Genomic DNA, 144,179 nt, shown 5'->3' on the forward strand with positions numbered 1-144,179 from the left:
TACAGGCGTGAATTTGCATTTCCTTCAGCCTGAGGCTTATTCATTTCTCTTTGGTGTGAAAGGGCCTTTACATTTACAACCCCATCATTAATATGTACGCCCCCAATATTTGCATATGCCAGCCCATGATCAATGCATTAGACAAGGGCAGCCAGTATTAACGTCTGGATCTGTGCACAGATGAATCATCAGACTAGGTAAGCAAGCAAGAACAATAGCGAAAAATGGCAGATGGAGCAACAATAACTGACATGATCCATGATATCATGATATTTTTAGTGATATTTGTAAATTGTCTTTCTAAATGTTTCGTTAGCATGTTGCTAATTTACTGTTAAATGTGATTAAAGTTACCATCGTTTATTACTGTATTCACGGAGACAAGACTGTCGTTATTTTCATTTTTTAAACACTTGCAGTCTGTATAATTCATAAACACAACTTCATTCTTTATAAATCTCTCCAACAGTGTGTAATGTTAGCTTTAGCCACGGAGCACTATCAAACTCATTCAGAATCAAATGTAAACATCCAAATAAATACCATACTTACGCGATTAGACATGCTGCATGACGAACACTTTGTAAAGATCCATTTTGATCGTCATATTAGCTGTGTGAACTTTGTTTATGCTGTTTAAGGCAGTCGCAAGCTCGGGGGGCGGGGAGCACAAGAATTTAAAGGGGCTGCAGCCTGCATCGGCGCATATTTAATGATGCCCCAAAATAGGCAGTTAAAAAAATTAATAAAAGCTTTTGAGCTGAAACTTCACAGACACATTCAGGGGACACCTTAGACCTATATTACATCTTTTAAAAAGACGTTCTATGGCACCTTTAAAAGTAACATTCCCCAACACTGTCAGGTATATCCTATGTTATTTGGACAAGATGTCCTCACAAAGATGGCAATATCTGAAATCCTAGTCATTGTGGGGATATTGCTTAGTCCCAATGAGGAAAACAGCTTATAAATCATACTAAGTGATGTTTTATTTTGTTTTTTAAATGTAAAAATGCAAAACATTTTCTGTGATGGTAGGTTTAGGGTTAGGGGATAGAATATACAGTTTGTACAGTATATAAATCATTATGTCTATAGAATGTACCCATAAAACATGGAAACCCAGTGTGTGTGTGTGTGTGTGTGTGTGTGTGTGTGTGTGTGTGTGTGTGTTTCTGATCCCTTTCAGCCCCTGTGGTGCTCCTGCAAGCCTCTGATGATGTAATGCAGTGCAATTATAAGAGGAATATTTAGAACAGAATTAAAGACACTGTGATGTTGTGATAGAGAATCAAACACCACGATCAAAACAGGAATGAAAAACCGGGTATGGCATCTAAGATGTTAATTAAAGGTGTAAAATAAGAACAGAGCATGCATTAAAAGGTACAAATGCAAAATAGTACCAATTTACTCCCCTGTCCCCTCTTAAAACATCTGAGCCCAGAGTATAACAATAACAGTGTTCATCATCACTCTCTAATTGGATAATAGAAACATGGGACTGTAAACATAGTAAAATATGGTGAAGGATTGTCTTTCCATCACAGATGTATGAAGGAAGAAGATTTGCCAGTTGTTTTTTTAGTTGTTAAAGGTAAAGCTTTTCCACCAACAACAATTGCAAAAAAAAGAAAAAAAAAAAAAAAACCTTTAAAAAAAAAGGCTTTAAAGCCTTGCCTTTATTTAAAATGGGTAACATTTGTGTGTCAGTATATGTTTGAATGGCAGTGGACAGTGGGAAGCAGAGAGGCTGGGTCAACTAACCCTGACCCTAACCCTAAAATCACAGGGAAATGACAGGCTGATAAGAACCTTAATTAAGCGTCGACCTTAACCTTAACCTTTACAATCTAATTGATGCAAATGTTGTTCCTAGACCAACAAAGGATACTGATCCAATTTTAGGAAAATCAAAAACATGGCAAAATTAAATATCAGTGCCATCTTAGGAATAAGTCACTATGTTAGTCTGGAATGTTCTTCCAAATCCATATGTTGTTGTTTAGTTCCATGCTAATGTAATGCACAGTGGAAACACATCCACAGGATTGAACTAATATGGCATCGTCCGTGTCTGATGACGGATTCAAAAAGACTGGTGAGATCATCTTCACCAGGACCAAGAACACATGCAGAACCAAATGAGCACATCACACTAACACAGCTGACCAGCCATAAATCAGCTTTCTGTTTCTCATTCACTTCCTCCTATGTCACTCTCTCTGTACTGTTGTGTTGTTTGTGAGATTGTCATGTAAGCTTGTTCATTTCTAGTTCTGGATCTGATTCTCATGGATGAATTGTTCTCTGAGCTCATCTTTCTCTCTTATCAAGCGTATATATGGTATGCAATTTAGGTCGGACGGTGCCGTTTAGAAATGACCACGTCTGCTTACCGGTGCATCCTTGAGCTCATTTGTCCTCTTTCTAAGATCATCACTATTTTATACTTTATCCAATGGAATAAATAATAGCTAATACATTTTAGACACAATATGGTCAATATCGACAGTTTTTGCTCTATTCCACCAACAAAAATAGTTGTAAACAGAGTCACAGCAAACCCGTTGTGCATCTCCAATCAACACAGTGTTTTTTAATGAATTGGGTAAGTCAATGATTCAATGACTGATTCATAAAGACAGTGGCTGTTTCTCAATTCCAAGAACACAGAGAACGGACTTGCGTTCTTGTGGAGTCCGGTCTAGCCAGGCAACCTTGAAAGAATGAACTCGGAAGGACGCGAGAACACAGAACACATCCTTGTGAGAATTGAGATGCGCTGCGATCTTGTTGCTCAACTGACCGTCCCAGCATATAATAAGTAGCGGCTAATGCACGATAAATGCAACATAACATCACAAACAAATGTAATAACCAATTAAAATACTTCCATCATGTTATTATTGATATTGTTTTCATAAAATTTTATATCTGTTGCTTTGTTAATGTTAAGATTATTTTGATATACGCCAATAAAAACACTGCAGGCTTTCTTCAGGTTATCATTTTTTTTTTAAATTAAGCAAAACACACGAACAAATGTTTACTTTCACGAGCCGTCACGTATTTGCGAGCATGTAGCGGGAATCTCATAAGTGAGAATGAAAACTTTAAAGGGTTATTATAAAGCGATAAGAATACTTTTTGTGCGCCACAAAACAAAAAAACAAACAAAAAAAACCAAAACAATTTTCAACAATATCTATTTGGGCCGATTTTAAAGCTTCTGAGCTTTATGAATCTTTTGTTTCGAATCAGTGATTCGGATCTTCGGATCTGAAATCATGTGACTTTGGCACTCCGATTCACTGATTTGATTTGTAAAGCTCTGAAGCAGTGTTTTGAACTCGGCCCATATAGATATTGTTGAAAAGTTGTTATTTAGTTGTTGTTTTTTTGCCACACAAAAAGTATTCTCGTCGCTTTATAATATTAAGATAGAACCACTGAAGTCACATGAACTGTTTCAAATATGTTTTTACCTTTATGGATCTTGAGAGGTGCAGTAACATTGCTGGCAATGGAGGCCTCACTGAGCCATCGGTTTTCATCAACAATATCTCAATTTGTGTTCCGAAGATGAACGAAGGTCTTACGGGTGTAGAACAACATGAGGGTGAGTAATAAATGACATTATTTTAATTTTTGGGTGAACTAACATCGACCGCCCGCAGCGTCTTCTGGGATTTTTAACTGTTCGATTCTCTCAAGTCTGCATTCAATGCATCCTCGATATCAAGAACACATCTGGGTACTTTCATGCATCCTCTGTTCTTGCGTTCTTAAGCATTGGAATTGAAATTCGATGGTTGATTATGACGTAGAGCAAAAACACAAGGACGCAATACCACTTAAAAACGCATATTGAGAAACAGCTAGTCACTTGCTTCATTCCTGAATGAATCAGCCGTTTGAATTGGTTAAAGATGATTAAGACAGTGACTTGCTTCCACCTAGTGGTGGTTTTAGTTTAATATTTAAAGTATAATTTCATTTCAAGTTGAAGCTGGCCATAGGGTCTTCACTGAGGATCTGGCCCTCTAGTCGACAAGGTCTTCACATGGGGCTCATCTAGTTGTCATGGTCTCTGCTGACATTCAGGACAGTTGTGAATGTCTCTGGGTGCACGTCCATCATCTGGTCTGGATACGGACCGGATCCGACTGACTACAGTAACCTCTAATAGTAGCGTAGATTCCATTCCCCTTACGATATAACAAGTAAATCAGATGTTATGGGAAGTTTTCCTGTTTCCGAATGACCTAATTTATGCAGCCTTACAATCCTTTAAGGGATTTGAAATGATTGAAGTTTGTTATGTGTATGCCAGGATAAAAAGATGGATCTTTAATCTAGATTGAAACTGACAGAGTGTGTCTGCCTCCTGTACAATGCTAGGAAGACTGTTCCAGAGTTTGGCACTAAATAAGAAAAGCATCTACCGCCCACAGTTTTGTTATTCTAGGTATATCAACCGGCCAGAATTTTGAGATCACAGTGGACGTGAAGGACTATAATGCGATAAGAGCTCGCTCAAATACTGAGGAGCTAAACCATTCAGGGCTTTATGAGTAATTAGCAAGATTTTTTAGCTATCAGTTATGCATTGCGTTAGTTTTGTGAATTGGTATATAACACTCCCAGTTTATGTAAATGAAAAAAAAAGAGAGAAAAGATTCCACAAGATTTAAGAACTGAACGTTTTTTTTCAGTGATCCTGCTTTTTTTTTTTAATAAATGAATTTGATGTTTCCACTCAATCACATTTTAAGCTTGTTATAAAGAGAAAAGTGTATCTTCTTCATAATAACAGCCATGACTTTTTAGACTTTTCCAACACTTTTAAAATGAGGCTTCCTCATAAATACAGGTTTTAAGACTGGGAATCCTGGCTCCTCAAAGCAAACAAACATTAGTTGATGGGTGAATTGAAATAATATATAGATTTTTTTGTTGTTTTAGATCATTTTAAAGCTCTTTTTGTCTTATTTAAAATAATTTAAGTCACCTTAAAGGCTTAGTTCACCCAAAAATGAAAATTCTGTCATTTATTACTTACCCTCATGCCGTTCCACACCCGTAAGACCTTCGTTAATCTTCGGAACACAAATTAAGATATTTTAGTTGAAATCCGATGGCTCCGTGAGTCCTCCATAGGGAGCAATGACATTTCCTCTCTCAAGATCCATAAAGGTACTAAAAACATATTTAAATCGGTTCATGTGAGTACAGTGGTTCAATATTAATATTATAAAGTGACAAGAATATTTTCGGAGCGCCAAAGTCACGTGATTTCAGCCGTGGGCAGTTTGACACGCGATCTGAATCATGATTCGACACACTGATTCATTTGTGCTCTGATGCTTCCTGAAGCAGTGTTTTGAAATCGGCCATCCCTAAATAAGTCGTTATTTATTTTTTTATTTTTTTGGCGCACCAAAAATATTCTCATTGCTTTATAATATTAATATTGAACCACTGTACTCACATGAACTGATTTAGATGTGTTTTTAGTACATTTATGGATCTTGAGAGAGGAAATGTCATCGCTCCCTATGTATGCAGGCCTCACGGAGCCATCGGATTTCATCAAAAATATCTTAATTTGTGTTCCAAAGATTAACAAAGGTCTTACGGGTGTGGAACGGCATGAGGGTAAGTAATAAATGACGGGTGAACTAAACCTTTAACCACTGAGCTCTAGGGGGTTTTGAGTGCATCAAATGAGAAAGATTTCTGAACAGGAATCATGAAAGTTGTTCCTTGTGGTTAAATTGTACTTATTTAACAATACTTAAGTAAACTGAGGTTTAAATGGAGATTAAATAGATGTTTTTTGCAATCACTTTAATCATTCAGAATGCTTTGAAAAGTAACAGCACACCTCATGTCTGTATCACAAACGGTGTGGTTTTATAGGTCCAATAGGTGTTAATGGTTTGTGCCGATCACTAGCCCCGCTCTTGAGCGATAGCAGCAGTTGTTCTTGCCTCGGCAGCTCCATATTCTGAAAATTCATCTAAACTTTCAAAAGATGAAAACATGGTTTAAGTCTTACAGAACGTCTTGAGACATTAATAACACGAAGTGATGTATGTGTTTTCTGCTAAAGTCTTCACAGAGCTGTGCGTTAAAAGTCGGTGAAAAGCTCACAAGTCATATTAGTTCCTGAACGCGCTCCAGTGGCCTCGTCTGACTCCATCTGGAAACAATAGCGCATATGAAGAACAAGAAAAAAGCTCTGAGTCAGCGTTAGCGAAGCCGGATCACGAGCGATCTACATATCTGCTTCCTACGGCCAAGAGAGAAAGACAACACAGCCTCTAACGTGATGGCAATATGACACGCGTTACGTTTAATAAGAACTGCCATTTATAATAAATCCTCTGTCCACTCTTCAGAATAACATTCATCGTGGATGAGCAATTACATTCATCTACTGCTGTTGTACAACAAATGCAAATACTGTAAATGATGGAAGTCATTTGTGCGATGCAAAAACCCATATGCGAGATGCCGGAGCCTTTCATGTGCATTTCTCTTCATCAGACCAAAGACAGATTTAGAGTTCTTGGCAGTCGTGTGGCTGCTAAAAACGAAGAGAGCTGACTTTGTTAAACGTGACACTTCTTACAGTTCATTAAACTCATGCCCGTTAGTTTCATTTGCATTTTGTTTTCCGTGAAAATAATAAAACCCAAATACGGAACAGTACTGTGAAAGCACGATACAAAAAAAAAAAAAATACCAACTGTGCAACTATACCCAAAGTTAAACAGGAAAATAAAAGCTGTATAACAGAATATTACAGCAGAATATCATTCTGGTATATTGCAGTATTGTTAATAAATAAGAAAATTAATATCAATCATACAAAAGCGCTAATTCGTTGTCATGTTAATTTAAAACCTCTATAATGTGTCAGCTGCTCGGCTGCCATTAATATCAACATATAGCACCAAAAATGAATGTAGCTCTACTACATGACGCCATATTCTCCCTGCTGCAAATATGAGTCGCATTAAGCCCGTTTATGTGTTTCATATGAGATTATGAAAAAACATAACACATGTCCATGTATTTTGACACACACGGATTCAGTCTAGTCTATATCCGGACGCAAAGCATTCTCATATTTTTTGTTCCTGACCATTTGAAGCTCTGTGAAACACAATGAAAGGAGTCCTCACACCCTCACTGACACGTATCACCTCCAGGGGGCTTCGTTGATGATGTCATTTCCTGCAGACGCACACGCAGTCTCGCTGGCATCAGCAGGCCGTGTCATTCTCCACTGAAGTCCCAGACAAACAAGCCACTTTGAGTCCTTAATAATGTCTTTGTTCGGTCTATGTTCAACACAGCACTAGAGCGGGCATCGCTCTGCTCCTGCGAGGGCTCGGAAGGTCACGGTCAAACATCTAGAGCAGAAGTTCTCACGGGTTTGTGTGTGAGCAGGACTTGCAGCATTGCTTCCCATAGAACTTGTGGTTGCAAACGCCGTGCTGCGGCACCAGATAGCACCAGTTGAAATGATCTTTACAGATCGCATCTGCACAGGAAAACAATGATGTTATAATGTAACAGGATACATGTCTTATGGAACCTAATAATGCATCAAATACTTTAAAATGTAGACAGAATAGACAGAACCATGTGTACAAACCATGTACACATGGTTTGTGTACAATTTCATTTTCTGTTTGAAAAGGAATAACGTGAAAGGAAAAGATGTTCCGACCGATCTGATGAAAACCAAATTGTAAACCATGCATGGAATAAGGAGATATCGAGTCAAATCATGTTTTCCTTTGTTAAAGAGTTATTTCATCCAAAAACTGTCATCATTTACTCACCCACATGTTGCTCCAAACCCATAAGACTTTCATTCATCTTCAAAACACAAATGAAGATATTTTTAATGAAATCTGAGAGATTTCTGTCCCTCCATTGACAGTCTATGCAACTACCACTTCATAAAGAAGTTCATAAAGAGATCGTAAAACGAATCCATATGAATTGAGCGGTTTAGTCCAAATTTTCTGAAGAGACTCGATCGCTTTATATGATGAACAGATTGACTTTAGGCTTTTATTCACATATAAACATTGATCAGCGAACATAAACAGAAGTTCAATGGAACCTGCTTGATGCAAAGAACAAACTCTGCAAAAGCTCAAACGTGCTGCGTTGGTTATCGCACATCAAGCAAACATGCTTTAGCTTCTGTTTACCGCAACTGATAAGAGTTGATGAATGTTTATATCAATAAAAGTCTAAATTCAATCTGTTCATCATATAAAGTGATCAAGTCTCTTCAGAAAAGTTTGACTACACCACTCAATTCATATGGATTAGTTTTACGATCTCTTTATGAACTTTTTGAAGCGTCAAAGTGGTAGTTATTGCCATTAAATCTCTCAGATTTCATTAAAAATATCTTGAGATGAAAAGTAATGAAAGTCTTATGGATTTGGAACGCCACAAGGGTGAGTAAATGATGACAGAACTTTCATTTTTGGGTGAACTAACCCTTCAAAATACCAAGATGTCTTTTTCTTTGTCGTTATTTCTTTCCAAATAGAAAATGAAATGAAACTAACACAAACCCAGCATAAAGGGTTTTATATTCATTAATTAATATAATTAATTTGTCAACAAATAAGACCTAACAAATACGTATGTGCAAAAGCGTCATTTTATTGATATACTATTTATTAATATTGTAAATTAGCTTTTATTTGTATAATTATATATATATTAGGGCTGTCAAGCAATACATTTTTTTAATCTAATTAATTGCACAATGTGGCGATTAATTAATCTAATTAATCGCAATTTAATCGCATGTCAAATTTGGCTGAGAAATTACATCTCATCTGTCTCATCAAAGAGACATTACAAAAAGTAGCTTTAGAAAGAAATATTTTATTTGATTCAGCATGATGAGTAAATGACGGAATTTTCATTTTTGGGCAAACTATCCCTTAATTTTATTATTATTATTAATATGGAAATATGATTTTTTTTTTATGAAGTGATACCTTAAAAAAGAATCTAAAACTGCCAGTAGGTGGCGGTAAATGTCTTAATGAGTGAGTCATTGAGTCATTCATTCATTCGATTCGTTCATACAGGTGATTCATTCAGGAATGAAGTAAATGGCGCTCTTTATCGATGGGCCATTGAATCATTGATTCACCCGACTGATTCACTCAAAACACGGATTCCTTCAGAAACTAAACGAAACCGCTGTGTGATGCTCAGAGAAGCACAACAGTTCTGCTCTGGCTTTATATGGAATATTTTCATTGGCAACATTGAGCAAAAGCAGACAATATTATGTCTAAATATAACACAATATTAACTTCTGATTTATTGAACTGTTGTCAATCAATATCACATTTGCACTCGTGCTATTTGGGACAAAAACAGCACTCGTGTGATATTGCGCTCATTACTGGTGTGATATTGCTTAACTATATCATATGATATAAATATGAGACAAACTCATACAGGGGCATTTTTGACCAGATATCATTCTAACTGCATTATTTAGGCTATATCACGTGCTTCACATTTGTCATCACTCAACTGTATGAAATGTCAGATGACCTACATAGGTCAGGGGCGGGCGGGTGCGTTAATTGCGTTAATAATTTTAACGCGTTATTTTTCACTGTAACTAATTAATCAAATTAACACGTTAAATCGACAGCCCTATTTTTTTTAAACTTCTTTTTCCTCAAAAGAATATGTGTTACATAAATATTTTCAATGAAGCACATTAGTACACGGTGAAGTAATATCACAGCTCATGACAGACCTGTCTTCTCTTGCTGGGGGCAGAACGCAGTGTTACAGGCCTGAGACATCACTGGCTTCATCTGCAGGACACACCCAGAAGAGGGACGCCCATGAACGAGACACTGCACTGAGCGCACCTGAACCCCTCCGCCACACGACACCGTACACTGCAGATAAAAGACACAACACATCATGCAAAGATCAAAATCAAGCTTCCTACACTTTCTGAGCTCATGATGGGTGGTGTTAGACGGGTGTAGGATGAGGGAAGACCTGCCTGAGACCACGGTGAGGAGTACCAGTCTGGTCTGCTGTGAGGAGAGAGGACGGGACAGTCTGGCAGGACACAGGTTCTCTGGAGCTCCATGGAGGGTTTGGGCACATGCTGACACTTTTTGGGTGACAGTTCTCTATATTTTCCCGCTACATCCTTCTCTGTGCACTTTACAACACGCAGCTGAAGCCCCTTTCCACATGACACTGAACACTGAAGAGAGAAAGAGAGAATATCACAGCCCTCATTCAAACCAAACACACATCTGTGCATTATGAAAGAGACTGAGGCAGTAACCTGTCCCTTTCTTTGTGGAAAAGATGAATGTGCACTTGTTACATCTTAAAAGTATATATATATATATATATATATATATATATATATATATATATATATATAAAAAAAAAAACTTTGTTTCAGTTAATATAATATTAATGAAATAAAAGGCCACTTAAGTGCACTTAACAACATGCAGTTACTATAGGGTTAGGGTTTGGTTTAGGGTTAGTTGCATGTAATTATGCATAATTTACTGTTATTACTATAGTAAGTACATGTAACGTGTAACTAAAATAAAGTGTTACCCTTCAATGTTACAAATGTGTAACTAATTACAAATATATTTAAATACATGGCATTCACGTTTCAATAGAACTGACATTAAAGTATATTCAGTTTACCATAAATGCTTGTCAGGACATTAGTAGCAGTACACTTTAACCATATTTCAAAGACAATAGAAGTAATTAGGAAATTACATATAAAGATGAACTTAAAGGATTAGTTCACTTTCAAAAAAAATGTTTCCTGATAATTTACTCACCCCCATGTCATCCAATATGTTCATGTCTTTCTTTCTTCAGTTGAAAAGAAATATAATGGACTTTAATAGCCTCCAAATGGTTGAAGGTCAAAATGACAGTTTCAGTGCAGCTTCAAAAGGCTTTAAACGATACCAGACAAGGAATAAGGGTCTTATCTAGCGAAACGATCGGTCATTTTCGAAAAAAAATGTAAATGTACACTACCGCTCAAAAGTTTGGGATCGGTAAGATTTGTAATGTTTTTAAAAGAAGTTTTGTCTGCTCACCAAGGCTTAATTTATTTAATTAAAAATACAGTAAAAACAGTAATATTATGAAAAATTATTACAATTTAAAATAACTTCTATTTAAATATATTTTACAAAGTAATTTATTTCTGTGTTGGCAAAGCTGAATTTTCAGCATCATTACTCCAGTCTTCAGTGTCACATGATCCTTCAGAAATCATTCTAATATGATGATTAGAAATATTTGTTATTATTATCAATGTTGAAAAAAATTTTTTATTCAACTTTTATTCAACTTTTTTACTCTATTCAACTTATAGTTCAAAAGAACAGCATTTATCTGAAATACAAAGCTTCTGTAGCATTATACACTACCGTTCAAAAGTTTGGGGTCAGTAAGAATTTTTATTTTTATTTTTTTGAAAAGAAATTAAAGAAATGAATACTTTTATTCAGCAAGGATGCATTAAATCAATCAAAAGTGGCAGTAAAGACATTTATAATGTTACAAAAGATTAGATTTCAGTTCTTTTGAACTTTCTATTCATCAAAGAATCCTGAAAAAAAAAATATTGTACACAAATATTTTGTATAATTGTACACATTAAATGTTTCTTGAGCAGCAGATCAGCATATTAGAATGATTTCTGAAGGATCATGTGACACTGAAGACTGGGGTAATGATACTGAAAATTCAGCTTTGATCACAGGAATAAATTACTTTGTGAAATATATTCAAATAGAAAACAGTCATTTTAAATTGTAATAATATTTCACAATATTACTGTTTTTACTGTATTTTTAATTAAGTAAATGCACCCTTGGTGAGCAGACGAAACTTCTTTTAAAAACATTAAAAATCTTACCGATCCCAAACTTTTGAGCGGTAGTGTATATGCTTTATATAAACAAATGATCGCCTTCCAAGTGCTTCCACCAAAACCGTACTTTTGTATTCTTCAAAAAGCTTACGCTGTATGTCCTACGCCTTCTTTATTCAACTTATGGAAAGAACGCAGCGCTAGTTCTGTTTTTTCTGTAAGTAGAATAGGGAAGGCGTAGGACATACAGCGTAAGCTTTTTGAAGAGTACGGAAGTGCGGTTTTGGCGGAAGCACGTGCAAGGCGATCATTTGTTTATATAAAGCATATGCATTTGTATTTTCTTTGAAAATGATCGATCGTTTCGCTAGATAAGACCCTTATTCCTCGTCTGGTATCGTTTAAAGCTCTTTGAAGCTGCACTGAAACTGTAATTTTGACCTTCAACCATTTGGAGGCCATTGAAGTCCACTATATGGAGAAAAATACAGGAATGTTTTCATCAAAAACCTTAATTTCTTTTCGACTGAAGAAAGAAAGACATGATTATCTTGGATGACATGGGAGTGAGTAAATTATCAGGAATTTTTTTTTTGAAAGTGAACTAATCCTTTAAGTCCTACTTCAGTGGGTCAAAAGAGCACTCCAAAATTGTGTTTAATACAAATTTAAACAATGATACATGTTAATTAAATTAAAATGGCTTTAATTTAAAAGGCTTTATCACTACTCCACATCGCTCCACTCTATCACAATGCAGTGCAAGTATTCTGCTGAGGGTTTTACCGGTTGCCAGGTGGAGACGAACCACTGGGCCTTGCGCTGCTTGTGGCAGCGTTTGATCATGCAGGTTTCTTGGCTGCTGGGTTTGGGCTGAGCGGCACAGGAAGCGTCCGGCAGCACGCGGATGTAAGAACTGGAGTCACTGCTTACACATGCCACCGCTCTCTTCATCACTCCCTTCCCACATTTACGAGAACACTGGGAAAAAGATCAAGCCATAATATAAGACAATGTTCCTCTGTGAAGTTAAAGGTGCACTTATTCATTGTTTAATTATATTCTTCTGTCCAGGATGCAGCATTACACAAAGTAAAAATGTTCAGTTACGGATGCAATTGATAAAATGCACTATTCACAGTGTTGACCCTTAACCCACTTTTCTGTTTTTTATTAGGCTACTGATAGGAATCTTTCATCTAAAACTCTGAAAATGTGTAAATTTCCTCATGTGTAAAACTTTTAAATGAGGGAAATGAACATAAACATGATTTTGCTTGAGTCGCATCAGCTGTGGAGGTGAAGACGACAACTCCCATGATTCCGCGCTCATTCACAGCACCATCAAGCTACGCCATTGTTGTTGTTTTTGCCTCTAGCTGCGAAACGTACATACTGCGCCTTTAAATAGGAAGGTATTTGCCTATGTAGACATGTGATGCATTGTTGATTGTCACGGATCTGTGTGATTGATCACTGACTGAGACCAGGGTCCAGTGCTCCAGACCGGTGGGCAGGTGTGCGTGTTGCAGGTCTGCCTGCGAGATGGCGGCGGTTGTGCACACTGGTCGTCAGACACTGTGTCCACCTGATCTGGGCTTGTTTTCCGAAGGCAGCGCACCAGTCTGATTTGCTCTCCAGATCCACAGCTGCGGCTGCACACGCCCCAGTCCTCCACACTCCAGCTGTGGTACACAACAGCACACAGATATTTTTATAAGTTCTTTACATCCTGAAAGAGTTATTTGTCGATACAAAGAATCACTAATATTTATCACATGTGCTGAGTTCAACCCAAGCTTTCCCAGAGCATTCCTTTTCCAATGAGGCTAAGGCAATGAAGTACTAGTGTACTACATGCTGCTGCTGTTGCACATGTAACATACATGAATTAACCCCCGTAGCAGATCTGTACAGGTGGATCTGGGGAAGGTGGAGGGATTCCTGAAAGCGTGCTGCAACAGCAAACACTACCGGTATTTGTTGCAACAACAACCAATGATGCAACAACAACCAATCAGCTGTGCTATGTAGATAATGACATGATCGCTGCCAAATGAGTTAGACCTATCGGTCTGTGCCATCTAGAGTTTCATGCCAGAACTACGTAATCATTTGAAACCATATTCTGGGAAATTTTTGCTATGTAATACATTTTACAGCCCTGGCTCATTGGAAAAACGTAGCTGTGTCAACATTTTTGCGTTGTGCATGATTTGCGACAGTTTCAAAGTGAAATGTCCAGTGAGTGGTGCTAAAAGTGTGTTTCGTTTTTTCCAGAACAGATGAACCTGAATATGGCAACGTTTTATTATGTTGGAGTTCTGAATTGATTCGTACCCTAGCTCTTTGCATCATGAGTACAATTCTGTAAAAGCTGAGCTACCGAGCAAGCTTGTTACGTCAGTAAAACTGAACATCTGAAGCTGGGTAAGTGATGCAAACTACAAAATATATTCGTTTACAAATCATGTATTATGGTAAAAAGTGTTTTGAGGTCAAAACATTATTGTGCAAGGAGCCACGTCTTTATTAATCCATAATTTGACCCTGTAATCATAATTGTGTGTGAAAATGATTAAAAGTGCTTGCTGTTTTACTGCCTCTAGTGTTCATTTCTGTTAGAAACTGCAATGATATGTACGTATTGGTACGTATTTTGCATTTTGCAAAAATGTTGACACAGGTACGTTTTTTCCAATGAGCCTGTGTTGCATTTTTATGTCCTCAAATATTCGAATTTTTTTTAAAGATACAGTAAATCATATTAGTCACTTAATATGATTGAAATAAAAGTTTTCTTTATTTTTCTGATAATTCTGTGATGTTTTATTCCATCCTATTTGATATATTTACTTATTATATATATATATATATATATTATAGAAAGCATAAAACATCACAAATGTATCATTAGAAATTACATTTAATTTAAATTTATTATTAAAAATTACAAGTATACAGATATTCAAGTTCAAAAAGGTACTGCTGCATCATCAAAATTCTTTCTGTACTTAATTTTCATTCTGAATAAAAACATCTAAACTTTTATTAGGCCATTCACATGAGTCAAGAACAGTGTTACTTTAGTATTATTTATGCTATCATAATATTTTTTAATATTTTCAGCTAGCTTTTACTTTTATATTTTCATTATAATTTATTTTAAGTTTTAGTAATTTTGTTATGTGCTTTTGTCATTTTTATTAGCCTTTTCTCTTAAATGCAATTAATTTAATTTAATTCAATTGCTATTTCAAATATTAATTATTAAGTATAGTTTAGGTTTAGTTTACAATAACAGAACTGGTCAAGAAGATAATGTTAAAAACTGGTTTATTAGTCACATTGAAAATTAAACGTTGACTTTTGCATTGTGTGATACAGTATTCTGTACATAGAGAAATAGGGGCCTATCATACACTTGGCACCAGGTTGTTACAACCACCGGTTCCTGCACTACACTTCCCAGCATTCCCTCTGCCCTGCACCTGCACGTCATCTCCATCACACGCACCTGAAGACGATCATCATCATCAGCACTCATTAGGACTTGTATATTACCACTCACCCTGCACTCTTGTGTTTGTCGGTAAACGTTGTATGTTAGTGTGTGTTACTCTCCTGTGTTCCCTGTATGCTATTTTGGATTATCTAGTAAAGTTGGACTTTGATCTTATTCTCCTCGTCGTGCGTGTTCCTACACACTAGAAACGTAACAGGATTACCGACCGCCCTAAATGGATGAATGGGCTAAATTCATCGCCTTGGCTCAGGAGAGCCATGACTTTTTTTGTTTTTTCTTCACGTTTTTTCCTTTTTGCCATCAACAGTCAGCTGGAGGATGAGGAATTGAAGAAGTTATACCGGATCGGGGTGAGCTACAATGGACCTTGTGTGCTGCCTGATACCACCGGCTTGAACTGGAGGGAAGCCATGCTTAAATGCGTGGAATTCAAGCGGCCCCGATCCGGAACCCCTCCGTACCCAGTTCCCAACCAGAGACCCACCGCCGATGGAAACGACGACCCCGCCGTGACGTCAGAGCCCACGCCAGGAGGAGCGACCGAGCCTGACATCACCCCGGAGCCTGAGGTATTTCCAACTGAGAAGTTTGAGTCAGGGGTCCCTGTCAGTGACGAGGGAGTAGGTGTTGAGGACGTCGAGCTGGAGAAAAGACCCGCCCACTCGCCCGTCACTGAGAGTGAGTCCACCGACAACAATACTACTTCTCTGCTGTTTGAAAGCTCTCTACTGGACTTATCTATTCCTACCAGCCTCTCTCTGCCACATCCTCTACTGGAATCTCCATCTCTGCCTTCTTCCCTGACCCCAACCAAGTCTGCTGTTCTTCCCGAGCTGTCTCCCATCAGTCCCGCTACACCACCATCACCTCCTCTCAGTGACGTGGTGACACCGGGACCACTGTGAGCCATCTCCTCCGAGGCATGAAGTTCCCGTGGCTCCGCCTCCAACATCTGTTCCCGTCTCTCCTCCTCAACCCATCGACCTGACTCCGTCACCTACGCTCCTCCCTCCCTCGTCGTCTGCTGGGACCTTCGAGCCATCGGCTTCGCGGAGCTGCCTCGGACCGTCAAGTACACCTGGGTCGGACGTCACACCGCCTACGCAACAGACTTACGGGCCGTCCGTTACTCTCCGGCCCTCCACCCCTACTGCTCCAGCTACCACTCACCCTGCACTCTTGTGTTTGTCGGTAAACGTTGTATGTTAGAGTGTGTTACTCTCCTGTGTTCCCTGTATGCTATTTTGGATTATCTAGTAAAGTTGGACTTTGATCTTCTCCTCGTCGTGCATGTTCCTACACACTAGAAACGTAACACAGGTGCAATGCAAGTTTTTTGCTAGTCTGCGTGCTGGTCTGAAAATGAGGAGTGTTCAGGCTCATTGTTGGCGCGGTACTATTCCGCTGAAATAGACTGCACCGTTGACCAACTGAAACCTGGTCAATGGCACGATATTTGTTTTGTTATTTAAAGAGCGCATTAGTAATATACGCCAATATGAGGGTGCACAACGTGCGTACATTCTGCTTATTATACACACAGGGATGTGCAGCAGCACACAAACATGCCATATATTAAAAATAAAAGGATTACAAATGTAAAAGATTATTATTGTGTGCATAAAGAAAAAAATGCTTTGGCGGAATTCGGCTTTTCCCGTAGATGGTCTGCTTGCACGCTTTAACCTTGCACACGAGCAGATCAGTTTCCTCACTAGAGAAGCGCGTTCAGTTCCGCTTGCAAATTCTGCCATGTAAATAGCGAAATCCGCCATGGCATGAGCACAACTGGCTTTTAAAGGGAATGGGAGATGAGACACCCAAAACACATGTTACACCCAAAACACACCCATTACTCATTAAGGGACTACCCAAATGCACTTGCGCCATGCGCTTTAGACCATGCGCTTAGATTGTTAAAATAGGGCCCATAGTGATAGTTGAATATTGTGGTACTATGCTATTCTGAACATACACATTGAATGTGGCTCAGTGTTCTTTCCCACAAGCGTCAGCTCTGGGGTGCGTTTCCCGAAAGCATCGTTAGTGAACTATGGTCGTAAGTCCCATTGAACTCTATTGGTAACGACGGAACTTACGACCATAGTTCGCTTTGGGAAACGCACCCCTGGTTAGGAGAGTTATAACACTGAGACACCTTGATTATCAAGAGTGGATGGTTTGTTGACTTTCAGCAAAACCAACCAGTCAAAACATCAGCTCATAAGGGTCATCAGTTGTCCCTGAAGTCCCCAAACAACCTCAAATCCCCCATCCTAAACGTTATTTCTCATAGCAAAGCACATCATCTGTCTGGAATGCTGCAACTGATGAATGTAATTGCTGCAGTGACCTGCTTTCATCTCAGAAGAGCACTGGAAATGTTCAATGCAGTACGACATCCTCAGTTTGTGCTCTTTAAAATAAATATGATATTTATATGGTGGAATCAGGCATTTGACCTACTTGAAAAGGTAAATTTGGCAATGCCTTGGCCAGACAGTTGTAGTAATTAAAGGAACTTAATATATCATAGGGAATATGTGGTCTTGTGCCTCTGTTGCCATAAACCTACTTTGAATTTATTAATTATGAGCTGGATTAAACATTCACACAGCTATGATTTCACCAGGGCTCAGCTTTCACCATCTGTGATTTGAGCCGTAATGGATACGATACAGTTGGCACTCTTTGGGGGAAGTCGTCTGGCAAATGAGACTTTAGTAATTTTTCCATTAAATTAGACCGAACAGGGACATTATATAATATTATTGCAATATATATCTATCAGTTTAATGCTAGTGCTGCTATACAAATGTGCTATAAAAATGAACAATGCTATTTCAATACAACACAGAAGAACAGATGCTCTGTGTGGAGGAAGATGACATTAACCTTCTACCTCAAACCGCAGTGATGTCAGGCTCTAAATGTGAACCTCCACCTATTTCCATGATGTAATGGCTTCTCCATGACATTTCTGGCACTGAGGACTGACATAAGATCAAATAATGCAGCACCCTAAAATACTCGATAAGTGTGTCTGCGTATGCTGTCTACGTTAAGATGATGACATGCAACTGACTACTTATGTAATAGTGGTGTAAACATCTGAAGTCAGTGAGACAAACATTTATATCACAATACTCTCAAAATTTTGGTTGATGATGATAATGTGACCATAATGATTTTTGGACACTTAAAGGGTTAGTTCACCCAAAAAGGAAATTTTTGTCATTAATTACTTACCCTCATGTTGTCCCAAACCAGAAAGGTCCAGAAAGGTATTAAAGACATCGTTAAAATTGTCGACGCAACTGCAGTGGTTCAACCTTAATGTTATGAAGCGATGAGAATACTTTTTTGTGTGCAAAAACAAAAGAAAAATAAGGACTTTATTCAACAATTTGAACTGTTGTCATACGCTTGACGCAGTGAACGCAGTGCAGAGCTTCCGTGTTTACGTCTGAGCGCCGGCTCAGTATTAGCCGATGCTGTTCACATGAGCACCACGATACATGCTTGTGATGCTGACGCAGGAGCCAGCCAATAATGACTCAGCACCTCAAAAGTTGCAATGATGTTGCTGCATATGTGTGCTTCAGAAACCCTCGGATTTCATCAAAAATATCTTAATTTGTGTTCCGAAGATGAACGAAGGCCTTAAAAGTGCTGTAGAACTTGTTTTCAAAAGATGTAATATAAGTCTAAGGTGTCCCCTGAATGTGTCTGTGAAGTTTCAGCTCAAAATACCCCATAGATTTTTTTTTAATTCATTTTTTAACTGCCTATTTTGGGGCATCATTAAATATGCGCCGATTCAGGCTGCGGCCCCTTTAAATGCTCGTGCTCCCCGCCCCCGAGCTCGCGACTGCCTTAAACAGCATAAACAAAGTTCACACAGCTAATATAACCCTCAAAATGGATCTTTACAAAGTGTTCATCATGCAACATGTCTAATCATGTAAGTATGGTATTTATTTGGATGTTTACATTTGATTCTGAACGAGTTTGATAGTGCTCCATGGCTAAAGCTAACATTACACACTGTTGGAGAGATTTGTAAAGAATGAAGTTGTGTTTATGCATTATACAGACTGCAAGTGTTTAAAAAATGAAAATAACGACAGTCTTGTCTCCGTGAATACAGTAAGAAACGATGGTAACTTTAACCACATTTAACAGTACATTAGCAACATGCTAACGAAACATTTAGAAAGACAATTTACAAATATCACTAAAAATATCATGATATCATGGATCATGTCAGTTATTATTGCTCCATCTGCCATTTTCGCTGTTGTCCTTGCTTGCTTACCTAGTCTGATGATTCTGCTGTGCTGTGATTCTGCTTTAAATCAGGGAATGTCATTCATTAGATACAACATTTTTATACAAACCTTATAGAAAGAAGTTCATTAAACTTAGGTAAAGTTCATGTAAATTTTCCAAGTATACTTTATGTATTATGTATACTAAAATCAATGTACTAGTAGCAGTGGCGTAACTTTGTTTTAAAAAGTGGGTGGGACAGGAACGTGTGTATGTGTGTGTGTGGGGGGGGTGTATTGTAATTGTATTACAATAATAATAATATGATATTAAAATTAATATGATAGTTTATTGCTTACATCTGCTATAATACAATATGTTGTTAGTCTCAAGAGTATGTACATTAGTTAATAAATACGTGGATCCACTTTTGATAGTAGATTAATGGATTAGTGGCAGCATTTTCGTTTAGCATGCAAGAGGTTCTGGGTTCAAATCCATACATGTATGATTTTTTTTTTCTCATTAAAACCAAAGATGTTCATCAGTGATTGTATATCAAGAGCAGGGACACGTTTATGTGTATTTTGTTTTGTGATTTCAACGTAACGAATAGAGAGTCTCTGCAACAGTTAAGTGATAGATTGAAGCGCTCATCCGTGTGAATCCGCAGTGTGCATGAGCACCAAGAGAACACTGTTGCGCCTCTGATAACAGCGGCAACGTGATTTCAAAAACAACACATCCCAGCGCCAGATCGCCTATTATTAACACACATTGATGGTGTTTCTTTTGTATTAGATATCCGTGCCACGAGATTTTTCAAAAAGTGGTGAGGACAATATTGAACCTTTCAAAAAGTGGGGGGACATGTCCCACCCGTCCCACCAGCAAATTACGCCTATGACTAGTAGTATACTTGTATGTGTACTATTTATATAGTTAATGAGACTAGATTTGCCCAATTTTTAGTTTATAAAGTTATAAAGTTTAGTAAGTTTTCTACTGTTACACTTTTATAAACTAGTTTACATCAAGTTTTTCTTTAGTATTTCAACTATGCTACAAGAGAACTTACAAGTTGTCACAACCCCTTTTTTGGAACTGTTTAGCTTGTAGTCAGTTTGTAGTTTTTTTTTTCTTCTGTTGATTAGCTTCATTGATTGTTTCCCAGGTATATCTTGTTGTGCTTGTTTGCCCTTTATCCCTGTCTATATTTAAGTCCGTGGCTGTGTCTGAAATCACCCCCAATAGCCTTTTAAATAGGGCACCATTTGTAGTGGTGTCCAAAACCATAGTGGACGTTATCGAGTGCACTCGTTCAATTCCATAATGCACCGCAATAACGAGTGTACAACCAATGTACACTCAACGGCTAGAGAATACCCATAAAGCACTGTGACGGCTGTGCCGAATGAATTCTCACGTGTGACCAGAAGATTGCGCCTGCATGTGAATCCATACATCCGTTTTCCAAAACGCTGGTCCAATGTGGGTAGTGTAATATCATACAGGTATAAATTCCTTTTTAAGTGATTATTAAATTGTTTAATTAAGCTTTATACATGTCCGAATTCATGCACACCTTTTCATTCACTCCTTCAAGTGGATTACATTAGTGGACTAATGGAGGGAATAGTGAATGAGGGTATAGGGGGTGATTTCGGACACAGCTCATGCGTGTATTTTCCTTGTTCAGGGTCTAATATTGTCCTCTTTAGGCAGTTTATTGGTGTGTGTTTCAGTTCTGTTCCTGGTTTATGGTTTTCCCTGTTTTGAGCATTTTACCTGTTCCTCGTTCTTTTGTTTATTTACTTTAATAAATATTCTTTATGGCATTTTAAACCTACTCTCCCCCATTTCTGCATCCTCTTGAAGTATACTGGTGGTTTACTAGTTACATACTTCTTGCCTGCATTTTAGTTAATGAATGTACTGTTTGAAATACACTCTCAGTAAACTACTAGTTTATTTGTTTTTATACTGCAAGTATAAGTCATAGTTTACAATTTATATATTATTTTTGACTTTCTGTATAATTGTTAGTATAAGCCAAGCATACTTAAGTAGAACTTTGTTAAGTATGTCTGTGATACATACACAAGTAGACTCAAAGTACTCTCTTATTTTTAGTTTTTAAACAATCTACTAATAGCACACTTGAGTAAATGTCTTTTTTTTTTTTTTTGTAAAAATACTACAACCAAAACATTTGACAAAGAAGTTAGTTGGGTTTGTAATCCTAAACCAACAGACTGATAGTGATAGTCTTGATAGTCAGTAAAGATAGTTAGTATCACGATATACAGTACACATTTTTATGGAAAAGTGCTTCTAGAACTACTGAAAAATAATGTAAAGGTGCTCATGTTTTTGAGTTAATGTCAAAAGTAAAGGTAGGCCTGTTACATATTTGAATAATTTCAGCTGCATACTTTGTATCACCTGAATTATGTGAGCAAAAAACTAAAATAGACACCATAAATAAAATACATAGAAATCTCCAGCACTCTCATCTACATCTCTGACTAAATCAACAACCTCAGTTGTGGCCCCAGGTTGTGTTTAATGTGTGACCTTCATGTCAACAGTGCGATTGTGTGCTGAGTCTGGAAGGTTTTTAACCTTGGCCTCTCGTAAACCCAAAGAGTTCATGCCAAACAAACAGGACATCAGATAAATGTGAGGCAATAAATGGTGTTTATAGAGGCCAGTTAATGAGGTAGAAAAACACTGACACACAGAGAAGACCCCCAGTAAAAATTTAATTTTAACAGTACTGCTCACTCTTGCCTGAAACACCTGTTAGAGAAGTGACATCATGATGCCATCATCAGGATACTGGAATAGACACAAGCAAATGTTTGGCACCGCTGTGTTCTTGGACAGCCACAAGTGTCTCCAAACCCAGAACCTACTCTATGAGAGTATGTGAACGCAAATGTTTTTAGCTACTCAACCTTCACACACACACACACACACACACACACACACAGCAAGAACTGTGCTTAATTGTTTTGTATGTGCATTTGTAGTGTACTTCTTACAAGTATATTTTTTTGTACTTAGAGATAATATAATTTTCATGAAATAAAAAGGTCACTTAGATGTACTTAGAGTACGATTTTATGATTGTTTCATAACACACTTAAAAAAGTGCACTTTGTAATGTCAAATTAAAAGTTTTACTTTAAGGTCTATTTTAAATCATTATGTTTTAATAATCTTTTGTTGTGCTTTAAAGAAGTAAACTTATTTTGATGTGTTGACTAGCATACTAAAGCACATGTAAAGTACTTGATTATAATTTTAACTTTAGTATGTTATTCAGTATTACATTAAGGCCCGGTTTCACAAACAGCGCTTAGACTAAGCCAGGATTAGACCTTAGTTAAATTAGGACATTTAAGTAGCTTTTATAAACGTGCCTTGGAAAAAAAAAAACAATAGCCAGTGCAAGTTGCTTTCAGTGAAGACAGCTCAAACATGCATTTTAGTCTGGAACTAGGTTTAAGGGATTAGTCCACTTTTAAATAAACTTTTCCTGATAATTTACTCACCCTCATGTCATCCAAGATGTTCATGTCTTTCTTTCTTCAGTCGAAAAGAAATTAAGGTTTTTGATGAAAACATTCCACGATTTTTCTCCATATAGTGGATTTCAATGGATATTAACAGGTTGAAGGTCCAAATTGCAGTTTCAGTGTAGCTTCAAAGGGCTTTAAACGATACCAGACGAGGAATAAGGGTCTTATCTAGCAAAAAAATCGGTCATTTATGCTTTATAAACACAAAATATCGCCTTGAACGTACTTCCCGTTTCCGCATTCTTCAAAACGCTTATGCTGAATGTCCTACGCCTTCCCTATTCTACTTACGGAAAAAAACAAAACTGGCGCCGCGTTCATTCCGCATGTAGAATAGGGAAGGCGTTTTCCGAAAATTGACCGATTGTTTTGCTAGATAAGACCCTTATTCCTCGTCTGGTATCGTTTAAAGCCCTTTGAAGCTGCACTGACACTGCAGTTTGGACCTTCAACCTGTTGGTAGCCATTGAAATCCACCATATGGAGAAAATTCCTGGAATGTTTTCCTCAAAAACCTTAATTTCTTTTCGACTGATGAAAGAAAGACATGAACATCTTGGATGACATGGGGGTGAGTAAATTATCAGGAAAAGTTTATTTAAAAGTGGACTAATCCTTTAAGCCTTTTCTGTGAAACCGTGCATTAAAGTATATTTTAAATACATATATAAGTTTCAGCAGAAAATATGCTCACATACAACAGCAGTCACAATACACTGAAATAGTAACCTAAAAACGGTAACATCTAAATTTACTAGTTTTATTCGAGTAAAATTTATTTAACATCACTGAATCAACATAAATACATTAATTTATACCAACAAAATTTATTTTTATTAGTTAAATCAGGTAGAAATGGCTCTTTAAGGTGACAATTACAGGTTGCAATTCAAATGTATTAGACATTACTGGTTTTGGATGTCTTCACTTCATGTTCTCTCAGTCAGGGCAAGAAGCCCAGGAAGACTCAATGCTTGGACGGATCGATTTACAGGAGCAAGTCAGCACTTTCTGGGAAGACTGACATAAGAGGACACAAGAGCTCTGACTAGAAGAACACCTCTGTGCAGGGCAACCGGTTTTATCAGACGTATCCAGAGATAGACCAGTCGACTCAATTAGCTTAAGCACATGGGCGTCTATCTTACAAACACCCAACACTGCTTTCTACGGAAGCACTAAGACGCCATGCATTATTTTTTTTTTTCTTTATTTTTTCTTGTGATCTTGACATAACAAAAGTTGTTTTCTTGTGATCTCGACATAATAGCTATTTTCTTATGACCACGAGTATCGACATAAACACCTGACCCCGTTATCAGATAGCAGAATTAGTTAAATTGCACCTTAGCCTATTAGGAGCACTATACTTTTGCTATAGATTAATAACATAAAAAAGTCAAATACACAAATATCATAAAGTTACTTCTGTTTCAAGAATAAATAAAGCATGAAATGATGTCATCAAATAATGACGACAATCACATCAAACCATGTTGAAAAATGACATAACATGTAAATAAAATATTAATAAGTTGTATATACATTATTATCATCCTATTATTTCATTATAACCGGTGACCTTTAAGAAAGGAGACCCCGGAACTCTGACAACAGAATGAAAATATACAGTTTTACAAAACAAAATGAAAATAATTCATAATTATTCATATTATTATTATTCATTATTTTATTTGTTTTTAAATACACAAGAAAACAAACACTTGTTATGTCGAGATCACAAGAAAATTAATTCTATATCACAAGGAAAAAAAAAGATAAAAAAATGCATGGCCCCTTAGGGCTTCTATAGCTCTCTGATGAACCACAACTGAAGAAATGTGAAAGATGCTTGATTATGCACTGCCAGGATGCTATAGGGCAGGGGTACTCAAGTTCAGAGGCCATAAAATGCAAAGGGCCATAAATTACTTAACTTGCTCTAACATGTGTATTCTGTTATGTTCTGTTTTGGTTTCGTTTTCACTGTTTGCTCTGCTTCCATTTGCCTGTGTTCATATAGTTCCCATGGTTGCTCATTAACTCTCTAGTTTGTTGCTATGGTTAATCAATGATTATTAGATTCTTTTCACCTGTGTTCATCTAGTTCCCTTAGTTCCTTGAATTTATATCCCTGTATTTCAGTTCATTGTTGTCAGCTCTCGTTAAAGTTAATGTGTAAGTCTGGTTTGTGTTATCTCCTATGTATTCCTGCGTTCTGAGCGATTTTTGATTATCTAATAAAGATTATTTGCGTATATGACCAGCATTAACGTGACAAAAGAACTGACCTTACAGAAATGGACTTATTGGCCATCCAGCTGCTCTTTTCAGAACAAAATCAGCGTGCGCTAAAGGACCACATGAGAGACTTTTTACATCTGCCATGCCTCATGAACTTTACACTAGCCTTAGCGAGGGATCCAAGGCACGCCTGCCTGGTGTAGGTCCTCGAAAGACATTTGCCGTGTTTGTGGAGTGGGTGCTGGTGAACTGCAGGTCTGCGTTCACCACCTGCATCAAGGAAGTCGTCACCAGCCCGCTCCAGACCCAGAGCCCAGCCAGCCACTGCTCACACACTACACGGAGCGGACACCAGAGCCCACCGCAGACAGTGAGTCCGAGCCTGCCTCGATGCACCAGCCAGTAAAGAGGACTGAGCCAACCATCGCCCCGGAGCCTGAGCCACACAGTGAGTCCGACCAGGTGCGTGAGCCAGCAACACCGCACGTCCCAGTGGATGTGCTCGTTAAGTTCTTGATCATGGAGGAAAGCCCCACCCACATTCCTGCCATTGAGGGTGAGCAGTTCTCCCGTCACGCTGGTACCACCCAGCTCGAAGTTTCCTGTGTTCCCCTGGTTCCGCCTAGCTCGAAGTCTCCTGTGTCTCCACTGGTTCTGCCCAGCTTGATGTCTCCTGCATCTCCACTGGTTCCGCCCAGCTCAAAGTCTTCTGTGTCTCCACTGGTTCCGCCCAGCTTGAAGTCTCCTGTGTCTCCAGAGGTCCCACCCAGCCTCCCTCTCCTGCCTCCCCTTCCAAAGCCAGCTAGTCCATCGGCCCAATCTCTGCTGGTTCCTGTCAGTTACCCAGCTCCTCCCTGGTTTCCTCAACTATGCTGCGTGGATGCGCATTGGGTCTTCTGGTCACCAGCTCTCCTAGTCAAGAGGATCCCCTGGCTCCGCCTCCAGCCTCGAAGCCCACCACTCCACCTCGGCTTGTCGAACTGTCGGCTCCACCTTGGCTCCTTCCTCCCTCAGCTCCACCTGGGACTATCGTCCTTGCGGCTTCACCGGGCTCCCTCATCCCTCCGGCTATACTATTTAAGTATATACTAATTGAGTTTGTCTTGCTATATTCGTAATGCAAAACAAGTCATTCATACTCATACAGAGTATGAAAAAAAAATCTCAAAATGCATAAAGCACACAGTAAGCACGGGGTGAAAATGATCTTGGTTCTGTCAATTGCAAACATAGAACAGAAAAGTGACAGGGAGAGTGTTTTTCATGATGCCTGGGTCACTTAAACACTGCAGAGTTTGGTAAACCTGCACCCACAGTACTTAACAGAACACCCGACCCATTATCTGACAGTAAAACTAATTTATTTCTGTACTCGACCCAAATGACAAGGCTGCGACCTGAATGGCACCAGCATTAAAATGTGGATATCTCTCTTGAAACTCTGCAGTCTATGCGTGGCCATTGCTCTTAACAGCGCAAAAAAATAAAATAAAATAAAAAAACTTTGATTCGAATTGTGAGTAGATTATATACAGAAAGTGAGCAAAGAGCGACCCTATAAAAAAATCTTACTTATAAAAGACGCTTACTTCAATTTCATCAATTCAGCGGCTGGCTATAATGCTCAACCGCATTTAAATGACACAAACAAAAGTCATGCTGTCTAATATTTGCGCTACTTTTGAGTGCAAAATAAAATAAAAATACATTCATATTTAGGATGAAGCAGGCTACAAAATGAATGCAGACAGGCCGCCTGTTGATTACCACTGCTATAGGGTATTATAGGCAGTTGTCAGTTGCTAAGGTTTTCAGAGTGTTTTTTAGAGCATTGCAATAAAGATTCTAGGGTGGTTACCAACTGGAGCTTGCACTTTTCATCCTTCTTTGTCAATGATTTCATATATAGTAAAAAAGAAGTTGATGTAATTGCAATGACAGGTGTGTTTTTGGGACTGAACCGGGATCAGACCAGAGTCTGTCTAAGAGCGAGGTCTGTCTCTAAAGCCATCAACACTTGCTGATATGTTGTTCGATACTTTTGCTGACAGTGGAGCAGTGCGTCCATCATCACCAGCGAGTTACGGAAAACACGGGCAGGACAGATCCGTTCTCCAGCTGTCTGTGATGAGCGCATATAGATATGTAATGTGTGTGTGTGTGTAACCAGGTCGGTAGTCTAAACACATTGAAGATGATCCCAACTCAAGAGATCTTGACCTTCACAACTGCATATAACAATTAAATTTAGGATACCATTTTGAAACTGTAACTTGCAAATCAGTGACTCATTTAAATGATTTTATTTTACAATTTTATAATAATTGTGTCTATATAATGTTTACTGCATGAAAATGACAATCACACATGGTTTTAAATTTTATTTTCTAGGACTGTCGATTAATTAAAAAAACAATATGTACACGTTTCTGTAATTAAACACAATTGATTGCAATTATAACATTAAAATTTGTAAACAAATATATTTTCACACTGAATCACACAATTTATGTATAAACAATATAAAGACAGAATTTTAAATATTTGATATTTTTAATAATTGTTTAATGGCATCTTATGAAGACCAGTGTCACTGATATCAGTACAGATACTTAAGTCTCTATGAAATTGATACTTTTAATATCTTGGGATAAAATTAATAATTACAGATATCCATTATTACAGTATAATTGAAAGCCAGGCCTAAACTGCAAATGATCAGGGGCCGTATTCACAAAACATCTTAAGGCTAAAAGTAGCTCCTAAATTGTCGATTTAGGAGAAACTCTTAAAAATAATGGGTGTGTCAGTCCTAATTTAGGACTCCTAAATTTTTTGCTCTAAGAGTATTTCACAAAGTATTTTAGCGCTAAAACTAGCTCTTAAACCTGTGAAACGTTAAGAGTAGTCAAGAGGACTCCTAAGTCACTAAGACCAAATCACAAACAATCCTAATCCACCTAAAGACACTGTACACCATTGAGGCAATAGCGACAAAGCTGGGTGCTGCACCTTTTCTTCATAAATGCAATACATATTTGATTTATGGAATACAATAAAATGCCAAAAATAAATCTTCTATAAATAAATAAATATATTAATGTACTATTACCTGTGGCAGTTGTTTTCACGGGTTCACACTTACAAATGATCGAATAGAGTATATATATATATATATATTGGTGGAGGGATGCAGAAAACTGTCGAGGTAAGGCGAGTCGGCTCTCGTCTGTGTATATATTCCTCCACTTGAGCCGATTAGATAGACCGTTTGAACGCGCTCCTCCAAAACTTTGTTTATAAAGCATCATTTGTCACTTGAATTCTGCAATCGCTTGAGACGCAGACATGTAAGAGGTGGACAATTAATTGAACATATACTAGTTCATTTTGTGACACTTAGCCTACATTTTAAAATCTTTATTTCAATATGGCAACATTTTTATAAAAAAAAAAAACTTTCTTTGAATATGGCAACATTTGTATTTTAAAACCTTTATTTGAATATGGAAACATGATATCTCGTTCTACAATATCCCTATGATTAAATCGCTGACAGAGACTTCTCCCCCATCAGTCAATCACTGTGGGCATAGTTAGTAAGCGTGTTGACATCATCCATAGCAACGAGGTCAACCCCGTCCTTACTCTTAGCTTAAGACTTTTCTCTATTCCTTAGTAAAAGTTTGTCTCAGCAGCTTTGTGAATAGGTTTTAAGAGAAAACTCTTAGCTAAGAACTTTTACTGCTATTTAGGAGAACTCTTAGTGGTAAGATAAAATGTTTTGTGAATACGGCCCCAGATTTAAATACATGCATGGTTTCAATTTATTTATTTAAAGCTTTTTAAGTCACAAACATTATTTTGATGAGTTCTGTTGACATAATAATGTTGATCATTACATCAACTTAATATTGTGTGTAATATAAACTGTCATTTTTGTGGTAAGTGATATTTTAATTATTATTATTATGATCATTATTATTATATTATTATTATTGATCATTATTATAAATTGTAATAACTTAATGAAATTGTCTTGATAACTATGAAAATTGGGCAGTGGATTTCTAGTTCCCAGCATGCCTTTCATAGGACCAGATAAGCAAAATAAAATTTATTTGAAATTAAGTGTTATGTGCATTTTGTAAACGGAAATACACGTATAATGCCGTTATGACATTTAAAAGAGTTTCTGTTATATTGAAGTTTCTGTGGTTACCAATTGTTCTGAAAACTAGTAATTGTGGTTAGGATGTGTGTGGCTACATGAAGGAATATACTATATTGACCATCTTAGCAATAACTGTGCTAATGCCAGTGACAAGTAATATCTTACTTTTTCAGTGCATTTACATACTAAATAAGATACATATAGCATATGCAATGATAGCTGTTCATTTGAATTGAAATGGATAAGATTCATTGGTTTCAGGGCCACAACTGGATTTTGTTGAAATTAGATTAGGAACAACTTAATTTTTCTGACTAATCAACTTAAATGGTCATGAAACCCTAAACTAAAGAAACTTCTGAGATTTTAACAGAGATATGAGTGTTTAACATCACGGAAGCAAATGTTATCATCCATAAGTTTGTTTTTGTGGCAACATCATAGGACATGACATTTGTACACATCTTGTACTATATTAGGCTAGTACATTGATGACTCATTGGTGTCTCATATATTCATGAGACTGCATGTCATTATCCTATTAGAAGATGACTCACTTAATCATGACAGTATGCACAAATTGTGAATAGGTTAAAGGGTTAGTTCACCCAAAAATGAAAATTCTGTTATTTATTACTCTTCCTCATGCCGTTCCACACCCGTAAGACCATTGTTACTCTTTGGAATGCAAATTAAGATATTTTTGTTGAAATCCGATGGCTCTGTGAGGCCTTCATAGCCAGCAATGACATTTCCTCTCTTAAGATCCATAAAGGTACTAAAAATATTTAAATCAGTTCATGTGACTACAGTGGTTCAATATTAATACTATAAAGTGACGAAAATATTTTTGGTGCGCCATTTGGGACAGGGCCCAAATGACCGTTTCATTGTAGTGGGTGTAACTTGAGGTAGGGGGCATAATTAGTAGGAACGTGGTTTGTAGTACGGCAGGATGCAGTCGGACACACTTGGTTTATGTCGCAAATGATAAGCTTGCAGTTTGTTGGTTGAACATAATTTCAATATTAGTCATGAATTGAACAGATTGACGCAAACTGTTGTTAATTTTTTGTTGAGTCAAAAGATTTGTTTTTAAAGTGTAAATTTGTTTTGATTTGTTTTAAAGTGAAAATACCAGGGGTATTTTCATGTTCAAAAGGTTCATAACATGGTTTCAAAAATTGCAAACCTCATAAAAACATGAACAGAAACAATAATAGTTTGATTCTTAACATTTTCTGAGGGTTCGCTGGCTATTTGTTGAATAACACCTATTCATATAATGTGCTCAAGACGCGCAGGCTTACATGTCTGTCGTGCTGTGAGCGGGCAGTGAAGCGTCCTGCATTAGTCTGTTTCCTCTGAGCTTTAATGTGTCACTCTTCCACTTGCTTAAAGCTGGTCCAGTCTGGTTTTCCCAGTCCCAGAAGACCAAAACCCTCATAGTAATCCTGCAGAAAGCGCTCTCATCCTTCAAAACCCCTTGTTTTTCAGCAGTAGGTTAAGCGAGAACGTCACCTTCAGCATGAGAGTCTTTCTCCATCGTCTCCTGAAGACCTATGAGCTCACTGCATATTCAATATCCTCCATCATAAATCAGCGCATTAGCCATATTACTGTACATGTCGAGACAGAGATGGATATTTCTAATTTGCATTGTGTCAGCTCAAATTATCCTGTCAGAACAAGTTGTTGCACAATCATGTGGAATAAATAATAACTGTTCTGACATCTGAATCTCAAACATCACGAAAAACCATAGAAGCAACAACAACAAACAACAACAAACCTATAAAATGCAACACAGTCTCTCATGTGTCTCTGGTGATCAGCATCACAGTCTGATTTCTTGGATCTGCCTGTCATGAATTGTCATATCCAATGACCTTCTCATGTTAGTCTATGATTGTCCAGATTGGGGTCAGGGTTATGAGGTCACCTTTGTCACTGTCCCAGGAATGGATGAATGGTGATGCCAGCATCTGAGTAATGTATGGTACACCCTGGACAGGAACCCAGACATGCCAGTTAGCCAATGTGACCCTTCACCCTGTTGCTCAAACGTCCTAACACACCCAGACCGAGCTGCCAGACACCCATCAGTGGGCCAATTCATCTGAACAATGTTTACTGCGCAACGGCCTTCTTTGTCAGGCATCGAATCGGCTTTGAGTTCATGCAAACATGATGGATGAAGCATGTTCTCGCATGGCACTGGGGAAATGACCTGTTTAACTCAAGTCTAGTGCTGGAGAGGCTCGTAGACTCATGGGACGCAGGTTCTGGTCCAGGCGAAAGTGTTAAAGCACAGCTTTAATGTTTAAAGGGACAATTCACCTAAAAATGAAAATTATCCCATAATTTACTCACCCTCAAGTCATCCAAGGTGTATATGACTATATTCTTTCAGACAAACACAATCGGAGATATATTTAAAAATATCCTTGCTCCTCCACGCTTTATAATGGTTGTGAATGGGGGGCCACATTTTGAAGTAAAAAATAATGCATCCATCCATAAAAAAAAAAAAAAGTAATCCATACGGCTCCAGGGGGTTAATAAAGGCCTTATGAAGCGAAGCGATGCATTTTTGTAAGAAAAATATCTATATTTATAACTTCCGGCGGAATGAAACGATGTATGACGCAGGATGTAGGAGTAGTGTAAGCTTAGACGCCTCTCGCTGTTCAAACAAATGGGCTGGGCAACAAACTCTTACGTCGAAATCCTCTGACATTTCTCTTTAAAAATTATCGTTTTAGACTTCTAATTCATGACCGGTGTTTCGAGTAAATCATGGGATAATTTTCATTTTTGCATGAACTAACCCTTTAAAGCAGAGGTCACTAACAGGCGGACCGCGGTCCGGGTCCGGACCCAGAAGCCGTCCCGTACGGACCCGAACCAAAACAGAAGGTTATGATTTAAAACTGATTTTAATCTGACATATTTACTACAGTTATAACAAATGTTTGGTAACGTAAATATACTTACATTTGAAAGCATATTGCCCGCTAACGTCCGACATTTTTTTTTTTAATTTTTGAACAAGAGCACAGAGCTGCACGCATTGGATTGTGGGTGATTTTAGAGCACGTAGGCTACACATATGCATCCTTTCCTGTATATGGGATATTTTTCGAACGAAGGACTCAGTCCTTGTTTGAAATTCCAAGGATCCTCGACATTGGAAAAACTAAAACTACAAAAACAGTCAATAACTTCAATGTTACACACTGCATTGTCACCAAATTCAGTTCACACATCACTGCTGGTTTATACTACAACTTTGAATAATTTTTTTATAATGAAAAATATTCAATAACTTAACTAAGAAATTATGAACTTCATTATGAAAAATACATGTAATAACTTCATTGTAACACACTGTACTGTCACCAAATTCAGATCACACATCACTGATGTCTTGATAGTAGATACTACAACACTTATTTTGGAAAAATGTCAATAGTGCAGTGTATTACGGTGAAGTTATTCATTATTTTTCATAATAAAAAATACAAAAAAATAAATGCAAAAATACATTTTTCCAAAATAAGTGTTATAGTATAACCAGCAGTGGAGTGTGAAATAATTGAAAAGAGGTGTTATTTGTGTAATTTGGCTCACAAGTTATTGATACGGGAAATTCAAATCTCTGAATATGTGGCCAACTTTACTCATAGTCAGAACATGTTTAAGTTTGAACATGTACAATTTTTTGTTTATTTATTTTCTCTTATTTTGAAATGTAGCTCTATTTTATTTAGCTAATGAGAGAACATATCTACAGTTACATATATGTTCAGTTCTATTTTATGTGACAATAAATATTGTACTGAATTCATTTGATTTGACAGTCAGGAATCAATTACATGCAGATATACAACTACTAGGCTACTTATAATGTATATCATTTATATCACACTAACTAGTTAGACATTATGATCTTCCGGACCTTTGCTTCAAGAAATTTTCTCTAACTGGACCTCTTTAAATTTTAGTTGAATACCCCTGCTTTAAAGTATTAGTTCACTTTCAAATGAAAACTAGCCCAAGCTTTACTCGCCCTCAAGCCATCCTAGGTGTATATGACTAAATTCTTTCTGATGAACATAATCTGAAAAATATTAATAAATATCCTGACGCAGCCAAGCTTTATAATGGCAGTCAACAGGGTTCACGAGTATTAGCTGAAGAAAGTGTCTCCATCCACATCCACCCATCATAAATATGTGCTCCACACGGCTCCAGGGGGTTAATAAAGGCCTCCTTTATTACTGCAAAATCTGGAACCTTTTACCAATAGAAATCAGACAAGCTCCTTTAAAGGCATCTCAAGACAACTTTTCATGTTAACTTTTGATCAAGTATCTGTCTATTCAGTACTTTTGTCTTCCATAATAATTCTGTCTTTGAATTATCATCAAATTGAAAGCAAATATTGATACAAGTAATGTAATGAAGATTGAAAATTAAGCTTTGCATCACAGAAAGCATTTCAAATACATTTTTACTGTATTTTTGATCAAGTAAATTCAGCCTTGCTGAGCAGAAGAGAATGTAAAAATCTTACTGACTTACTTTTGGTAGTGTATCTACATTAATTATACTGTATATTTTTCCTTAGTATAATCTAATGCGAATTTATATATCCTTGTTTTAATATATTAAATGCTGAATCAATATAATGTATTATTATTATTACTTTAAATTTACAGATGCACAGGTCAAAACATGGAATAAACAGGAGAAGCAACCCAGTGTTTTCTCATCAGTATAAGCAGCTGTAGATGCTTAGCTGGATTATAGTACGTGATCTGCCTCTTACACTGAAGATACGGGAGAATGGGAGAGAAACTGAGCGAGAATAAGAGACGGGGGAGTAAGAACTGGATCTCACTGCCAAAGAAAACAGCTAGACTTGGGGAAAAATCAGCTCAGGATCATGCAGGTTTTACGGGAGTATCAGACACTTTAATACTTTAAGAGCAGCACTCAGTTGTTAACTGTCTCTCAGAAAACTCAAGTGGAAGTGAAGCTAAACTGTAAAGATGCCTCTGCTGTAATCAGGTCTGTGAACTGGAGGCAGTTTTGGCAGACATGTGTGAGAGTCATTCTGTATCTACCTTTCCAAGCTTTCGGACATTATTGGGAATTACTTGTGAGACACAGTGGATCGCTCTGCCCTGGAGTACAGGTGGATCGGCTCGACATGCGAGACAAAAACTTGCTCTGCATGACACTGCCATAGAGACGCTAATAAAATATCTGATGAGGGACACAAGGAATCATAAGCAGTGAAGTTTAAATTCACACACACTCTGCTCTGAGATCTGCTGCAATGACATGAGACCAGACAACATCTGTGTCTTGTGTCAAATACATGCAACCAATCATAACCTTGTGGAAATCATTATTTGTGGTGTGAAAGTCAGAGCAAACTTCCTTATGCTACCATTAAGTTATCAAAACGTTATTTCTGAATGTTCAGAGACTTTTAAATGTAGAAACGTTTTTTCTTGGTTATGTGAATGTTAAGGGAACATTCCATTTTATCATTCTTTAAACATTATGTTCTTTGAACATTCACAGGCTACGCCTACAAACTGCTCCTCATCCACACTGAAAACGCTTAAATCACCTTACTGCGTATGTGTAAAACATACTTAAAGCTCACGAGTTGTAGACCCAGGTGAAAAAAGTACATTTCTATAATGTACTTAAAGTGCTCTTTTTTCGCACACTAATTTTGTACTTAATATACTAAAAATTCTTCTTTAATACTACTTAAGATAATCTTAAGAACATCCAAGTGTACTCAACTGTGCTATTTTGAGACAGCATGAAATATGAACTAAAATGTGCTTTTAATATACTATCTCTGTATTAAAAAAATATATTTCGTTACCACTTGTAGTACACTATGGGTTCAAATGTACTATAAGTAGCATCTAAATGCATTTTTTAAATACAGAGATAGTATATTAAAAGCACATTTAAGTTCATATTTCATGCTGTCTCAAAATAGCACAGTTGAGTACACTTAGATGTTCTTAAGTAGTACTAAAGAAGCATTTGTAGTATATTAAGTACAAAATTAGTCCATGAAAATAGAGCACTTTAAGTACATTATAGAAGTGTACTTTTTTTCACCTTGGGAGAGAGCAGACAATAAAATTCTCACACTATTCTTCTGCCGCGATCATTTTATTCGTATAATATTGCAACACTCAGTATTGCACTCAAAATTGGGTTGAAAACGCAACTGTCATTATATTTTGCCACACAGGACAGCAAATGAGAGTAAATTCTCTGTCATCTTTGCAAGAGTGTAATACAAAGATGCTACAAAGGAGAATTTATCTTCAGCAATACTTTTAATGTAAATAGCAGGCACAACAATGCCGGGTATAACTATAGATATCTATTGGTACAATATGCGTCACATGACTGAACATGCGTCATTGAAAAAATGTGAAAATGGTGTTTTCAAATGTATCCATTTTGGAGAGCTTTTTTAAACAAAAGCTCTGTTTTTCTTGAGAAAAACACCGTCTCAGTGTGAACAGTAGGCCAAAATGGAGAGAAAAGATGCATTTTCAAACAAAAACGTATTAGTGTAGACAAGGCCTTAAAGGTGCCCTAGATTCAAAAATTGAATTTACCTCGGCATAGTTAAATAACAAGAGTTCAGTACATGGAAAAGACATACAGTGAGTCTCAAACTCCATTGTTTCCTCCTTCTTATATAAATCTAATTTGTTTAAAAGACCTCCGAAAAACAGGCGAATCTCAACATAACACCGACCGTTACGTAACAGTCGGGATCATTAATATGTACGCCCCCAATATTTGCATATGCCAGCCCATGTTCCCAACATTATGAAAGGCATTAGACAAGGGCAGAACGTCTGAATGTGCACAGCTGAATCAACAGACTAGGTAAGCAAAAAATGGCAGATGGAGCAATAATAACTGACATGATTCATGATAACATGATATTTTTAGTGATATTTGTAAATTGTCTTTCTAAATGTTTCGTTAGCATGTTGCTAATGTACTGTTAAATGTGGTTAAAGTTACCATCGTTTCTTACTGTATTCACGGAGACAAGAGCCTTCGCTATTTTCATTTTTAAAACACTTGCAGTGTGTATAATGCACAAACACAACTTCATTCTTTATAAATCTCTCCAACAGTGTAGCATTAGCCGTTAGCCATGGAGCATAGCCTCAAACTCATTCAGAATCAAAGTAAACATCAAAATAAACACTGTACTTACGCGATTAGACATGCTGCATGACAAACACTTTGTAAAGATCCATTTTGAGGGTTATATTAGCTGTTTGAACTTTTTTTATGTTGTTTAAAGCAAGCGCAAGCTCTTGGGGCGTGGAGCACGAGATTTAAAGGGCCACACACCCTGAATCAGCTCATTTCTAATTATGCCCCAAAATAGGCAGTATTCATCATTTGTACATACAGTGTACAACTTAAACTAAAATTGAAATCAAAAACCAATTTAAAATATGAATAGTTCTGTCATGAAACTCTAAATGGCGCAGGCTGAGGGGTTCTAACAAAAGCTGATGATATGTACAGTGTTAACTATGTGGCACAAGCTAATTGGTTCATTTTGCCTCTGCAGCCAATGAGGTTGCTGCTCACAACATTTAAATAGCTAGTTAGTAGGGGTGTAATGATACCCTCATGTCAGGATTCGATACATATCACGATACTGAACTCACGATACAATATTATTGCGATTCTCCAAGACATATGGTAAAAGGTTGAAAAAAACCTTTGATTAAAATGCTAAATTAGGTATTAGATTGAGGGTGGAAATTAATAGGCTTGGACTAGGTGCTGGTAACCGAATGCACAGGGCAATGGTGCAAATGGGGCAAACAGAGTTCATCTAAAACCCTCCCCCTTCCCCAGCTCCACCTGTATAGATCTGCTATGGGTAATTGATTTACCTATGCTATTTGTGCAGCAGCAGTATGTCTTACATACTCGCAGCAGCATATTGGCATATGTATTAGCAGTAGCAAGTTCCTGTACTCTGCAGCAGCAGCAGCAGCAGCAATAATCTACAACAACAGCAATAATCAACAGCAGCAGCAATTCAGCAGCAGCAACAGGATCATAGCATATCTATTCTGTCAAGACCAAATACATTAACATTGTCATATCCATTGCCATGATAAAACCTTCAGAGAGTTGTCATGATAGAAATAATACTAAAATAACACTGGTTCCTTTCTCTAGAAACATCTCCAAATCAAAGCCCTCAGTGTGTAAACAGACGAGAGGAGATCAGTGGTGACGTTACCTTGCGGGGCAGGGCTGCGTGTTACAGGACACCACACCGGTGGATGGCCGAGTTCGAGAGTTACAGTAAGACGTGTTCACCTGAACTCTTAGATCTTTGTAGCAGGATGATTTAGTGACCATCTGACCTGAGGAACCAACACAAACAACATAAGTCAATTTATCACGTAAATGTAGTTTTTACCAGGTGAAAATCTGTGCTAACACAAGATTTATACATGAATATAACATGAATTTATAACATGAATCCACAGCTGATATGAACAAACTGCTCATAAAACCTTGTCCTGTGACATCATGAACTCAAGGAAAGTTTAATGTATATAGAGTTACGCTTGAGAAAAGACTGAGCAAAAGTGTTCAATAATGCTATTACAGTAGGTTTCACACAGATCATTTGGACTGATTATGAATGCATTTACACCTGTAATTAATGAAAAAGAGCAATAGGTTTTGCAGGACTCCTTAAAAAGAAGTACACTGTAGCATACTGTAACGGTTATGTTCTGTTTTATTGTCATTGGTTTTTGGTTTTCCCTGTTTTGTTTTTTTTTTGCCTGTGATGTGTCCCTAGTTAGTTCCTAGTTCTGTTCATTTTCTCTCCCTGTGTATTTAAACCCTGAGTTCTGTCTGTTCATTGTCCCATGGCGTCTTTAGCAATGTGATGATCTCCTGAGTGTTCCTGTTTGGATGTGTTGAAAAATGCTTTTGTTTTATTCCTCATCTTCATGAGAGCATTACAACCACCAACTGTGACACATATTACAGAAATTATATATTTTTACTTAAAGGGACTATCATGCTAACACACTGAAGTACTACGGTGGCCCAGTAGTGCACAACACAACGAAATTAAAAAAGCAAACATAAGTTCACAACACAACAGAATCGAGCCACAACACAACGGAATAAAGCCACAACACAACGAAATCGAGCCACAACACAACGGAATAAAGCCACAACACAACGAAATCGAGCCACAACACAACGGAATAAAGCCACAACACAACGGAATCAAGCCACAACACAACGGAAATGCTCCCGACCACTAGGGGGCTCTCAGAGCTCGGTAAAGTTAGTTTTCCTTGCCACTGTTCTATAGAGTCGGCAGTAATATCAATACCACGATTAGTTTAAACAGTATGTAACCACTGCATATCGACATGAAATATTAATTCAATATCACCTACGTGCAAAATAGCTTCATATTTAGGCCTATACTTGTGAATGATTTGACGCGCTACCACGGCGCATGATGAAGGGAACGTCTGCCAATCCCACTAAGTGGTTAAAACGTATAATTTGTATTCATTAAAATTACTTTTAACATTTAAAAACAGACATATTCAAATTCCAAAGCTTGTCAGTATTACCAACAGGAACTAACAACCTTTGGAATTTGAACATGTCTGTTTTTAAATGTTAAAAGTAATTTTAATGAATACAAATTATACGTTTTAACCACTTGGTGGAACTGGCAGACGTTCCCTTCATCATGATTCGTGGTATCGCGTCAAATCATTCACAAGTATAAATATGAAGCTATTGTGAACGTAGTTGATTTTTAATTAATATACCATGTCGATATACAATGCTTACATACTTAAAACTAATCATGGTATTGATATCTTTGTAAAACTGTCGACTTTATAGAACAGTGGCAAGGAATAGTAATATTACCTAGCTCTGAGAGCCCCCAAGTGGTCGGGAGCATTTCCGTTGTGTTGTGGCTTGATTCCGTTGTGTTGTGGTTTAATTCCGTTGTGTTGTGGCTTATTCCGTTGTGTTGTGGTTTAATTTTGTGTTTTGTGGCTTGATTCCGTTGTGTTGTGGCTTGATTCCGTTGTGTTGTGGCTTATTCCGTTGTGTTGTGGTTTAATTCCGTTGTGTTGTGGCTTATTCCGTTGTGTTGTGGCTTTATTTCGTTGTGTTGTGGCTTGATTCCGTTGTGTTGTGACTTGATTCCGTTGTGTTGTGGCTTATTCCGTTGTGTTGTGGTTTAATTCCGTTGTGTTGTGGCTTGATTTCGTTGTGTTGTGGCTTGATTCCGTTGTGTTGTGGCTTGATTCCGTTGTGTTGTGGCTTATTCCGTTGTGTTGTGGTTTAATTCCGTTGTGTTGTGGCTTGATTCCGTTGTGTTGTGGCTTGATTCCGTTGTGTTGTGGCTTATTCCGTTGTGTTGTGGTTTAATTCCGTTGTGTTGTGGCTTGTTTCCGTTGTGTTGTGGCTTTATTTCGTTGTGTTGTGGCTTGTTTCCGTTGTGTTGTGAACTTATGTTTGCTTTTTTAATTTCGTTGTGTTGTGCACTACTGGGCCACCGTAAAGTACACTTTTAAAAACTTTTAAAAGTGTGCTTTTAAAACTTTTAAAAATTGCTCTTTATAATAATATCAGATTAAGAGTTTTACTTTAAAGTACATTTTAAAACATTGTTTTAATAATAATCATTTGCCAGTGGGTCAGAATATGCACTCTTAAAGGATCAGTTCACTTTCAAATGAAAATTAGCCCAAGCTTTACTCGCCCTCAAGCCATCCTAGGTGTATATGACTTTCTTCTTTCTGATGAACATAATTGAAGAAATATTAATAAATATCCTGATGCATCCGAGCTTTATAACGGCAGTTAAGAGGGTTCACGAGTATGAGCTGAAGAAAAAACTTCCATCCACAACCATCCATCATAAACATACTCCACACTAGGGCTGGACGATTATGGCCTAAAATCAAAACCTCGATTAATTGAACATTTTACCTCGATTATTTTATTTATTTATTTTTTTTGTTTTTGCCCTCATAGTTCACTGACAAGGTTTGTACTGTAAATAGCCTATGATTGACTATTAAGGTGGGATATTTTTTTTTCCTGTTGAAAGAGTGATCTGACATCATAGCTCACTATCAGCAGTTAGGCTATTTTATCTATGGTTTGTAACATTTCTTACAGGTTTCTGCTCGTTGTTAGTCATACCGTCTCTCTATTAATTGTGAAGCTGTGGGTTGTAAATAGTTCCTTCAAAAGTAGAAAAAATAGATACTATAACTTTCTTTTTTTAAAGTTTCTAAGCTATTTTAGTGATAAATCACAGGACAGCGCTGACAACAAGTTTCTGCGTTCCTCTGTGTGCGCGCGATCTTCACGTTTTGCCCAGCTGTTTGTGTGAGTGTTCGTGCCACATGCAGCTGCGCGAGCGCGCCATAGATATATGTTTAAATCTATGCGAGCGCGGTAGCTCGATATAATAATACACATCCGATCGTCTACGCTCGAATGTCCAAACCATAAAACAAATACAACTGACAAAGTTTAGTGAAGACGCAAGGCGCAAGGCGCAAGGCGCAAGGCGCAAGGCTCACTGCTCGCGCGCCATCACTATGTGTTGAACCGGCGTTCACCTCCGTGTTTTGCTTTTATGCCACTGACTGGACGGGGCGGAGTCACGCGGCTACACGCAAATTTACGCAGTTATGTTTTTAAGGGGGAAGTATTAACAGGATTAAAAAACCGAAATAACCGGCATGGGAAAATTACGTCGGTTAGAGGTTCTGAATTTCGGTTTCGATTACTTTTCGATTAATCGTCCAGCCCTACTCCACACGGCTCCGGGGTGTTATTAAAGGCCTTCTGAAGCGAAGCGGTGCGTTTGTGTATAAAAATATCCATATTTAAACAAGTTATGAAGCCAAATATCAAGCTTCCGCCAGACCGCCTTCCGTATTCAGCGTAAGCAGAAAGTGTAAACCTCTCGAATTTCACAAAGCTAACGCTACGTCCTATGCTTTCCCCAGTGGCGGCTACTGGTCTGTCAGAGAGGGGAAGCTCATTTTCGGCCTACATCATAAAATTGTCTATTTATTTAAAAGTAAATTCTGCCCTACGTTCCTTTTCAAGAAAATGGTCTGTGACCCTGTCGTACCAACTAGGAGTCTTTTCAAGTGACTTGACCAGTGTCCTCTCAATGGCCAGCAGAGCTAGGCTGCTTAAACGGCCTTGGCCCATTGTGTTTCGGGTGTAGGACTTGAGTCGCTTTAAACAGGAGAAGCTCCTTTCTACACCTGCAGATGTAGCTCCAATTGTTGCCACTAATGAGAACAGTTTGTAAAGCTGAGGCATTGCACTGTCCAACTCCATGTCTTTAAGGAACACCAAGTAATCACAAAGTCAAAGTTAGACAGATCTCCAAACCCCACCTTTGACCAAACAACACATCCGTGAGATGGTTTCATCAAGAGGCATGGCCAGCAGTACATTTTATTTGTCACAGCACTTCCAGTCAGCCAGCTAACTTTGTCATACCAGGAGAGCTGAAAAGACCTGTTATTTTTCCCTATCTTTTGCACTAAATCATCAATCATGTCATGTCAAATCATGTTTAATTCTAAGTTTTTCCTCGTAAGGAACACTTTCAAATGGCTTCGCCAAAATCAGGTCGACAATATTAGCACCGTCTGCCATCGTGCGCAGTTTCACCCACGACGCTAGCCTAGCCTACTAACGTTATATGAATGAATGAATGAATGAATGAATGAAGGAATGAATGAATGAACGATCTAAAAAAAAAATATTAAACTCTGTAAAACTGAAACAAGGAATGTGGTGTATAATTGTGTGAAATGTATGATGAAAATCAAGCAATTTCGCCAAGCAAATATCAAAGAAATAGGTTGCAGCAGTTTTTATTTTGGCTGAACTTGAGAAATCCGCGATGGGACTGAGCGCGAATAGCTTCAGTGATTCCTTATAGTACAGAATCGCTGTCAGTCAAAAGGAGATGCAGTCTTTCGACAGACCCTCCAATCATCATGCAGAAGCTCGGAGTCCGGGCCAGCCCACTTCCCATTCACCCCCAGAGACGCTGAGCGTCCGTGGGTGGGACATAATCGCAGCGTTTATCCAATGACCGTCTAGTTTCGTCTAGAAGCGCTGAAAAAAACCGTTCAAAGCAGCCCCATTGAAGTCAATGGACGCTGGGCTTCAATAGGGAAATGCACTGTGACGCTGCGGGAATGTATGAGAAGGAAATCGAGTCAGCCGACCTGCTATATGTAACTGATTCTGAATGAACTCGTCTTTGAGATGAACGTTTTCTAACGCATTTTTAGTCAATAAAATGTTAATAGTCTTGCAGTCTTAAAGAAATCGCCACTGGCTTTCCCTATTCAACTTACGGAAAAAGTGTAATTGACGCTACGCCAGTGTACACTTTCTTCGTAACTTGTATACTCATATTTTCGTTTGAAAGTGAACTAATCCTCTAAGAGTGCATATTTTGACCCACTGGCAAATGATTATTATTAAAACTATGTTTTAAAATGTACTTTAAAGTAAAACTCTTAATTTGATATTATTATAAAGAACACTTTTTAAAAGTTTTAAAAGTACACTTTTAAAAGTGTACTTCAGTGTGTTAGCGTGATAGTCCCTTTAAGTACACATAAGTGGCATTTTATTTAATTATATTATTATATTAAGTACAATGTTATATCTGCAAGTACAGTTTTTAAGTACACTACAAATGCAGATTAATCAATAATTTTTCAAAAGGGATTACAGGCTGAAATTGATTCATTATAAAATGTGTCTGATTCATGAAAAAAAGTCACTCAGGACTGCTTTTGTGAAATGAATCTGATTCTGATTCATTGAAAAGGTCTGATTCAAATGAACAAATCTGTTGACAAATCTGATATTGATGCTTCTGTCATGAACTCTTATGAATGTGCCAAGTAGAGCTACGAGAGATGTCTCGATTTTCAATGAATAATGATTTAAAATAGTAGAGCAGACGCTTGCAACGCCCAGGTCATGGGTTTTATTTTCAGGGAATGCATGAACCTTTCAAATGAACTACCTTGAATGCAATGCAAGCTAAATCTGCCAAATGCATAAATGTAAATGTAATTCCTCATGCGACAATAAATATAAAGATTCAAGTCAGATTTGTTTTCTGTGCATATTCATTTTATAATCAGTAATCAGTGCATATGAATGATTGTAGGTGTATTGCAATAATCAGGGCATCATCATGATCTTGATCTAGACCAGAATAACAGTGTTTAAAGGGATAGTTCACCCAAAAATGAAAATTTGATGTTTATCTGCTTACCACCAGGGCATCCAAGATGTAGGTGACTATGTTTCTTCAGTAGAACACAAATGATGATTTTTAACTCCAACCGTTGCGGTAAACCGAACAGTATCATAATTTTTTACCTCTAAAACACCACTATGTCCAACTGCCCTCCACATCCGGTGTGTGAGGTCTGAATGCGCTCTGACAACGGAAGTGATGTCTCGCACTCATTGAAGCAAAGCGCGAAAGATCACTTCCATCATCAGAACGCGTTTTTGACCTCACTAACAGGAAGTGGAGGGCAGTTGGACATAGTGGTGTTTTAGAAGTAAAAAATTATATAAATACTGTTCGGTTTCTTGCACAAACCGATCGTTTCGTGTCTTAGGACATCAATGTGTCGTCACGAGCCGCAGGGTTTAATTAGATTTGTCTGTGCATGTTTTTTTTACCGACGAAGTTCCCACTGACATGCATTATACGACTGACAGACTGCAACGGTTGGAGTTAAAAATCATCATTTGTGTTCTACTGAAGAAACAAAGTCACCTACATCTTAGATGCCCTGGGGGTAAGCAGATAAACATCAAATTTTCATTTTTGGGTGAACTATCCTCCCCTTTAGCATAACCTGATATTGCTGAGTTCAACATGTTCCTGGGTCAACATTTTTGTTGATCCTGGAACAACATTCAAATCAACCGGGGCGTGATTTGAGGGACAAGTTTACAGATTATGTCAAGTTTAGGCTTAAAATCATGAATTGGTACTTCTACATCAGTGTTATTCATCTATCATTTCCCTCTGATTTTTGGGATAACTTATGGGTAGGGTTAGGTTTAGGGGTAGGAATAGGGTTAAGACTAAATTTTCAGACTAGAATGTTGTTCCAGGATCAACAAAATATGTTGACCCAGGAACGCATCTAACTCAGCAATATCAGGACGTGCATCCCTTTAAGTGTTTCACAGATTAGCATTTGACTGCAGTATAAGGTCTGGCCTAAACATCTGGCCATAATCATCTACTAGCAGCACGTTCTGTTCAGATGGAGACAGTACCTCCTGCACAGGTGGCTGAGCACTGCGAGCGAATGATGGCCCACGTGTAGTTGTGTTTCGGCTGGCTCCGTCTCTCTGTATGGTCTTTGGTCAGTGTGTACTCCCACTGAATGCCTGGGTTCCAGCCCTGCATGAGAACCTGTGCAAGGAGAAACATACAGGACCTAATGAACACCATAGAAAAAAAAAAAAATAATTCACACAAATATTCTTATTTAATTTCTTGAGGACAATGAGGACACTGACTCCTTTGTTTTACGACAGAACACCTCCCACATGCTGTATCGCTGAACAATGTCTCCTGCTATCAGAACATTTCACATTCAAATGTGTTAAATGCAGGTCATTTTTAACCATAATTCCATTTTGTACATGATTTGTCTGCATGATATAAGAGCCAGTTACTGTACATATAAAAGTCCACAAAATAAAGAAAAGGAAAGATCTTTTAAAATTTGAAGTTAATACACATAAGCTTAGAAATGTATTGTTTTATGTTGGTAGTTTATGTTGGTTTCACATGGTTTTGAGAAAAAAAAAAGAAAAGAAAAAAAAACACGTTTAAAGTGTTTTTCAACCCACTTTGTATTGTTACAACGTTGGCAGTACATGTAAATGAACAATGTTTACTCATTCTCCATGTTACCTGGACCGAGAGATTTATGTTTGTTTGTCAGCAAAACATGTGACAGCTCCAGGGCTTTCATGAAAGCTAAAGATTATACTTCCGCATTTTTGTATCCTCATCCACGGACAGTCAGATCGACAGAGGGTTATTAACAGAACATTTATCACAGAAAATTATATTGTACTTTGTCTAGTCTTTAAAAAGCATTAAGGTAAAAATGGAACACTATAGGTCTGACTTGAAGAGACTCTGGGCAGACTGATCTGTGTATGACATCAACGTACACCGAGAACGATTCAAAATCATACAGAGTTGTCTGCTCTCTAATCACTCTCGCGGTACTTTGATGTCGAATAGTCTCTGCCTCAGACATCACACCCACTGACGGTCGGCTGAACATCTGCTGCATATGGCACACTTCACTGGAAACACTTCAGGATTTTCAAAGTCGTCATCTGTTCTACAGGATATATGTGTCACGTTCTTTAATGGTCAGCGTGGAAACGAATGCAGTGACGCCAAACCCCCTTGTGGAAGAAGAACCGCGTCATGTTTAACTGTGACAATGAACGCTTACCAGGATCAACTAAACTTCGCGGCTCCATTGTTGCAGTAAATTTGCACAACGTTCCTGAATGAATAATTTATTAGATGCAGGCCGGTCTGTTATTGTAGGGACATCGACTTAACATTTTAACGCCCCTACACATGACGCGGAACAAAACGAACTGTGATTGGTTGCATTACATGTCAGTCAAATGTCCTCTTGGGCGGTCCTTGGCCAATAAAAGCTGCGATAGAGTCCAGACCTTCTGCCGTCAGTCTGAAGGTCTGGCTACACGAGACTATACACCGATTGGCCTGCACAGCGCAGCTTCAAGTTGAACACACAGCTTTCTTACCTGTACGTGATGGCATTTGTGACCCGTCACGGAAACCAGGGACACAAGTCGGCAGCACAACTATTGAGCAAACGGAGAAAGAAGCGTTTTTTCTTCAAAATTGGTGATTTTCGTTTTTTTTTCCAGAATCTGTTAGTTGAGATCACGAAGAAGCATCTCCGTGTTTTAGGTAGCAGTATTGGTTTATTTAAAAGCGTACATTTTGAAGGTTGAAATCAGCTTGTTTTTCTGGGATTCTATCTCACAGTAGGGGCGTGTCATTGTCTGTTTGTATTTACATACTGGAATCGGATACGCCGGCTTTTGTTTCTTTTGTTATTGCCGCCGCCCTCCAAGGGAAGCGTGGCTACTTATTTATGCAGTGCTCTGGCCGGCTCTAGCTGATATCAAAATTTAATGAAGATGGACGCCGCAAAGAATATCGCAGACGAGCTGAACCGTGGCCGTTACACCGAAAATGTTTTGAAGTACAACATACGGCTGGATTCTTTAGCTGCGGAAAAAAGAGTGGCAGGACATGCGAATTATTGGACATTTAGAGGCAAACAGACGCATAGTAGTGCAAACTTCGGAGATGGTTACATCCACAAAGAAGACCCCGACAAAGAGAAAGTGTGCCCGAACAACTTATTTCATTGGAGGCAACGAGATCTTTTCTGTTTCTTATGGGGTGAGTTTCCATAAACATCAAAGTTTGTCGTTTTGTGTTCATTCTAAGAACACGTAGGCTACACGTTATCTCATGTGTCTTTTGCTATTAGCTAGCTCAGGAGTTTCGTTTTAATTGTAATCGTTAGCATCGTATCACTTGCCAAAAACCCCCATTACTATAATGGGCTTTTAGATGGTAATGTTATCATCTGCTATTAATTTGAATAACGCTTCAACTGCTTGAATTGACTGGTGTGAATGACTTGGCTCATGTAAACCTTACTATTCTTGAATTGAATGTGACGCTAATAATTTTAGCCAGTTACTACTTAATATTCTTAACAAGGATTTACTAATGTAATAGTAAATGTATCAGATTAAATTCCTACGTAAGTAAAAGTATAAAGTATCCGTAGCCGTAAAATGTGCGTTATAAGTCAAAAGTAAAAGTATTTATTGAAGAGTTTAATGTACAGGATTTTTTTAATCCTTTGACTCAAACCAGGTCTAACCACTAACTGAGGTCTAAACCAGGACTATACGGTTATCACAGAATCCTGTTCAAAAAGTCCTAATGTCAAAAAAGATAAATTACTGACATTTACAATGCACATTGTCCTTTATTATTAATAGTATGCGGTCCGATTTTTCCCATTGCGTCTGTCGTTGCTATGCAACCATGCAGCTTTACAGGGGGTATGGCTTATCTAAATGAGATGTAAATGAGCCCTTTTGTCACTCCCAGCAGGTGAGAACAGGCGAGAACTGCAAAATTAGAGGTCATTTTCTGCCCTTTGAGCATTTTTGAGTGCCTACCTTCAAATGGCCGCAACTTCTCCAAATATTATCAGATTTCCATGTGTTACACCTCGTTGGAAAGCTTGGAGACTACACTTTCAGAATCTGTGGATAACTCAAAATGCCCCAGAACCGACTTGTGTTCCTACTTTCCGTGACTGGTCACATTTTGTTTTGGGGGGTTGGCCGAAACTGAGTTTCTTTTAGTTTTTCACCTCTGTTTGGCCTAAAAACTATATTCGTGGTCATCCAGGTTGAAAATGACTACAAACACAGAGGTTTTTCAGATTTTCTGCATTATTCTTTGAATTCTTGCACCCGGGAACTGTACAAGTCAACAACATTATGACTAAAAGTTTGCAAAGAAGTATTGCCTACTAAAACAAGGTGGTATTTCACAACTATCCTTGTCTTGTCATAAAAAGGTCAAATTCTCTGATATTTTGACTTTGATTTGGCAGCAAAACTTCTTAAGGTTTTCTTTTCAAGAATGTTATTTGCTACAGCACTTATTTGTGTCATGCAAGATTCAGCACTCATGTTTACATCAAGACTAAATATACAGTAAATCTATGCTATACATTTCAGTGTAGATGAGATTTAGCACGCTTTACACTACAACACAGACTTTGGCAAGCAGCAGTACGACACACCAGCCCAGTGCTCTCATTAGACATGGTGAGTGCCAATGAAGCAGACTTATTACAGAGCACAATAAAACTGAATAAATAGAAAAATGTGTTGTTATCTAAAGAATGTACTTGGCCAGTTATACAATTATGGAATATAAAAAAAGTTAGGCAACTACTACCTCAACCACCAGCGTCTCATTAGTGGGTCCGGTGGAGGTGAGGCTCTCTGGACGGTTGTAGGGTCTCTTGTAGTCGAACACAGCCCCAGCAATGGAGTGTTGTCCAGGCCAGTCCACTGTCCAGCGTCCATTTAGGTAATACTTCCTCTGCAGGTTCCTCAGTGCCAGATAAGAGCTGGAGGAGTTGAGCTCCGTCACACGGATACTGCGCGCTCCAGCCGGTATGGTCACCACACGGTAGTACTCTACACAAGAGACGGAATCATAAACATTATATTAGGTTATAACTTGTTGTTATATTTCGAATGACATACACAATTTCACAGGTAATTTTCTTATGAGTCACTTACGAGGTTCCATCTTGTTTAGAATTAGGGTTGTTGACTGATAAAAAAATAATAAAATTATTAACTGCACCTAACCGTATTTAAATAGAAATGTTTAAATATAAGTAAATATTTTATATTTTAAATATTTTTTAGGAAATACATAGTTGTTCGGTTTATAGGGATAAAGTAATTATAGCCATTCAACATTACAGTATAATTCAAAGGCCTAAACTGCAAATTATCAGACTGTTTTTATATGCCATTTAAAAGACATTAGCATATTTTAGAGCACGTTCTGTAACTACTTTAGGAAGGGAAAAAGCAGAAAAATAAATAATTGCATTAAGTATTTTAAAGGGGACCTATTATATCCTTTTTGAAAAGCTTTTCATGCTTGTTTCAACACACAACACACTTAACCAGGCCATGGCCCCTTTGTTACATATACTTTAGCCGGGAATTATTTAAATGAAAATTAAACACATAAATTGACGTTAGTTTTCCCAGCCCTAGTAAGAACGCTGTTCATACAGACATAGATTGAACATGCGTTCAGAGAATAAAGACACATACGGCTCATATAATGTTGTTTGGTGTATTGTCCTTTGTAGATCTTGCAGGTGGAATTGTCGCCCTTGCAGACGCCACACAAATCCGGCACGGCATTGGATCCAAGCACCCTGTCACAGCCCACCCTCTGGAAAACACAAATCATGACCTCTCAGCAAGCACAGAAGTCGAAATACAGTTACAGTTACAATATTTTAGTGTAATCAAGGGGAAAGTCATGGGAGAGGAGGAAGTGCATCCATGACAGTGTGATTAGCTGTTTACACTGTCAGTGTGATTATGACCACATAGTCCCAAAAGCATCATTAGCCAGCTTCACTGTAAAAAAATAACAACCAATGCGATTTAAATGATGAAGGTGTGACAATATTACTAGTACAGCTTCGAGACCCAACTCAGATATCAGCCGTTTCTGTCATGTCCTAATCAAATCAAACTTGAAATAATTATCTGTGACTGCACTGTTTAACGACCGCACAGTAGGTGAGAATAGACCTGCACCTCTGTGCCTGTGACCATCAGGTAAATACAAGTTTATCAGACACACGCTCAAATGTAAACATGTTGTATTAATAAAGAGGTAGGGTACAACGGGGCTAAAGCTCAAAGTATACTTCATTTCTTTTTAACGCATACATGAGCATATGTGCACAGTCGAATGCACAGCCTTGCAAAGTATACTTCTTTTGACAACACGTACAAAGGCGTTCAATGCATGCAGTTTTGAGCAATGTCTCACCACGAGTTACAACCCACGTAAATACTGCAAAAAATTTTAAATGCGGATCTGTGACAGTACGGTTACAAACATTCGTGCACACGTGCATACGTGCATACTCTTCAGATGACGAAATTGACACTTGCGTACACGTAAAATGCAAAGTATGCTTTGGGCTTAAAGGTGCACAGGGGTAAAAGGTGCATTTGACTTTATTCTCTTTTAAACCACTAGACGGCACAAAAATTCAGCAACGCAAAGTTGATTCTGGGCTAATTTGATCTAATATTTAATGTTATTTTAAAATGTTGTAGAATTATATAACAAAGAAGAATCAATAAAATGATTGATTATATCTTGAGACAAAGGTCTTCTTAATGTTTTTCAGTTTTGTTCAAGGTAAGTAAAGCAACTTATTTTCAATAACGAAAGAATATGTAAAAGTATGGTATTTGGGGTAAAAAGTGCCCCTACTGCAACAAAGTTGCAAAGTGCTGACTTTTCCATTTGTTGATATGACCCGGTTAGATTCAGATGGTAAATATCATATATTAAGTGGGGTGTCCACCTTAGAGATAATCACCATATTTAATTAAATCATCATATTTAAAAATATGATATTGATCATATCATAAAATATCCTATTTATCAGGATCATTAATATGTGCGTCCCAATATTTGCATATGTCAGCTTATGTTCAAGGCATTAGACAAGGGCAGCCAGTATTAACGTCTGGATCTGTGCACAGCTGAATCATCAGACTAGGTAAGCAAGCAAGAACAATAGTGAAAAATGGCAGATGGAGCGATAATAACTGACATGATCCATGATAACATGATATTTTTAGTGATATTTGTGAATTGTCTTTCTAAATGTTTTGTTAGCATGTTGCTAATGTACTGTTAAATGAGGTTAAAGTTACCATCGTTTATTACTGTATTCACGGAGACAAGAGAGCCATCGCTATTTTCATTTTTAAACACTTGCAGTCTGTATAATTCATAAACACAACTTCATTCTTTATTAATCTCTCCAACAGTGTGTAATGTTAGCTTTAGCCACGGAGCACTATCAAACTCATTCAGAATCAAATGTAAACATCCAAATAAATACTATACTCACATGATCCGAAGCATGCATTCAGCATGCATGACGAACATTTTGTAAAGATCCATTTGAGGGTTATATTAGCTGTGTGAACTTGGTTTATGCACTGTTTTATAGTCGAGAGCTTGGGGGGCAGGGAGATTTAAAGGGGTCGCAGCCTGAATCGGTGCATAGTTAATGATGACCCAAAATAGGCAGTTAAAAAAATGTATTAAAAAAAATCTATGGGGTATTTTGAGTTGAGACTTCACAGACACATTCAGGGGACACCTTAGACTTATATTACATCTCGTAAAAACTAGTTCTAGGGCACCTTTAAGTACAGTTTATGTATAAAATACTATAATATAAAATACCCATGCTGATAAACTTTGCCACCTCATATGTTTATAACATTTTTAAACAAAACACACCACTTTTATGATTTGTTTTCACAGAAAATCTGTTGCTCCATCAATGTTCAATAAAAACATATATATTTCTTTTTGCAATCATACACTATGGGAGAAGTGAAAAACACATTTTTCTTAAAAGTGTGCATTTAAACCCATTGTACCCTACAAAATGCTCCAATCTGCAAAGATAATATATAGAAACACAAAAGGGTGATGAGTTCAACATGTATGAAATACACAAAGATCAAGTTCTCCCTAGTATGCTCATGTGCAGTATTCTTTCTGTAATGTTTTCAGTGCAAACTACTTATGTCATCGACTCATGTATAATCTAAAACACGACATGACAAATGACTCAGATAATTCATCATTACTGCTTATTTAAACTAAATTCACTGAACTATAATTGTTCTGGTCCACCGCAATATGTCACTATTTCATACTACCACAATTTCTCTTTTAATATAACAGCAGATCTGAAATGTTGTCAGTGAAATGCAGACACTGAAGTCAAATTTAATGTAACAGAATTGTAGTTGGCTCTCTCGCTGCAAACATCCAAACACGCAATATGAAACTGATGTGTGCTCTGAAGGAGAGACACTCCAGAAACTTCTCTGAACTAAACTGAGATGAAATGCATGAGGTCACTCTGCCTCAACAGGGATTTCCACAGCAGAAGAAAACATAAAACCAAGCACAGTGAGAATTCACTACAGATGATCCCTCTTGAAAAGCTCTGGCTTTGATGATAAAACACAAGCTGTGTCAGTAGCCCATTACCAGAGAAAACCCCCAGCTAGAGCACAACTGAGAGATACTTTTATTATAGTATCCATGTATCACAACTCAGAACAAACCACTGGATAGAGAATAGAACAACCCTGAGTGAAGAATGTTTTGCATTCAACACAGCTGACACCGTGTCCACACCGGATGCAACCGTTGACGCATATCATCACTCCGCGCCGCAACAGATAGAAGCTGTCTACACTGGACACGGAAAAGCGACCGTTACAAATCCATTTGCGAGGGCTTGGAGTACGTCATAAATAGAACAAGGCATCAGTTTACAGAGGGTATGCATTGACATCACTTTCCCGCCGGAACACGCCCCTTCAGCCGGACTGAGTGGCAAAAGAACCTGTTGCATGACTGGATTTAATAGGGGAAACTGCGAAAACGCGAGTAAAACTAATTATTATCAGTTTAAACAAAAGGCTGGTCTCGATATTGTTCTTTACAACTTACCAAAGATCCAGTAATCCATGGATATTGACATGCAGCCAGGAATAGTGTTTTCAGACTATTGTCTGGTTATGTGCCTGATTTTGACGCTGGGGAAATACATAAAGCAAATCTGCCTGTGAACGCTTTATATATAGGTAGGTCTAAATCCAGGTGATCACTTATAACAATGTTATATCGTCCAGTCCTAAAACTATAGTATAGTATAGTATAGTATAGTTTTTGTCAGTGTTTATTTAAAAACATCCAATTATGCAGAATATAAGATGGTAAATATTTAACTGAGGAGTTGTCAATACAATAAATAACAATACAAGTAGGATATGATTTTACCCCAAAATTTAATGTATTGAAAATAACTGCAAATCGACGTTTCGCATGGAGTCCAGTTGTTTCTGTGAATTGCAGTGACCCATTTGCTTCTCATTTCTGTAGCTTTTGGAAAAAAAATACCTCATATTTCTTGTCAAATCTATTTGTACAGTCAATCGCAAAGCTCTTTCCTGTTTTAGATGTGTTTTGTGTGTTTTTACAGCATTCACGCTGAAAAACAATGCTGCCACTCAGTGGGCGAGACTGCAGTCACTCCGGCCGACGGTGACGTCACGTGCATACCCTCTACTCTCAGGGATTTGTTGTGTCGCGCCACATCCAGTGTAGACAACAACACTGATTTTGATGCAGAAAAAACTGTCGAGGAACATAGGTGAGTCAGCTACGTACAAACTCTATTCCAAAAAAGTTGGGACACTGTACAAATTGTGAATAAAAACAGAATGCAATGATGCAGAAGTTTCAAATTTCAATATTTTATTCAGAATACAACATAGATGACATATTCATATGGCCATTTCAGTACCCGGATCCTTCTTCTACACAGCCATGATGTTGTAATTGATGCAGTATGTGGTCTGGCATTGTCATGTTGGAAAATGCAAGGTCTTCCCTGAAAGAGACGACGTCTGGATGGGAGCATAGGTTGTTCTAGAACTTGGATATACCTTTCAGCATTGATGGTGCCTTTCCAGATGTGTAAGCTGCCCATGCCACACGCACTCATGCACCCCCATACCATCAGAGATGCAGGCTTCTGAACTGAGCGCTGACAACAGCTTGGGTTGTCCTTGTCCTCTTTAGTCCGGATGACATGGCGTCCCAGTTTTCCAAAAAGAACTTCAAATTTTGATTAGTCTGACCACAGAAAAGTTTTCCACTTTGCCACAGTCCATTTTAAATGAGCCTTGGCCCAGAGAAAACGCCTGCGCTTCTGGATCATGTTTAGATATGGCTTCTTTTTTGACCTATAGAGTTTTAGCCGGCAACGGCGAATGGCACGGTGGATTGTGTTCACCGACAATGTTTTCTGGAAGTATTCCTGAGCCCATATTGTGATATTGTGATGTGATGCAGTGCCGTCTAAGGGCCCGAAGATCACAGGCATCCAGTATGGTTTTCCGGCCTTGACCCTTACGCACAGAGATTGTTCCAGATTCTCTGAATCTTTGGATGATATTATGCACTGTAGATGATGATAACTTCAAACTCTTTGCAATTTTTCTCTGAGAAACTCCTTTCTGATATTGCTCCACTATTTTTCGCTGCAGCATTGGGGGAATTGGTGATCCTCTGCCCATCTTGACTTCTGAGAGACACTGCCACTCTGAGAGGCTCTTTTTATACCCAGTCATGTTGCCAATTGACCTAATAAGTTGCAAATTGGTCCTCCAGCTGTTCCTTATATGTACATTTAACTTTTCCGGCCTCTTATTGCTACCTGTCCCAACTTTTTTGGAATGTGTAGCTCTCATGAAATCCAAAATGAGCCAATATTTGGCATGACATTTCAAAATCTCACTTTCAACATTTGATATGTTATCTATATTCTATTGTGAATAAGTCTATGATATTTGTAAATTATCGCATTCCTTTTTTATTCACAATTTGTACAGTGTCCCAACATTTTTGGAATCGGGTTTGTATTTATAGGCCTCCTCTTATGCTGATTGAGTAGATCATTTGAACATGCTCCTCCCAAACTTTGTTAATAAAACATCATATAATGGGTTCTATTGACTTTTGTCGCATTGCATTGTGCCACTCATGTCTGGTGTAGACACGGTGTGAGAGTTACTCTACAATCACACTACTCAGTTACTTACAAGTAACTAGACTAAGGCCGAACAGTATCTCTAGTTATAATATCAACAGAGACAATTACTAAAGACCTCAGGTTATACAGTGTAACGAATTCAAAATTATGAATATTATACATTACCTCACAAATGCCATCAATGCAGACATCAGTGCCGTCCTGTGTACAGAGCGTCCCATCCCTGACTTTACTGGAGAGGGCGAAGAAGAAGTCGTAACCTTCAGCGAAGCAGTACAGCTTACACACGTCTTGATCTGGAACAACACACACACACACACTGGAATATCAGACAAAGTTCATTGAACAAAAATGTCCAAGCTTTGAGATCTCAGTAAATCTCATGTGCATTAACACCATCAGTTTCCTTTTCAGAAAATTCTGCTCTCACCAACATTTACTGTGACTGAAGTCATGCAGTGATCCAAACACTGAAGGCAACTAATGAAACGATAATCTGTGGGCAGTGAGTTCAAAGTGTTCACCCCCCATGGTTTAGTTCTGGCTCTGTGACATTGTGAAACTATAGCATATTTACATAGAATATCTATCTTAATCATTTCACCATGCTTGGTTTCAATTGCCTAACTATTCAATCACACTAGGAATTTAACTCTGAAATCACACAAAAAACATTAACCAGGTACAACTGTGTTGGTTTCAAATTCATCTGTGTTCAATTGTCTGAAAGCACACCAAACATCACTGACTCTGTGAGTCTCACAACTAATGAAGCCCAAGGAACTTTGAGATAAAGTTGGAAAACAGCTGGAAATGATTATAGAAAGACTGACATAGCTCTGAATCTTCCTAAAAGCATAATAACCCAATCCCACACCATTAACTTGCTTTAAAATCAGAGGGAAATACCTGGTCAATATGAAGCCCCATTCCCAGTCTAAACTCTAACACTAATCCTAATCCCAAATCTAAAATCTGAATTGTTGATAAGAAATGTTCTAGAACCAAGAAAAATGTTTGGTCCCACTTTATATTAAGTGGCCTTAATATAAAGTAACTACTATGTACTTACATCAAAACATAAGTACAATGTACTTATTGGGTTCATAATGTATTCCAAAACACATTTGCAGCTATTGAGGTGGGGTACGGTTAAGGTTAGGGACAAGTTTGGTGGTATAGGTAGGTTTAAGGGTAGGGGTAAGGTGTAAGGGATGGGTCAACAGTGTAATTATAAATGTAATTACAGAAATTAATTACAGATGTAATTACATGCAGGTGTTTTTAAAATATAAGTACAATGTAGAAACATGTATGTACACAATAAGTGCATTGTATCAAATGATTAATTTAAATGTAAGTACATAGTAGTTAAGGCCACTTAATATAAAGTGGGTCCAAATGTTTAACCAACAACGTTTCCTAATTGGCAAAGTCATACAGAATGGAAGAGATGGCAGCATCATGCATTGGGGTTGCTTTTGGGGAGGAACTGAAAGCTTGTTGCCATTAAGGACAACATGGATGGAGCCAAATAAAGCAAGACCCTTCATGAGAACTTGTTCAGTTGCCCAAAGATCTGTTCAGCACAACAATGACCCAAAGCACACGGATAAACTATGAAATGGCTTGAAATACATCAGATCTGTGGTAGAACCAGAACCAACTTTCTCCATCTCAAGATACTTTGTGCTGAAGAATAGAGATTCCAGTCATACCTGCAAGAAGATGCATGACTGTAATCATTTCTAAAGGACCATGTAGAAAGTAATGATTTTGGGGGGTGAAATCGTCTATCGCTCCAGAGACATTAATGTTCTTTCTAGTGCGTAAATGTGTTGAATTTATTGTGTGGTGGAAGGAAGACACATTTTCCATGTGTTACAATTTGGAGGAGTAACAGAAACAAAATGTGAAAAAGTCAAGGGGGTGAATATTATGTGAAGGCTGAACATACTTCACTTCAGTCTAACTTCATAAATAATGTTTTCATCCAGAATTTTGTCAAATGCACCGGCTCATTTCTTTCATACATCCCTCAACCGATAAAAATACAAGTTTAGACCAACCGTCCACGCGTGTGTAGGGTTTCCACTTGTAGTACCATCCGCGGAAGGGCTTGCTGTTGAACTCAGCACACTGAGCAGCTCTGAAGTCCACCGCATTTTGAGGACAGTCAGCAGTATTACACAGTTTATAAGAGCGAGACGAGCCCTCGCAAAACCTGCCGCCATACATCGGCCTGAGAGAGAAGAAAAGTTGGGGGAAAAAACTGATCATGAGACAGAACTAGGATGAGACACATTCTGATTTACGTGACGGGACCATTATAACTGACAGCAACTTCATCACTTATGGTTGCCAAGTGGCTGTTTGTTGTAGTAATGAGATGCATTGCCAATAAAGTAAGATGTCATTCTACATTGACAAGGAATCAGTTTTCTTTATGCTTAAAATTACATTTCTGTAGAGGAAAGTTTTTGTATATAAAGTGCAGCAGAGCATAAAGCAACACATCACGAACAAGATGAACAATTATCAGTGCAAACATCAAACCCACTTGCAATGCCAGCAATTTTCCATGCAGTAGTGCTTATTATATTCCTGACTGTGGGAAATGAAAAATCATGTAGAACTACAGTATAAGAGATGGATCAAATGTGTCCCACTGTCTCAATTCTGCTGAAACTCTGTTTCTGAGTATCACTGCATCTAAGGCTCAGGTGACTGGCAGAAAATGTTCTGTGGTTCCATGAGCAAAGATGACAGAATTCAAATCTGGTACTTCTGAAGAATTCTGCGCTTGCTATGAGAAGAGAAAGAGAACTCACTATTATAGAGCTCCTTCTCTGCATTGTTTTATTTTGCTTCAAATCCTGTTGTGCATGTTATTAATTCATGCGAAAAATTTTAAACTTTACAAGCCTTTATTGGAGACTCACTCCACTTTTTATATTGGCTGATGCTCGACTCGACTGCAGGTCTGAATGTACCTGGGGCTGTTGCAGTGTCTCTCTCTGTAGGTCACTCCACTTTCACAGGTTCTCGAGCAGCTGGACCACCCAGACCAGGATGACCACTGACCGTTCACTGGCTTAGGACCTTCATCACCGTGCTTTACACACTGACCACGACGGCACCACTGCAAACAACACACAGAAACACATACATCAGTCTGAACGATAATGGTCTTTAAATTTAAATGGATAGTTCACCCAAAAAGAAAGATTTTTTCATCATTCTCTCACACTTATGTTGTTCCAAACCTGTATAAACACAAAAGGTGATTTTTAAAGAATATAATTTCTGCTCTTTTCCATAAAATGAACATAAATCTTAAAATGACAAAACAAGCATGATAAAACTGTTGATACAAATGGTTCATATGACGCATTCAGTATATTCAACAGTATTGTGAGGAACAGACTGAAATTTAAGTCATTAATGACTGATAATTGACTACAAATACATTAGATCCCACTGGACTTAGGTGTCTTTTGGCTGCTTTAATCTGCATTTGGTAATAAAACAAATGTCAACCATCTTCAGATACTTGTAACGAGAAGCGCTTATCAGCAAAAGAGAATCTTTAAAGTTTAAAATTGAAGAAAGAAAGCCAAACATTTATTTTACAGTGAAATATGACAATAATATTTCGTTTGCTTTTATTTAGTAATTTTTTTTTTTAAATTTTAATTTTATAATAATTTCATTTTTTTATCGTTCATTGTTTGCTTGCCATATTGATATTGTCACAACTTTCCATGTAGTTTATATCCTAAGGAAGATGCGTGATGACAAAAGAACGATACTTTTAATAAACGCCAACCTTTAATGCAAGACATAGTACTTAGGGAACTGAGGACTTAAATACACAGAGGAAGGTAATCAACATAACAGGAAAGAGGCGAGGATTTATTAGGAACTATGGAAACAAATGAGATCTCAGGCAATGTCAATGACAATGAAACTAAAGACAGTGAAACTAAACATGATCGTGACGAAACTCTCCCTCCCCAGAAAGTGCGTCCTTGCCCTATTAAACAGTCCAGTCTGAGGAGGGAGGGTGGGCGGGCGAGGGTTCTGGACGAGAAGCAGGCAGAGGAAGACATGGCAGTGATGACCAGAGGAACCAGGGCGAAGATGAAGGTGGGAGGAGCCAGGGTAGAGACAGTAGGACCAGGAATTTGACCCAGAACCATGACGCTGATGCTGAAGGTCCATGGTGGAAACTTAGGTAGAGGGACCAGGCAGAACCAGAGAGAGATGACTGACTTAAGTTGAGACAGTGGATGAAGCTGCAGGGGGGCGTGACCAAGGTAGAGGCGTGGGCTTGGCAGACCGGAGCGGAGATGGTGGAAGTGAGGACCATGGTGGAACTGGAGGGAAAGAAGAGCATGGTGGAGCCAGAGGGGAGGAGAGTTGAGGCACAGTAGCTGACTCAGAAGTCTGAGGTGGAGCCAGAGTGATGATGGATCAAGGTAGAGCCAGAGAGACAAGGAAGTCCGGCAAAGCCTTTGGGATGACTGTCCACTGTAGAGCTGAAAGAGCATTGAGCCATGGGTCGGAGGGTCGGAGAGTCAAGGTGGAGTCCGGGCCTTGGAGGATTGAGGTGGAGCTGCGGGATCTACTTGCCAAGATGGAGCTGATGAATGGAATGCTCCTGGTGGATCCATGCAGCCTAGCAGAGCTTCTGGAGGAGCTGAGGGGCTGAAGGGAGACAGTGGAGATGAGGCTGATGAACTGGATGGCTTTGGCAATGGAGGAGGGAGTGGGAGGCTGGGTGGGACCATCCGCACTGAAGGAGACTTGGAACTGGGCAGCGAAGACATGGAACTGGGCAGCGGGGGCAGCAAAGACATGGAACTGGGCTTAACAAGTGACAACTTGGAGGACTTGGTTGACTTGGACTTATCCAGTGATGACTTAGATGATATGGACCTGGATGGGACCAACGAATCTCTCCTCATCCAACTCACCACATAACAAGTCCTCAGCAACCCAGCTAAAAGCACTAACCTCAGCTGTGAGATTGTGGGCGGGGCTCCAATCCATCCTGATAAACTCCATCAAAATGCCCTTGACTACAGTCGTTGCTGCTGGCTCACACACCTCGACAGACACAGAGTTTGGCTCGTGCTCCGTGATAAAATCAGCCTCTGGCGTTCCCTCAGAGGAGCTGGCTGGGCTCTATATCTACAGTGGCACTGGTGATGTCCTGTAGGTCATCGGTGAGTTGTTCTGCACCAGTACCCACTCCACATACTCCGCACATTCCCTCAAAGGACCATCTAAGGGCAGGCGTGCCTCCAATCGTTAAGTCTGGTGTTATAGAAAACACAAAGTGAGCGGTCAGGGTAGTGGGTGTGGCAAGCCTGAGTGAGAAAGTCCCTCGTGTGATCCTCTAGGGAGCGACCTCCCTGCTCCAGCAGGAGGAGGCGAACAGCAGCAGGCATGTCCATGTTAAAATGTTTGCCAAAAATAATCCTTTTTGGGGTCTTGTGTTCTGTCACAACTTGTCATGTAGTTTAAATTCCAAGATTGATGAAAGAACAATACTTTTAATTACAACTTTAATTTTAAACTCCAACAACTAGAAAGACAACACAACAAAGCATAACCTTTGACACAAGAAGACATAGAACTGAGGGAACTGAGGGCTTCAACAGAACGTAATCAACAGAACAGGGAACAGGTGAGGATTAATTAGGGACTGTGAAAACAAATGAGACCTGAGACAATGACAATGAAACTAAAGACAGTGAAACTAAACATGATCATGACAGATATATAATCACAATATTTTTGGACAAATTGTGCAGCCCTGCAAACAAAAACAGCAAACCTTAGAAAAATTAGATCACAACTGAAAAATTTTCCCCCCAAATCGGGCAGCCCTATGTGGAATATTGTGCAAATTGTGAGTCATGCATTATTATTATTATTTTTCTCATTGCGGAGCTTGATGGACAGATTTCTTTTGCAAATTCACCTTTTGTGTTCAACTGAAGGAAGTTTTGTAAAGGTCTGGAACAACAGGGTGAGTAAATTATTGTTTGAATGGCCCAGCTTCACAGATTCATTTTAATTCCCATCAGGCACCATTCCACCTAATTCAACTCTGCGTGAGACGTTAACGACCGAATGAATGATAGTCCTAGTCCAGTGCTCTTCACACCCTCCGTGTAACTGAAACTCATGGGATGGAGCTGATATTTCCTGAAAGCAGATTGTCAGGATTCCTAAAGGAGACTGTCATCATTAGTGCTGCGTACCGTCACTGGCTCTCACTCAGATTAAACTGTCGTGTTTAATATATCACACACCGAACACCTCCAAGAGCCTCGAGGAACACATGTGAAAGACATCTCAGACCACCAGCACTCACCTCCGTATCAGCCAGAGACGACACGCGCTGGAATGGGAGAGTGTGTTTGTAAGAGAAGTGCTCTTATTCCTGCACCTCAGGATGGGCCTGTAATTACCCTAATGCCCCAAACATGCTTCAGTAACATAAGTTAGTAAAGAGATGGCCCAGGAGGTCAGCCCAGGCCCGCATGAGCTCATTAAACCCAATCTGCTGTGAAGAGCCTGAATCAGTGCAAAGGCATCCTAAGGGACAACGAGAGAGGGAGGAGAGCAATGACGAATACTGTATCTAACAGCTAACACTGACTAACACAGCAGTGATCTGTCTGTCTGTCTATTTGTGTGGTTGGTGTATCTGACACTTTTTTGTAGTTTGAACAGCAAAAGTTCCACTGTAAAACTTGACCCACACCACACACACGTCTTTAGCTTGAAATCTGAGATGAGATGACATACAGACCCTAAATAAGTTATAGAAACACCTATGCTGATGCAGTGTCAAACAGTCTGTAACTGCATACACATTCAATCATCTGCACTCATTTTTTCTTGTGAAAAAGAAGTGCACTTTAGCATACTTTTATAAAAGAATACTTATTACGGAAAAAAAATATACTTTAAAATAATATACTTAAGTGCAAACTAAGCGTAATGTTTTCGTGGCACTTAATATTAAATGAAAATGTATAATATATATTTAAATATTAAATGCAAAAAGAAGAACTTTAGAGTGCTTTCTGACCCACTTAAATAGGACTTAAGTATCATCATTTATGGTAAACTAGAATATACGTTAATGTTATTTCTATTGAAACTTGTCCGACATGTGTGTAAACATAGTTGTAATAACACTTATAATGATGGTTACATCATTAGTACATTTAGTACATTTAAAATATATTAACTACAGAAAAATAAACTACAGTTAAAATTATAATCAAGTACTTTGCATGTTTTAGTATGTTAGTCAACACATCAAAATAAGTGTACTTCTGGCAGGAACTGCTCTGACACGAAGGTTGAGGATCCAAACACAGCTTTATTATTAAACGCAGAATCATAATTCATAAAAAAGGCAACAGGTCAAAACACAGGGCAGAAAAAAGAGAAATCCAGGAAAGTCAAAACACACGTAACCAGAGGGAGAGCACTCAAAAACGCAGTGTAACACTTACAAGACTTCGCAAAGAATGAGTGAAAATACAGGGCTTATATAGGTAGAGTTTAACCAGATAATGAGACATGGGTGGAAGTGATCAAACAATAATGAGTCCAGGCAAAGAGTTATGGGAATTGAAGTTCATGATGGGACAGCAAGGGAGTCGGGAGGAGTGCCCTCTGGTGGAGATCATGGGCACTCCAGTTGGTGGATGAAACAACTTCTTTAAAGCATTTTTAATTTGACATTTTTGACAAAGTACACTTTTTAAAAGTGTACTTAAGTAAACATAGTCATGAAAGTGTACTCTCTTTAAGTGCACTTACATATTATTACAGATTGTTGCAGTGCTTATAAATAATTTACCTTTGCACACCTTTTTTTTTTTAATTCATATGCCCACGTAATCTTTAATCAAAAAAGTTAACCTCCCCTCCCTCTCGAAAGGACATCTTATCCTTTCGTGACGTATGTCTCAGTGGAGGGTGGGACTAAATATCCTCCACAACTGACTGCAAAATGGACGAAATCAAGTATCGTCCTACATTTTTTTCTGATTCCAGAAGAAAAGACTATCGCAACTTTCGTTTAGTCTGACTTTTCCGACTTTAAAATTTGAAGTACACTACAAGTGCACATTCAATACAATAAAGTGCACAGTAAAGTCTTATTCACAAGGGTTTCCCCTGTGGAACTGAACATTTTCTAGTAGAGTGTGTTCTCATATGAAGCTCCTCAACATCTCTTGTGAACATCACTGTCACTTTATTCTGTTTTTCGTAACTCTCAGCATGAATTGTTCACTCATTCAATCCCCTGGCATTTACACCAGCCTCTCTCTGCTTGGCCTCCCTGGAAACACTCATTTAAGACACTAAACATCTGTTAAAAACTCATCTGAAAGAACAACAAAAACCCCCCGAAATGCTTTCTCCCCCGCAGGGTTAATGTCACAGGCTGAATAACCATGAGAGCATGTTAATGATTAAACTCTTTCAATGACACAAAACAGACCATTTGGCTTTTTCTTTTGTGCCTCTTGAGCTAAAAGGACCGAGTGTAACTTGACTTCTTTTAAGGTGAGATGCTACTGAACACATCCGTGATCGTGACTCACCATCTCTGGACCGCAGGCAGAGCCCTCGGCGGCTGGCATGAACTTGGTCTCACATTTTCTTCCGACCCGATGGCACCACAGGGCTTTGCAGATGTCCTGCGTGACACACATCAAACGGACGTGTTGATACGAATGCATTAAAGAACAGAAGTCTGATAGTTCTACTGAACACATTAAGGATTATAACACATTACGTAATGGATAGATGTTCTTCACAAGCTGTACGAGTCCAAAAGGCAGTTGTACAGAATAATGACACACTGTTTATGATCTCTGGATATAATAATGAGCTGTCTGGTTTGTTTTAGCTTGAGCGTCACATGTCCAACACTCTGTATGTGGGTGATTCTGCAACTAGGGGAACTTTTTTAGGTTACACTTTATTTCGATAGTCCACTTTAGACTTTGCAACTTTGAAACTACATGTCAACTAACTCTCATTATAGAATTAGTAGGCTGTTTGGTTAGGTTTAGGGTTAGTAGATTAGGTTGACATGTACTTGCAAAGTGTTTACTTCCTTTATTCCTTTATTGTTTAAAAAAAAAAGTAAGATCTTGAAAATTCTACTTCTTTCTAACAATTAAAATTAATTTGTTATTCAAGTACAATTTGTGATGTTTTTACAACAAAGATTGTTGTTCTCAATCCTGCTATTACACCAAAGATTTAGAGAACAATTGAGTTTATACTTGGCTATTATCATGAAGATGAGAAGTGACAGATGCGTACATCTCTGCCAGATGTCTTCAAACAGAAAAGTTTTTTATTTTACGCCATGATATGACTGGGGAGTACTGGAAAATTATAATTCAGAAACAACCCATTTCTTTTCATTTTTACAAATTATTAGAATTTCTTTTAGAATGTACAATCATCTACAAACATTACACCAAAATCCACTTGAAAGTGGATCAAATTCATTATCTCATTATTCCAGCACATGTGATAAACATTTAAAAATAAATGCAGTATTGTCACTCTAAAAAACAAAAAAAGATTGCTGTTATTGCTGTAAAAAACTCGTTATTTTTAACCCAGCATTTTTAGAGTGTATGAAGAAGATTAATTTTTCAATATTTCCAGTAATCAAAAATGTCCCTTACTGAAGAATGATTTATGAACTCTTTTTCATAACTCATCAGACACCCTAAACGTGTTTTACTGTCCCAGATATCTACATCTTCCTCTCATTCACTCGCTCTCTATGAAACAAGAGCAAGGAGAGCGAGGAACGGCTGCACGTTTTATATGTCCGTATTACTCACATCTGGATTATTGTATCATATTTTGACAATGGGAGCACAGATGGGAGGAACAGAAGGCATTTTGCCAGAGTGATCACGGTCCAAATCCCAGCACAAGTTCTGCAGCTGTGTGTTAAAGCGAGACCTCCTCAAATCCATCCCCTGTTGTTCCTGCTGAGCTTGAACATCTCAGTCCTATCACAGCTCTGACTGCCAGAGGATATGAAGATGCTAATTCATGGTGAAAGCAGTGAGAGCTCAGGATGACCGAACAGCTTTGCTTGAAAAGCATCTACAGAACAATTTCTATCTCGTTCAGTGACAAGAACGAGCAGGCCACTCTTTGTGCTTTGTTTTTACAGTCCAATGTAAATTCATGTTCCATTTCCATTTGATGTTTCAGATTCTGGGATAATGGAACACTTTACTATCCAATAATATCACAGTTTTGTATGGCTGTATTTACATTTTGTTCATTAACACACAATTTAAAATCTCAAGTTTAAATTTATTAAGTAAAAATGTTTCAGAATTAAGAAGAACTACAATGATACTGTAAGCATATCTGTATATTTCTTCCATGAACATATTTTAGTTCCTGCTAACTGTTTCTGGGTCAAAGACATTAATTTACTTACTTATACACTAACTTTGAAAAGTTTGGGATCTGTAAGATTTTAAATATTTTTGAAAGAAGTCTCTTCTGCTCACCAAGGCTGCATTTATTTGATCAAAAATACAGTAAAAACAGTAATATTGAGAAATATCATTACAATTTCAAATAACTGTTTTCTATTGTAATTTATTTTAAAATATAACTTATGTCTGTGATGCAAAGCTGAATTGTCAGCATCATTACTCTAGTCCTCAGTGTCACATGATCCTTCAGAAATCATTCTAATATGCTGATTTGCTGCTCAAGAAACATTTCTTATTATTATCAGTGTTGAAAACAGTTGTGTGGCTTCAATTTTTGTGGAAACTGTGATTTTTAAGGATTCTTTGATGAACAGATTATTTAGATTTTTTTAAAGAAAGAAATAGTATACTTTACTGTTACTTTTGATCAGTTTAGTGCATCCTTGCTGAATAAAAGTATTAATTAAAAATACAAAAAATCTTAATCACCTCAAATTTCTGAATGGTAGTGTATGTGTAATAAGCATTTTTTCCACTGTAAATAAGTTTTAGCCCTAAAGTAAATGAAATTAATAGTATTTTGGAAAATTTTATTACATTTACATGCAGCTCAAAATATGCTGACATGCATTCAAGTGAGGTTAAGTCATATCAGAAGCTATTTTATTCTCCATGGGGGCTGCAATGTTGAGATCACATGCTAATACCAATAATAATCACTTACTACTTGGTCATTGCCCTACTATGAAACTTATTTTGGTAGGAATTAATTAATCATGCATGAGAAATACACCTGTGAATACGGTAGTTCTATTATGGCAGCTGAAAGCTTACATCCATGTCAATAGTTCTGTTGTATCGGCTAGCAAAACATAAAGCACAATTTGCACAGTTATGGTACATACATTTAGTGAAATCTTTGTTCAAAAAGTTAAATGTATCTCTTTATCATAGCTTGATTATGCTGTATAATTAACATAGTCATCATCAGCGCCCAGTGCAGCAGACTGTATCTCGTCTCAATTCTCTGACTGCATATGTACACTTAGGTGAGATCAGGACAATAGGAGCCCAGAAAACAGAGCTTCCCATTGGCTTCCCTCCAAAGTATATTTAGCTCTGCCTTTGCTTCACGAGACTGCGCAGGCCTGGAGAGAGAGGTCTGCCGGAGCTGCACTCTATCAGATTTCTCTACGGGGAGGTCCAATTTTAGATGTATAGACTAGACAGTGGAAAAATTATTTTAGCAAATCTCTATTGAGTTGATTTACAGATTTCAGTAATAGAGAAATAGAGCAAGTGCTCTCCTCTCAGGTGTTACGAATAATCAAACCGTCTGAGCCATCAGATTCCCTAAAGGATGCAGGTCAAATGTTCACAGAAAGAACACAAATCTGTAAAAAAATATGGGCTAATGTACTGTGTTAGCATGAAGGAATTTTCTGTATTGATATTTTACAGGTGTTTTACCCCTTTTAATTACGCATTACTTTAAACCCTTATACGCATCCAGTCCTTACTGGTAAATGACTTCTAAGAGATTATGTGAAAGGGACCGTTTCAAAAATACTGGCAATTTCCCAGTATGAGAAGTTGTTTGTCTGGCTATCACCAGACCGAGCTCAATTTAAAATTGAACATTGGTCTGGGGAGTCTGTATGTATTTTCTACTGCACAAGGCGTGATCAACGAGCATTATTCACGCAATTGGATAGTCCTTCAACCAATCAGATCAACTATCCAGGTGACGTATTTTGCAGAGCGACGCGACAACTCCAGACAGGTTTAGTTTGTATTGGTTTGTAGCACTGATCAGCGGTTTGCAGAAGCAGCAATGGCATCAAGTGATTTTTGCAGGTTGTGCAAAAAAAAAAAAAAAAAAAAAACATGAAAGTGAGTGGTATTTACACCCACTCGAGCGATTTGTTTGCTAAACTAAAGAAGTCATTCAGCATCGTCGAGAGGTTAAAATTGGATTGGAATTGGATTGACGGTCGTGCTTGCCGTCGCTTCTCTATCGTCATCGTGTTATACCCGCCAATAGAGAGCAAGGAGGATAAGCCAGTCTGTGAGTGGTTCCCGCAAAAGTGTAACAGAAGCAGTAGAAATGAATGTACGGGTTTCCAGAGTTGCTGGGCGAAATCAAATCGCCGGCAGATCAGGCTGGGTTTACCCAGTCTAAGAAGTTGTTACATTACCAGTAAATTACCGGTATGATGCTGTGTGTGAACAAAGAACAGGAATACCGGTATGAGTACGTACGAGGTCAGAACGCTCTGACGGAAGAAATCAGCTTTGAGCCAATCAAAGCTCTGTTGGAGCTGTTTCAGCTGTAAACATGCGCTAGACATCTGACCGTTGCGCTGAATCTCATGTTCGCCTTCTTTTTCATTCATCAGCTTTGCGGGTCTGCAGTTATTGTGTACTATAGTAACTTCAATACTATAGTAAATGTTATGCGTCTTGTGTTTTTAAGACCAAAACCACATTCTGTGTGATCATCCTCCAGTACATCCAGAAGTACAAAAAAAAAAAAAACAGTCAGAGAAACTAAAACACTTCTGCTTATCCAGCTGGATGAAGAAAATGGCTCAGCATTTTCAGGTAATTTCTGATGATTGGCATCGCAGAGTTTACCGGTAATTGGTACTGATTTGTGAACAGTGTTGGGGAAAGTTACTTTTAAAAGTAATGCATTACATTATTACGTTACACCCTAAAAAAAGTAACTAATTGCGTTACTTTTTTAAAGGCCCTTTCACATCAAAAGTGAATTGAATAAGCCTCAGGCTGAAGGAAATGTATATTTACACCTGTACAGTAGAGGGCGCAGCTCAAACAAGCAGCTCAAACAAACCTTTCCATTCTGGATTAAAGAAGAATAGGATACGGGACAAGGAAGTTTATTAGTATGGTTGAATTAGATCACTGAAGGTCAGCAGCAAAGACAATGGTTAATAAAGTAAGATTAAATACAATTTATTCAGTTACATTTACAAAATACATTTTATTCATTTTTGAAGAATACTGAATGTTTTCATACAAGTGAGATGAGCAAATGCATGTTCACATTTGGTCTAGAACTACAATAACCATCATTTTTACACAGCACACACAACACCTCTACACTTTATTTCTCTCAACCTGAGGGCAGGAGAGCTGTCAGTCAATAAATGTGAAAAAGTAACTTGCATTACTTATTTGAAAAATTAACTTAGACATTTTGTTGTAAATTGAAAAAGTAATGCATTACTAGTTACTTAAAAAAGTAATCTGATTATGTAACTCAAGTTACTTTTAATGCATTTTGGCTAAGGCTATTGGCTATTGTCTTTTGTGGTAGGGTTAAGGAAAACTTTAAAGGTAATGTCCTTGCAGAAAATTATCAGTACCTTTTACATTTTTCCAGTTTTTGTCTTACAGTGTACGTCACTGAGGCATCTGTGCAAAAAAAAAAAAAAAAAAGTGTGGAAAGAGCTGCATTCATGAAACTCTTTGAACACCATTATTTTTTCCTCTAATTTTTTTTTTTTTTTTTTTTTTAGTTGTTTTTAATTGGTTTTCAGCTAAATGATATCCATCCCTTAGTTTGAGAAGATATCATGTTTTTAAAGAATATTTTGAATTCAGTTTTATGACCTTGTGAACATTTTGGTGGCTACATATCACATTCACATTTGTAAATCAAAGAAATGTAAACCTTCCTTTACATTATTTCTTCATCATGAAGACCTCTGACAGACCTCTCCAGTGATGCGGTTTCTGTCTCAGGTGAGGCATTACTCTCAATCACACTGTCAAGCTTGATCCCTGCTCTCCCTGCTTCCTCTTTCCAAATGATGACCTTAAACTCCACGATAAGAACCTCACAAATGGATTCTTATCAGTCTGAAACAACTTTAACCATAATGCCGCTCAGACTGGATCAAATATATCAGTCTCATGTTCCCACTGAAAAGACGTGAAGCTGCAATACCTTACCAGACAAAAATTTGGGGTCATTAAAAAAAATTCTCTCAAAAGAAATTAATACTTTTTATTCAGAAAGGATGCATTAAATTGATCAAAAGTAAAAGGACAAATAATGTTGATTTTTTTTTTATAATTGAATATGATAATATATAATATAAATATTGTTCTTTCAGACTTTACAAAGTGCTCGACTCTTGCATTGTCAACACAAGATCTTGACCAAAACTGATGCACCTTTTGATGGAAACGAATGTTGTGATGTTATTTCCGTCAAGAGGTGCATCAATTTTGGTCAAGATCTTGTATTGACAATGCAAGAGTCAAGCACTCTTTAACACTCTGGGGTCGGCGGTCACGCCGGCGTGATCACCTAGTTTTTTTTCTAACCAGTGTGAAAGAGATTCAAAATACTCTGTCAGTGTTGCACATACAATTAAGAGTTATACACCATTTTAATCTGTGGAATATTTTCTTTTATTTGTGTACACTCAGAGTAAAAACACAATGTTGTGCTTTTTGTAAAATAAAGAAAACAAACATGATGCGTGATCTCTCGTCTCCCTCTGAACGAAGTCCAATCTGATAGTTCTCAGAAAATGAACTGTAACTTATGAATACTAATCACAAAAAAATTATACTTGTGTCTAAAGAAACGTTGAAATGTCAGGTTTTAAATCGTGTAAGTCGCAAAACGAAAACAAACCTTCTGTGTTTATGTAATCTGTATGAAAAGAGAGTCATGTCAGAAGTCCTTGATTCAGCTCATTATCTGCTAATGCGGCCACGCCCACGGAGCCAGCGCTATTCAGAGGCAAATTCAGTCAATACTCATGTCTTGAAAAGTGTTTTGAATAGCCATAGAAAGCGATGTCTGGCCTCTGTTAGTTCAGTTATTTCCTGGATTGCCTATTCTTCTTTAGCATTGGCATTTGTGGACTAAAAGTGTACAGAGCGCCCTCCGGCTGCAAGTATGAATTGTAAACACAGTATCCAGCGTTCACAGTGACGACAATAAATAATGAATAAATACTCCTCTGTATAGAAAATTGACATAAACATGAGAATCCATCAATATTTCTCCAAATGTGCATGCTTTTAAGCTAAAAGCCTATATGAAATGCCATAGAGGTAACATAACTGTTCAGACACTTTGTATCATAGAAATGCATTATATTTTAATAATAGAATACCATTATTTTAAATTGTAATAATATTTAACAGTATTGCTGTTTTTTCTGTATGTTTGATTTACATTATGATGAGCTTGAGACATGATCAACAGAGGGTTTTTTCACAGCCTATCTGACTGAAAGGCCTCATTATTTATGCAGGTCATTAGAGCTCTTTTATGCGATTCTTTTGTCTTCTCAGGTGAGAATCACCCATTATTCATGATTATTCACGCCTCCACGCATACTGTGTTTCTTGACCAAAGATGTTTTAGAAAATTTAAATCTCTTTATTGTTTTATATGAACAAGCAGGCAGCATAATTTTTACCTCATTTTGAAGCAAAAACTCTAGTCTACAACCTCAAATACCCAGAAGTCTTGTGAACACAGATTTAATATACTTTTTTTGGCTTTATTTCAGTGACTTAAGTTTTTTGTTTTTTCAATAAACACGCATAAACATTATTCCTTCAAAAATACAAACATGTACATGTTCCTTACATATTATTGTAGCCTAGTTTGTGCTGAATACAGTGTAATTACACTTTTTCCATTAATATGTTTATGAACAACTGAAAAAAGCACAAATGTCAGGGCATGTCAAAACTTCTCCAGGCCCCAAATCAGCCTCAGACCCCTGAGGGTTAAAGTCTCCTCCAGCACATCCCAAAGACTTTCAATGAATTTAAGGTCTGGACTCCAATTTAGAGGAGCTAACTCATGTGTGCTCCCTCCCAACCATTCTTTCACAACTTGAGCCTGATGAATCTTGACATTGTTATCCTGGAATATGGCCATAATGTGTCTTTCTACATGGTTGTTTAAGAAATGAAAAGCTACACACTCCATCAATTGACCCTTCGTAAAGACCCGCCCCCCTTAGTTACTGTTGCTTTGTCCGAAAAGCCATGGCGCTGTCACGCCACACACAGTGAAAAATACATCGCGGAGCAAAGAGGACACTGACAACACGTCGACAGACAAGAAAAAGCAGGTTACTTATTATATTAAACAAAGTCCCAGCTTTCAAACTGGGTAGTTTTTTAAGAAATTCAAACAATAAAAACCGTTTTGTGGCTCTTTAATGTGTCGTGACAGATTGCTGTAGCGCCTCAGCTCAAGAGGCTCATAAACCGATCATGTCTTCCTACTAGTTCATTTATAGCATCAAATAAACATGAATGAACATGATAATGAATGTTCTTTCAAACGCGGAAAGATGTCAATATACACAATTTTTCAATTTTTCTCCACCGAGGTTAATCTTCTAACTCCTGACTGCTTTGTCGGACAAAAAGGCGGATTCGGCGTTTTGATTGGTTACATCGCTTGTCAATCAAACTCCCGGTGAAGGGTCAATTGGGTTTAAAAGAACTGTTCTTAAACATATAACATGCTAGAAAAATAATACAGCAATAATGATCCAGTCACAGACTCTTAAGTATTTGCCCAAAATCTTACTGACTCCAAACTTTTGAACAATAGAGTATTTTTGGAAGTTGGTGCACTAGTTACAACCATTCTCCTTACCTAGGAAGGTCTGCTTCACAAGACCATGCTTGTTTGAGCAGAAAGTTTTGTTGGTGAACAGTATGTCCAAGTAGACCAACAATGAACCAGCACTAACCTAGTTAAGCATGAATCAGCATGGAAACTCAAGTGCTCCTAGAAAGGTCCAATTTGGAAGTTGTAACTAAGGCTGTTTCTCTGATTTTGGTTGAAGTAAAATGCACATGCTGGGCAATTTCGCACATGTTTTATCTTTCCCGTGTAGTAGTTTTTGTAGTGTAAACGTTCGCCTCATTAACAGGCTAAATGAGCAGTGCTTCCTCTCAAGCTTGAATAGCTAATCTTCAACAGTATTTACTCAAAATGTAGCTAGAATGTGTCATGTGGTGCTGTTCATGTGCACTCAACTCATAAATATGATATCTCTGACATAACAGTTTTTTCACAAGTGATTTCATCTATAAAACAATATGAAATATTGATATTAATAGTCTTGCCTTCTTGAAGTCCAGAGTGCACAGTTTAGCTTTCTCTCCAAACTGCCACTTGCACTGCGTGTCGGCGTCGTACAGCTCTCCGGGAAGTTTCTCTGGGTATTTGTACTCCTGTATGGCGCTGGGCTCGTCAGACAGACAGGTGGCCTGGGCAGTACTGAGACAGAAACATGACTGTAAAACAGCTTGACTCCAGTACAGCAGAGATGGACACCATGACAACATAACAACAGTAGTTCCCTTAGCTACATTTAGAGATTTCTCTTTTCAACACAGTCTCTGACGTATGTTATTCAATGCCGCCATTATTATACAGGCCGACAGAGAGGCTCCGTGTGTAAAGGATATCAAGGATCATGAGAAAGTATTTTACATTGTTTAATACCCTGTGTTTTACACAATCAGACATACAGTGAAACCCTGAATGAGCTCTGAGTAGTTTAGCAGACGCTCCGGGCCGCTCGCCTTCTCGATGACGAGAGTGTGTCAGTATGTGAGTGGGATGTACACCGTGTGCAGAATTATTAGGCGAGTTGATTTTCTGATCGTATTTTTTTTTCCTAGCACATTTTACCAATTCCAAAACACATCAATCAATAACTACTATTAATTTTGTATTTAATAATTTATAAGTGATATATAATTGTTCATGAAGGCTGGAAATGAAAAACGCCTTATATTCAGCTGTGTAATTTTTAACAGGCAAAATGAGCCAAAAAAGGGATTTAACTCAAACTGAAAAGTCAAAAATTACGAAATGCTCATGAGAAGGATGCAATACTATTGCAATACTAGAAAGTGCAAAGTTAAGGCATGACCAATGGACAGCAAAATGCTCGTTGGGTCAGCAGGGTCAGATAAAAATAGGTGGAAAAAAGTTAACTGCAAAAGAATTAAGAATTTAGGTGAAGAATTAAGTGTGAAACCATCAGCAACCCTTTAGTCTCCAGTGCCATCGGAAGCTGTGACGTTGCTCTGATTTTGCTTTTCAAACCGGAAGACAGAAATTGCTCTAAAAAATGCAAAAATAACTCATTTCTACTTATGGATAAAATGAATGAGTACCTTTTGAGTGTTGAGTATGAGTGTTTTCAGTGATATGCAGCCTGGACATATCTGTTCAGATATCTAAAAATGTTTTGGGGTTTCATGATCCTTTAATTCTTTTGCAGTTAACATGTGTCTTTTCTTCTCAACCTGATTTTTATCTGACCCTGCTGACCCATTGAGCATTTTGCAGTCCATTAGTCATTCCTTAACTTTGCAATTTCTAGTATTGCATCCTTCTCATGATAATTTTTGACTTTCCAGTCCGATAAATCTTTTTTTTGGCTCATTTTGCCTGTAAAAGAAAATCTGTCTAATAATTATACACAGCTGAATGAATATAAGGCGTTTTTCATTTCCAGCCTTCATGAACAATTATATATCACTTATAAATGATTCATTAAATTAATAGTAGTTATTAAGATTGATGTGGTTTGGAATTGGTAACATGCTTGGGGAAAAATATGATCATAAAATCAACTTGCCTAATAGGTTTGTAATAGGCGTCACATCGTATATTAGTTAATATAAGACACACATCCTGAAAAACATACAGGTGCTCAACCAAAATAATTAAAGAACTCTGAACAGAAGGTCAGCACATTGCTTCTCCCATACCTGAGTTTAGGAATGCATGAATTTGTGCCAAAAATCAGATTTTCTGATGAAATGTTTATATACACTACCATTCAAAAGTTTGGAAACATGACTATTTTTAATGTTTTTGAAAGAAGTATCTTATGCTCATCAAGCCTGCATTTATTTGATCAAAAATGCATTAAAAAAAAACAATAATATTGTGAAATTATTAAATTATTAAATACATTATTAAAATAATGGTTTTCTATTTTATTATACTTTAAATTAGATTTTTTTTTTTTTTCTGTAATGCAAAGCTGAATTTTCAGCATCATTACTCCTGTCTTTTGTGTCACATGATCCTTCAGCAATCATTCTAATATGCTGATTTGATACTCAGTGCTGAAAACAGTTGTGTTGCTTAATATTTTTTGGAAACTGTGATACTTTTTTTAGGATTCATTGATGAATAAAAGGTTAAAATGAAGAGCATTTATTCAAAATAGAAATATTTTCTAACAATATAAATCTTTACTATCACTTTTGATCAATTTAACACATCCTTGCTAAAAAAAGGTTTAATTTCTTTAAAAAAAATAAAATAAATAAATACTATCCCCAAACTTTTGAACAGTAGTGTATATTGTTACAAAAGATTTAATTTAAATCCTGAAAAAAAAGTATCACGTTATAAAAAAAATTTTAGGCAGCACAACATTTGTTCATCAATCAGCACAGAATGATTTCTGAAGGATCATGTGACACTGAAGACTGGATTTAACAATTCAGCTTTGCATCACAGACATAAATTATATTTTAAAGTATATTATTTTAAATTGTAATAATATTTTACAATATTACTGTTTTTTTTCTGTATTTTTGATCAAATAAATGCAGGCTTGATGAGTAGAAGAGACTTCTTTCGAAAACATTAAAAATAGTAATGTTTCCAAACTTTTGAATCGTAGTGTAAGAAAAATAATATGTGACCCGTGCTGCCAAAATGAGTCGGAATGCGCACGGGCTAATTCCGAGCTACAGGGAAAACAAGTGAAAAATGTCAATTTTTCTCGAAATTGAGGTTTTCACAAAAATGAGTTCATTAAGCCCTCGTCTAGCGATCCCAATGCTCCAAATAGCGATTAAACATTTAAAAGTATCTTTATTTGTATGTTTTTTTTCTGAGAGGAGTTGCCTACCTTTCCTTTGACCATGAACAATGCCGTTTTTCTCTGCTGTTATTCCAACTTTGTAAATATTCATAGCGACTTCTCGGTGCCTCAACCAATGAAATGTGATTTTCAAACTCATGCTGATGTAAACAAAATGATCTTACTCGCACTGACTGACAGATCCAAGGTCTTAATAGACTGTCTATTTCATTCTGTTAATTGTGGAATCATGGGGGAAATAATAAAAAATTTAACATATATATATTTTTCCTATAGACATGGGTTTTGACTTGGTTTGTGCCAAATTTGGTATTACCAGGGATTGTAAGGTTTTGGTTGCTAGGTGATTTTGTTTTGGAACCTTCAGAAAACTTCAACTCGATTTTTCTCAAAATTGACTTCAAACAGGTGTAGCTCAGTAATTTTTTGTCAGATTCCAACAAATCATACATCATTCTGAAGACTTTGTTAATAGAGAATGTGAAAATAATAACAAATTTTTTAAAATTTGCTCATTGCGACTCATTTTGCCAGCACGGTTCACATATATAAAATGAGTATAAGGAAAATAATAGGAGCGCTTGCTTAATAGATAGCACCAAAAGCAGGGCAATTTTTGACTAGTTGAATAGTAAAAATGAGTAGTCAACTGAACGGTTTGTGTCAGTACAGATGTTGTTGTATCAGAACATTGCACTACAAAGTTGAAGTCTACTAAATCCATCTATCCCAGAATCCCTCTGTGTTTCAGTGGACCCTGTGAAGGGAAACCCTGTCCTCCAGTCCTGCTTCCAATTATCTGGAGAAGGATCAATGCAGCAGCATCTGGCCCACAGAGGCAGGAATGTCAGTGTCAGATGAATCTGATTCAGTTCCTCATCACCACTCAGTTTTCCCAGTGTCACCTCTTTAAGTTTCCCCCCCAGATTAAGGCGACCGACAGCTATAAGACAGACCTGCTCAAGCCAGACCCGGACAGACTCCCTTTCAAGCTCTGTTTTATTAGTGAGGAGAGTGATAAAAGCGGAGGGCTGTGACAGAGGGTCTGAAAGCAGAACAGGCTTTAGCTACTTGAAGATCTTGTGATCTGCAGGCTGTATGTCGAGAGGCACATGGTGACGTAGGTGAGGCTGCTCATGAGGAATGAGAAACAGATGGGAGGACAGCTGACGGAGAGAGCATTGCCATATTTATCTGCAGCACGCTGCTGTTTTTGGGGTGTCGTGGGTGTGGAAAGAGAAATGAGGGATGATCATTCTGCAGTTTGTCGCCTTCAGATGCCCAGAGAGTCCTGGAAAAGCTGTGGATCACAGGCAGACTCTGGCCACACTAATGCGACTGTCACGCTACAGGTTTTGGTACATATGAATTTGATTAACCATGCAGTCTGATTGGATTGATTGGTCGGCTCCTTCCTTGCACTGGTTTGCAACACTGATGGATGCTGAACTAAGTGAGATGGTGAAACTCAAACCATAAACTTTGGGGAGGCAGCAATAAAGCATCATGATCGCATTCATTTTTGATGCAGAGCTGGCGATATGAGTGACAGTGACCATTTTTGACTGGATGTAGGCATGTCCAGCAATTTGAGAATGTTGAGAAAAGTTTTAACATTGTACAAATAAAGGGCAACTACCAATGATAGTGAAGTCAATGGAGCTCACGTGATCAGTCTCCTGTCAGCGTTAGCGTATCAACCAGCGTACGTCATTGGGGAAATAGAGTGCTGCAGTGAAGTTAGCATCATCCTGTATCCCCTGACAAAAACCCAATAGGATTTTTCCATTGACTATTGCAGAAAACAAGCTTTGCTTCCAACAAAAGTGTATGATTCTTAAAGGATTAGTTTACTTTAAAATGAAAATTACTCCAAGCTTTACTCACCCTCAAGCCATCCTAGGTGTATATGACTTTCTTCTTTCTGATAAACACAATATCCTGATGTGTCAAAGCTTTATAATGGCAGTGAAAGGGGGCAACGAGTTTGAAGCTCAAGAAAGTGCATCCATCCATCATAAACATACTCCACACGGCTCCGGCGGGTAAATAAAGCTTCCTTCTGAAGTGAAGCGATGCATTTATGTAAGAAAAATATCCATATTTACCAAGTTATAAAGTAAAATATTTAGCTTCCGCCAGACAGCGTTCTGTAGTTCAACTTATGTAACTGACGCAACGTAAGTTTTATGTCTTTCCGTATTCGTAAGTTGAATACGGAAAGCGTAGGACGTAGTGTAAGCGTTTTGAACTGTGAGAGGCGTTACACTTTCTTCCTAAGTTGAATACGGAAGGCGGTCTGGTGGAAGCTAGATATTTTACTTTATAACTTGTTATATATTTTTCTTACACAAACACATCGCTTCGCTCCAGAAGGCCTTAAAGGTGCCATCGAATTGAAAATTGAATTTACCTCGGCATAGTTGAATAACAAGAGTTCAGTACATGGAAATGACATACAGTGAGTTTCAAACTCCATTGTTTCCTCCTTCTTATATAAATCTCATTTGTTTAAAAGACCTCAGAAGAACAGGCGAATCTCAACATAACACCGACTGTTACGTAACAGTCGGGATCATTAATATGTACGCCCCCAATATTTGCATATGCCAGCCCATGATCGAGGCATTACACAAGGGCAGCCAGTATTAACGTCTGGATCTGTGCACAGCTGAATCATCAGACTAGGTAAGCAAGCAAGAACAACAGCGAAAAATGGCAGATGGAGCAATAATAACTGACATGATCCATGATAACATGATATTTTTAGTGATATTTGTAAATTGTCTTTCTAAATGTTTCGTTAGCATGTTGCTAATGTACTGTTAAATGTGGTTAAAGTTACCATCGTTTCTTACTGTATTCTCGGAGACAAGAGCCGTCGCTATTTTCATTTTTAAACACTTGCAGTCTGTATAATGCATAAACACAACTTCATTCTTTATAAATCTCTCCAACAGTGTGTAATGTTAGCTTTAGCCACAGAGCACTATCAAACTCATTCAGAATCAAATGTAAACATCCAAATAAATACAATACTTACGCGATTAGACATGTTGCATGACGAACACTTTGTAAAGATCCATTTTGAGGGTTATATTAGCTGTGTGAACTTTGTTTATGCACTGTTTAAGGCAAGCGCAAGCTCTGTGGGCAGGGAGCGTGAGCATCATTTAAAGGGGCCGCAGCCTAAATCGGCTCATATTTAATGATGCCCCAAAATAGGCAGTTAATAATTAATAAAATAGTTTTTAAATTAATAAAAACAAATCTATGGGGTATTTTGAGCTGAAACTTCACAGACACATTCAGGGGACACCTTAGACTTATATTACATCTTTTAAAAAGACGTTCTACGGCACCTTTAATAAACCCTCTGGAGCCATGTGGAGTAGGTTTATGAGGGATGGATGCACTTTCTTGAGCTTCAAACACATTGCCCCCGTTTACTGTCATTGCTTGGACGCATCAGGATATTTATTAATAAAACTCCGACTGTGTTCATCAGAAAGAAGAAAGTCATAAACACCTAGGATGGCTGGAAGGTGAGTAAATCTTGGGGTAATTTTCATTTTAAAGTGAACTGATGCTCTAAGGCTGTGACACACCAAGCCAACGGGCGGCCAGCGTCGGGCCATCGTTGAGGATCTGTAAGCTCAGTTTTTGTGGTGCGTTCCACATCACTGGCACAAGAGAGACCACATCTGTGGAAATTGAGCCTATTGAATTGGCTAATTGGCTGTTCAGCTTTATTGCGAACCAGTGCATGAGAAGAAAAGCAAAAGTGATCAAAGTGGGCAAATGGCTATGACAAATGACAAAATATTTTCATAACGACATCGCCATCTGGAATGAAGAAAGTGATCAACATGATTCACATGATCAACATTTACATTTTGTATATTCACAGTTCGGTTTCCCTTTTTGAATGATGAATAAAGACTACTGCCACCTCCTGGTATGGAGAGCTATCTCCTCTCACGCAGATGCAAAATATACGTGCTAGCTGGTCATTGGATGTAGTCTTTGCAGTATGTTCAGGCAGAACTTTTTGGCCCAGGCGCACACGATGCAATGCGAGCTGACAACACAGTCGGCTTTCATCGCGACTAGTGTTTTGATGTGGGTTTGTAACTTAAGCTTCTGTTAATCACAGACCTTGTTTCAGGCATTTAACCAAAAAACCCATTAAAAAAAAAAACTTCAGGATGATGGAACTGTATGTGCTAAAATGCTATGGTTTACAGGTTTGGCCTACAAAAAAACTTAAGCATTTTACACTTACATATTTATCAGATGCTTTTATCCAAAGCAACTTTCAAGACACATTTTATCAGTTTATGCATTCCTTAGGAATCAAACCCATGACCTTGGAATTGCTAGCACCATGCTCTACTGTTTGAGCTACAGAAAGCATACTTTCCTGAACATCATTTTTCAGATTACTAAATCTTAAGTCTGACAGGAATCCAACTACAACTGTCAACCACAATGCTGTGTGGAATGACCAGTTCAAAAATCCTGCATATTTATGCAACCCCATTTCCTTTTTCACAAAAAGAGTTGCTGCAGGATGAGCTGTAGGAAACAGGTAAAGCAACAACAAGCATCTAAAAAACACCCGACAGGGAATCCCTGTTCCCGCCGAGGCCTAGAACTACTGATTTCAGCTCACTGCCAAGGAGCTTCACCCAGATGAGCTCATCATGATAACGGAAAACGAGACCGGTTCATTTGACATGTTGGTTAATTTAAGGGCAAGTGGTCAAGCTGATCGACTTTCACGAGCACAGACGTGGTTCTCAGACAGAAAGTGAAATTTAAAACCTGCTGGAGCTGCTCGCTTTTACATATCACAACCAAAACAGCACTACAAATACTACTTTTAAAAGATGAGGTTGGTGTCTAGACTCTCACTCGGCTCACGCTGGGTGATTCTGCATGGATGACTAATGGACAGGAGATGCTCAGTAAAGGGCACAGTTGTTAATATCTTTGCACTGCTTTTCTAATTCTACTTTGGGCTGCCAATGGGTAAAGCATGTGATTTTGGCATAGTCTTTCCATGTGACTGAAAGTTTTTTTTTTTCACAGTTTCCACAACACTGTAGTTCTTTTGATGAATTGTAAAAAAAAAAAAAAAAAAACCTTATCACTAAAAAGTTAATGATACTGACATTCCAAACTGTTATTTGGCAAACAGATCCTAGATGTCAAAACGAGTCTTTACTCACCTTAGAAATCTGTTTAGATATTGTCGACTACAGGATGACCAGGAGAATAAACCATTATGTCCAGCCAAGGTAGGAGACATAATGTTTCCAACCGACTTCTTACACACATTGCCTTCGCCATCGTGGACCATTCCAAAGCTGTGGAAAACAAGGCTTTCATTGATCCAATACAACCGGATATGAGGGAATCTATCAGAGGTTAATTATAAATTTGACTCTTACTTGTGGCCTGATTCATGGGCAATGGTGAAGGCCAGACCAAGACCTGTATCTTCATTGATCGTGCAGCTGCGATACTTACTGCACATTCCACTGATCGGAGCAAAACCTGAAATTGAAACAATGAATGGATGGATGAATGCATAAGACAAGCCAACATATTATGAAGTACTATGATAAAGGGATCCAAAGAGCCAGCAAAAATAAATCTATACCTGATCATCTCATATCGTCTGTGCACCACCGTTTAAAACTTTGGGGTCGATAAGATTGTTTAATATTTTAAAATAAGTGTTTTATGATCACCAAGGCTGCATTTATTTGAAAAAACAAAATACAGTAATATTGTGAAATATTATTACAGTTTAAACAAAGCGTTTTCTATTGCAATATATTGCAAAGCTGAATTTTCAGCATCATTACTCCAGTCTTCAGTGTCACATGATCCTTCAGAAATCATTCTAATATGCTGATTTGCTGCTCAAGAAACATTTCTGTTTATTATCAATGTCGAAAGCATTTGTGCTACTTCATATTTTTTGTGGAAACTGATCTTTTTTTCAGGATTCTTTGATAAATAGAACTTTTAAAAGAACAGCATTTATCTGAAATAGAAATCTTTTGTAACTTTATAAATGTCTTTAATGTGACTTTACTTTGCTTACTGACCCCAAACTTTTGAACAGTAGTGTACATAATCTGCATTGCTCAGAAGAGAGAGGGCAAAAAAACAGTGTGAAATGGCAAGTGATTGACTGAAGTAATCAGATCAAGATTTAGAGTGTATTTGTTTCACGACTGCCAGTTCAAGATAAAGATTAAATCCAGTTGTTTCGAGTAAGTCTCAGGAAATCTGAACAGATATATGAGTTACTTCAACCAGTATGAATCTGAAACACATTACATGCTAGACATTCTACAACTAGGAGTAGTATATTAACCGTAGAAGGCATAAAAAAATAGAAAGGCAACCTTACAAAATGCTTTGAACGATTCTATACGTGTCGCAATACGGGTCTGAGATCTAAGAGAGCTGTATTTTATGACAAATTATGACTTTCTAACTCTTTAATACAAAACCTATGGAGATGAAGTCTAGTGTATGTTGGACCAAAGTCAAACCCCAAAAGGACCAAAGGAGTCAGAGTTATTTTCATTTGATTTAATCACTTAAAATATGTGCTGTTTTTTGACACATACGTACCGAGTGATAAAATACTTTCATGTATTGCACAAATGTGTTGTACCAGAACACGTTGTGATTTATTTGTGTTTTCCAGACATATTGAAAATCTTAACTGGGACGGAAAAAAAGGATCTTCTACTTGACTAAAAATGTCTTTCAGGACCCATTACAATTGATTTATTTGTTTTTGTACTGTAAAAGGTCTAAATAAAATAGACAAAATTCATCATATGTACTCTTATATCTTTCAATATTTCTTGCTCTCAAGAAACTGTCATGTGCAGAAATGAAGCAAGAGGCTAATTCATGTTGCATACGGTGGTTTTCTCAGACTAGCAGTACGGTATCTAAAGAGTGTACGGTAGTAACAAAGGTTCAGCGTTGCTCTTTAATCTTCCAGTCCGTGACCTACGGGGGACGTGAAATCTCCCATGACCCCTTCACCTCCAAGCGTGAGCTGTGCGAGCCGCAGTCTGCGCTCAAGTGTTAATCATTGACACTCCACAAATGTTGTGTTCTCAGCACCCTTTGAACTGCGGCCTTGCATTTGAGGGGCATGGCCAGCTTTGCTAATGGGGTTAGGGGTTAGCGGGGAGAGATTCTTTTATGTGGCACAGGGTGGAGAACACAGCTTGAGATCTCTTAGGAAACAGGTTATTAGAGAAAAAGGTTGTTACTGTACCTCTAATAATTTGGCAGTTTAGCAGTAGCTTAAGTGATGACTAAGCGCAGTCATCACCAAACAAAAAGTATATATTAGGTCATTAATCTTAAATGTCACACCACACCTATGACTTCTTACTCTTTTGTACAGGATTACAGTAAAACCTGGCATCAACTTAAAAGTGCACTTTTTGTCTTATTCTGTCACATAGCGATGTAAATAAAGCATAAGTGAAGGTTTTCAGTTACTGATGCCCATGTATAATGTGCTATTCACTATCAGCCATAATTCATTTAAACACTGAGCAAAAGTGTCCATTAATAGGCCCGCTAGCTACTTACATAAGACTAGTATTGGGTAGGGTTGGGAGTTGGGAATTGACCTCCCAGCTCAATATTACAACAATATTTAGCTGCCGATTCAATGTTTTTTGTTTGTTTCTTTGTTTGTTTGTATGTTTTTAGCATTTTACACATTTTGGTTCTCAATGTCCAAGATGTTGATGTCTATTTAACTATCTTTTAAAAATGTAATTGTAATTTATTTTATAGACTTTTATTCGACATTTACATTTAAGCATTTGGCAGTGACTTACAGTGTATTTAAGGTATAGATTTCATCCTACGGTCTCTGGGAATCGAACCCATGACCCTGGTGTTGCTAGTACCATGCACTAACATTTTTCTTCATCAAAATGGGATGACACTTGTTGACTTTTGTCGCATTAGCTATGTAAACACACAAAAAAAGCATGGACATGATTCAGATATATTACAGGGTCGGGGAAAAAAAAAGTCACACTTGGCTCCTTCGCCGTCAAAAGGACCAACATAGGAAATGAATGGGAAATACGAAAAATACAAAAACTTTTGGTGGTACAAACTACAAATCAGCCACTGTGCAAAAAAAAAAGTGCACAGCAATGAAGGGGTGACACTCTAAAATATCAAGAGTGCAAAATAGACATATCCACCCCCTAACCCCCTCCGTCCACACATATGAACAAGCTCGACTATAACAGCAAGTTTTTGCAAATGTGTGAAATAAAATCAATAATTCAGCCACAAAGCAGTAAAAAATTAACAGCAAGGAAGAGGTTACACTCTAAAACATCGAGAGTACAAAACAGACACACCCACTGAAACACACACTCACTTACACACATGCAGAGACACAAACAAAATACTATTATACACACACAGGATCCGGTGTGGCCTTAACAATATGGTAAAATTGAGCCAAAAGACTCAAATAAGAGGCTGAAATCTGATCAGACCCAGATTTATTAAGCTGTAATAAAATATACCTGTTCATTTTTGTTACATTTTTATTGAATTTTGATGTTATGTGTAACAAAATGTCCACCTCTGTGTTCAGGTTTGACTGTAGTAAAATTAATGCAAAAACTGACACTTCAAATCAATATTTAAAAAAAAAAAAAAAAAAAAAAAAATTCATAAGCCTTGACAAAAAAGTAGTCTTTGAGAATGTCTAAGTATAAATTCAAATTCAAAATTTATTTATAAGGCACTGTATATAGAACTATATAGGAATCTAATGGTTACTGACATGATCACCTGCTGGAGTGCCCTTGTTAGCCACCAGAGGGCGCTCCAACCCGGACTATTGCATCACTTTATAGGGCTCCATCTCCCATAACCCTTTGTTCCGGACTCATCGCTGATCATTGCACATAGCTGTATTCACTTATGTCATTAGTTTCTGTCTATTTATTCCTGGTTTGTTTCTGTCTATTTAATGGAGGTTTTGTTATTGTTACGTTGCACATCTGAGGGCTGTTTCATAAAAGATGCTAAGAAAAGCGAGGATTAAACTCCAAAACCTAACTTGAATTAACCTAACAAATGAGTTGGGGCTAAAGCGGTTTCATTAAAGGTAATTGAAGTTCAAGCAGTCCCACTAATTCGATCCAGGTTTACCTAGTCAAGATAATTTCGCGTGCACGCTTTTTTTAAGCAGCCCTAGAAGTCGATCATGGATCAAATCGATCCACCATAGAAAACGGCATACATTTTGTGCTATTTAATGCATTTGAGACATGGTGTTTTCCTCAGTGCATAACTTACTTTTCACAAGTTTATTCTGTAAATGTTAGAAAGTCATGCAAATATTTCCATTTTGCTGCTAAACTTCACAGTGAACGAGCACTGCTGCGCACATGCGCGCTAAACAGATGGAATGCAATAGAAGCGCAATAATTCTAAAATATACATTTCGCTATATGTTGGACATTAAATGTGCCTTATGTATAATTTTAAACCTACAAGTAAATGTATTTTTATGATGGTAACTGTAAATGGACTATTGTAATGGGGTAAATCTATACTTTGGGCCAATTACTGAGTTTAGATTCATCTTACCAATTAAAATTTAGTCTGTGCATATTTATTTTAATTTTTAATTTTGTGATTTTTAATTTCTGCTCTTCTAATAACCATAAAGGTACTACAGCTGCCAAACAAAACCAGAGAGAAATGTATTCATACATTTTAAAACAACCTAATTAAATATTGGACACAAAACATTTAGCCAGTAAGAAAAGAGAACCTGTAGGTTACACACACACACACACACACATACATATATATATATATATATATATATATATATATATATATATATATATATATATATAAATATGTGTGTGTTAATAAATATATGTTTATTATATATATATATATTGTATGTGAGAGAGTCAGCTGTAATATCATTGCGTTCCTATTGGTCAGTGTTGCTCAGTTCCTAAGCTCAGCTTAGCCTGACAGTTAGCCTGCCCTGGACCAGGCTAGTTTCCCAGCATAAGTTGCCAGAGTAACTGAGTTTGAACTAATTTAAGTTTGTTTTATGAAACAGAATTCGCTGACAACAAGTCTAAGTAAAATAAGCCTGGCTTATTTTCTAATCTTGTTTTATGAAACAGCCCTGTGAGCACTGGTTTTTGTTTTCTAGTTTTGTGGACTGGTTACTTGTGTTTTTGACCCTTTGCCTAGCTGTGACAACGATTCTGGATTTTCCTATTTAACTGCACTTGGATCTTAACTAAAGTATCAAAGCTTCCGTAACAGTTACACCATGGCATTACATACCTTTTTCTTTTTTTTTTCTTTTTTACTCCCACCAGATGGCACTAATCCACCTTCAAAAAGTTGGATTTTAAATGCCTTATCTCTATTTTAACATGGAATACTGCTTTAATTGAAAAATGAATTAAAAATATATTAGAAAAAAGTGTATTTTCAATGGGGAAAAATAGCTAATAAAAATTGTATAAATATTGCATAGTATCATAAAATACCCTCTATTTTAAATAATCAAAAAATATTGAACAAAAATCTATTACATTGGTTTTCCTGAAAAACAAAAGTGTTACATTTCAAGGCTTCGGTCACTTTTGACTGCAAAGGAACCAAGTGTGACCCCTAAACGAAGAGGACAGACAAATTTCGTAAAGGTGAACACCTCGAGCATGTATCAAGACACCCGTTTAAAAGTTGAACTTCTCTTAACGTGGCATCGTAAAAACAAGCACTTGTACGCGAGATGCTGCAAAAGACATGGCTGTCAAAGATGTCCTTCTAGCACATGTTAGATCAGCAGATGTCATCCTTACCTAGAGTGTCACATGGTTCATTCTTCCAGGAGCAGATATCCAGACCGGTTAACAGGATGGCATGATCATGACGACGACCTTCTCGTCCGGCCAAACCTGACTGCCACTGGCAGAAACTGTTCAGAGTGTGGTCAGCATGATGGTTAATCACTAGTCCATCCTGAGAAAGTAAAGCATAGAATGAATAACAGTAGAGCGAAGTAGAGTAGAGGATGAGACAATCATATGCCACAAGCAGTGTTGGGTGTAATGCATTACTAAGTAATTAATTACTGTAATTTAATTACTTTTTCATTGGAAAAAGTAAAGAAAGGGATTACTTTACTTTTTTTTTTATTACAGTTACTTATGATGTAATTACATTAAAGGTGCAATATGTAATATTTTTGCAGTAAAATATCCAAAAACCACTAGGCCAGTGTTATATTTGAGTATAACACTGTTATACTCACTGAGTATATCAGTGTTTTATATTTGAGGCCAGTTTTGTTCACTTGAGTACTTACAATATCCCAAATGTTTCCAACTATTTGTAAATCGTGAGAAAATTGCAATTTTAACCAAGGCTCCGGGACGTGTGAGGAGTCGCCTGTCAATTGCGTCATATCCTCGGTTACCCTCGGTTTCCAGTTTTATTTTGTAGAAACCATGGAAACACCAAAGACGTTTTAATATATTGCACGTTTTAATAGACAAGGGAACAACTGTTTTGATATATTTATAGACAGAAAATTAATTGTTGTTATATAGCTCAACACGTTTAGTCTTATTGTTTAAATCTAATTTTCTTTATTATTTTTTTTGTGAGTACCATGCTTTACCATGCCTCAGAGAAAAACACTATTTTGTGAAGTAGCTAACATAGCATAATCAGATGCAGCTTTATTTTTAGTAACAGTAATACAGAATTTTCTCCATCATACAATACGTTTTAAAATGAATTTCATGCCATTTATCAACACAAGCCATCCAGCATTTAATATGATATTCTAAAATCGATCTATCTTACTGAAGTGTGCAACAAGTGTCTCGCAGCAGCCGCCGAGCGAACGCACAGAGTAACATTATAACATCATTTTCAACACACTCAAATGTATCTAATATGATAAACAGAGCTGCGTTACCTCATACTCGGAGCGGAAAAGCAGAAGCGGAGCCGGCGACTGTGTCATAATAAAAGTTCCGCTGCTCAGTGAGGAGTATGTTGCGCAATCGCTCCAGCGGCATCGTTCAGCTCCCACAACACTCGGTCCTGCTCTGATTCATACTACAGTAACATTAATAATCGCATCCATGAACATGATTTCTTCCCAAGTCCTATCCCTATTCTTTTGCAATGTCCGCTGAGGTGAAGACCACATGTTCCAAGATTCCGCGCTCATACTTGGTGTCATCAAGCTACGCCTTTGTTTTGAATAGGCCTCTAGTGACCTCTAGCAGCAGAAAATCCTACCTACTGCACCTTTAAATACTGAACAATTCCATAAAACATAATTTTCCAAAAATTTATTGTCCAATGCAACATTTACCACAAGACCAGGCGAGTGCATGTTAGAAATCAGAAATGGTGAGAGAACATTATGCTTGGTACATTTTTCGTCTTCAAACCAAACTTGGGTCTTCAGCCAACAAAGTTTAAATCCCGTCTGGCTAGCATGCTTCCCATAATGTTTACAAATTAGGTCAGTAGGCGAACTTTTGTAGCTGTTCAAACACATTTGCGTTTGCACTACGAAAACAATCCCGACAAACGCGTTTTGGACTACCTCTTAATACCAGGGGCCTGTACCATGAAGCTGGATTAGCTGGCAAACCAGGTAAGTTTCAGATTAGTTTGCGGCAATCCTGGGTTTTAGGTACCATGAAAGTGACTTGGCTTTTAGCGGTGTTCATCGCCACAGTAACTTACGCTCCATGGCTAACCTGCTCCGGGGCAGGTTATGTTCTGGTTTAGAGATCTCAAACTGAAATTGGACCAATCAGATGTAAGCTAAGTGACACTGACACACCCAACACCATAAAGTCACTCCCCCAGTTTCTCTTCCTCCAAATTAAAGCGTACTATATAGTAAAAACTAATATTTAACAAATGAACTAATTGTCTAATTGTCTAAAACCAGACTAATTGTCTGGTTTTAATGATAATTATTTTATGATTTATATATGATTATAATTATATGATCTATATTTTTATTAATCCATTACACACAAGCATGTTTAGTTTAACAGTTGTTATTAAGCATTTAGTTTCAATGAATATTAATATATATATATAGATCATATGTAATATAAATAAGGTGTAAATATTAAATATGACTACATGTGATCTTGTATGTTTGAGTCTATATCGTGATAAATTATCAACTATATAAACTACCTTCACAAGTTTCCCTTGCACTTAAAGAGAAAGATCATTTCTTTTATTTGTCCTCTTCACACAGACAAGTATTTTCCATTAGTTTAAATGCGTTTAAATTCTTAATTTTCAGCAAAAGAGTTTTAAATCGCGCTGACTCTCTCACGAGAAGTAAATCATAGTTTATCTCTGTTGCAAGGCATGTGATTGGCTGTTTGTTACTGATGTCACACATTCATGTGCACGCGCTCCACAAACTCAGGATCAAAGCCTGAGTTGACAAAGAAAGTTGATGATAAGCATCGTGATACCAACAAAGCCGGATCGGAGTGGTTTGGTTTTGTCAACTCGAAACTAATCCTATAACCCTGAGTTTGTTCAACTACCATCATGGTACAGGCCCCAGGTGTAAAAAGGGCCTAAACATGTCATTGTTTTCGAATACTTCCGTTTTCACAATCCATGCTACAACGCGAAAACAGCATTTTTAAATTTATCCATTTGGAAAAACATCTTCAAAATTTTGAAAAGTTTTCAAAGGACAAAATGTTTCAATGTGGACAGAAGGCCAAAACATAGAGAAAAAGATGCGTTTTCAAATGTACCCAGATTAGTGTAGATGAAGCCTAACTCAAACTGCTTATCAAGAACAATTACCCGCTGCCTCTGCTGACCCCACCTCAGTAAATGAGTCTATAGGTAATTAGCCCCTCATCACTGATCCTGAGTGACTGCTGCTAATTACTCCAATCAAAAGCGGGATGAGCGTAATTTTCTGCATTCCTCGACTGGTGGCTAACGTGAACTTCATTAACATTAGCACAGGTGTATCAGTAACAGAGCCCTTCAGCCGTTTGCTGGCTCACTTTCCCACAGACATGTCCCTCGTCTGGCTGGAATCCAACGGAATGCTGTGTATCCAATTAAACTGTCATCATAAAAACGAGACCTGTTCAGATGGAGCGTCTCAAAGAGAGTGAAGGAGACAAGCCTCTCAAGGACAATAAAATCCACCTTCTGAAGCTATGTTTCATTCGGCTTCAAAGCTCTGTGTTATCTAAACCTCTCATGGTCCATGACGTCAATCGCCTCCAGTGGGCTTTAACTCTCATTCATTTTACAAAAATACACTTGGTTTTGGTGTAATATATTCATTTGAACACACATTTTCAATGCAATAGAGCCAAGATCTTTTACTCTGTTTTCAAAACTCTCTACTGCAATACAATTCATAGCACCTTTATTAAACTCACCTGGTCTTCATCCAGCAGTATTAGTCCAACAATTACAACATTGATGTCACCGCCAATCGTGCCATCTTTGAAAAGTGTTGAGACCTTTTTGGAGATAAGCAACAATGCAGAAAGATCAGCATTAGGCTACAGGATGGTGCATCAATATGGAGGCATCTAAACTCAGTTTGACTTCCTTGAATAGAGCAATAAGAAGCTTCTCTTTGGAAAAATGAGAAGCGTGTGGCTTGGATGTTTCTCCAAAATTCTTCAAAGCATCACCTCTCTGGAGGCATACCACATGTACTTAAGGGAATCCCTAATCCCACATTTCACTGGGCTTTGAAACAGAGCTGAAGACACAGTCCCTGAGATGGTTTAAAGTGCTCAGGTATCATAAGTACAAACACTTAGTTCCCAATACAAGGTCTTTCGTTTCTGCTATTTTGTCTTGCTTTTCGTTGACACCAACAAAAGAGGTGTCCGATTTAGTTTCATATATCAGTATTTCACTGATCTTATGTAAACCACTTTTAAAACACTTTCGCAAAGTCTGAGTTTGATAGATATGTTCACAGCACGTAACATGATCCTATTTTAAGTACCCTACAAATTTTTTTTTCATGTGTGCTTACATTTTTCACTTCACTCACCCCAAAGAACTCACTTTGACTTTTAGCATCATTAACTAGTCCATTTGGTCAACAAGATATGCCACGATGAAGTGAAAACACATGCTTTGACCTCAACTTGACATAATTTTCCATGTAATGAAAACATACTTGAACATAGAGAGCTGGATGGCTGGATGGCTGGATGGATGGATGGATGGATGGATGGATGAATGGAAGCGTGCATGGAATAGATGGATGGAATTAATGGATGAATAGGTGCATGGAGGGATGATGGATGGATGGATGGATGGATGACAGATGCATGAATGGATGGATGCATAGAGGGATGGATGCATGCATGCTAGCAATAGATGGATTGGTGCATGGATGGATGCATGGATGGATGCATAGATGGATGGATGGATGGATGCATGTAATGGATGGATAGATGAATGAATGGATGCATGGAGGGATGGATGGATGCATGCATGCAAGAGATGGATGGATTGGTGCATGGATTGATGCATGGATGGATGGATGCATGTAATAGATTGATAGATGAATGAATGGATGCATGGATGAATGGATGGATCAATGCATGAATGGATAGATGCATGCAAGGGATGGATGGATTGGTGCATGGATGGATGGATGGATTGGTGCATGGAGGAATGAATGGATGGATTTGTGCATGGAGGAATGAATGGATGGATGGATGGATGGATTGGTGCATGGAGGGATGGATGCATGGAAGCATGCATGGAATGGATGGATGGAAGCATGGATGGATGGATGGATGGATGGATGGATTGGTGCATGAATGAATGAATGAATGAATGAATGAATGAATGAATGAATGAATGAATTAATTAATTAATTAATGGATGGATGGATGGATGGATGGATGGATGGATAGATTGATGGATGGAATTTAAAAGGATGAATGGGTGCATGTAGGGATGGATGCATGGATGGAAGGATGGAAGCATGCATGGAATGGATGGATGGACGGATGCATGTAATGGATGGATAGATGAATGAATGGATGCATGGAGGGATGGATGGATGCATGCATGCAAGAGATGGATGGATTGGTGCATGGATTGATGCATGGATGGATGGATGCATGTAATAGATTGATAGATGAATGAATGGATGCATGGATGAATGGATGGATCCATGCATGAATGGATAGATGCATGCAAGGGATGGATGGATTGGTGCATGGATGGATGGATGGATTGGTGCATGGAGGAATGAATGGATGGATGGATTTGTGCATGGAGGAATGAATGGATGGATGGATGGATGGATTGGTGCATGGAGGGATGGATGCATGGATGGATGGATGGAAGCATGCATGGAATGGATGGATGGAAGCATGGATGGATGGATGGATGGATGGATGGATTGGTGCATGAATGAATGAATGAATGAATGAATGAATGAATGAATTAATTAATTAATTAATGGATGGATGGATAGATTGATGGATGGAATTTAAAAGGATGAATGGGTGCATGTAGGGATGGATGCATGGATGGAAGGATGGAAGCATGCATGGAATGGATGGATGGACGGATGCATGGAGGGATGGATGGATACATGGATGATGAATGGATGCATGCATGCAAGGGATGGATGGATTGGTGCATGGAAGGATGGATGCATGGATGGATGGATGGATGGATGAATGAATGGATGAATGGATGAATGGATGGATGGATGTATGGATTGATGCATGTAATGGATTGATGGATGCATGGATTGACAGATAAATCTTACCATGTTAAGAACAGTAAGGACATAAGTGGTTATATTCTCATGGCCATGATTGTCCATCATGTTGCGGTCGACCACCACCAGCGTCTCCACATTCAGTTTCTGGTGCGGATGAGGTTTAAATGTAGCGGCTCGCTTCACTCGGGGCATGAACTTATATTCATCCGGAAAAATATAGATATCTTCCTCAGGAGGTTTAGGCATATCTGAAACACAGGACCAAGACAATATCAACACTCGGTCACACAGTCAATGCTGGTTCCCGAAGGAAAATGAATTACTAGTTCAGCAAAAAGCTGAATCTGTGTCTGGAAAATTCAGGCCCTTACGAGACATTAATGCACGCCATGTGTGTCAAAATGTATTAGCTGTTACCTCACATCCCACATAAGATTTGGTTACTCGGTTTGTAAAATATTACTCAGGGTTCAAATGCAGTGTGAGGATGTGGTGTTTGTTTAGAGTAGGTGAAGATAATTCATCCCTGACCAAACACAATACAGGTGTGATGATGTCATGAAAACATGTTCAAGCTGACCCTTGAACAGCCGTGACCTCTTTACATACGACTGTTGTCTAAAATACACCTCCTCCCCTCCTAATGAACATCTTTGACAATCCAGCCACCAGACTTGAACCATGTAATGGAAAGCAACTGTGTTTGAAGGTGCGGTTGGAGAGAGAATGTCCTTACATACATTTCTTCCTTCGTCCACAGAAGTGCAGTCTCTGCCCTGTGTCGTAGTTGAAGTTGTCATGACTGTGTGGAGTATGCTGGTTCTCCTCTGGATCCGTCTGTGTGTGATACGGGACAGCTGAATCTCTTCTGCCGATCGCCTTTAGCTCAGAAGACCTCCTGGTTCTGCCTCTGTTTGTCTGTGTTGGCATGGATCTCTTGTAGAGGATATGGGGATGGTGGTCAGATGGTGCTGAGAATTTCTCCAGAAGTGCCTGATGTGGATGAAGTGGCTTCAGGAAGTAATCCGCATCCTGAGTGCTAATCAAACCTGACTAGAGGGAAAACACACTGGTCAATGCTTCACTCTCTTCATATGCACAACATTAAAGGGGTTATATTACTGTATGCTCATTTACAAGTTCATCATTTTGTTTATGGAGTCTACTGGAATATGTTTACATGTACGTAATGTTAAGAAAAACTCATTATTCTTTTATTTCTCATAATTTACATTGTCGCAGCACCTGTTTTCACCCTCTGTTTGAACACTCAGTTTTGGTTTTGTTTTTTTAAAACGCAATCTACTCTGATTGGTCAGCTGGCCCCACTCTGTTGCGATTGGTCTATAAACACAACTGTAACTATGCTAACTATGGCATCAGTTTTGCCGTATCAGTCAAGAAGAACAAGCTGATCAACCCGAACCACCTTTGCAAATACAACTTTGCAAGTGGAAAAGCTCCCTTTGAAATTACTTTTTTTATGCTCAAACAGCAACATTACACACTAAGGAAAGTTGAAAAAGCATAATAGGAGTCCTTTAACACTAGATGTGCATTTCCCGAAGGAAACGGCAGTGCTTGCGAGAAGCAAGAGCTGCACAATATATCCAAATAAAATCAATATTGTTATATGGCTTAATGTGATAGTCTCATCACAAAGGTTGCGATTTAATTGATTTAAATATATATGCGCTGCCGGTTTCAGTGATACAGTGTTGTGACGTTAGCCGCTGAGATGCTGAAACACCATATCATGAGCTGCACACGTGTAAAATGAACACAGTAACACTTCACTCTAAAGCTGCCAAAATAAAAGCCTGATGGTTTAACATTTGAAAATGTAGACAATATGTAAATATTTGTATTGTTATTTTTCCACTGTACTATAAAATAAAACCATGATTATTAAATACTTAATCTTTTAAATTTACGGTACAATCATTTTATTGCAATATATTTCTTATTTTTTTTTAATTATTTTTATATTTAAAATAGGGCTGTCAACATGAATGTTCAAGCCCATGTTCAAAAGGGCAGCCAGTATTAACTTCTGGATCTGTGCACAGCTGAATCAACAAACTAGGTAAGCAAGCAAGGACAATAGCGAAAAATGGCAGATGGAGCAATAATAACTGACATGATCCATGATAACATGATATTTTTAGTGATATTTGTAAATTGACTTTCTAAATGTTTCGTTAGCATGTTGCTAATGTACTGTTAAATTTGGTTAAAGTTACTGTCTTTATTTTCATTTTTTAAACATTTGCAGTCTGTATAATTCATAAACACAACTTCATTCTTTATAAATCTCTCCAACAGTGTGTAATGTTAGCTTTAGCCACGGAGCACCATCAAACTCATTCAGAATCAAATGTAAACATCCGAATAAATACCATACTTATGCGATTAGACATGCTGCATGATGAACACTTTGTAAAGATCCATTTTGAGGGTATTATTAGCTGTGTGAACTTTGTTTATGCTGTTTAAGGCAAGCGCGAGCTCCGGGGGCAGGGAGCACGAGATTTAAAGGGGCCGCAGCCTGAATCGGCGCATATTTAATGATGCCCCAAAATAAACAATTTAAAAAAATGAATAAAAAAAAAAATCTATGGGGTATTTTGAGCTGAAACTTCACAGACACATTCAGGGGACACCTTAGACTTATATTACATCTTTTAAAAAGACATTCTACGGGACCTTTAACGTGTTAAAATAATTGAACACAAATAAATACTGAAGCACGTGAAATTGCGTCATTAATGTAATTTACATCATAAAGTTAAATGATTTTAGAAGTCGAGAGCATCTAACAATTGCGCAAGCACCTTTAAACCCTGGTAGGTGGAAATTTCTATTCAAACCCCTTTAGCACGATTTTTGCTTCTAAGTTTGCAATCAGATCATTTTAAGCCGCTAAACTCGGGCAAAGTTTTCAGTCCAATGATCCAGTATGTGAATTCATTTAAACAATCATTCTAAAACACCACTAATTTAAAGAAAACTAGGCTGATCAATAGGCACCTGACAGACTTCTGAGGCAGCATAACAGTTTAATGATCTACAGCAAAATAGCGCGAGCTTTAGTGATACCTAAGCGAATATTTAATTACTACAATAGTAATTTCTCGCTAGAAATGACATCAGAAGAGGAAAACGTTGGTCAAAAACATACATTTACACAAACTGACCAGCAACCGCAACTTTCATATGCCATCTTTATTTTTTAGGTCAACCATCACAGAATGGAAAGCACAGGATTGTGGGATATCAAAGGCAGCGCAGTATACATCTATGCTGCCTTCAAAAATCGATCAGATGAAGATATCTCAGGAGACAGGAAGTGAAGCTAACATTGAATTCAGATGTGCCTTGATGCCTTCCTACCTAAGGACTACAACAAACAGCTGGTAGGGACTACAACAAGCTTCTTCCTGGGTTAGCAACATCACTAACCCTAAAATTTACATAAACCCTGCCCCTGAGAACACGCAACAAAGGGGTGAGGCCATGTTATTGCAATACAGTACGTAACACAAATGCATGTCATAAAAGCAAGATTACAACATAAGTTATAACCGTAATTAAACTAAACTATACCTGTTCTATCTTCATGCAGCATATTTAACATGCTATAAAAAATGATCTGTGGGGTATTTTGAGCTAAAACTTCACATACACACTCAGGGGACATCAGAGACTTATTTTACATATTGTAAAAGTGGCATTATATGACCCCTTTAAGCTTTCGGACACAGCCAGAAACTCAACGGAACATCAAAACATCCCAACGCTTTATGACTAGATGATACGCAAACTGCGCTTCTCGGCTGGATAAAGCAAACTAGCGTCTCGCTAGTGAATTTTTGATGGATGAGGATTACAATCAAGGTAAAGATGATTGCAGTAATGTACAGGAGTCGCACAATAAGCACGTGTGAGTCCTTTATATTGCAAACATGTGGTCCTGTTCGGTATCCCAACTTGACTTGTCTAAAATGTAAACAAGCTCTTTGATGTTGCACTGTATACATACTATACACTGTGAATCCTGAACAGTTTTTCTGTAATTTTGTTTTTCTTCTTTTTTCATGTGTGTTTTGGTGTGCATAAAGTTATGAATTATATAGACATCTTATATCATTTGGTGTCCTATTGGAGTCTCCAAGAGTCCTTTTTTCTTTTTTTTTTCTTTTTTTTACCTAAATTTACTTTGAAAAAGCTTGCAGAAAATACATTGTTGTGAGAATCACCCTTCAATCTGATGCTTTATTTTGCTAGATATAGAAAATGATGACAAAATGAGTGTGTTAAACAACATAACCAGGGCTTAATTTCACAATAACTGTGTGATTAATCATGATTAAAATTTTTAATCTATTGACAGCCCTAATTTAAAATAAATTATCTACAAAGTCTGAATGAAGTCTGTACATTAAGGCTGAATTAACCATGAGCAGAATGATTGAGGAATACCAGTACAGTGTTTTGCAAGTACTGTAATAATGTTAATGTGCTTTGAAACAAAACAGACACTTTGTTAATGTTCTCAAGAAGCCTTTAGATTCTAAAAAGCAAAACCCATCTGGACTGAAGACATATTTTGTGTCCGAGTTCCAAACTGTTCAAGAATCACCGATCACATTTGAGGTACAGTACTTGCATGTCAAGCCGACTCGGTTTATGACACGAACGCCCAAATTACACTTCTTTGGAAAGCTGTGCTGTCATTAACACTAACAAGCTTCACGTCCCTCGCAATCTGGAGATCCCAAGGACTCTTCAAACCCTCATCCAAATGTCACATCAGGTCAGAGAGAGAACTCATTTGTGCAGCCTCTTCAGTGCGGTCTGATAATTACCCTCAATTGAGCTCAGAGGATAAGCTTCTCTCCAAACAAACAGAAAAGCCCTTCTGAGAACCTGTTTGAACCCAATGTGCATCTGATTATCATTCGTCATTGCCAACAACACTTAGGCTCATTGCAAGGCAATCATAGAGACAATAGGCTGTAAAACATATGAACTCTGGGAAGAGAAGACAAAGCAGGTTGCATTTAAGTTCAGGATTTGTGCATGAAGGCGCATAAGAGACACATACAGAGCCGTCTGGAGGACACAAGTACAGTAAAGGGCTGAGGTCTCTAATGTGTGTGTGAGGTTGTTTATGATGGCCCATAACTGAGAGCCATTTATGTGAATTGAGCAGAAGTAAGGTTGTAATGATTCACTCGTTTTCTCGATGCACTGATAACAAATCCTGCATATGCATTGACCTTGAAACATGGATTTTTTTTAATTGTGAATCATTTGCAATTATAAGCAGATGTTTATCACACCTTGTGGGAATGTAACTTTGTAGAGTGCATGTCCTGCCTACAGAGGTTAAAGGGTTAGTTCACCCAAAAATAAAAATTATGCTATAATTTACTCACCCTCAAGCCATTCTAGGTGTATATGACTTTCTTCTTTCAGCCAAACACAATCTGAGTTATATTAAAAAATACCCTGGCTCTTCCAAGCTTTATAATTGGAGTGAATAGTAACTTAGATTTCGAAGCCCAAAAAAGCACATTCATCCATCATAAGTAATCCATACGGGGGTTAATAAAGGTTTTTGTAAGAAAAATATCTATATTTATAACTTTATAAAATGTAATCACTAGCTTCCAGTAACGGCCATCCGTGCGTTCATGAGAGAGTTGAGTTCTGGTGTATGATGTAGGAGTAGTGTAAGCTTGGGTAATAGTCGACGCCACTCGTGGTTCAAGCAAATAGAGCTGGGCAACAAACTCAAGCTCCTTCCACATTTCTCTTTAAAAATTCTCGTTTTAGACTTCTAATTTGTGACCGGTGTTTTGTTTTGCTCTATCCTCAGCGCTTCCACATTCATCAATACGTCATGTGTCGGGCCAGAATTCAACAAATATTGCTAAATATTGGCTCATTTTGGATTTCATGAGAGCTACACTTTCCAAAAAAGTTGGGACAGTTAGCAATAAGAGGCCGGAAAAGTTAAATGTACATATAAGGAACAGCTGGAGGACCAATTTGCAACTTATTAGGTCAATTGGCAACATGATTGGGTATAAAAAGAGCCTCTCAGAGTATCAGTGTCTCTCAGAAGTCAAGAGGATCACCAATTCCCCCAATGCTGCTGTGAAAAATAGTGGAGCAATATCAGAAAGGAGTTTCTCAGAGAAAAAAATGCAAAGAGTTTGAAGTTATCATGATCTACAGTGCATAATATCATCTAAAGATTCAGAGAATCTGGAACAATCTCTGTGCGTAAGGGCCAAGGCCGGAAAACCATACTGGATGCCCGTGATCTTCGGGTCCTTAGATGGCACTGCATCACATACAGGAATGCTACTGTAATGGAAATCACAACATGGGCTCAGGAATACTTCCAGAAAACATTGTCGGTGAACACAATCCACCTTGCTATACGCTGTTGCCGGTTAAAACTCTATAGGTCAAAAAAGAAGCCATATCTAAACATGATCCAGAAGCACAGGCGTTTTCTCTGGGCCAAGGCTCATTTAAAATGGACTGTGGCAAAGTGGAAAACTGTTCTGTGGTCAGACGAATCAAAATTTGAAGTTCTTTTTGGAAAACTGGGATGCCATGTCATCCGGACTAAAGAGGACAAGGACAACCCAAGTTGTTATCAGCGCTCAGTTCAGAAGCCTGCATCTCTGATGGTATGGGGTTGCATGAGTGCATGTGGCATGGGCAGCTTACAGATCTGGAAAGGCACCATCAATGCTGAAAGGTATATCCAAGTTCTAGAACAACATATGCTCCCATCCAGACGTCGTCTCTTTCAGGGAAGACCTTGCATTTTCCAACATGACAATGCCAGACCACATACTGCATCAATTACAACAATTGATGTAATTGATCATCATTGTAGAAGAAGGATCCGGGTACTGAAATGGCCAGCCTGCAGTCCAGACCTTTCACCTATAGAAAACATTTGGCGCATCATAAAGAGGAAGATGCGACAAAGAAGACCTAAGACAGTTGAGCAACTAGAAGCCTGTATTACACAAGAATGGGACAACATTCCTATTCCTAAACTTGAGCAACTTGTCTCCTCAGTCCCCAGACGTTTACAGACTGTTATAAAAAGAAGAGGGGATGCCACACAGTGGTAAACATGGCCTTGTCCCAATTTTTTTGAGATGTGTTGATGCCATGAAATTTAAAATCAAATTATTTCTCCCTTAAAATGATACATTTTCTCAGTTTAAACATTTGATATGTCATCTATGTTGTATTCTGAATAAAATATTGAAATTTGAAACTTCCACATCATTGCATTCTGTTTTATTCACAATTTGTACAGTGTCCCAACTTTTTTGGAATCGGGTTTGTATAACTACGATTGTGCTTGGTTGACAGAAGAAAGTCAACCAAATACACCTAGGATGGCTTGAGGGTGAGTAAATTATGGAATAATTTTCATTTTTGGGTGAAATAACCCTTTACTAACTAACCCTCATAAACACTGCTTCATGAAGCTTCGAAGCTTTACGAATCTTTTGTTTCGAATCAGAGGTTTGGAGCGTGATTTCAGTAAACGAGGCTTCATTACATCTTAAGTGATTCGAATTTTCAATGGTTCACCACTGGGGGGTGTGACTTTAGCAGTTTGATACATGCTCCAAACCACTGATTCGAAACAAAATATTTGCAAAGCTTTGAAGCTTCATGAAGCAGTGTTTTGAAATCGCCCATCACTAGATATTGTTGAATAAAGTCATACGTTTTTTTTTTGTTTTTTTGACGCACAAAAAGTATTCTTATCCCTTCATAACATTAAGGTTGAACCACTGTAGTCACATGAACTGGACATCTGAAAGTGTTAATTATCTTGTTGGCAATAGAGACCTCACTGAGCCATCAGATTTTATCAAAAATATCTTCTGAAGATGAACGAAGGTCTTACTGGTGTGGAATGACATGAGGATGAGTAATAAATGACAGAATTTTCATTTTTGGGTGAACTAACCCTTTAATGTTGATCAGCCCTGCTGAACTGGTTTATGTTGGTAACTGCTGTTTTAAAGCTGTTTTAAAGCTCTTTTGTTGCCTGCACAGTTGAGCAGAGATCTGGTCTTGCTGGCTCAAGGAACGCTCACTCTCCACGGTTAAGTAATCAACGAGCGAAGCCATACAGGTCTCGCCAGACTAAACAACACCGTTCCAAGATCACAGTGTGTATAGAGGATACACATCTCATCACATAATTAACGCCTGTATGGGAGGTAACTGTTGACAGATTTCAACACGCGACTTTTCAAACAACACTTGAGTGATTCTGGAACTGCCCATGACGTGCGATGATAATTAGACACTTTAATTACCACATCACACATACTGCATATTACAGTGAAGTATTCAAATGAAAGACACAACTAGCTCTTTAAGGGAACAGTTTTTAATTGCACTTTTTACATTGTGAATGATTGCAAAAATATTCTTCAATATCCTTCCATATCCATTTATTACCTTGGATGGGAATCAATGTCACTCCATATTTTATAGTGCTGAAAGTTCCAACAATAAAATTGATGTTGATGCCTACAAATAACCAATCAGAAGAAAAAGCAGCTATTTCAGAGAGTCTATGTCAAGAACCACTGGCTGTGTATCAGATTTTAGTTCGTTAGGCTAGCTGTTATCATTAGCAGCTATAAGCAGATTAATCCAGGCGCTTCAGAGCAGTGATTCAAGACTCTATCAGAAGAACAACACCTGGGACTTAATCTTACCCCAAGACCAAAGGTCCTACAGTCAAGCATTTGATCCTTTATTGGACGCTAAGGACTTCAAAGAGTAAAATTACCCAGTTGTTTTGGTGTCAAGGCAGCAATCCTCATGATATACGCTGGTATCTTCTGTCACCAGATCACAGGGTTTAGTCAACAGAAGCGACCTCTACCAGTGCCGATGCTTTCAGGCTAGATGTAGGATGAAGTTCAGGCATGACTGGTCACTCCACATGACTCGAGCCTGCTGTTCTCATGTTGGGAGTTTTAGCCGTTGTCAAGACTAATTCCCAAAGTCGAGTCAATTTACGGCGATTGCGCTTTCATGCTGTTTACACGCTTGCTGCACGTCTTCCAGTCAGTCATTCCTATCCATCCAAAGTTTAGTCAATAGAATCCTGCAGGATTGCAATTATGGCTTCTGGTTAGTTGAGGAAGACAGTACCACATCTTAGTGACATAATTCTGACAGACAGTGAGCGACCTTGCAGTGACCTGTGTCGTGTTTTCATTTGATTAAATGCACATGGTGTCTTTCAGATATTATGTACTACACTTAGTGTTCATCCTCTGTGACATCACTTCCAGTTACTGAGCCCTATTTACCCCAGACTGTCGAAGAACTTTAATTTGCTGATGACCTTTGCTTTAAGGACTCACTGGAAATTGTTTCCAGAGACACTATGACTGAGAAACCAGAGAAACCAGAGAAACTGCTGACCTATATTCAGTTTTAGTTCATGTGAGATATATATATATATATATATATATATATATATATATATATACCTACAGTTCTTTCTGGTTCTAGAATCAGATATTCTAGTGATAACAGCACTCCTACCTTTTCACTGTTTGTATCACTCCGCTTGAAGCGACCGTCATGGCGGTTGAACAAATCCACCATATTTTTTTACAAATACACTTGTACCATGAACTGTAGTTTTAAGAGTTTTTTTTTTTTTTTTTTTAATGCGAGAATGTAGTTTAGACCTGAAATATGTGAATCATATTTAATTATAGCACCTATTTTACAATTTGTTTAGACATTTTCAAAGATGCGAGCTCCAGGCCGTCAGCAGCTGTTCAGTGCTCGTGTACCCGCCGAGAACAGCTTCATCTCGGCCAGTGCTTCTGGGATTTGCTGCTGTCTCTTATAGTGGTTAAACATGAGATTTAATTCATTTGGGTACATAAAACGGGCAATCTTTAGTCTTATTAATCTATTACTTATGAATTGTACAGTGGTCTTTATAATATGTCGTATTTGGTTTTGAGAAAGGGTCCATTAGTGCGTAATATGGAATGAGTTAAAGTTACATTAATACAGCATTAGATGGTGGCAAATTTTTACGAGTAAATCAGTCAGACGCAAGAGACTTTTAAATTGAAAGGGACTTTTGTAAACAAAAGATGTTGTTTTAGTGCTGTATGTTATAGAAAATGCCCTTAACTTTAAAAAGGGCAAATACAAAGATCACTTTCCTCAGCAGACATTCAAACGGATTTTTATAATGGATATAATATTATGATACAATATTATCGACCTGAAGAATGAATTTTATATCAGACACAGGTAATGCTGGCTCTGGCTCTCTCTCTCTCTCTCTCTCTCTCTCTGTCTCTCAATAATACTGAGTTTCAGTGGAGGGACACAACATTCCTTCGTTACTAGTTCTAAAGTGACATTTTAGAATTAGTAACAGAGGTTTGGTCAAACTGTCAATTTGAGATTTGAATCCATGGCGGAAGGAAGTAGTTCTGCACAAAAGAGGCTTTTAAAGACACTCCTTTGTTGTTTCTTATTTATTTACACACTCTTACCACCGAACTGTTGTATAAATGCAATATCACACTTGTAGCCGTGTGATATGGCTATATATCAGCACGTTGTGATTACCTACGGCACTCGGCCTGCGGCCAAATCACAGCCTTGCTGATATACAGCCATATCGCATGGCTACTCGAGTGATATTGCTCATATATTCAATTCAGTTCTATATTTATTTTTTCTTAAGGAATTTTAAGAGAAACATCTATAAACGAGCAACAAATAAGCAATAAAATTCATTTTGGTAACTGTTCTTTTTGCCATTCTCTGCTGGGAGAATAAATGAACTCTCCCATTCTGAAAGCTGAAAGATGTGTCAACAAAGATTTGTAGCGCAGAAATGAAAATCGCTGTTGTCGTAAGAGCTTGAATTATGCTGTTCTAGAAATGCTCGGTGATGTAATGGATAAACAAATCAAATTTCAGTCAAATTTATATCAGGCACAATATAAATATCAAATTTGGTCAAAAGCAATGGCCAAAGAGGAAATAGGGGGAATCATGAAGGAAACCATAAATTTGTTGATCTATCCAGGGAAATCTGTACCTTTCCATTTCTGCCAGGAGGAGACATGGAAATTTAAATCAATTTACGCACATGGCACTTAGCATCCTCAAGCACACAGTTTAGCACAAGTAAACAGTGGAAATCCATGTTGTCAAGCGGGAGTGGTGCGGCTTACCACATTCCTGCGTAAGTAACACGTAAGAATCATCTGCCACAAATCTGCACCTCAGTCTCCCTGGTCCATGACAAGCTTAACTAAAAACAAATGTCTGCGCTGCCTCCTTAAATACCTCTCATGAAATTACACACTGAGAGCTACAAGGTGCAAATAGCAGTCATAAAGCTCCAGGAGACGGGTTGAGACGCTACCTGGGAGAAAAATAACAGCTGCACTCCCGCACTCAGGGAAATGGGCAGATCCAGGCACGACCCTACAGGAACTCTAATCAAAGGAGCTGAGCGGATATGAGGAAACTCTGAGCGATGCACCTGACGCTGTTCCTATTTCCATGAGAGAGAGGCTTGTACTTGCCTTACTGCTTTTAGAAGCTGAAACCGAACCTGCTATAAGAGTTTATATGCCAGCTGAAACTATTTGAGAAGGGTGTCGATGATTCGGTTTTTTTTTTAAATCCTCTTACATCATCTCAGTGACTAACTGTTGCTGTTCTTGTCGTGAAGAGGCAGATTCAGAGTCTTAACCCCTTCCTGCACATTACATTGCATGAACGCTGACTACATCAAGACTAAATCAACTTGAAACACCATATCCAGCAGGATCACATGTATCCTTGCCCATTGACAACAGCCTCCCGCCAACAATTAGTCATCCGTGGCGCCTCTTTCTGCTCTGTTTTTACAGGGCAAATTGTGCTACGCTCCATTTCTGTTCATTATAAATAAATATGTTAGTCTTTTATACTGTCAGTCCATCAAAGCTACATTGAAAGCCTGGAGAGTGAAACTTGGGATTGTTTTATGAGGGATAATAATGTATATATTTTGGACAAGAGATCTGAAGAGTTGCTGGGGGTTGCATGGCTTGGTTTAACCTAATGATGAATGCTAAATCGTAAGCATTGTAGGAAATTTGGTTGAAAGAGAATGAACCCATGCACCAGGTCCTGCTACGAAGCAGCTTGGGATCAGAAATCAAACAATTTCTTGGGGAATTGAGTGTTTGTCCTTGGTTTTAATTAAGAATGAACAAAATCAGTCCAATACAAAAGGACCAACAAAAGCAGCTGTGACATGCTAAAACTCTGAGTTTAGACCAGTGTCGGCCTGTCTGTGTCTTAATGTGCATGGGAGACAACTCTTAGATTTCATATCTTTGAGTATTTCCTCTTTAAAGCCTTAAAGTAAACAAGCTGCATTCACAACTCATTTAAATTGCATAATGTAACAAAAAAATTACCTTACATTCCTGTTATCATTAGAAACTGACTGGATTGTCAAAAGTGGCAATTCCATACCTGAATGGAGTTGCATGGATTACTTTTACACTACTTTTATATCTTTTTGTGCTTGAAAGTTTTGTGTTCTGCACAAGAAAGAAGAGTTTTGAACAACATGAGCATGAGTAAATAATGACAGAAATTGTGGGTTCCTTTAACAATAAGACCAGGACCTAGGGGTGGGCGATATGACCAAAATCTTATTTCACAGTGTGAGAAATATTATTTCACGTTAACAATATATATCTCGATATAGCTATTTTCTTATTAAAAATAAGAACAAAAAGCAAATTACAAACCGTAGGACAAATACAATTAAATAAACTTTAAGTTTTTTCAGCTACAGTAGGTTTATTTAACATGTAGTAAGAAATACTACAGAAATTGTATAATCAAGTGTATAGCTAAAACACTGCATAGCCTTCGTTGTATGAATCAAATATGAACTGATTAAGTTATTAAGATTATTATTCAGTCACGAGCAGTGAGTGATTTTCTCTTTGTCTTTTGTTGTTTGATTTACATTAATGAGACAGTTAATTATGCTGCTGTCCCTTTAAGAGCAAATGCACGGATCCAATTTACTGACTAACATCCTGTTTTCACCTAACTGTTTACGTTAGTTTAAGACATAACCGACTATGTTTACATGAATACTCCACACAACGGGAATTTTGACATTATCGCGTGTCTATCTGACCATTCAAGCGCAATAATACACGGAAGAGAACTGAATTTGCGATCGCATGCTGCCTGAGAGAGGCGGCTTTTGAGTTCTTTTCACAGCTTCTTGCGCTCAACACCAAGCACGTCCCACTCTTTATTTTCTCATTCATGCATGTTTCTTTATCACTCTTATGAGTGTATAACTTTAAGTAGTACATACCGTGGAATAAACGATATAGTAAAATCTCTAACGATAGACACTTTATACCGTGGTCACGATATATACCGTCATACCGGCCAGGAACATGTACAATGAAAGTCAGTTTTCATTTTATGTAGAATTTAAGCATTTTAAAAACTTTTCTCAAGTAAGTAATAATGTTAAGCGGTTAAAATTCTGTTGCAGTTGGGTGTCCTAATGTAGATTTATGGCTTCAGTTTATGGCTGACATCACTCACAATTAGCCTGTTATTGTAGACTGGCGACACTTCAGAAAGACTTTCAGTGTGGAGTTTCCACGGCATGGCACTCGCCTCAACCCAGACTGCCATTTCCAATGACCCTCCTAATTGGCATCCCATGTGCCACCATTAAAGTAGGCTATTGTACCTTTTTGTATAAAGCCGTCAGCTTGAAATCATTGAGGCCTTGTTCATCTAGTCCACAGGCCTTTAAACTTACATTTAGGACCTTTTATGACAAACTCAGACTGTCATCAAAGCCCTTCCAACCTCCAATGGTGATCTGCCAACCTGGTCTCAGCCATTTAAAGAGAATTTATACATGGGCTTTGCTGGACAAGTAAGCAGAGGCAGAGTTAACTAATGACTCTGCACAGCTGCTAATCACATCCAGCTGGGGACAGTGTCATAGTCTACAGCATTACACTGCCAACACATATTTCAACTAGTTATAGACCCAGTACATTTTCAATGACAGTAAGATTAGAGCTGCCTCCATTTAGAGAATGACGATCACATAGAGGTTAAAAGTCATAGGGAAAAGTCATTTTCACAATAATTGTTGTGCTTAGATTTAAATCAATCACACCAGTCTTGATGTAGTACTGTTAATACTATGAATCTTCATTTGACATACTGTTGTGACATGGGCCAGTGCGAACCATGGGATCAAATCAAAGTTTGGACTTTCTTTTTTTTTTGCCCTTTAGTCCCTGCTGGTAGATGTTGTAACCACACCATAATGCCGGCACAAATGCCTCATCGATTCACGCGATGTGTGCAAAGATGATTGTGATCAAAGATGGCAGATGGATAGATTTCTCCAGGAATTAAAGACGTACTTGGTTTTAACCCATCCAGACCGCCAGCGCTTAGTGAAAATCAAAGAAAATGATTGATGCAAGGGTTGTAGTAAACTACATGAAAATAGATTTAAAAGCATCATACGGCTGCTATACAGAATGCTCCTTCATCATCTGGTTAATATAATTTTAAAACGTTGTGCATCCATGGCCCACATTTCCAACATGAATTTTACAAGTACTGTAAAGCAGTGACACACCAAAATTTCTGCCTTAATAGTTTTGGAGGGCCGAAATCATTAACTGAGGGCTTCTCCAATGAAGCATTTTGGCTGTGTCAGGGTCTATTTCAAGTATAACAGGTAAACATGTCAACTGTGTGGATGCAGTTCACCATGATCAAAAATGGAGTAGCATAAAATTTGTTTGGCTGAAATATCAAGTGGCTCAATGCTGAAGAACTTTACTACAGCATATAGTTCATTTATATACCCCAGAAAACACGACACCCTGAACAGCATAAAGAGATTTACCCAATTACCCAATTTCTCAAATTTTAATTACCAAAACTATATTTTTGGTTTCGATTTTTTAGATAAATGAAAGGGTTTTGGCATTTCAACAAAAATGAATTACCGTGCATCTCCACTGTGGAGTGCAATAAAATGACATTGAGATATCGACTTTGAGACTTAAAGTATGTTTTGTTTAAACAGCAATGCAACTGAATGTAAAACAGAGTATCTGTGGATTCTGGAAGAGCTCACTATAATTTTTCAGTGTTGCTGTGGACCTCCATGCCTAAACAAACTGTTTACAAATAAACATCATCATGTATTAATGCTTACTTGACAACAATATGTGTTTGTTTCCGCTGATGACGAATATAGATCCTCTAAATGTTGATTTGACTAGTAAAAGGAGGCTCTGTTCTCAAGTAAAACCTCCCCTGACCCAAATTTATATGTGTTATTGAGTCACTGGTTTTAGGGGATTTGAATACTGTGCTTTTATACAGGCTCTATTGATGGGACAGGGCACTCTATGTCAGTCCAGTCAGGGTAAAGTCATGAGAACTGCGGCACAGTCACTTTGCTCTTCCAGCGCCTACTGGGAGCCGAATCTCGTGCGGCCTGGGAGCCAAAATAACAAAAGCCCTCTGGAGGGTTGAGGTTTCTCTGCACACCGAACATTAATCCACGAAGAAAACAAACAGATGGGACGATGAGTAGACTAGTCTTATGAATACATTAGTTTTGTACTTAAAGGCCTGCACAAATGATTCAGTGCATTGATGATGAGACAGTTATCGCTCTACAGTTCATTCCAAAAATGCTTGAGGTTGTGGCTCTTATTCTCTCCAAGCAGAAAATAAATTCTTTCTGGTCTATTTTCATCACCATCATTATCAACTATTTGAACGGCATTCATAATATTATATATATTTTCCACATATCAGAGGGAACAGAATAGATAATATAGTTCATTCAAAGATAAACTCTTACGACTTAGAACGTTAGTTCAACCAAAATTCTGTCATTATAGGATTAGTTCACTTCAAAATTAAAATTTCCTGAGAATTTACTTACCCCCATGTCATCCAAGATGTTTATGTCTTTCTTTCTTCAGTCGAAAAGAAATTAAGGTTTATTTCTCCATATAGTGGACTTCACTGGGGTTCAACAGGTTGAAGGTCCAAACTGCAGTTTCAGTGCAGCTTCAAAGGGCTCTACATGATCCCAGACGAGGAATAAGGGTCTTATCTAGTGAAACGATCGGTCATTTTCTAAAAAAATATATATACTTTTTAACCACAAATGCTTGTCTTGCACTGCTCTGCAATGTGCCACGCATTACATAATCACGTTGGAAAGGTAGGCGGAAGTACCGCGGTAGAGTGAAAAAACTAATTTTCTCCTCCAAAATCAAAATCGCTCGACCTCGTTGTTTTACCTTTTTTGTAAAGGGGCGATTGGCTTAGTCTTTGCACGTTCACTTTGTAGACACTGGATCTGTACACGTGACCTTTCCAACGTGATTGCGTAATGCGTGGTGCATCGCAGAGCAGTGCAAGGCGAGCAATTGTGGTTAAAAGGTATATATATATATATTTTTTTTTTTAGAAAATGACCAAACGTTTTGTTAGACAAGTCCTTTATTCCTCGGCTGGGATCATGTACCTGGAATGTTTTCCTCAAAAACCTTAATTTCTTTTCAGATGAATAAAGAAAGACAAACATCTTGGGTGACATGGGGGTGAGTAAATTATCAGGAAATTTTAATTCTGAAGTGAACTAATCCTTTAATTACCAACCCTTGTGTCATATTCGTTTAGTTGTGACACTGCATCTAGTTGTGTGAACACACTTTGGATAATATTATTTTGTTAATGAAGAGATAAAATATGTTGTTTTTTTTGTTTGTTTGTTTTTTTAAATAAAATTGAGGTTAAACCAATGGGGAACTTTAAAGATATCTTTACTACCTTTCTGGACCTTGAAATTGGTAGTTGCATTGGAGGGAGAGAAACTTCTCCAATTTCATCAAAAATATCTTAATTTGTGTTCTGAAGATGAACAAAAGTCTTACAGGTTTGGAATGACACGGGTGAGTAATTAATGACAGAATTTTCATTTTTGGGTTAACTAACCCTTTCATTTGCTATCTGAAAATGACTCTTTCTACCATTATCTAATCAATCAGCTCGGAAACAGGATAACCCACTCACCATCCCCTCGCATGTCGACAGGGCCACGGATGAGTTGACCTTTGACCTCAGCACCCCATGGTAGAAACAGAGGCTGTCTTGTGGAAAAGGCTGCAGGCTCTTGGTGCCGCTCCTGCCCAGGGTTTGTACAGTGAAGCCTGGCGCCATCAGGTCATGTGACGGCTGCAGGTCCAGGTGGAAGTCCTTTCCTAATCCACGGAGCCTAAAGTGAACAGTGGGGTCGTGACCTTGACCATCCGTGGAGCGTTTCCTGCGGTGCTGGTGGGCCACGGCATGGGAAATGTAACGTCCTTGATGGTCCACCTCATATGGGGCCACAATTTCATATTCTACATAGAGGAGGAAATGCCGTCAATACAAGCTAGAGTTCAATCCATTATTTCTGTTCAGGTATGAAATTGTTCTTTTTTTTTTCCTGAATAGAAGCATATTCATATACGATTAAGCCGGGTTTACACTTTTTTCACACTGATTTTGGCCATGATTTGACTATCTGAGACTGTCTGTGTGGGGGGTTGGGTATTAAGTATTATTAAAGGGATAGTTCACCCAGAAATGAAAATTTGATGTTTATCTGCTTACCCCTAGCATCCAAGATGTAGGTGTCTTTGTTTCTTCAGTAGAACACAAATTATGATTTTTAACTCTAACCGTTGCTGTCTGTCAGTCAAATAATGCTAGTGGATGGGAACTTCTACAATAAGAGTAAATAAAACTTGCTTAGACAAGTCCAAATTAAACCCTGTGGCTCGTGACGACACATTGATGTCCTAAATCAAGAAAAGATATTCCAACAGCATTCATCACTCGATTCGTTTGGTCTGATCGCGCTCTGACAACGGCAGTAATGTCTCGCTCTCATTGAAGTATATGCGCGAGACATCACTGCCACTGTCAGAGCGCGATCAGACCAAACGAATCGAGTGATGAATGCCGTTGGACATAGTGGTGTATTAGAGGTAAAAAATGATATAAATACTGTTCGGTTTCTCACACAAACCGATCGTTTTGTGTCTTAAGACATCAATGTGTCGTCACGAGCCGCAGGGTTTAATTTGGATTTCTCTGTCGTGTTTTATTTACTCTTATAGTCCAAGTTCCCGCTGACTTGCATTATACCACTGACAGACGGCAGCGGTTGGAGTTAAAAATCATCATTTGTGTTCTACTGAAGAAACAAAGTCACCTACATCTTGGATGCGCTGGGGGTAAGCAGATAAACATCAAATTTTCATTTTTGGTTGAACTATCCCTTTAAGTCTATTAAGTAATCAATTTAAATTATTTGTGAATAATATATTTATTTAATTATTTGTGATAATTAAAATGCAAATTGTAAAATGTTTGTAAAAATGCAAAATGTTTGTCTCGTCACATTCAGTTTTTCAGTGAATTACATTAATCATATCATATTAATCAAATAATTGCATGTTTTCAAGTCAAAACGAGTAGCCAAATTGAGTTGAGTAGTTTGCATCACTGGATATTTCTGTTGGTCACTATCATCATAAATCATAAAACAGTCATAAAATATTAAATATTAAAACGAAAGCATCACATTGGAATTCACACTCGTCTTCTGTGAACAGTAAGCCCCGCCTTCTTTGATTTGATTGGCCAGCTCACTCATTCTGACATTGATGAGCGCTGTAAGACTTTTTTTGTCATCCTAACAACAAACAGAACTTCTGGCAGTGTCAGAAGCTTGAGGCACAGTCCTGTAGTGTGGCTTCTCCTACGACAACCGTCAAATCAAAAACCAATAGGAGCGCAGAAACTGATGACGCAATTAGTGAGACAACAACAAACCACCACTTGTTCCACACGCATCTTCGTTTTTTCCCAGTTTCCTTTTTAAGAAAAACCATGATCAAAAATAATGCTAGATATTGTTTTTGTTTGCTAGCCACCATTTCTATCCACATGTAAATGCAGCTCACAGTCACCGAACATGTCACAGATTGATGATGTAAAACCCAGGATGAGTCTTCTTGTGTGCGTCTTTCTTGACTGCCAGACAATCTGACATTAGTGACAACTGAAGTCCCAGTCGAATGCACAGCCTTGCAAAGTATACTTCATTTGACTCGTACGCGTACAGATGCATTCAAAGCATGCGCAGTTTTGAGCAATTTCTCACCACGAGTTACAACTCATGTAAACATCTTTGCTAGAATTGAACAAATGAGGGTTCTTTCTAACCTCTTCGCACAATCTCTTGTCTATGTTGGCCTCCATTGTCACTGTAGCTTGCATGCGTTCCGGCCTGTTCTGCTTATGCAGGTTTTCTTTGCCTACCTTGTGAATCGACGCCCCCAGGGCACAGTTGCCACCTCGTGGATAAACGAATTACTACAAAAAAAATTTATACATGTGCATGTGCGACCTGTGTGTACAAGTATGCGCGGTTACAAAAAACTGGTGCATACTCTTCTGATGACGTAATGCGCACTGTATACTGACCCATGCATATGCGTAAAAAGTGTTATCCATGATACTTTTCTGGCCAGAATGCGAGTTTACAGGTACAGCTCCATATAAATAACATAAATTACACAAAATATTTATTATTCATCAGCAGTTAGAGTCCTGACAATGTACGAGTGTGTGAGTTGGTTTAATGCTGTTGTCACTGCTGCAAACTCCCATATACAAATAATTATTTGAAAAATAAAATTTTTGTGCAGCCATTAGGCCCCTCCCCAGTGTAGGCCCCTGGGCTTCAGCCCATGGAAACCCGTGCGTTAAAGGGGACCTATTATGCCCCATTTTACAAGATGTAAAATAAGTCTCTGATGTCCCCAGAGTGTGTATGTGAAGTTTTAGCTCAAAATACCCCACAGATAATTTTTTATAGCATGTTAAATTTTTTTTGGATGAGCAAATATGCACCGTTTCAGTGTGTGCCCTTTAAATGCAAATGAGCTGCTGCGCTGGCCTAAGAGGGCGGAGCTTCAAGAGCTCATTCTCTGGTGTCAGGATTCAGTCAGGACGCAATATAATGTCAGAAACTGTGAATATATGCTGCATGCAGATAGAACAGGTATAGTTTAGTTTAATTACGGTTATAACTTATATTGTCTTCTTGATTTTATCCACTATATTAGCAAAAGCCTGTTGTACCGGACCCTGTTCGACTTTACTGATGAGTTTTATGATGTTTATTGTACTTCACACAAAATATGAAGCATCCGTTTTCAGTCTAGAAAATCACTGTAAGAGCTTAATAAAACACTCTCTCTCTCTCCCTTGTATTATCATCAACATACACAGCGAAGTACACAGAAGCACTCATTACAACTAACAGTAAACAAATATATAAAGAGCTTGTGGCTTTTCGGGTGGTGCTTAATAAACTGGTAAACTTTATATCTGTAAATCAACTCCGATGAACTGTAATAAAGTGCTCTCACCTTCATTACTGCTGTATCTAGTATCACTCTGGAGACTGTAAGCTGGATCACCATCAGTTTGTACTGATCTATCCTTGAGTAACAACTTTTTAGCACAACCTCTGTTTTGTATTGTCCCTTTGTATTGCCATTTGTTCACAAAGCAGTCCGGTGTGAAATGATTCGCGCAGACATCAAGCGCGCCGTTGGCACGGGGGACAGGGGGGTCAGGACCCCCGCAGTTTTGAAAAGACAGAAATCGACCCCCGCACTTTTGATAAGGGCTGCTTCAATCATTCACAATATATCATCTTTTAGCTTAGGGTATTTTTCAAATGAGACCATTTTCACGTTTCTGTGAGCTTTCGTTCGTAAATAATCAACTGTTTTGTCGCAGATGTGAAGAGGAAATGCGCTCTCGAACGGAGAAACACGCGATCTCCAAGCGATCGATCACAGCGTGCTAACGTTTTATGACAGGTCGATGGTATATAAATCGTGGCCGAACGTTAGCGTTTGTCAATCAAGCCAAACCGTCCATTTAGAAACCGAGAAATTTGGCTGATCTCTCAGGTTGACTCGCGAGCTGGCTTGACTTAAGTTTTCATGAGGATTTGTAGTTTATGGACTGTTTTGATTTCGGTAATTACATCTAGAAAGTTAAAAGCATTGATGGCATCTATAAAAGAGATATCTAAAAGCGAAACGAAAGTTATTGCCTCGACCGGCGACACAGTGGGGAGGACGCACGAGAGGAGACCTGCGCGTTTAATTGGTATATGTATACTGTACTACTGCATTTACAAAGCTTATCAGTGGCATGCACTTTGATCGCGAAAGTGAAAGTGCCCTTTGCGGTCGCATCGCGGTGCCCCGGCGTTCCCATTTCTCTCGATGTGAACCGTGAGCTCCAGTCCATTACAATTTAGGGCCCTGGTACACTTCATTTCCCGCATTCCGCTCAGTCTCGCGCGCGAGCCTTTCAAAGAAACTCCTTTGCCCATGAGCGCGGAAAGATGCGTTCGGTATGCACACGTGCACCGTCCGTGGTCATAACAATAACAATAACAATCTAAACCTAGGACCTAGTTTGGTCCCCCCCACTATGAAAATGTCTCCTGCGCCCCTGGCAGACATAAACGAATTTCAGTAGAGTTGAGGGAGCATTTTCTTCGAAAACAAAATTAATCCACCTCGTCTTCAGCAGCTCAGATTTCGGGAGTAAATGGAGAGAGCTATGTGGATTAATCCATCCAGCAACAGAACAATTAAAACGCTTGGGAGACGTTCTCGTCAGTGCAGCAATGGCGGACTGTGTAAACTCGCTGTGAACTCACTCAGGGCGGTTCTATGTTCAAACGTCAGTGTCTGTCAACATTTGTGGGCGGGGCCTGTGGCTAAAGTGACGTCACACTGCCAGGGATCTGGAAACGGCTTATTCTGAGACACTGCATATGATTTATGGGGATTAAAAAAAAAAAGGAGTGGTTGAATTTTTTTCATTAGGGTGGTTGTGTACACACACTGCCAACACACATGTATAGCCAAACACCATGCAACAGTGAATTTTGCATAATAGGTCCCTTTTAATACGCCCCTGCTCACACTTTTAAAAAGCTATTTTAAGACTAATATTTTGGTTTGCCAGATACAGTATAAATGTCTATCTGCAGTTTCTGTTATCCAAATACAGATCTTAAACAGAATGGACTGAGAACATTTAAAAGTCATTTATCATCTAATGATTCATCAGGATAAAAAAAGACCATAACTAGCAAATACATGTTGTTTTTGAATAAAATAGTTCATTGCATCTATACAAATGCAAGCAAAAGTGATTTATAGGAAGAGCGCATCAAGATGCTGCTCATGGGGCGAAGGTCAGAAGACGTGTTTTAATGTTGTGTGATTCTGACCTCTCCATACACTCGCACTCCTCTCATCCTCGCGGTGGTCTGGTGGCTCAAGTTATAAATGCTTTTACAGACATGAGCAGACAGATTTATGATCTCTGACCGTGGGGTGAGACACACACTGATGACACACACTCCTAACGCTCCGCTGTGATATGGAGACACACGCTCTCACCGTCTCTCATTCTCTTTCTCTCACACAAACTTGCGCGCACACACACACACACACACACACACACACACTATTATATCTGGCTACTCCAGTCTCTAAGCTCATGCCAAAACAGTGCAGAGACTCTTCACAGGATAAAGGCAGTAAGTGCACACAGAGACTGTTTGTAAAGCTTGGCTGATTGATGGAGAGCTTCTTCAAGTGTCTGCCTTTGTTCATTGTTCACTAAGTCCTAGTGCATGCCAATCTTTATGCCACACACCCCCTCTTTCTGTGAGTGTGTGTGTGTGTGCATACAAAATTGTCCACAGAAGCGACAAACAAAATCTCCATTCGGGGACATCTGGGGACACCCTTGGTTGGAAAAAATGATTCATACGTGAAATAAACATGTTTTTATTTTCAATTCCAAAGGTTTTCTTTTAGGGGAAGAGAACAAGTTAGTCTGTAACTGTATTGCTATTGTGCTATTGTTTATATTAGCCTATTTAGCCTCATTTACAAAACTAAATAAAATTGTGTGGATGTGCGTCAGGATTTGCCTATGTCAAATGTGACCACAAGAACATTCAAACCTGAAAATGATTTATTTATATTTTTTTAAACGGCCTTATCATCTCAACCCAACAATTTAGTGCTTGTATTTTAGAGTGCATTTAGTCTCAGATCAATTAGGATATCTAGCGCCCCCTGCCGACGACATCCCATCTAGACTGTGCAAAAGCAAAAAAGTCATTCAGCTTCAAAACCATGTTTCTTACTTTTAATTTTAAGAGAAAACCTCATCAAAGTCTAAATTAATGTAATATCAATTAATTGCTCATATGCCCCATGCAATGAAACAATAACCATAACTGCGACTGACAGCTGTCAATCACATCGGACAGGTATGCTCTCACCTGTGTCGTGAGGTAACCGCAGTGTTTCCAGCAGAGGTTTATGCTTTACATGAGGACCAGCATGATGGTTTGCAGATGCGCAGATTCTCTACATGGACAAACAGTGAACATGCATCATTTGCATTGCAATGAAACGCAATCGCTTTGAAGAAACAGGCGCGTGTTTGCTCACCTGGTGGCATCCGAGTATGAAAAACAGAATGACCAGCACAGAACAGATTGAAGAGGTGTAATTCCTCCTTGATGGCACAGGGCGCAGGCAAGCCATGTCTCCTGCAAACTCTTATCCAAAATCTGCAGCGAACAGCCTCTGCGCCTCTCCAAATGCGCGCTCTCCACTGAAACACTGCACGCTCTTGTGCACTTAAAATCTATTCATACAGCATCAGTGAAGTTCCTTCGAATCAAACGCGATCCCAAACCCATGATCTGTATCCTGCCGGTGTACTTTCAGATCCAACAGCATTTTGGAGAGCTTCTTTTCCTGCGCATTAATCGCGTGTGATTGAGGATAAGTGTTCCATTCTTCATGCAGATGTTCTCCGATCAGTGCGCTTTTAGTGAATGTCTGGAGCGGCTCGAACGCCGGTGTGCTTCACACGCGCTTCCAAACAGCCAATCACAGCTCACACCTGTGCGCAAGAGCCCTTGGTGAGAGGAGGGTCGAAACATCTACACTGTAAAAAAGTAAACCCACTAAAAGTAATTGCTGCCATACATTTTTATTAAAATAAAGGTGGTGTAAAGCCCATTCTTATATTGTGTGGAATATTACAGTATAGGCTATTTATTATGATTTATCCGTGCATATTATTATTATTATTATTATTATTATTATTATTATTATTATTTATTTATTTATTTAAAAATGAATGTGCTCTTGTAATCTTTAATTAAAATAGCTATCTTCTCCTCCCTCTTAAAGCAACATCTCTTCTCTAATGAAGTGTTTATTGGCATGAGGGCGGGACAACCTGTCACTCACACGAGATCAACCAATAGCAAACCAAAACCATCTAATCAATTCCCCACAGACTGAATCAAGTTTTATTCTACTTTTATTTTTCTTGTTCCAGAAGCCACTTCAGGGCTACATACGTCACAATATAGGGAAGAAAATGCTATCACAACTTTCATTTCATACCAACTTTCTCATGATTAGCAGCTAAGTGTTACATATCTAGACCCAAAGTTTACCATTTATACTTTTTATTTTAAGTTTATAATTTTATAAGTACTGTAGGAGTCAAATAGGCTACATAGAGGATACACACTTAAAAATAAAAGGTTTCAAAGGGAGTTTTTGCATTGATGCCATATTAGAGAACCATTTTTGGTTCCCCAAAGAACCTTTTAGTGAACAATTTTTAAAAGAACATTTTTTTTCTTAGTGTGAAGAACATTTAATAATCTAATGAACATAATAAAATTTCCATAATAAAGAACCTTTTGTTCAATAAGAAATTTCCATGGATGTTAAAGGGGTGATGAACTGAGAAATCAAATTTTCCTTGAGCTTTTGACATATAAGAGGTAATCATACTTTAAAAATATCCTGCAAGTTTCAGAGCTGAAAACTTCCTTGTAAGTCCAATAAAAGCTTTTATTGACAACAGACTCGGCAAATGACGTCTATGACGTCAAAAGGCAGCAAGCACCGCCTCCGCAGAAGAACATCAACGCCTACTTCATCACTGCCTGTTTAGCCCCGCCCACCGATTCACGCTTGACATGCAATATGCAATATAGGTAATATAAGAATAGTAACCTAAGTAACATAAGCCTATGTGGTGCTAAACCAGATCAAGCTACCAAGCAATAAACATACCTTTGAGGATTACAAAATATTGTGCAGTGCCTGGACTCGACAGTAACGCAGCAACATGTAAGTAACTGTGTTAATTCTAATGCCTGATTTGATATGTAATGATTCATGTACAGTCAGTTTTTCTTTGTCTGTGTGTCAGTAAACGTCAACCTGCATTGTTTCTCTTAGTAGGATGAAAATAATCTGTTATTTAACTGTGATTAAATTATATAAAGAAAGCGATCAAGGAAAGCTCCCTTTGCAATCGTTGGAGCAGCGCGCGCTGAAGCTGTCAATCAAACAGCGCGAGTTTATCGTGACTGACACGCGCAAAACTCCTGTTTAATTCAACGAATCTCTTGGTTATATCGTGTTTGCACTGTTAGTGAAGATGAAAGCATTTGTTAGTGTGCAGAAATTGAGTTGCAATGACGAGATCTCTGCTTTCATGCGCTCAACGTGTCTATGATCGGCTACAATGTTCATCTCTGCAACCTTTCATGCCACGATCTAAATATAACGCCATAGATCTAAATGTAATGCAACACTTTTCACAATTGGTTAACCCTGAGAGCTGTAATAGTAAAAACGCGAATGGAAAGATGTTAGCCAATCACAGCAGTGGGGCGTTTACACTGAAGTTTCACAGCAGACACGCCCCTTAAAACAGAGCGTTCAAATAAGAGGGCTAAAATCAGCGTAGGAAAAATGCCTTTTTATAAATTATGACAATTTTGGATGTAAAAAGCATACTAGCATTATAAGTGCACCCCAGGAAACATTATAAAACAATAAAACAACGCAGTTCATGACCCCTTTAAAGTGGCCATTTACAGAATTCATAAACGCTTGTTGTTAGCGACACCAGTGGGCATTAAGTGAACTGCAGCCAGCAATTTATTGCTCGTGCTGTCATGCACACATAAAGTACAAGAGACTGAACGTGATTCAGTGCCCTGATATACTCAAGGCAGTTATTTTTTGATCTTCTCTTAGAAGCAAGAAGAATTTGGAAATACAGAATAGGCTACAAAGACAAAACCTTATTGGTTTACTCAATGCCATTTCAGCATGTGCAGAGAAAAATGTGGCAAAATTCAAACACCGGAAGTTATCGCAGAAAGTTTTTCTATCGTAATGTAAGTAATACATTTTTTGTTTCTTTAAAACCAGCCCCCGATATAATACCTTGCATATTTTTTCAACGCTTATGTAAGGCAAGGCAAGGCACCTGGATCATGCGATGGCAGCCATATTGCGCCAGAACGCCCACCACACACCAGCTTATTGGTGGAGAGGAAAGAGTGATGAAGCCGATCTGTGTACGGGGATGATTAGGAGACCATGAAGGACATAAGCCAATGGGCAAATTGGGCCAGGATGCCAGGGTTACACCCCTTCTCTTTTTCAAAGGACATCCTGGGATTTTTAATGACCACAGAGAGTCCGAAAGAAGGAAAATATGAATGGAATGGAAGAGTCTGTTACTTGGCAAGGATTAAATCCCAGTTGTGCACATGCTTCAATGTGTCTTGCTATTTAAAGAGGTTCCATGGATTTAGCCATGTAATTCACCTCATTCCCATTTATGAATTGTATATTTATGCAGAATGAGTAACAGGCGAAGAAATACAGACGGGGAGGACGTCAATGTCAAGAAATTTACAGAATTCTTACCTGCTCATTAGGTTCAGTGCTGGGAAGGGCTTGAATTGTGTTCAGCTTTGTGTTTGTGTGTGTTGTTGCTCATCTATGTTTGTGCATCCACTTTGCCTATATGCTATTGCTTTGTTTTGTGTTGTTGTATGTTTATTGTCAAGCACAAGATCTGTAAAATTGCTTTTACCTTTCAACTACTTAAACATTCAATGCTATTGAGCAATTTTATAACTAATTTATTTGTGCTGCCAAAAATAGCTACAGTATTTCAGATACATCAAAGTACAATGAAAATCCAGCATTTCGATTAGATAAAAATACAGCAGACAATAGTGTGTAATATGCATATGTGCAGAACATGTTTATTATGTTGTGTATTCTATTATGCTCTGTTGATGGTGATAATTGAACATTGATTGATCCTTGTGGTGATTTTTCACGCTTCCATAAATTGTTCATTTTCAACTAGGAAGTTTTGAGTTCTAAAAATCATAGTATAATTTTATAATACATCAAGCTCTTTTCTTAAGAGTTTGGGGAAATTTTGATTCCTCCAGAAATCGAAGTATATTAGTGCACATTTACAGAAAGTTTGTATTTTTAACCTGATTCATTTTTGTAATGCTGATGTGACTGACGTTCCACACCTGTAAGACCTTCGTTCATCATCAGAACACAAATTAAGATATTTTTGCTAAAATCCGATGGCTCAGTGAGGCCTGCATTGACAGCAAGATAATTAACACTTTCAGATGTTCCAGAATACGGTGGCCCAGTAGTGCACAACACAACGAAATTAAAAAGCAAACATTAGTTCACAACACAATGAAATCGAGCCACAACACAACGGAATAAAGCCACAACACAACGGAAATGCTCCCGACCACTAGGGGGCTCTCAGAGCTCATTAAGATTAGTATTCCTTGCCAATGTTCTACAAAGTCGACAGTCTTACAAAGATATCAATACCATGATTAGTTTTAAGTATGTAAACATTGTATATCGACATGAAATATTAATTCAAAATCACTTGAGTGCACAATAGCTTCATATTTATACCTGTGAATGATTTGACACGCTACCACGGCGAATGATGAAGGGAACGTCTAACAATTCCACCAAGTGGTTAAAACGTATAATTTGTATAATTTGTATGTTAGTTCCTGTTGGTAAGACTGACAAGCTTTGTAATTTGAACATGTCTTTTTTTAAATGTTAAAAGTAATTTTAATGAATACAAATTATACGTTTTAACCACTTGGTGGAATTGTCAGACGTTCCCTTCATCATTCGCCGTGGTAGCGCGTCAAATCATTCACAGGTATAAATATGAAGCTATTGTGCACTCAAGTGATTTTGAATTAATATTTCATGTCGATATATAGTGGTTATATACTGTTGAAACTAATCATGGTATTCATATCACTGCCGACTCTCTAAAACATTGGCAAGGAATACTACAATACAAAATAACGACTTTCTTCAACAATATCTAGTGATGCGATTTCAAAACACTGCTTCATAAAGCTTCGAAGCTTTATAAATCTTTTGTTTCAAATCAGTGTTGATCAGTGGTGAACCATTGAAATTTCAAAACACTTATGATGCAGTGAAGCCTCATTTACTGAAATCATGTGACTTTCACGCTCCGAACCACTAATTCGAAACAAAAGTTTCGTAAAGCTACGAAGCTTCATGAAGCAGTGTTTTAAAATTGCCCACCACTAGATATCGTTGAATAAAGTTGTTTTTGTTGTTGTTTTTTAGCACACAAAAAGTATTCTCGTCACTTCATAACATTAAGGTTAAAGTTTTAAATATGTCTTTAGTAGCTTTCTGGGCATTTGAACGTGTTAATTATCTTGCTGGCAATGGAGGCCTCACTGAGCCATCGGATTTTTATCAAAAATAATTTGTGCTCGAAGCTCGAAACTACAGGAGGGTGAGTAATTAATGACAGAATTTTCATATTTGGGTGAACTAACCCTTTAATGCAGTGGTTGCCAACCCATCGATCTCGATCGACTGTTAACGTTAGATCTTAATCACAGAAATATGAGTACAAAAATACATTACATTTCTCCAGTCTTTGTACTGTGTTTTTGTATCTATTTTTATGTTATTTTCGGGAGCTACTGGGACAGTGATAAAGGTAAATAGCCCACATCATGTCTGTGTCTGTAAATGGCCGTTAACAGAGGCCAGAGACGCTGAAGACGGAGAAAAGAGGAGAGGAGAAAAGAGGAGAAAATTCTGTAGCAGGCAGAGCAGCTCACTGTTCACGATGCTCAAAATATAGGAAGAAAATATAAATATTGAATTGGGGGTGAGAGGTTATATGAATGTATCTCTGAAGGGAACTTACTGTCTTAGCAATGGCATTTTATTTTAATTACCTCCGAATAAAGTAGCTATTTATAAAGGTGTGTTCACGCGGCCTCATAATTCCAGTAGTTACGAGATTCTAGCATATAAAAAGCGTTCAGCTTGTAAGCTGGGAGTTTTCTGAAAGCTCCCAGATATACCACGTGGCTGCTGTACCACCTGACCGCTGTAGATTCATAGGCGTTGATAGTGGTGCCATGGAAACGCATAATTCCCAGTCCAAGGACGTGAACATCTCCGAATATAACGTCACGTGTTGTTCCGGTAAATACGAGGTGGCGTGAATGCAGCATAAGGCCGTGTGTCCACCAAAGCGTTTTTTCCAGCTGCTAGCGTACTTTTTCAGTTGTTTTCAATGGGAACGCCACGTTTTTTAAACGGCAGGAGCGTAACGAGACGCTGAGGCGTTACTGGTCGCCTCGAGTTGAAGAATGTTCAACTTTGAGTAAAACGCTGCGCTCATCACTGTCACTTTTTAGCCAGCCGTCCAATCAGAGTGGAGGAGGGGCGGGACAAATACAACTCCGACCAACTGTCACATTCTTGCTGTACAGCGACATCAACAAACAGAAAAAAAATCTGCTGGCTAAAAACGCTTTGGTGGACACATGGCCTAAGTGCAGTCAAAGTTCCTTTAAGACAAGTCATTTCACTCGGCGGCCATCTTTGAAACGCCTCTCGGGCATCCTGGGCATCATGCAATCTCTTTGAATGGGGAAACATCAAATTCTCCAAAACTGTTCGCCAACCTTACGATTAAATTTCATATTGGAAATCACCAATGAAATCTAACAACAACCGGCTCATAAATTTAGTTTATAAACGCTCGAATCATGACAAAAAACTGTATTTTTTTTGGCTGGATCAAGCTAATGCGCATGCGCAGACGAAAATGCGCGTCTCCTGTGCCTCATTTCTGGGGCGCGCGTCTAGCTGTTTCTATAGAAACTGCCGATTCTAGCCGCTGCAGTGACGCAATGACTTTACCAGTCGGCGATTGGCTCTTATTTAGAAGGCGGGACTTATTCCGCCATATTGCACGTTTCACTTTCTCCCATTCAAAACAATATGAGTGACACGTCTTGTGTAATTCTATAGTCTTTGGTGCAGTGCTGCTTTGTTTACAGCGGTAACCAAGGAAACGCTGTATCACTGCTCTTCCATAAGCGCCACCTGCTGTCAGAGAGTGAATTTGCGTCTCATTCAGTCTGTCTGCTGTTTTTGTTTCATGCTTTTTTTGTATGTATCATATAATTTCACAAAGTTCTGTTTTTGCTTTAAATCTTGAAATTAAATCAAATTAAAATCAAAACAACTGCTCATGCAACATGTAGCATCTTTGTTTGGATTTTGATTAAAATGCAGTGGCTACCTCTAATTTGAAATGGCTAGATATTTATGTTTATAATAATAATAATAATAATAATAAATATCTGCAACCAGTATCAAAATCGCCCAATTTGCTTGTAAAAATAAATAAATACATCAGAATCTGAATTGCCCATGAAAAAAATACTAAATACAATCTGGGTTGACTTTTTCTATCAATTTTTCAATAGGTAGATCTTGTCTTTCATAAAGGTCGAAGTCAGGGATCTTGGGCTTAAAAAGGTTGGTGACCCCTGCTTTAATGTATAGGCACAAAAAGATTCTGTTGAAATATGCAAGAGTGCAGACTAGTTACAGACAAAGGATTTACACGATAGTTTTAGACAAATATGGGATATCAGAGTTTTCTTAGATATTAGACTTTAGTATTAATATTCTGTAGATATCAGGCACTTAGATGTGCCACTACAGCATGATGTTGCCTGCAATGTAACACTCTCAGAAACAGAATATATTTTCCTATAGCATACAGTAAGACCTCCCAAATGCAGCCAGCACACTTTACAGCCATTTTGATTGCCCTCTCACTGTCTCTCATAATAAAAATAAAAATAAGAAATATACTTGGTTGTGAAACTGCGCCTCATTTTTCAAAAGTGTTTCCTCAACACACTGTGATTTCTTGATGCTGTTCATGTCCTGTAGAATAATGGCCACTGCAGGCAGTAAACAATCTGTGTCTTGAGTCTGAGATTGCTATGAAATACATAGACTGGATACTTTTCTTACATATACAGTCAATGGCAATATATAATGTGTGTTTTCTATATTCCACGCTGCATGCATTTTCCGACATTTTCATAAAAACAATGAAAGAAATAAAAAGTTTATCATATAAATATGGAACACTGATCGCACTATAGAAGTTAGGTAATGTTTCTCAGATGGGTTATATGTGTATGTTACTGATACATAGAGCGGCAGGAGTCAATGTTATTTTATGATGGATATAATTTTAATCTGACAGAGGGGGGAAAAATCAGTATAGGTGACATTCTGAGGGCATGAACCTGTGGACTGAAACTTATGGAAGAACATAATGTGAATTTTTGTTTTGTTTTACATTGAGTGAGTTGCAAAAACTATTGTTTGCTATTTGCTGATTTCCTACAAAATATACTAATTTCATATATAACATTGTGGTTGCACATACAAACAGATTTACATAAAAAAATAAAGTGAGTACAAATACAATTTAAAAATATATATATAATAATTAAAAATAGTTCATGTGACTACAGTGGTTCAACCTTAATGTTATGAAGCAACAAGAACACTTTTTGTGTGCCAAAAAAAAAAAAAAAATAGCAACTTTATTCAACAATATCTAGTGATGGGTGATTTCAAAACACTGCTTCATGAAGCTTCGAAGCTTTACGGATCTTTTGTTTCGAATCAGTGGTTCGGAGCTCATATCAAACTGGCGAAGTCACATGAACTACTGAAATTTTGAAATACTTATGATGTAACGAAGCCTTGTTTACTGAAATCACATGATTTTAGCACTCACACACTGATTTGAAACAAAAGATTAGTAAAGCTTTGAAGCTTCATGAAGCAGTGTTATGAAATCACTCATCACTATATTGTTGAATAGAGTCATTATTTTATTTATTTATTTATTTATTTTGGTGCATAAAAAGGATTCTCGTTGCTTAATAATATTAAGGTTGAACCAATGTAGTCACATCAACTGTTTTAATTACACTATATTGGCAAAAGTATTGGGACACCCCTCCAAATCACTGAATTCAGGTGGTGTTCCAATCACTTCCATGGCCACAGGTTCATAAAATGAAGCACCTAGGCATGCAGACTGCTTCTACAAACATTTGTGAAAGAATGGGTTGCTCTGAGGAGCTCAGTGAATTCAAGCGTGGTACCGTGATAGGTTGCCACCTGTGCAATAAGTCCATTCGTGAAATTTCCTCACTACTAAATATTCCACGGTCAACTGTTAATGGTATCATAACAAAGTGGAAGCAATTGGGAACAACAGAAACTCAGCCGCGAAGTGGTAGGCCACATAAAATCACAGAGCAGTGTCAGCGCATGCTGAGTTGCACAGTGCGCAGAAGTCAGCAACTTTCTGCAGAGTAAGTAGCTACAGACCTCCAAACTTCGTGTGGCCTTCAGATTAGCTCAAGAACAGTGTGTAGAGAGCTTCATGGAATGGGTTTCCATGGCCGAGCAGCTGCATCCAAGCCTTACATCACCACGTACAATGCAAAGTGTTGGGTGCAGTGGTGTAAAGCACGCCGTCACTGGACTCTAGAGCAGTGGAGACGTGTTCTCTGGAGTGACGAATCACGCTTCTCTGTCTGGCAATCTGATGGACGAGTCTGGGTTTGGCAGTTGTCAGTAGAACGGTACTTGCCTGACTGCATTGTGCCAAGTGTAAATTTTGGTGGAGGGGGGATTATGGTGTGGGGTTGTTTTCCAGGGGTTGGGCTTGGCCCCTTAGTTCCAGTGAAAGGAACTCTTAATGCTTTAGCATACCAAGACATTTTGGACAATTTCATGCTCCCAACTTTGTGGGAACAGTCTGCGGATGGCCCTTTTCTGTTCCAACATGACTGCACACCAGTGCACAAAGAAAGGTCCATAAAGACATGGATGAGTGAGTTTGGCGTGGAGGAACTTGACTGGCCTGCACAGAGTCCAGACCTCAACCCAATAGAACACCTTTGGGATGAATTAGAGCGGAGACTGTGAGCCAGGCCTTCTCATCAACATCACTGCCTGACCTCACAAATGTGCTTCTAGAAGAATGGTCCAAAATTCCCATGAACACACTCCTAAACCTTGTGGAAAGCCTTCCCAGAAGAGTTGAAGCTGTAATAGCTGCAAAGGGTGGGCCAACTCCATATTAAACCCTACGGATTAAGAATGGGATGTCATTAAAGTTCATGTGCACGCAAAGGCAGGCGTCACAAAACTTTTGGCAATATAGTGTATGTCTTTAGTACCTTTCTGGGCATTGGAAAAGGAAATGATCATGCTGGCAATGCAGGCCTCACTGAAGATGAACAAAGGTCTTACGGGTGTGGAACAACATGAGGGTGAGTAATTAATGACTGAATTTTCATTTTTGGGTGAACTAACCCTTTAATCATATATCACTAACCATAATATGAGCAACAACAATCAGTAGTGGTTCTTGCCTTGCAAACGTCATTAGTTAGTAAAACAGCAATGATCAGCATTTACAAAATGTAATTTTAATGTGTGAAACAGCTTTCTATTTGCTGCTGCAAAATTTCTTCCTCTGAGTCAAGCTTACACACACACACACACACACACACATGCATCCGCGGGGAGTTTAATTCACTGGCCCAACAAAAACTTGCCCTTATACTCAGCCATGGCGCTGGGCCATCTAAGCCACTCTGACTTCACCGGTAAATTTCCTCTAGGTATCCAGCAGCCACTATCGGCCAGAGGACGGCTGCATCAACTGACTTCTCTCAAGGAGAGAGAGACATATAGACTGGATGGTTCAGTCTTTTGTGTCTTTTGCTGAATGTCTGCAGGAGGAATATTTCTAATTATTGCCTTTCATGTTTGTCTGCTCATCAGGGCAGAAAGAGCTCTCAAGCAGAGCGGATACAGCGGAGAACGTGATGTGTTCAGTCTCATGACACACCGTAGGGGTGCTGTTTCTGTGAAAAGGTCTTCACCCTCGTGTTGTGTCCACAGACTGCTTAGAATAACAGCCTTTATCTCTCTCTGTGGAGGTGCGTGTCTGATTAGAACACAGATACAGAATAAAAGACTTATGAACACTCAATTAATAGTCCATTGTCATGCACTGAAATGCTACTTGTAGAGTAAACTAGCTAGTTTACTTATTTGCATTGCTTTTACTGAATGTGCACTTGTAGTGTACTTCTCGCAGATGCAATACTGAAAGAAAGTACACTTGTTTCTTAACACACTTGTCATGCTTTAAAGAATTTATTTTGATGTGATGACTAACATATTAAAGAATATTCTGGTTTGCTGTTTCATTTTAACTGTATTATGGTACAATATTAGAAGTTCCAATAGAAATCAAAGTATATTAACAATATTTAAAAGACAACAGCAGTAATTATAAAATTACATATAAAGGTATACTCCTACATAAAAATCACTCTAAGGTTCAACTAATTGCATTTAATATAATTTAAAATAACATGCAGTTAAGTGTCCGAAGCTATTACATTCAGTTTGCACACTCAGTATACTATTTCAAGCGTTGGGTAAGTTAAAAAGTAATTAATTACTAGCTACTAATTTCATCTTTAACAGTGTAATTAGATTACTGTACTAATTACTCTCTCTAAAAAGTTTTGGATTACTTATTACTAACTATATAAATCCCATATCAACCTCGATCAGTTGAACAATACAATGAAACTGCACTTTTGATTCTTTCAAATAAACAATATACAATTGCATCAATTATTATTGTTGAACTAAGCAAAGTATTTAAAGGGAGAAGGTTACATTAAAAACATTTTGACATTACATTTTGATTTTAAATCCACTATTGTTTTGTACAGAATTGTTCTACAGTCTATAAAGTATTTAATGCAATTACACTAGAAGTAACTGTAATTAAATTAAATTAAGAGTAATCCCTTACTTTACTTTTTCAAGGAAAGGTAATTAAATTACAGTAAAAAAAAAAAAAAAAGTATGCTAAAGTGTACTTCTTTTTCACAAGGGGTGTTACTGTATATGTTGCATTTAGAGTTAAATGCACTGAAAGCCACAGATGCACAGTGAAAGATAGAGTCTCTGACTGATAGAGTCAATCACAGTCAGTCAGAGCAGTTTATCAGTGAAGCCGTGACATTTGGAGTGTGTCTGGCCCACAGAATAAAGGATAGTGGCCTCATAGTTTGTGGGCCAGGGCCTGGTGTACAGCACTGAATGAAAGACCCATTGACAGTCGTCCTACAGTCCTTTTCCACAGGAAAAACTCTCGTTTACTCCGCCTGTAGATTGCTGCATCTGCACCCCAGCCAAAGTATGGAGAGCCAGAGCAAACTGACCAGCTTATTTCTAGAAAAAAGGCAGAGAGAAGTTGGGCTGTCTAGCCACATCTCAGACTCCCTTAGGAGTGAAAGTGAACACTGCAGACGAGCTTGGAGAGACCACCCAGACCAGCCAAACCATGATCACCTTCAAAAAACACATTACTAAACTCCATCTGATGCATGTGTAGGAGATAATGAAGTTAATAATGAGAAAATAAGGAAATATTATCTTTATTTATTATGTAATGTTATCATTATTTAAGGAAATAATGAGATTCCCTTTAAAGGGGACCTATTATGCCCCATTTTACAAGATGTAAAATAAGTCTCTGAGTGTGTATGTGAAGTTTTAGCTCAAAATACCCCACAGATATTTTTTAAAGCATGTTAAAATTGCCACTTTTTGGGGGTGAGCAAAAACCTGCCGTTTTAGTGTGTGCCCTTTAAATGCAAATGAGCTGCTGCGCTGGCCTAAGAGGGCGGAGCTTCAAGAGCTCGTTCTCCCCTGTCAGGATTCAGTCAGGACGCACAATAATGTCAGAAACTGTGAATATATGCTGCATGGAGATAGAACAGGTATAGTTTAGTTCAATTACGGTTATAACTTATATTGTCGTCTTGTTTTTATCCACTATATTAGTTCAAGCCTGTTGTACCGGACCCCGTCCGAATGATGGCCAAACCTTTACCGATGAGTTTCATTACGTTTATTGTACTTCACACAAAATATGAAGCATCCGTTTTTACTCTAGAAAATCACTGTAAGAGCTTAAAGGGTTAGTTCACCCAAAAATGAAAATAATGTCATTTATTACTCACCCTCATGTTGTTCCACAGCCGTAAGACCTTCGTTCATCTTCAAAACACAAATTAAGATGTTTTGATTAAATCTGGCTCAGTGAGGCCTCCATAGACAGCAATGCCATTGAAAATCTCAAGATCCATAAAGTTACTAACAACATATTTAAAACAGTTCATGTGAGTTCAGTGGTTCTACCTTAATATTATAAAGCAACGAGAATACTGCTTCAGAGCTTTACGAATCGAATCAGTGATTCGGAGCGCCAAAGTCACGTGATTTCAGAAGTTTGGCCATTAGATAGGTTAGATATCTGAATGACTGATTCAATTTGTAAAGCTCCGAAGCAGTGTTTTGAAATTGGCCCCTCACTGTATTGTTGAAAAGTCGTTATTTTGTTTTTTTGGCGCACAAAACGTATTCTAGTCGCTTTATAATATTAAGTTAGAACCACTGAACTCACATGAACTGTTTTAAATATGTCTTTAGTAGCTTTATGGATCTTGAGATTTTTAATGTCTTTGATGTCTATAGAGGCCTCACTGAGGCATCGGATTTAATCAAAATATCTTCATTTGTGTTCCGAAGATGAACGAAGGTCTTACGGGTGTAGAACGACATGAGGGTGAGTAATAAATGACATTATTTTCATTTTTGGGTGAACTAACCCTTTAAATAAAACACAGTGCAAGTGTGCATTAAAATATTATCCATGAACTCTCTCTCTCCCTTGCATTATCATCAACATACATAGCGAAGTACAAAGAAACACTTGTTACAACTAACAGTAAACAATATACATAAAAACCTTATGCCTTTTCGGGTGGTGGCCTGTGGCTAATGTGACATCACACGCCAGGAACCTGTAAACAGCTTGTTCTGAGACACTACTTATGATTTATGGGGATTAAAAAAAAAGGAGTGGGTGGATTTTTATCACTAAAGGGTGGTTGAGTACACGCACTGTCATTTTACAGGCATTGAGACAATACCTTAATAGTGGAGCATGTTGTCACACTTTGTGGATTAACTTGTTGTAATGTCATAGTTTTTAATTATTGGACGCTGAGATGTGGGTGCAGCTCTTAAAGGTGTATGCAGACAATGACAACTTGAAGTGACGCTGTGCAGACCGATAGGAGCGATCAATCTGATCCGTCTTCTCTCTAATCGCTCTTGCGGTACTTTGATGTCATACACTGATCAGTCTGTGCAGTGCCGATTCAAGTTGAACACACCTAAAGACTTCAGATATACAAAGATGCTGCAGTCATTTTACTATGAATGATGGAATAAATACCGCCTTTTAAATAAAAGCCAATTGCCAAAACTGCAGCCATCTTTTACAGTTCCTCCTGAACCAAAACAATGAGCTTATGCTCCGTCAAAGTCCGTTTAAGACAAGTCATTTCACTTGGTGGCCATCTTTGAAACGCCTCTCGGGCATTCAAGTGCAGCTCCTATCTCTTTGAATGGGGAAACATCAAATTCTCCAAAGCTGTTTGCCAAGCTTTCAATTAAATTTCATATTTGAAATAACCAATGAAATCTGACAACAACTGTCTCATAACTTTTGTTTCTAAACGCTCGAATCATGACAAAAAAAAAGGCATTTTTCAGGACATATCAAGCTACTGCGCATGCGCAGTCCTAACTTCGCATCTCTAAGGAAGCGCACGTCTGACTGTTTCTATAGGAACCGGAGCTTCAAATGGCCGCTGCAGTGACGCGATGACTTTACCAAATAGCAATTGGCTCTTATTTAGAAGGCGGGACTTATTCCGCCATATTGCGCATTGCACTTTCTCCCATTCAAAACAATATGAGTGACGCATCTTGTGTTATTCTATAGTCTTTGGCTGCGTTCACTCCATAACTACCATAATTTGGAAGAGATGGAAACCTGTGACGTTATACTCGGAGCAGTTTGAGACTCGAATTTATGCATTTCAATGGCAACACTATCAACGGCAAAATTAATCTGCAGCAGTCAGGAGGTACAGGTCAGTGCTTTTTAAGTTATGTTCATTATTATTGTAATGTTATGCGCTTTGAGACATTTTTGAGTTTAACGCCGTCTCTCGTGACACTTTTGTTTGCTCCTTGCTGTACTTGTTCATGTGTTTGGAGGAGGTGTGGCTTTGGAGATGCTCTGAAGGGAGGGTGGGATCTTATGCTTTCAAAGCTAGCTCACTATTTCTAGCCTCTCCAAAAATTACCTACCCTACCTTTAAGATGTTAAAATGGTAAATTTTCATGTCACCTAAACTAATTATAAATATTATAAGCTGGTCAATCAGGTTGATCTGTATGATATTTCTTGTGATGCTGATTTCCTAAGGTGGTAAAGCATGAAGCTTGCTGGGGTCAGGCTACCAACACACCAACATGCAAAACACAACATATGCTGGTGCTTGTCTTATCAGCAGGGGAAATGTAAAATATGCCATCAAACATTGAACAATTGTTTTGTCTAATAGGAATTGTAATAAAGGACATGATAAAAAAACATGCAGCAATTTGTTAAAATTATCCAATTATGCCCAGTGTTTGCATTTCTTACAAAGGATATTTAGATTAATTTGACGAGAGAGACATGGCATCCATCAATGTGACAGTGAATATTCTTGACCTACTTTCTTTGTACTCACACAGTAAGATTGTAAGTGAGAGCTCAGAATGAATATGAAACCCTGCTGCTGATATAGAGGCAGTGACATGCAGCATGTAATTGAACATTCAACCTGACAGTAAACTGACCTGCTAGCCGTGGACACGAGTTCTTCTATGAAAGGTGGATGTGAAGCTTGAAGGAGGGAGATGAATAGTTGCTGAAGAAATACACATAACCATAACACATCCATCCAATCTCCTGTTACAAGGTGTAGCATGCTGCAGTGGTTGTAAGTCTTTTGGGTGTGAGAATATAGAACAGGTGGAGGCCACTGGCTCCATGTTTGAGGTCAGATCTCTTGTTTCTGCCCTCACATGTCACGCTGGAGTGAGCTCATCTTCTCCATGATATCTGCATACTTTCTCACACTCATATTGTAGTGGAGAGCAGGGATAATTTTAACGCTCCATAAATGTAACATCAATAATAACTTAATGCATTCACAGTGACCAACGCTAACATAATCCTCTTCGGTCAACTGCTTCCTCCCAGAATTAAAGATAGTTTCAGTAACAACACACATGGAAATGTAAAAAATAAATCTGTTTTGAGTTCTTCAAAATAGTAGAAGATATAGTAGAATAGAAAATGTTTGAATTTTTTTAGCTGATTTGCCCATTCAGTGAAAGTCAAAGTTTCTAGCTACAAAAAGGACATCAAGGTAACGTAAAAGTAATCCATACAACTTCAGATGTCTTCTGAAGACATTTGATCACTTTGTATGATGAAAAGAGGAAAATTCACTCTCAAATCAAACTGATGATTTCATGTATATAGAGACAAAATATGGTGACGTGTCAGTAACATACACTGTAAAAACAAATCCCATTAAAATTTATGGTAAAAAACCGACAGCTGTGGTTGCCAGAACTTTACCGTAAAAAATACAGTAGCAACATAAAAAAAAATCTGTTAAATTTATTGTAAAATAACGTATTTCATTAACTGATATAATGTTAATTTACCAACCTAATGAAGTACTAATATCTTTTTTGTACCTTAATACTTAATACTTACACTGACAGTCACCAAACAGAGTGGTGATTAAAGTCACATGATGAATCAAAGTTCATTACAAGCAGCTTTTCCACAAGCTGAGGAGGACAATACTAATATATAGAAGGTGCACACAGTGTCATTCACACACACACTAAACACCATCATGGTAACATGCATGAAATTTTAAAAATGCAATAAACATTAATTTAACAACATTAGATGTAACATAAAACCCTAATGTACATAACTGATTAGAAAAAAAAATGAGAAAAAGTTATTTCAATGAAAATATATCAAATGTGAATTTAACAGTATTTTACCATAAAATTACATTAAATGTACCGTTAGATCTATTACAGTTATTCACCGTATATAGTACGGAAACGTTCTGTAAACCAATTAACAGTTTTTCACCACAGCATTTTTACAGTCTTTTACTGTTAAAATCACGGTCATTTTTTACAGTGTAGTAACATCAAACTCATTACTGCTTGCTTGTGTCACTGCTTGTGAAATACACATGAACCATGAAGTTTGATGTCACTGATGTCAGTCAATAAAAAGTGGGGGTCAAGATATATACAATATCTGACAGAAGTGAGTACACCCCTCACATTTTTGTAAATATTTGTATTATATCTTTTCATGTGACAACACTGAAGAAATGACACTTTGCTACAATGTAAAGTAGTGAGTGTACAGCTTGTATAACAGTGTAAGTTTGCTATCCCCTCAAAATAATTCAACACACAGCCATTAATGTCTAAACCGCTGGCCACAAAAGTGAGTACACCCCTAAGTGAAAATGTCCAAATTGTGCCCAAAGTGTCAATATTTTGTGTGGCCACCATTATTTTCCAGCACTGCCTTAACCCTCTTGGACATGAGTTCACCAGAGCTTCACAGGTTGCCACTGGAGTCCTCTTCCACTCCTCCATGACAACATCACGGAGCTGGTGGATGTTAGAGACCTTGCACTCCTCCACCTTCCATTTGAGGATGCCCCACAGATGCTCAATAGGGTTTAGGTCTGGAGACATGCTTGGCCAGTCCATCATCTTGACCCTCATCTTCTTTAGCAAGGCAGTGGTCGTCTTGGAGGTGTGTTTGGGGTCGTTATCATGTTGGAATCCTGCCCTGCGGCCCAGTCTCCGAAGGGAGGGGATCATGCTCTGCTCATTCATGGTTCCCTCAATGAACTGTAGCTCCCCAATGCCGGCAGCACTCATGCAGCCCCAGACCATGACACTCCCACCACCATGCTTGATTGTAGGCAAGACACTTGTCTTTGTACTCCACACCTGGTTGCCGCCACACACGCTTGACACCATCTGAACCAAATAAGTTTATCTTGGTCTCATCAGACCACAGGACATGGTTCCAGTAATGTTCTTAGTCTGCTTGTCTTCAGCAAACAGTTTGCGGGCTTTCTTGTGCATCATCTTTAGAAGAGGCTTCCTTTTGGGATGACAGCCATGCAGACCAATTTGATACAGTGTGCGACGGATGCTCTGAGCACTGACGGGCTGACCCCACCATCCCTTCAACCTCTGCAGCAATGCTGGCAGCACTCATACATCTATTTCCCAAACACATCCTCTGGATATGATGCTGAGCACGTGCACTCAACTTCTTTGGTCGACCATGGCGAGGCCTGTTCTGAGTGGAACCTGTCCTGTTAAACCACTGTATGGTCTTGGCTACCGTGCTGCAGCTCAGTTTCAGGGTTTTGGCAATCTTCTTATAGCCTACGCCATCTTTATGTAGAGCAACAATTCTTTTTTTCAGATCCTCAGAGAGTTCTTTGCCATGAGGTGCCATGTTGAACTTCCAGTGACCAGTATGAGAGAGTGAGAGCAATAACACCAAATTTAACACACCTGCTCCCCCATTCACACCTGCGACCTTGTAACACTAATGAGTCACATGACACCGGGGAGAGAAAATGGCTAATTGGGCCCAATTTGGACATTTTCACTTAGGGGTGTACTCACTTTTGTGGCCAGCGGTTTACACATTAATGGCTGTGTGTTGAGTTATTTTGAGGGGACAGCAAATTTACACTGTTGTACAAGCTATACACTCACTACTTTACATTGTAGCAAAGTTTCATTTCTTCAGTGTTGTCACATGAAAAGATATAATAAAATATTTACAAAAATGTGAGGGGTGTACTTCTGTATATTTGGGTTTGGGTTATTGGGGTTTATTTGTTAAAAAATACAGTAAAAACAGTAATATTGTGAAATATTAATACAATTTAAATACATGCTTTCTGTTTTAATGTTTTTTAAAATGTAATTTATACCTGTAATGGCAAAGCTGAATTTTCAGCATCACAACTCCAGTCTTCAGTGTCACATGATCTTTCAGAAATCATTCTAATATGCCGATTTCCTGTGCAAGAAACGTTTCTTATTATTATCAATGTTGAAAACAGTTTTGCTGCTTCATATCTTTAAAAATTATTAAAATGATTTTGCTTCTGCTTTTTACTTCCATCCCTTTCCCATATCTTTCTTTCTCTCTGTCTTCCCACTCTGCTCCATCATTATACTCTCAGATGACTATGACTCATTTCCTGATTCTATTGTACATATCCCCCCATTTCTGCTGCCTCTTTCTGATGTACACGTCCCATCATGCCATCCTTTCTTATTTAACGGCTCTTAAACATCATATATTGCAGACATGATGCTGATCAGCATTAAATCCTCCAACAGATGCTCCAGGCTTTTTACTTTGAGTTTCCAGCCAGTTTTTCAGGCAAAGATAAAAAGGGGACATGGAGAATGTATGACTGGATATCAAAGTCACCACTGGCCAGAGATATAGTGCAGGGCATGACTGTCAGCTTCAGCATGTTCAGCAGGTGCTTCACATTTCATGGTGGACATGTTTCTGTTGAGCATTAGTCTCAAATGGCCCCATCAGAACATACTTTTCATCTGTGGTTAGGTGCTGTGCTTGATGTAGACGTGAAAGGAGAGAAACGTTTTGGTTACTAAAGTAACCTTGGCTCCCTGAGATAGACGAAACATTGCGTCATTTGGCTGACGCTATGGGGAAATCCCAAGGGTTGTGATGGTGGCATTTTTTTTTTTTTACCACTGCAGTGGTAAAAGGCCAATCCACCGATCCAGAGATAGCTCATTGTTCCATATCTATGTTAATATCCATACACTTGCTGATTCCAAAATAGTTGTTTCCTGATCTTTGAGCTAAAATTTTTGGGCAAAGCCAGTTCCGTATTGCGACTTGTTCTCAAAACAGTCGCTGGTAAAATGTACAGTACACTGACGTAGTCTCTGCCTCAGACGTCAACGTTGGCTGAACGTCTCATGCATACGGCGCACTTATCTGGAAACACTTCAGGAGTTTTGAAGATCATCTGGTTGGTTGAATTCTACAGGATGTCTGGGAGAAGTGTGTGTCGCGTTCTTTAGTAGTTCGCCTGGAAACAAATTCTGTGATGCCAAACCCCCTCATGGAAGACGAAGTCCGTCATGTTTACAACTGTGACAGTGAACGCTTACCAGGATCAACTAAATGCTGGATTTAAAAGTAGGTGAAGTTTGCAGCTCCATTATTGCAGTAAATGTGAACAACGCTCTTGAATGAATAATTTATTAGATGCACACCGGTCTGTTATTGTAGGAACATCGACATTACATTTTCACGCCCATAAACATGACGCAGAACAAAACAAACTGTGATTGGTTACGTTACATGTCAGTCAAACATCTTCTTGGTCTGAAAGCGACGCAAGACTAGGACGATTGTTAAAAATAAACTGAATCCATTTTTATCTGACATCAGGATCCTTCAGCAGCCTATGCAAAGATGATGTTTTTTCCACAGCCAGGAACAACACAACATCTGAGTGGCATCGCAATCTTGTTATTATCACAATCTTATCGTAAACAAATAGGCCTACTTTAGATCCACTCGCTGCTCATCTACTGATCATTTATAGCTTGATTATATAAATGATTTTTTATTGATGATGAGGACGTTTTAAATTATAGAACTTTCAGGATGTAATAATGATACAAAGACCACTTATATGCCAAAAGAAATTTTAATTTCTCATGTCATGAATCCTCTAAGCACCTTTAACATTAGCATATATCATTATTCATGTGGATTTAACCTTTCATCTACAATGCAACTGTACTTGTGTGAAGGCAGACAACAGATGCATTCACTTTAATTGAATAAATAGGCCTACATTAATATAAATAGCTGAGAATTCTAAGTTCACCAAACAGTGAGATCCATACAGTATAACCAACAATACATTTGCAGTATTATTTTGTCAGCAAAATTGTAGTTGTTTTTTTAGTTTAGCTTTTTTTGCGTATTAACAATTTATGTATTTTGTTTCATTTGTTCTTATTAAATATATGTCAAATCTAAATTATACAGTTGTGATCAACATTTTTTTTCTTCAAATCTGCAGCCTACTTCATTCTCATATGTTTCATATTACATCTTTTCTCGTTATTTTGAACTGAAGAAAACAAAACCACTCCAAAACGCAATTTAAACGAATCACTTTGTTGAACAGATTCTTTCAGATGACCCTGATAAATCGGTTCACAAATCGCTCTGAAAGATTAATTTGCGAATTGGACAGCTATACTTTACAGGTATCAACTCATTGTTGGTCATTACTGTAAAATGAGAAAAGAACAAGGAGATTGAATGATGGCGCGAAAAGTAAGTTACTAATAATGAATTTTAGTATTGTTTCTTGGACTTGTCTATATTTTTGTATGACTGTATGTAACTAGGCCCAATAACAACGTAAGCGCTAATCGGTTCCTTCACTCCCTACATTGCACTGTTTTAAATGACATACAGTAACATTAGCCTACTCTGTTTTCATAGTTTTTCTGCCCATTTGTATGTTAACTGGTTTCAAAAAGCATGGGGCACATGTCAGGGAAGACACGCGGAGTGGTATTTTTTTTTAAATTAGGCCTAACTAGGCTAACCTAAGTAATCATTCATTTCAATCAATACATTATAGCGGAAACTAGCCTGACTTCGTCATACTCATATTCTAGGCAGAATGTGAGTCTGATACTGCTCCATTGCACTTGAATTATGGGGCGTGTCTTAACCGAACCAGTAAAAAAAATGCTCCCTTCTGGGAGCCGAGCATAATTACTCCACAATGGATCGAGTCCAGACCAAGCGGCAACCTCCCATAGACAGTAAAAGAAATGGACACAGCGACCCCATTGGAACTCAATTGAGACAAGTGAAGCCCATTTTTAGCGATTTTTAGCACTTCCGTTTCTGACGCGCAGACTCAAACTAAGCTTGATGACGTCAGCAACCTGTCTGACAGATGTAAATCTTCTAGTAGCTGTGCGTGCAAACTGCCATCGTTAATCTTGCAGAGACGGCGAGCTTGAGCGGGGAGTTCTTTGGCGTGAGTGAGCAGGAGTAAGTATTCTGATTAATTATTTTGTATAGTATTTTACAATGTAACGCCAGTACGCCATATTAAGTTAATGCATACTATTGCCTGCGAGCTTCTCCTCCTGTCTGTACGGTAATTTCTCTACTGTGTAACAGAGAGTCGAGTGGTTATGACGCAATCGTTAGCCTATTTTTACAAAAACTGTTTCTACGGGGCCATAATGTAACATAGAAGGTAATGGAGCCCTTTATACATTGTCGTGTATCTTTAGAAATAAATAATGGACAAATGGAGTCTTTAAACGCCTCAGATGTAAAGTTATTCGCTGTCAAAGTGACGCCAAAATGAATGGGAGTCAATGGGATGCTAACGCAAGTTCTGCTACAAGATGGCGGCACGCGGCCGACTTCAACTTCCGGTCGACTTCCTTGGGCACTGCAACCTCCCCCTTTCTCTCGTGAAGCCAATACGGAAGTAACTTAAACTGCGATTCATCGACTGGCCGCTAGGGACAGGCTCCAAAAGAGAGCAGAATCTCATAGAGTCCCATGTTAAATTGGCCAAGTTTATAGCAGAAAAAAACATGTTTACAAGTTGGTTCAAATTGTGGTTTTGGTCTATACTGCTATTTTTGCCCTTCATGACAACTCTGAGGGGGGGTGAATTTTTTTTATAACTTATCCGTTTAAATTATATTAAGCCTTAAAGTTCTGCATAATTAAGGGCATGGTCACTTGAGTGACAGGTAGATTGCGCTGCTGTCTGTGAGCCGTCATGTTACCTCAGCTGCCGCTGAATTTGGCATCTCAGCCGTATTTGTGCTTTTTTTCTCGATTATTTTATACAATTATAAAATATGGCTTGCTGCATAAAGGGGTGCGTAAAGGGGTGCGTTTCCCAAAGCGAACTATGGTCGCAAGTTCCGTCGTTACCAATAGAGTTCAATGGGACTTGCGACCATGGTTCACCAACGATGCTTTCGGGAAACTCACCCCAGAACTCTATGGGTGACGTCACGGACGCTACGTCCATATTTTTTTACAGTCTATGGTCCAGACCGAACTTCCCGTCCAAAAAATGTTGTGGGCGGGGTTCGGGCTGGCACCCAGGCTAAGCGGAAACAGTAGCCTACTTTAAAAGCAAAAAAACAGGTTTTTGGACAAGATACGTCGTATTATTTTAAACTGTAAACTCTTAGAAAATGTTCAGTCCAACGATCCAGTAGGCGAATGCATTTAAAACAGCCCGAATGCATTGAAAATCCAGCCAATTTCTGGCTATAATATTATAGAATAGTAGGGGTGTAACGATTCAATCGTTTTCTCGATGCATCGATTACAAATCCTGACAATGCATATGCATCGATCTTGAAACATGAAAACATTTTTTGAATCGTGAATCGTTTATTTCGGTCGATAATCGATGTAAAATGCAAAGAATCAGATGAATCGCGATTCTATAGTGATTCAGTGCTTTAAAATATATAAACATTAAATTACTACATGCGCTCTGATGGAGACGTTGTACGCCGTCATTTTGCGCCTTCCCTCACAGATCAGACACGCGCGGCTGCACTCTTTACCGCCTCTCGCTGGATTGCGCTCGCGCTCCGTCCGTAGCCCACGTTTGAGCTCTCCTCAGGACGGCCGCTGCTGTTCACATGAGCAGATGACAGTTCTCTATTAAGACAGCAATAGTCCTGAGTCAAACTGCTCAAGCCATTGATAAAGCTGCCAAGTCATTGCGCGGTCACTACTGTTGAAATAAAACGCTTTTATTGCGTGGAAAAGTCGGAAACGGTCGGAAATGGTTCTTTGACATTACATGAGCAGTTTCAAGGCGCGCATTTATGGACGGAGCAAACACATAATGTAAGTGTCTAAATGCATACGCACAGTTCAATGAATCATAAATGAAATCATGAACTTAATGTCGTTAAACTGAATGTGCGAAGGAAACTGCTGAAATAACTACTTAACAACACTGACATAAGAGCGCGGGTTCGTGCGTTCGTTACTATAGCAACAGTAGGAACCCAAGTGCGTTTTCTTTTAGAATCACCATAAGGAAAATGTTCCATATAAAGATAACAAAGATGGCTTTTATAACTATTCCGTGAAGAAAAATTAGTTTAAGATTAGACAAGCATTAGTATTTTTAATGTAGGCCTACCTGGAACAGTTTAATAAGGATGTGTAGCCTTTAACACTATCCTCCACTATATTTAACATGAACTAGGCCTAAAAATACTTTTAAAGCCCATTCAAAGTTTTGGCTTATGTAAATTTCCACTAATGCCAATTTTATAGGCTGTTAAAATAAAGTTATGTAGCATCATTGAGAACTAACAAGAACTAACATTAACAGTGGACAAAAGGTTTTTTTGTTTGTTTGTTTTTGCCCTTACACTTTGACCCCCTGAAGGCCGCTGTGTAATTCACACCCTGACTAAGTCACGTTGAGGGAAGCATTTCAAGATCCCTATAAATGCATATTAAAATGCAGAATCGAATCAAATTAATCGAATTTGAATGTGAATCGTCTCGAATCGAATCGTTCTGAATTTGCAAAAATCGTTCTTGAATTATATATCGCGTGTCAAACCGCCAAACTACTGAAATCACGTGACTTTGGCGCTCCGAACCGCTGATTCGATATGCAGATTCATAACACTCCGAAGCTTCCTGAAGCAGTGTTTTGAAATCGGCCATCACTATATAAGTCGTTATTTTGTTTTTTTGGCGCACCAAAAATATTCTTGTCGCTTTATAATATTAATATTGAACCACTGTACTCACATGAACTGATTTAAATATGTTTTTAGTACATTTATGGATCTTGATAGAGGAAATGTCATTGCTTATGAAGCAATGACATTTGAAGGCCTCACTGAGCCATCGGATTTCAACAAAAATATCTTAATTTGTGTTCCAAAGATTAACAAAGGTCTTACGGGTGTGGAATGGCATGAAGGTTAGTAATAAATATTTTAAATAAGTAATAAGTAATAAATAAGTAATACATTTTCATTTTTGGGTGAACTAACCCTTTAAAAGCATGCTGTTTATCATCGTGCTGTGAAATACAGCCTGAAAGGGGTAGTTCACCAAAAATAAAATTTCTGTCATTAATTAAACTTTAAATATTTATCTTCCTAATTGACTAGTGTGACTAGCTGATAACTCTTTATTAATAACAGTTAATAATGTTAGACCCCATGCCAGTAAACACACTACTCACTGATAAATGAGGAAAGTAATTTCATGAAATTACACATCAGAATGACTCAGTTCACCCTGAATTGACGACTACTGCACAGGATAAGCCTGTTAATGTTGACAAGCTGTTGTGTGTTAATGTCAGATGTCTTCTTTTGTTTTCAAGCAGGTTCTCCTCTCTACTGTCCTGCTATTGTGGCACTGCAGCTAGTCTCACATGCCAGAAGGTGGCAAGCTAAACAAACATGACCTTTTCCCAGTGGCAACCAAAGAGAGATTCTACTTCCAGGTCAGTACTCACATCAATGCAGGTCAGTGTCTTGGCAGAAGGCTGTAGAGAGGGAGGTTCTGTGTGTGAATCTAAGCATTCTTTTACAATGCAACAGTAATACATAGTGTGAATCCAGACAATTAATTGAATGATCTTCAACTGAAGTATTTTCAGTGAAGTGTTTTCCCATTGCCCTGTAAGTATCCCACATTTAGATAATCTCATATCTTCAGGATCATCTTCCTCCTCACGCAATGCTTCATTCTCAGAAATAATACTCTCCCTTATTGTATCAAGAGGAATGTTTTCCGCTATGACATCATGCTATCCTCATCACCCATTGGTCAGTGCATTCAGCTTGTTTTCTGCTGGGTTATTCTACACAAGCCCAACGCAGAAAAGCGAGCACTCGGACGCTGTTTGAGAATACTAATGAGGACATTACTTACTAAATTCCTCTCAGAAGCTTTTGTCGGATGAGTGTTGATCTCATTATGGTTCAGTGTGGAGTGTTAAAGTGCAAGTCTCAAAACGGACTGCAAATGAATGCAGCACAGATTTTGTGCATTGTATAGTTGTGTAAATATGCACTGGTTTGCATACAGTAAGTGCAATGCTAACTACAATATTTTGCATGCTTATCCAGCATCTTGTAGTCTTCTGTGGCCTGTTGCAGCCTATCTTAATGAAAGGAATTCTTGTGTGGGCAGCCCCATGCCACTGACACACTGTGGAAAGGGCTGCCGCAACTAAAACCCCATTATCTGGAATGGCAGAGAATTACTCAGTGGCATTAAAGCTCACTGGAGCTCCAAACAAAAGGCCCCTGCAGACTCAGCAATGCAAGAAGGGGGGGGAAAAATGAGACCTTTCACATTGGAAACAACAGAACAGTAACGATCCCACCCAGTGTGGTGTTCAGTGACAATTTGGGAATGATGTTTCTCATTTGAGATGGAGACTGCAGCTCAGGGATACTTAAAAATAGAATCTGCCAATCAGAAGCTTTTATTACATGCCAGTTTATTTCAGCATAAAACTGTGCAAAAAAATAATTTTGAACAACTAATGGAGGATATTATAAATCATTGTAAAGGTATTCATATGATGTAATATTTCATATTTTAAGCTATTATTTCAAACATTTTCTGACAGTAACTTCTTTAGTTTATATAAATTATTATTATTATTTTCATTAAGTGCAGTTCAAGTGCTTTCTTGTCGGAAAGAATAGGAATCATGGAGGACACTAAGGGCCAGATTTACTAACAGCTCGTGCCAGCGCAAACCCTCTTTTGACATTAAAAAACTACTGTCGGGATTTACTAAAGACACGCAGTGCAAAATTAGCACTGAAAAGGCGTGGACTGAGTTGTTTTTGTGGCTGACATTATTGCATATGCATTTGTAGGAGTTTCCCTTTCAGACGCAAAATTTATGGCAGGAAAGTATTTAGATGAATCACGCAACGCTATTTACTAATGTTTGCGCTAGTCAACTTACTAGTAATTGTACTATTATTTAATGCCCCAAAAAAGCATGCCTTAACCCATTTTGTGACATGGCTGCAATTGTTGCTGCTAGGAGGAGACACTGCAGAGAACATAGAGTGTGTGGTAGAAGGGAGAAAATATTTTCCACTTGTATTAATTTCTTTGTTATGCCAGAGGAAGACGTTATCCGTATATTACATGTAACAAGTTGCACTTGTGTTGACCCACATCTAATGAGCATCAGCTCTGCTTATTTGCGACCCAACGCTAATTTGCACTGCTCTTGGTAGATTGTGTTGGTCATTATGTAAATTATTTGACTGCATCTATTTGCGTGTCAGCAGTAGATCACGTGCAAAACTTGCCACTCCCATTGGCGCATTTGTGGAATTGCCCTTTGATGCTAATTTGCAAAGATTTTAAAGAATGATAGCACAAACATCATTTTAAAGGTGCAGTAAGCAATTTCTGAGAAACACTGTTGAAAGTGGATTGGACCAAGCATTACAACACACTTGTAGCCAATCAGCAGTAAGTGGCATTTCCACTCATGA

General features: G+C 38.2%; 1 protein-coding gene across 2 annotated transcripts; it reads right to left on the reverse strand.

Annotated features, from left to right (window-relative positions):
- Nucleotides 1-6,341: 6,341 nt before the first annotated feature.
- On the reverse strand, nucleotides 6,342-117,172 carry LOC125242943 (A disintegrin and metalloproteinase with thrombospondin motifs 16). 2 transcript variants are annotated; one of them, XM_048152072.1, is made up of 23 exons: nucleotides 116,643-117,172; nucleotides 116,471-116,558; nucleotides 110,095-110,423; nucleotides 93,597-93,909; nucleotides 92,902-93,104; nucleotides 90,524-90,607; nucleotides 86,915-87,074; nucleotides 81,437-81,542; nucleotides 81,215-81,352; nucleotides 73,186-73,339; nucleotides 64,153-64,248; nucleotides 58,501-58,649; nucleotides 57,577-57,749; nucleotides 55,673-55,803; nucleotides 49,932-50,055; nucleotides 49,027-49,274; nucleotides 45,240-45,378; nucleotides 38,107-38,233; nucleotides 13,446-13,647; nucleotides 12,749-12,946; nucleotides 10,094-10,303; nucleotides 9,836-9,983; nucleotides 6,342-7,561 (listed from the first exon to the last, which is right to left on the reverse strand). In XM_048152072.1, exons 1-23 carry the CDS (start codon nucleotides 116,736-116,738, stop codon nucleotides 7,446-7,448), a joined length of 3,732 nt encoding a protein of 1,243 aa, XP_048008029.1. In that variant the 5' UTR covers nucleotides 116,739-117,172; the 3' UTR covers nucleotides 6,342-7,445. The 2 variants fall into 2 exon arrangements, with proteins under 2 accessions (XP_048008029.1, XP_048008030.1); XM_048152073.1 differs by having other exon boundaries at nucleotides 49,030-49,274; nucleotides 116,643-117,170.
- Nucleotides 117,173-144,179: the final 27,007 nt, after the last annotated feature.

This window comes from Megalobrama amblycephala, linkage group LG13 (genome assembly GCF_018812025.1).
Source record: "Megalobrama amblycephala isolate DHTTF-2021 linkage group LG13, ASM1881202v1, whole genome shotgun sequence".
NCBI classification, from domain to species: domain Eukaryota; kingdom Metazoa; phylum Chordata; class Actinopteri; order Cypriniformes; family Xenocyprididae; genus Megalobrama; species Megalobrama amblycephala.

Coding starts and splice junctions, on each gene's coding strand:
- LOC125242943 (XM_048152072.1), bottom strand. CDS start 116,738: ATGGCTTGCCTGCGCCCTGTGCCATCAAGGAGGAATTACACCTCTTCA. Junction 50,056..55,672: donor GCATTGATGGCATTTGTGAG/GTAATGTATAAT, acceptor TGTGTTTTCCAG/AGGGTGGGCTGTGACAGGGT. Junction 7,562..9,835: donor CCCCCAGCAAGAGAAGACAG/GTCTGTCATGAG, acceptor TTTCCTGTGCAG/ATGCGATCTGTAAAGATCAT.